The following is a 133,709-nucleotide window of genomic DNA, read 5'->3' on the forward strand; positions in this document are numbered from 1 at the left end:
CTTGTGAATAATAGTTTCATAACAGAAGACTGGCTGGGTACACTTCCTTACACTGGACATATTCCCATTGCATTCAATAGAGCTACTCACAGGAGCCAGGATTTTTGAATTGGGCCATATCCCATATAACTTGTCTTTGAGGGTCCACGGTAATCTCTCATTTAATCACCTATTTTATCTTTCTGAAATACCAGCTAACAGTTGTTTTATCAAGGTTCCTCTATTTGTCTCATTCTGTCATTGTAAAGGACCATTGCTGGCTTCTGAGTGACACCAGCTACTGCAGAACTGCAGCTGAGTGATTCTTACGGTTATGGTTAGTGAATGAAAATTATCTTGTTGCTTCAAGTGGTTAAACATCATAAGTTCATCAAGAAACAAGCCTTTCTAGAAAACTAGCCCTTCAAAAATATATTATGTAAATGCAACACACTAATATACAGGTCTGTCTCATCTTATGCTGGGGTTACGTTCCGCAGTCAGTGCATAAAGCGAAAGTCGCGTATAGTCAAAATTACATTGAGTGTAATGGCGGGCGGAATCACCCGCACTACAGAAACAGTATTTAAATGGTTATTTTTCTTGTTTTTGCCGACCGTCTAAAGCTGAAATTGTGCATGTTAAATGCACCTAAGATGCGACAGACCTGTAATTTGAAAGTAAATTTTTGTGTAGACAAATAGAAACTATTACTTTAAAAGCTCTTGTAAACAGGCGGAGGTCTCACCTTGTGCTAAGCACAGAACTAGCCCACTCACTTTTCTGGCAACTTGATAACAAGTAGAGCATAAGCATCAACCTAAAATATATGCCCAAGTTTGGTAGTGCTGAGGGCTTTCCCTGCAGGTCCTCCTCCGACCCGATCAGTGTGTCTGGACCATCACATAAAAGCTTCAATGCCTTATGTCCTGGTTGAGGATAATAAGATCCACCTGCAAGCATGAGTCAGCAAAAGCATATCTGCATCTATATACTGGTCCAAACACCTGTCATTATTCTTGGATCTGCTAACGTGGTGGCTGTGGGTGGCTACATGTCATTCTGTCCACATAGCCTGTAAACATCAGTCTAGATGTTCCCTAGGTAGTTCTGTAAATGTCTGTAATACATAGATGACATTGTTTAATTTAAATTCTTTGTCTACAAAAAATTCTAGGTGATCCCTTTTATGTATGTAAATACAAATGAAAAGGTGGAGTTTTCAGTAGTCACAATCTCTTCAGAAAGCCATGGAGACAGAATGTAGAAGACCAATGGATAGTACAGTAGGAAGCTAATGAGCCTTCATAATGAAAATATATAATGTATTAAGGGGCAGCATTTGTATAGAAAAAATCAAGTAGAAGAAGTGTCATTCTGAGTAAACAAGACAGACTTAGGCTAAAATGAAGCCAAGTACACAATGCAGAAGAATCCCTTCATCACCTCTCTGTTAATTATTGTAAAGTGGGCAGGCAGTCCAATGGATTTTAATAGCTAACTAGAAGTTATCTGTACATTTTTCTTACAGTGAAGCTTGACTCTGAAAAGAGGTTATATGGCATCCTGGGGGTCCTAGTTATTGCACCTCTCTGATTTCCACCTCCATTGTGCTCATTTTACAAGATTTTTGAAAAGTCCACCTAAGGCCCGAAAGCCAAGTTAGGTTCTGTCCTTCTCATACATCATCAATAGTAAAGCCTGCATAGTATAAGTGGTAAATATCTCTCACTAAGAGTGTTTCTCAGCATTTGTAGAAGGCCGGTGGGGGGGGACAACGGTGAGGGTAGGAGTCTTTAAGCCTGCTAAAATTGAAATAGAAATGCAATCTGCAGTTAGGGCTTGTCTATACATGGAGTTGTACAGATGTATTGGAACATGAGCTTTCGTGGGTGAATTCTCCATGCTCCAATACATCTATTAGTCTTTAAGGTGCCACAGGACTCTTTGCTGTTTTTACAGATCCAGACTAACACGGCTACCCCTCTGATATTATGTAATAATTATTCCTGAATAACTCCATGCAGACAATCTTATTCCAGAGTGAGAGCCTGGATTATACTGATATGGAACAAGGCACTCTTATTCTGGACTAAGTGTGACCACAGTTATTCAGGAATAATTACTGTGCTTTTCACACCCTACCTTTAATCTGAATTGTCTTTCAAGTGTAGACAAGCCTTTAGCAGTTCCCAGAAACAGCTTCAAATATACCCACTTCTTTCTTCCAGGGCTGCCAAATAATATTGTTGTTCTGATTGTGATGTACAATCCTGTATTTGAAGAATTTTGGAAACCAACTACTGCTTCTAATGGAAAGTGAAGGTCTTGTCTACACTTGAACGTTGATTTGGAATAAGGTACGGTGTGAATTTAAAGCACAGTAGCTATTCCAGAATAACTTTGTGTATAGACAAGCCCTTGGACTCCTTATTTACATTGTCAGTAATTTAAACATGCTGACAATTTGCAAATTTCAAACTGGAAAGATGTGTCCAAAAGAATACCAACAGCAAAATAGCAGTGGTGGTGCATGCTGACACATATCTAGCTTGTCAAGTATAGTCCTCCAAGCAAATACTTTCAAAACCAGGGATCATTTCCTTGCTGTTTCAAGAGTGTTCTCTACAAATCACATTGTGAGGCAGGTACTGGCATGATAATGATCTTAGCTGCATATAATGTCTTTCATCAGATCCCAAAGCCCTTTCAAACTAATATCTCTTCGACTTCACCATTTAAAAATCTCTAGAGCCATACATTGAGTTCAACCAGAGCTGATAAAGCTCTCAAACAAACTCCCAGTCATACTTCTTCTCCTATTATTTCACAACCAGCTTATTTCATGATCTTGATATAGAGATCAGTATGTGTCCTACAAAAAGCATAGAACAAAAGAGACATGGCCTAGATTTTAAAAGACAAGCGCCTAGTGAGATTGTCAAAAGTGCCTAAGCCCCTACCTCCCAATGAACTTTAAAAATCTGCATGTAGGCACCTCGCTGTTTTGAAAATCCCACTAACCACCTAAATACCTTTTAAAAATTTAGCCCATGGTGATTCTCAATCTAGGTGATTTATGAGAGAACAAATGAAATTTTAAAAAGATTCAGCAACTCAGTTTGTTGCAATCAAACTCCCTGATCTGGCCTGACCACACTTCCTTGCCTTGGCATTCCGCCTGAACCCATTAATAAAATAACGCTAAGTGTAATGGGGTGATCTAGAGTAAAAGGAAATATTTAACTTGAGTTATTCTCCCACATTCAGCAACAGTAATAATCTGTTCTGACAAGCTTCATCATTAGCACAAGTGCTGGTAATGCTTTCTCTGTTTTTAAAGCTCTATTTTGCATTATTAACAGCTATTAATCACTTATAAGCATGGCCTTCAATAGCGCATAGGTGTGCTGATAAATAATTTGCTACATTTTTATGACAGAACGGTTAAACACATTGGTAGCTAGCTACTGAATATGCAAGCACTTTAGGTGAAAGTAATTTTTTTTAGTGAAATATGCCACCATTATTTACATTCTGCTAAAAAAGAATCTGATTTACTTGCATAAAATATTTTCAGTGGTACTCAGTGTTGTATAGCTTGTCTTTGCAGCAACTGTTCTCACATGAAACTCAGGACTGGCATAGTCAGGCAGGACTGAAGAAGCTGGCACAGTCTCAGCAGCTGATGTCCTAGCAGGCTTACCTTGACCCTGCTTTACCCTGGTTGGAAAAGGAGATAGGTGAGATTGGAAAAGCTGCTCATGTGGCTTCCCCTCCCACATCTCCATGAGTCAAGTGATACCTGAAAGGCAGCATGCTAGAGGGATATCATGAGAGTCCCAAGAGCCCACATCAGCAGCCAAGCTCCTTGGGCCATGGCTGGAGGACATTGGCCACAAGACCAATACTGCTAACACCAGAGAGGGAGGTAAAGAGTCTTTGGTTCCCTGTCCGCTGCTGCCACTTGCTATAGCAGGTTCCTAGGGCATACCTACTGGTATCCCAGGTAGGGACTTCAAGGGGAAACACCTGACCCATGTGGACCATATGTAATATTGAGAGGTAGTGCCCTGCTTGGGACCTCCCATTCCTGGGCAAACCAGTCTTCTGAGGAGCTCATCCTCAAACCCTAGCCCTATCCTTGAGAGACTCTGAATCAGATCTCTGAGCAGGAGGAGGCACGATGGAGTCCAGGCTCTGAGGGCAGGGCAATCCCTAAGGATTTGAAATATTTTTGGATTGATCCCTAAGCTTGATTTCAGCCTTCCTCCTGGAGCAGCTAAATAGCAAAGAGCTAAAGAGAGAAAGAAAGAAAAAAGGAATTCTTCTGAGGAGGGCTAACTACGGTGTGTGCATTTAAACAGAATCTGATCAACTCTTTCAGGGTGCTCTGAACCTGTGTTCAGGAGTTCTGCCCTAGATAGCTCCTCTCATATCCCTCCTCATGCTCGTAAAAGAGAAATAGAACTTGCATCCACACCCAAAAGACAGGGAAAGCACCAGGCTCACATCCCTCAGATATTGCTGCTGAGGATTGTCATGACCCACTGCGGCTGACACTGCAAGTTGTCATGCCCTGTCCGTCAAGCTAAAGTCTGTAGCCACTGCTGCAGTTTGCTATGCTTGACCACCTCCTCATCCTCTCCCCAGATGCCGGCTTTGGAGGGACAAAAGAGAGGGAAAGTGAGTAGTCTAGATGCAGAAGAACAAGCAGGATTTAAAGGGCCCATCAGCCCAGCATTTACTTCTTTCCAGCCCTCTAATTCTCTTTTGTTTTATAAGGCTGTGAGATTTTTCTCAACATTCGTAAGTCCCAGTCCACAGTTGGTGTCACTGCCAAAGGTGGTATAGACATAGCTATTGTCCCTGGGGGAGATTTTTTTTATCACTAAGAATTATGAGGTGTCATCTGACATTTTAATAGCGTCTGCAGCCGCCTCGTGCTTTTACAGGAATGCTAAGGGGGATGCTACTGCGGATATGATCCCTCACAGCCTAAGGGCTGTGCTCTGAGAAATGTCACTGACAGCATTTTTCTGTACACTTGCACACAGGCATACCCTCCTATTCTCCCTTAGAATAGCAGGCATATGGGGCTTCCCTTACTGAAGGTGGACACCCAAGCAAATCAGTTTGTGGGGCTCTTAGTATTGTGGTGGAAAATTTTTCAGAAAGCCAAATCACAGATTCCTCAAAAATGTTGATATATAATCCCCGCCCTGAACAGACACTATAGAAAAGAGTCCACATCACACAGCCAGTTGAAGCAGTCCCAGGACTAGAATGAGAGAATACCACTTTGCTAATGGTAGCTGAGACAAATGAATAAGAGGCAAAGTCAGTAAGTCCCTCAGCCATTTCAGAACAATTGGTCTGACACGCAGCCAACCCCATCTACAGTAAATCCCGCCCCCTCTCTCCAGACTGCCTCAGTTTGGGAGAAAATGCCTACAAGAGCAAGTTAATTTAGAAACAAAGATCGTGAGCCATTTTGAAATTTCAAAGTTAATTCCATTTTGCAGGGTTAAAAGTAAACCCAATTTTCAATTTTTCAAAAAATTTTAATTGAATTTTTTAAATTTTCTCAAAAATGTTATTGAAACTTATCAAAATTGTTATCAAAATTAAAATTCAATAATGGTTAAAAAGATTTGAAAGAAGTCATCCTTCAGATTGGAGTGAGATGACCCAATGCCCTTTTACAAGGAATTGAAGGGCCAGTTCCACCTTATTTCTAGCCTCAGAGTATCAGGAACAAACAGAACCCGGCTCTAGGTCCCGAACTATCCTCACTCATTGTCAGCAATTAACCTCTTTACTCTGAAAAGAACAATAAGCATCCTGTAGCCTCTCTCCAGATATCAAGACCAGGGATCTGAGATGATGACCAATTTCTATCAAAGTGGGCTAAGGTCTCAGCTATAATCTTCCCATCCTTTGTGCTATTCCCCACACCTATACAGAAGATAAAGGAGGGACTAACACTGAAACTAATCGTGCTGTTCTGGCTTAACAGGCCATGGTCCTCAGGCCTGATTATCCTCATGTCATACTACCTGATATCTTGACCTCACAGAGATGATCGGCTAGTGTAAGGACCAATTCTCTTTGCACAACCAGACAGACTCAGCCTAGCAGCCTGGCATTTGAAAGAAGACACTTATACAAAAATGGATACGCAAGTTGATTAACACTCTACTGAACTCTAGAAAGAAGGCAGCAAAAAGAATTTAACCTAGTTGCTAGGAAAATTCCACAAATTATCACATTTCAGCAAATGAAACGTAGCCCCAAGTTTCTCCAGCTGTGTCTTATCATGGGTATAAGAATGTCCAAGCTAAAAGGCCGAGTCTCCACACTAACGAGCCTTGTGGATAAGGGAGAAGCGGTGGATGTGATATACCTAGACTTTAGTAAGGCATTTGATACGGTCTCGCGTGATATTCTTATAGATAAGCTAGGAAAGTACAATTTAGATGGGGCTACTATAAGGTGAGTGCATAACTGGCTGGATAACCATACTCAGAGAGTAGTTGTTAATGGCTCCCAATCCTGCTGGAAAGGTATAACAAGTGGGGTTCCGCAGGGGTCTGTTTTGGGACCGGTTCTGTTCAATATCTTCATCAACGATTTAGATGTTGGCATAGAAAGTACGCTTATTAAGTTTGCGGACGATACCAAACTGGGAGGGATTGCAACTGCTTTGGAGGACAGGGTCAAAATTCAAAATGATCTGGACAAGTTGGAGAAATGGTCTGAGGTAAACAGGATGAAGTTCAATAAAGATAAATGCAAAGTGCTCCACTTAGGAAGGAACAATCAGTTTCACACATACAGAATGGGAAGAGACTGTCTAGGAAGGAGTATGGCAGAAAGAGATCTAGGGGTCATAGTGGACCACAAGCTTAATATGAGTCAACAGTGTGATACTGTTGCAAAAAAAGCAAACATGATTCTGGGATGCATTAACAGGTGTGTTGTAAACAAGACACAAGAAGTCATTCTTCCGCTTTACTCTGCGCTGGTTAGGCCTCAACTGGAGTATTGTGTCCAGTTCTGGGCACCGCATTTTCAAGAAAGATGTGGAGAAATTGGAGAGGGTCCAGAGAAGAGCAACAAGAATGATTAAAGGTCTTGAGAACATGACCTATGAAGGAAGGCTGAAGGAACTGGGTTTGTTTAGTTTGGAAAAGAGAAGACTGAGAGGGGACATGATAGCAGTTTTCAGGTATCTAAAAGGATGTCATCAGGAGGAGGGAGAAAACTTGTTCACCTTAGCCTCCAATGATAGAACAAGAAGCAATGGGCTTAAACTGCAGCAAGGGAGATTTAGGTTGGACATTAGGAAAAAGTTCCTAACTGTCAGGGTAGTTAAACACTGGAATAGATTGCCTAGGAAAGTTGTGGAATCTCCATCGCTGGAGATATTTAAGAGAAGGTTAGATAAATGTCTATTAGGGATGGTCTAGACAGTATTTGGTCCTGCCATGAGGGCAGGGGACTGGACTCGATGACCTCTCGAGGTCCCTTCCAGTCCTAGAGTCTATGAGTCTATGAGTCTAATATGTTCTCAGTGTGTTCAGGAAATATTCTCACATTAAGCCTTTCTATAAGGCAACTACCCTGATTCTACTCCCACCGAATCAGAGGCAACAATCTTTGGATCCCAGTATGTACCCCTGTCCATCAAAATGGTCTTCCCAATAGCTACCATCTCTTGCAGGGGAGATTTTAAAGTTAGGAGCTCTCTCTGATGAGACCCAGTATATATTTTCTTTCAGGCAAGATTGTCCTTACAGCTGGCATAGCATTAATTCCCAAAGCAAACTCATTTTGTTGTTGTTTGTTAGAGAAACGAAGAAATATTCTTTCTTCCTCCTATCCCAAGATATCCATGGCAAAGAGAAGTACCCTAGCTGTGTGAGAAGCCCTTGAGTTATATATTAAGCATTTAAAATAGGGCTGTCAAGCGATTTAAAAAAATTGTGATTAATTGCGCTGTTAAACAACAATAGAATACCATTTATTTTAAATATTTTTACATTTTCAAATATATTAATTTCAATTACAACACATACGACAGTGTACCATGCTCACTTTATATTTATTTTTGCTTACAAATATTTGCACTATAAACAATTATTTTTCAGTTCACATCATACAAGTACTATAGTGCAATCTCTTTATCATAAAAGTTGAACGTACAATTGTAGAATTATGTACACAAAAAAACCTGAAATCAAAAATAAAACAATGTAAAACTTTAGACCCTACAAGTCCACTCAGTCCTACTTCTTGGTCAGCCAGTCACTCAGACAAACAAGGTTGGGTACAATTTGCAGGAGCTCATTCTGCCTGCTTCTTGTTTACAATGTCATTTGAAAGTGAGAACAGGCATTCGCATGGCATTGTTGTAGTTGGCGCTGCGAGATGTTTACATGCCAAATGTGCTAAAGATTCATATGTCCCTTTATGCTCCAATCACTAATCCAGAGGCTATGTTTCCATGCTGATGATGGTTCTACTTCATAACGATCCAAAGCAGTGCAGACTGATGCATGTTCATTTTCATCAGCTGAGTCAGATGTCACCACAGGTTGATTTTCTTTTTTGGTGGTTTGGGTTCTGTAGTTTCTGTATCAGAGTGTTGCTCTTTTAAGACTTCTAAAAGCATGCACCACACCTCGTCCCTCTCAGATTTTGGATGGCACTTCAGATTCTTAAACTTTGGGTGGAGTGCAATAGCTATTTTTAGAAATCTCACATCAGTACCTTCTTTATGTTTTGTCAAATCTGCTGTGAAAGTGTTCTTAAAATAAATGTGCTGGGTCATCATCCCAGACGGCTATAACAAGAAATATATGCAGAATGCGGGTAAAACAGAGCAGGAGACATACAATTCTCCCTCCAAGGAGTACAGTCACAAATTTAATGGATGCATTTTTTTAACAAGCATCATCAGCATGGAAGCATGTCCTCTGGAATGGTGGCCGAAGCATGAAGGGGCATATGAATGTTTAGCATAGCTGGCATGTAAATACCTTGCAATGCCAGCTACAAAAGTGCCATGCAAATGCCTGTTCTTACTTTCAGGTGACACTGTAAATAAGAAGCAGGCAGCTCTATCTCCCGTCAATGTAAACAAATTTGTTTGTCTTAGCGATTGGCACAATAAGAAGTAGGACTGAGTGGACTTGTAGACACTAAAGTTTTAAATTGTTTTGTTTTTGAGTGCAGTTATGTAACCAACAAAAAAATCTGCATTTGTAAGTTACACTTTCATGGTAAAGAGATTGCACTTCAGTACTTGTATGAGGTGAATTGAAAAATACTATTTCTTTTGTTTATCATTTTTACCATACATATATTTGTAATAAAATATAATAATATAAAAAGAGCACTGTGCACTTTGTATTCTGTGTTGTAATTGAAATCAATATTGAAAATGTAGAAAAACATCCAAAAATATGTAATAAATTTCAATTGGTATTCTACTGTTATAAGTGCGGTTAATCACAATTAATTTTTTTAGTTAATCGAGTGAGTTAACTGCGATTAATTGACAACCCTATTTAAAACATTTTCGGTAGACTAAGGTCCAATTCACATTCTACAGCCCAGCCGTAAGAGTTGAGGAGGCACCTAAAGCATCTAATTCTAAACAGATCAGAGAGAGCATTTCTGTGACCTTATGCCTCCATCAAACTTCACAGCCCATGCCTTTACAGCGCTGAGAAATTCAAGTTTACTGCAAGTTCAAGCTTTGTTTCCTGGGGAAACGAGATTAGTGGTGTTGGTCTGTGTAAAGTGAGTGAGAGAGAACCCGCTATATATGTAAAACAATGCAGATGATAATATGCAATTCATGTTATATAGTAATTTTAATTAACATATAATTAGTATACAGTATATCTGTATGGACCAAATTCTTGTCTCACCTCTGGCAGTACAAAACAGCCCTAAAACTAGATTCACCTACTGCTTAAGGATTCACACACACCAATCCTCCAGCAGCATAGAACTATCATACTGGCTCCAATACTGCCATCCCTGCTGACTCCACATAGGAAGCATGACAAAGAGAAAGGGGAAGGAACCAGAGTGTATTCATCCTGCTGGCACCTCTGACGACTGGAATAGCCTCTTGGGGCTCAGTGTAGCTAGTGCAAGATAGAGCTGGCCTCAGGATAGTGTAACTCATGCCACGGATCCAGTGCAGCTCAGCATCAGGATTTGGAGACCAGATCTGTGGTCCCCAAAACCACTTTTGCCCCCACTCTGGTCTTCTGCTGTGTGCAGCTCCATCAGGCTGGAGGATCTGGTCCCTATATAGATCACTAAAATCATCCAGAGTATTAGATAGCTGCCTGTGGTCAGTTGAATCAAACAAATAAAAACATTATTTGGAGAACATTTAACTTGCTCAAATCAATGGAAAATAAAATAAACACTGAACTATAAGAGTAAGCATAACTACACAGACCCTGTTGCTGAGACAAAACTTTTAGAAGCGTGTGAAAGTTTAGCCTGTGAGAAAGAAGCCAGATCTTCACGGAGCTATGCTGATATACAGCAGCTGAGGATCTTGACCACAATTTTCAAGTACAGCTTACACTTGTGGGTTTTTTGCTTTTCTTATTTTAAATGCAAAGTATTTAAAATTGGGGGTAGATTTTTAGGGCTGATGACAGACTTGGAGACCAAAGTCCTCTATTTAGCCACAGAGTAAGTACACCAGATTTAGCACCAAGGCAAGCTTTCTTATACTGCTTCACCCCAACCCCCCACTAGTCCTGACCTGAAAGGACTACGTTAAGACCATCTTTAGACACCTTTAGTCTCCACATCTATTCAGACCTATTCATCTCAGCAAGAGGGCCAGCAGTTAGCAGCTTTTGTGATGTGGACTCTCTCCACTAGGAGACCACCTTTCTGATTTCATAGAGGCCATCAGACCTGAGTGACTGCAACCTGAGATATGTTGGGATAGGCATTTGCACATTTCGGTAAGGTCATCTCCACCTTGGAAGCTGACAAATGCGTGTATTTAAACAAACCCTGATTGTGTGGAGACTTTGCTTATGAATCAGTAAATACGAAATGGCCTACTCTCTCGCCTTGAGCCATGCACACTACTCCCAAAGGAACACATCACGGGTTGGTGGCAAACCTTAAATAATGAGGATTTTCCAGCTTTCAAAGTCATTTCAGCCATGTGCAGCCGAAAATGTTTTCTGATTTCAAGATCAGCCCAGCATTCAGCCAAATTAAAAACCTTAATTCAGATCCTTCCAATGCAAGTTGAAAGCCAAGCAACTGTTCACCCAAAGTGCCCATTTTATAGTTCTCTGTGTGTGTGTGCATGTGTCTATAATCTATTTACCAGCATTCCTACTTCACTGTGTGCCTGTTAATAAGATTAGTAATTAAAAAGCTTGACAGCAATTGGCAAACATACTCCCCTCTCAGTTGGGTTGGCTTTGAGTCTCAGGCAGGGCTTTGAAGAGCATCTGAAGGAGTGAAGTCAGGAACCCTCTGCTGAAATCTGTGCTTGAAAGTGCAAATGGAAAAACCCCGGCCATTATGGGGCAATCCCTTACAGTTTGTTTTTGCCTGCATTTCTTATGCAGTGGGCCTGGGAAATGTTTGGAGATTTCCATATTTATGTCAGATGTACGGAGGAGGTAAGTGCAGTTTGTTTCTTGATTCCCTCTCAGAAGGATACAGACATGGAATGTTAAATATTTTTATACCAGAAGTATGTGCATGTCAGTATCCCATCCATCTGATCTGTTTTTATATTCAGTGAAGTGGGAGTTCTTTTGCTTATGTAAGCAAGAGACATAAAATGTATCAGCAGACCATCTCTAGCTAAAGAGACATTATACAGCTTTATTTTATTTCACATTGCTTTCCATTGTCTGGCATGTAACCCTTTTCCTGATTACCGCCCCAATTCAATACAATACTCTTCCTTCCCAACTGAGCTCTGAAAACACAAGGAGGAACACTGTTTTGTATAAGAGAGACGGTTCCTATGGTGCTGATTTTTTAATTCCCCTGCTAAATTACTTTCATGGCATCAGAAGCTGGTTCAGTTCCTTATAGGTTTACATATTTGGATCCAAAAATGCTACTGAGAAGGAAAGAGATTTACATTGATTTAATTAAGGGATTAATAATAGCCATTCAAACTGCTGCTGTTAATGCAGTTCTGTTATATAAGGCTTAATTTTAAAGGGTTGATAACTTGGCTGCAAAGTGGCCTGGAAGTTGGCAGAAACCCCTTAGGCGCCAGGATTGCTACAGCTAAAATCTCACAAGAGGCTTTGGAAATGTAGATTAAACTGGTTTTGGTTCAAAAAGAGTTCTCTAGCTGGGATGCTGTTTTTTCACCCACTCCCAATTAAACAAAAAAAGTCAGAACTAGACAGAGTCAGTTGCTTTTCTGCACTTGGAAATCAAAGATCAGATTATTAGGTTAATTACAGAGAAAACTTGCCACCAGTTCTAATAGGCAAATACCTACTGTGACTAGCCTCAAAGAAGCTCCCATAAGGTTCCTAGGACAATTCTATTCAGTTTCTTTATGCTGCATCCATCACTGTAGAACCTGAATCCCTAGCACCTGTAACATCTGGTTCATTCCACCCGTCACCCTTTTTCTTCCCAAGAGGAAAACTGTTTGCAGATTTTAAACTCTTTTTTTAACTTTGGTTCAAACCCAAGTTTCAAACCCACTTGCACAAGGCACTCAGTGCTGGGGGCTGGAGCAATTGTTTAAATTAATTTCTAGGTAGATTAGATTAGCTATGCCATAAGGGCCTGGTCCGAAGCTTTCTGAAGTCAGTGGGATTCTTTCCATTTATTTCAATGGGCTTTGGATCCGGGCCTGACTTCACATTTAAATACTGCAAGTGGTTGATGCTATATAGAAACGTAAACCAGGGTATATTAGCTAGAGAGATGATCTGTAATTCCTGCTGGATTCTCAGTTACAAATGTTTCAGAAGGCTGCCTCCTCCTTGAAAGTGATGCCAGAACATTGGCTTTTAATATTTTTTAAAAAATTTAATTGCACATTATGTACAGATTTATAAATTGTGTCCAATTCATTGCAGACCATTTGCCTGTTCGCCCCAGCAGAGATGTTCTAAAGGGCACTTAGACTCAAGTATGAGGCTTTTTATTCTACTGTAACAAGATTAGCTTGCTAAGTTTCTCTTATCTAGCCCTGCAGCTGTAAATCTTTATAGCACAGACAGTGAAAGTGATATAACACACAAGTGTACCTTTGATCAATGCCTCCAGCCCAAAGAGGAAAAAAAACAACCCCACCACACAACAACATGGATTTTCTGCAAAGTATGGTTTTCAGGGACCTAAATGAACAGCCTTATAACTTCAGCTGACTGCTGCATTTTTTCCCCATTAGTATTATTGTGTAGGGCTGACTATGTGGTTGACACGGTGAAACACAAAAATAAAATCATTCCCTGCCCTGAAGAGCATAGTCTAAAAGTTCTTATCACAGGTAACTGATATAATAGCTGTCCAAACTTTAAAACCGATTATCTTCCTTCTCATAAATGTATTCACCGCTTATGCTCTCTTTTATCCAGAGGGCTTGAACTAGGCAACACAGATATGAACCAGTTCTTTCTAGAGAGCATTGCAGTTATTTTTCTGTGGTTTGAATAACATATCAGTTAAAATGCCTATTAGCTTTTAAGACAGTTCTTTGGCAGCTAACCCATGTATAAATGAGATTATCAAATTAAAGATACAGTGGAACTTGTTTATAGTTAACTCAGATAGAGGGACAGTCATACTTAATAGATACAGGCCAAGACACAGAGGGGCAGATCCTCATTTGGAACAAATCAGCCGAGCACCACTGACTTTAATGAAGCTATGCTGATTTACATCTGCTGATGATCTGGCCCAAGGTTTAACTTTGAATCCAGAACTGAGCTGCCCCAGAGTTCACAGGGTGTTTGGATATGGGATCTTGGTTCAGCTCATTATAAAGAGAGGGGCTGGATGCAAAGTTTGGATACAAACATATCCAAAGTTGGGGGGGGTTTGGAGCTGGGCTTTTGGTTCTGCCCCAGCTCTTGTTCGTTGTGAAGAAAAATAAAAGTCCCTAATTACGTCACTGTGTTACAACATGGCAAACTGCAAATTCAGATACAGTGAAGCTGGCTGGTGAAAAAAAAAGACTTCACAAAGGGTCTGATTCTGACCCCCTTGAAGTCAACAGCAAAATTCCTAGGGGGTTCAATGGGGTTTGAGAGGGTGTTATAAAAGGTCCCCACTGAATATGTAAGGCCTGTTAAGTCTCTGCTAACTCCACAGTTTGAAAGGGAGTTATCTAACATAAGAGGCAAACAAAGGGTTTGTTAATAAAAGCATAGCCAGGAGGTATACAATTAATTCCCTGAATAATACGGATTATTGCCCAGTGTTCATTTCAACTTCATTGCGAGTAACTGTGCAGATTGCATTCATTTTCATTGCTGAGCAGAGCCCATTGCAAGGAATGTTAATGCTGGAGATTAAATTCCAAATAATAGATATTTACGTAAATATTTTGGCTTGCTGTTAAAACCAGGAAAGGCCTCTCAAAAAAATCTGGTTTTGACTTAGTCAGCAGGTCTTTCTGAGGTGATCTCAAAGTCAAAGGCCGGGGCTTTTTCCAGGAGAAACCTACAGTGAGACACACCCTATTCAAGTACCATATGGTACTGTTGAGCCATTCCATTATAATAGAATCTCTCTGTTCCTCCCCCTCTTTGCCCTCTGCAAGGAACCAAGTCTGCCTGTCTTTCTGTCTGTCTTCCCCTTTGCAAAGACCTTGTCTGTTTCACACACAAAGCGGGGAGTGAGCACATCAATATTGCCTCTCTGATGAGCTATAAATGCCCGACTGCAATTTATGGCATTTAAATGTTGGATCCAGGGAACTTGATCAAGCCTGCAAGTTTACATACTCACCTTGCCCCCATTAGTTACATTTAAGAACTGGGGTGAATCAGAGATCTTTACCATGCCAATCCTAAACAAAGCTGACTTGGTAAAAGTGTCTGAGAGTGAGGGACTCCAGTTAAGGAACTTTAGAGCTTCTGGTTTCAATCAAAACCCAATTAACAGGTGTAGCCTTATTCTTTAAATGTCCAGGCCTTGCTGAGATATCCTTTTGTACCCCGTTTTTTTGCAGGGTAGGCTCAGCTATCTCACTGGAACCTTGCTGGTCAGCAGCTCACACTTGTAAGTGCAGTTCCCCCCTGCTACTGCTTCTTCCGGTGCTGCACAGGTCACATCCTGTGCAGGGTTGAGCTCTCCCAATTCCCACAGACTTTAATGGGCATTGTGGGTGCTCAGCACCTCTCAGACAATGTGATTCAGGAAACTAAGCAAGGCTTTGTCAGCAAAATAAGCTACCAATCAATGAAAGACTCACATTATGTTGAGTTATGATGGGGGAAAGGAAACAGACCAAACTGGGGGTAGTATGGAATGTGGAAGGGCATGTGCAGACAGCCATTCCAGTGAGTTCCAGTTCCAGCCACTGTGCTGAGGGCTAACCTGCATCAGAAACACTGCCACACGCAGCTTCCTAGTCCTACCTGCTGAGGTCACTTTTATTCTAGCCTCCATTACTCCCAAATTCAGTATAACATCAATTAGTGATTTCTTCTGGTGGCGTCCCCTGTTGGGATAGTAAGAAAGAGCTCCATCTGACTCAGGTAAATGCACACCGAAGATGTATCCGCCTGTTCCCCCATCTATAATACCAAAAGCTTCTCTTCCATTGTCAGTGTAATTATCTTCCTGATGTGCAAAGCTCTTACAGGGAAAGTAATTTATTTAATGACACGTGATTGCCACCTCAAAACCATATGGAGAGGTATCACCTGCTAACTTTTATTTGCAGGCTAGGACAGTGCTGCATCAGCCATCTGATGATGCCAGCAACACTTTGATACACTTAAAGGCATGACTGTAGGGCCTGAAGAGATCATCACCACTCTTTCCCCTTACATACAGTGGTTGGATAACCAGAGTTTGGCTCAGCATGCACTGATGATTCCACTGTAGCTTTAAAATCTCTACAGCGCCGCACAGAACCAAATTATTTTACTAGCAGGACAGTTAGAGTTGCCAACTCTCAGTACTTGAAAACAATAGGATTCTAATACCAAGAGCTACACAAATTGTCTTCAGTGTTGGGTCTGAGAGCGTACAGGCGAACTATGCACTTAGCAAAATTTTAGCTAATTGCCTTTCGCTTTAATCTTATGCTTTTTCTAATACTCATTACCTCGTTGAACAGAGTAACATACTAGGGCCTGATCCAAAGCCCATTCACGTCAATGGACAAGACTCCTTTTAACGTCAGTGGACTTTGGATCAGACCCTATGAAAATAAAAACATGTAATACTTCAGCAACATCCACTACAGTTTTGTTCTTTGATCTCTTGCCAGTTTTCACAATTTTTGAGCCGTCTTTCCCCTGAAGCATATGATATCCCCACACCCCCTTAATCCCATACATCAGCAGTAATGGTGACTGCACATACAGTGACCCAGCATCTTGTTAGTCTTTCAGAACGCAGGGCTGGATTTAAGAATTAGGGCCTAGAGGGCAAATGAACCAGGAATAGGGGGCGTGCAAAGGTACAGCCTGGCATGGAGTTTAAGCAGTTTCCCTGGGGGTGGAGAATAGAAGCCACGCAGGAGCTGGAAATCAGAAGCATGGGTTAGAACTGGAGGGTGAGCTTGAGAAGAGAGTGTAATGCATGGGTGGAGGTGGCAGACCAGGGCTGGATTGGAGGATGCAGACCAACCATGTAATGTCCTTTTGGCAGCTCACAAAATCCAGCACTCCTGAGTTTAATGGAACTTACAGGTAGAAAGAGAATCTAGCCTGTTTTATGGGTATTCAGGGACTAGATTTTCTATAGTTAATTTAAAAATCAAACATTGCCTTGGCTTTGTGCTTCCTTTTCTTTCACTTCCCCCATCCCTCCATCCCCACCCCTAGTTTTCTCCTACAGTGTCTTGGTGTTTCTTGTCCTGTATTTCACTGTTTCTCCTTCTTTTTCATTTTTCTGCGGTGTTACCCGCCCTTTCTTTTATGTCCTTCTTCCTCACCCACCTTTTTCTCTGTGTTCTGCCCACTGCCTTCTGACTCAGGTCCTTTCAGTTTCTCTCCTCCCCCATGTCCTCGCTGCCAGAACACCAGAGCCAAACCCAGCCCGAACTATGGTGAGAGCCCAGTTCCGTAGCTCGAGCCTTTCTCTCATTTGTAGTGGGGTTTCGCTGTAATGTAAGAGCCACTTAGGTTTTCTTTTTAGGATCAGTACATGCGGAGCGATCTGTCTCTAATCTCACTGCATTAGTCACAAATGTGCATTCTGTTCACGCCATCAGAATGGGCAAATTAGTTAAGACAGAAGCAAAAATTCACCCTGTGGCAGCTAATTGTGTGTCCCCTTTGCCAGCAACGTAGTCAGTACATGGCTGTTCTCCTGTGAGCAGGCCGTAATGCTTTTATTTTGCTCTGTGCACAGGGCCCCCTTAGCTGTGTCTGTGGAACTGGATTGGCCAATCTTCCATCCTTCCAGGTCTGTACAGTAGGACAAACCAAGAGCACAGTTTCCTGTGGGCTATTAGCGTTGGTCTGTATGCATGTCCTTGTGGCATCCGATCCCCTACTGAGGCGCTATGGGGTAGCTGCAGTACAGATACTGGGAGGCATTGTGTTAGGTATGGATGTGCAAACTTAGTGGGCACATGTTGTGCTGTAAAAAAAGTTTGTGGCGTACACACAAGTAAGCCATGGGGCAGATCCACAGGTCTTGCTGCAAACTGTCAGATCCCTAGTGACTTCAGCAGAGCTACAGCAATTTACACCACCTGAGGCTCTGTATCCATGTGGCACACTATTCTTCGTGGAGATGAGGGGTTTTCCCTACCCCTTTTCAGTGCTGCACTCCTTGGGCCTTTAAGAGGGACGCCTGTGAAATAAACCTCTCCCCCTCATCACCTCTCTCATTACCCTTTAACAGCTTGGGTAGCAATTAGTTACACTTTAATACCTGTAGACTGTATACTGCTCAGAGTGAACAACTGTGACATTCTCATTGGTCAGAGCTAGTCTAGGAAATGTTTAGCAAAACACCCCAGGATTGCCAAGTATCAGTAAAAATGCCCTAGTGTAGACACAAGGCCACACAGTGGTATATCGTGATTGTTCTGATGAACCTTGGATGTGGTGTGAGCCACATTCCCAAATGGAGACTGGGCCTGGTGCTGAGATGTGGCTTGAGTCTAGATCAGGGGTGGGCAAACTACGGGCCGCATCCGGCCCGCCAGCCATTTAAATTCGGCCTTCGAGCTCATGCTGGGGAGTGGGATCTGGGGCTTTCCCCACTCTGGCACTCCAGCTGGGGAGCAGGGTCGGGGCACTCTTGGAAGCTGTGACATGTCCCCCCTCCAGTTCCTACACATACGGACAGCTAGGGGGCTCAGCTCTGTACACTGTCCCCACCCTAAGTGCCAATGGGAGCTGCAGGGGCAGCCCCTATGGATGGGGCAGCATGCAGGAGAGCTGCCTGGCTGAGCCTCTGCATAGGAGCTGGAGAGGGGACATGCCACTGCTTCCAGGAGCCGCTTGAGGTAAGCACCGCCCGGAGCCTGCACCCCTGAGCCAGTGCCCTGATCCCCAACTCCCTGCCCTGATCCCCCTCCTGCCCTCTGAACCCCTTGGTCCAAGCCTGGAGCACCCTCCTGCACCCCAAACCCCTCATCCCCAGCCCCTCCCCAGAGCCTGCACTTCCAGCTGGAACCCTCACCTCCCCCATGCCTCCACCCCCTACCCTAGCCCTGATTCCCCCCTCCTGCCCTCCGAACCCCTTGGTCCCAGCACAGAGCACCTCCTGTACCTCAAACCCCATGAGCATTCATGGCCCACTATACAATTTCCATACCCAGATGTGGCCCTCTGGCCAAAAAGTTTGCCCACACTGGTCTCGATAGTCTCACATTTGCAACATGCTTTACTGGTATAGCACCCTCATATTGCTGCTGGCTGGCATCAGCACTGAGGTATAAAAAATGTGTCTGCTCAAATCAGCCTAGGATGACTCTTCCACCTCTTAATGAGATGACATCACATTTAGGATTTTGTTGCATCAGTTGCGCTGGTGACCTGCATGAAGCTGCAGGTGCAGCTGGGGTCCTAACACAGCAATCATCAGCAATATACTCTCATCTAGAAGACAACTGTTTGGCCCAAGAGCCATCATGTAGCAATTACAGACTAATCATCAAGGACAGAGAACGTGTTGTATCTCATTATGGACTAGCTTCAGCAGTTCCATAGCTTGTCACTTTTATCACTAGTTTATGGCTGCACAAGCAGTGGGAATTGCATGCAAGGGTGAATGGATGGACATACAAAGGTGTACATGCATGGATGCGGTACATGAATAGGTGTGCATGTATGGATCTGTATGTGTGGCTGTTCATATAATTAATGGTGAGCCATCTAATGACAGAGCGGTGTTATTAAAACTGTATCTGAAGTCTCAAAAGTTATAGCTCATTTCTCTCATTTGCTTGTTAAATGCTTTCTTTTCTCCTACAGGGGGATTTTTAATCCCATATTTCATCATGTTAATTATAGAGGGGATGCCTTTGCTATACCTGGAGCTGGCAGTGGGACAGCACATGCGCCAGGGGAGCATAGGCGTGTGGAAAACCATAAGCCCCTACCTCAGCGGGGTTGGTACGTTCTCAATTCACAAACCGGCTTATTTTGAACTCCCAGCTGACTTTTGTGGATTCTTATGAGTTTTTGCATTAAATGGACAGGAATTGGGGTATTATGGGATATAAAATGAAATGGGCAATATACATTGACCATGCAAATGAAATCAGAGTTTTGATCAAAGTCATGGATCCCTGGGTAATGGGATCCCTGGGTAATTAGCAAAAAGAGCTGTGTTAAAGTATGTGCAATGAACTTTAGTTTCCCCCAGAGCACAGGTTATAATACTTATAATACTTCACACATATATAGCATCCTACATATTAAGAATCTGCTCAAGGAATTATTTTGGGGAAGTTCCATGGCCTGTGTCAGACTAGATGATCACAATGGTCCCTTCTGGCCAAATCTCTGAATCTATTAAGCCAAGGATCAGAAAAGCACTTTACAAGCATTAATAAATCAAACTTCATGACATGCCTGTGAGGTAGGGAAGGATTGTCTCCATTTTGTGGAAACTGAAACATGGAAAGTCAATGGCAGAACCCAGCATCAGAACCCAGATCTCCGGAGTGCCTGTTTGGTGCTTTAACAACAAGATCATCCTCCCGACAAGCTTAACGAAACACATCACAAAACAACAAAACAATACACCAGTCCTTCAGCATAGGCCAGTAACTGAACTAATCCATCTAAAAATAGTCTAATTTGCTCTTCTAACCTAAACTATCTCCAGTTCATTTGAACATGAATTGTTCATCTCTGAAATGGTGTTGAATATTCATCATCAGTGACCAAAGTTCAGGCTCCACTCCTGCATGCCCTTGAAAGAAGAGAGATTTCAATGGCAAGAATGTATCACATGCAATAAAACAATAAATACATAACTGTGTTGTTTGTGTGCAGGAAGGAGTTACAGCACTCTTCCTAGATACCAGGTAAAAACTTGGCACTGCTACCACAGAGGTTTCTTGCAAAGGGTCTAGTTCTAGGATGAAAAGCTCCTTCTTTTTCCTGGTATCTGATTTACATTTGTGCCATACAGTAGAGTACATGACAATCTGATGCGTATTGACCACTCAGGTTCTGAGAATACTATAGTTATGACATAAACACCATGACGGGAAAGATACCAGATGCTTCCTGTGTGACAGAGATCTAATAATTTGCCCCTCTTGCTAACGCCTGTTCAGCTGCTCTTGCCTGCAAGCATCGCCCCCACAGCTCCCGTTGGCCGTAGGTCCCCGTTCCCAGCCAATGGGAGCTGCAGGGGCAGTGCTTGCAGCAGGAGCAGCAGGCGGAGACCTCTGCCCCCACCAGAGACCTCAGGGGCGTGCTGGCCACTTCTGGGAGCAGCGTGGGGCCAGGACACGCAGGGACTCTGCCTTAGCCCCACTGCACCGTCGGGCTTTTAGCAGACAGAGATCGCAATCGACTGTCAGAGGCTCCAGGACTGACCAGTTGGTTGTGATCTACCAGTTGGTAGAGTGTAGGGATTTTGCCACTTATTTGCATGGGAGCGGGATCATTCCTTTCAATCTTGAAACTCTGGTAAATGCTGCTGGCTCTGTCTTCTAATCCACAGCATGAGGAAACCATCCTAGTTTGTTTGGCAAAAATAAGAGTGGGGGTCTCAGATTCTGTCCACACTACAATTTTTAACTGAGTTTTTAACCTTGAAGTGGCCTGATGGGCTCTAAATATGCATTTTTTTATTCACCTGCCACGTGGTTAATCAGGCACTTAGTAACCATAGCAGCTTACACTAAAGTGAACATATGTCCCAATATTCCCTGGACAGTTCTGGGTTTTCACATGTCCTGTTGTTCTGGGAATATTTTGAGGACACCTGAATTATCCCAATTCCTCATTTTATCAGTCAAAATGTTTGTTCAAGAGGCATTTCTGTGCACAGGAGAATTTACTCAGCCAGAAACAATGAGTCTAGGAGACTGAGAGTTTAGTGTTTAACAGTGTTTAAAGTGAAGAGAAATTAAATGAGGGTTGGCACCAACAAACTGTTCTTTGGCTTAAAGTGAATGATAATGCCACTTGTTCACTGTTTCATGATAGAATCACTTAGAATGCAATTACCAGAAAATATCCTCCACTGCAAGAAATGGCTCTGTCCAGTCAGACGTTCACAGTAGCAATACCAGCACTTTAAAAAAAGGGTATTCCTGACACAGGTAGAGTCTGTCAGAAAATATGGTCCATTTAGCTAACAGAGTTTCACCCCTACTAAAGGTGTAGGATGGCACATTATTGTCTTCCTGTGAGAGGTTCCGAATACTAGTTATTTGCAGTGTGGACATCTAACCATCAGTCACTGGGTTGGCTGGTCTCTTTGCCCCTAAGGCATTGCCACTTTCCCATTAGGACAGCTCTAAACCTTAGGCAGGTTCTATCTAGATGGGCTCCTATTTTTCCAGCCTTCTTTTCTGAACCTTTCTGTTTCATTGGTGATGGTGGTGGTCATCTGGGAAAGCTAAGATGACTGAAGAAGTGAGTGTCTCATTTTTAAATTGTGCAGTTTGATGTACAGCCAGTTTGCCCTTCTGCTGACTTTCCCTTTTTTCATCCTCAGGCATTGCCAGTGTGGTGGTGTCATTTTTCCTCTCCATGTACTATAACGTTATAAATGCCTGGTCATTCTGGTACCTGTTCCATTCATTCCAGGTGAGTACAAACACTGATGATCTGCATTGCTAGACAGTGACCTAACTTCCTCCAGGGGTGGGCTGGGGCCAAAGTGCTTGGGAATTCTGAAAACATACCTGTCTTATTTGGCAAAAATATGAGCCATTTTCCAGTCAGGTGGTACTAGACCAGAGGGGAATCTGCAGTGTGCAAAAGGTATATGAAATTCTGCAGATGCTGACAGGCAGTGAGCTGATAATCAGCACTACAATCTGAACACTGAATGTTTATTTGAGTTGCTTATGGTCATCATCAGGCCATGCACCTCTGTTTTGCTGACTTCAGAAGCCTTGTCTGGTTAAAGTTTGTTGGCAGTGAACACTTTAAAAAGTAACTATGTCTCCAAAGGGGCACATTCTTTCACATCCTTGTGAGACCTTTGCTAATCTTTTGATCAACAAAATGAAAATAAAAGCTTTCTGCTATGAGCTATGTAGCTTCTCCCAGCAGTACAGAATGGATGTTTTCAAGAAAGATGTAAATAAGGTTTTGTGATGTATCATCTCTGGAGTTTCTGAAGGGACTTAATAAAATCTTTATTGTGCACTGACACTTGAACTTGGATAGTGAGATAATGATTAAGCCGAGTAGCCACTTTCCTATGACACTGGCAATTAGGCATTATTTGCTTCAGCAGGACTTACAAATGCATAGGACTTATCCAAAGACACCTGTGACGTGATGTTGTCTTTTACAATGTGCTTTATGTTTCAGAAGTGCTTACTAATGATTAGGTGTATGGAACAGCTTCCATATAAGGAGAGATTAATAAGACAGGGACTTTTCAGCTTGGAAAAAAGATGACTATGGGAGGATATGATTGAGGTCTATAAAATCATGACTGGTGTGGAGAAGGTAAATAATGAAGTGTTATTTACTCATAACACAAGAACTAGGAGTCACCCAATGAAATTAATAGGCAGCAGGTTTAAAATAAACAATAGGAAGTGTTTCTTCACACAACACAAAGTCAACCTGTGGAACTCTTTGCCAGAGGATTTTGTGAAGGCCAAGACTATAAAAGGGTTAAAAAAAACTAGATAAATTAATAGGGGATAGGTCCATTAACAGCTATTAGCCAGGATGTGCAGGGATGGTGCCAGAAGCTGGGAATGGGTGACAGGGGCCGGATCTCCTGTTCTGTTCATTCCCTCTAAAGCTCCTGGCATTGGCCACTGTTGGAAGACAGGATACTGGGCTAGGTGGACCATTGGTCTGACGCAGCATGGTTGTTCTTATGTTCTTATGTCAATAATTCCATAAGAAAATGGTAACATAACCATAAACCAGGGGCAGAGTCTGCCTCAAATTAATGCTGTTTATTTCTGTGGGACTTAACATCCTAAGAACATTAGCATTCATGGGAATTTCTACAAACATCCCCAACCCTTATTCCTGTGACTAGTCCCAGTACATCACTGGTATGAGCTGAAGAGAAGGAGATGATGAAAATGAAAGAACATCACTGTGTGTATGTCAACTTCCTGCTATTAGATATAAATATGTCAGCAAGGTTACTCATGGAAGTAAGAGCTGCAGGATCTGTCCCAGAGTCCCCATACATCTACAGCACAATATGCTCCTGGTTTCCTTGAACTGTCACTTTGCACGATACCTTTTCTCTTCCCACCAAGCCTCATCAAGATACTAAAGCTCTGAAAAATCCCTGCAACATGCTTTACTTTTGCAACTTTTGCATTTGTTTGGCCCCCACAGGATCCCTTGCCATGGGCCAATTGTCCACTGAACAGTAACCACACCGGTTATGACGAAGAATGTGCAAAGACCTCATCTACTCAGTACTTTTGGTACAGGAAAACCCTGAACATATCATCATCCATTGAGGAGTATGGGAGCATCCACTGGGAGCAAGCGGTATGCCTGATCCTGGCTTGGCTGGTGGTCTATCTGTGTATTCTGAGAGGAACAGAGTCTACCGGCAAGGTAAGAGGATAATAACTGTTGATTCAGAGTTAAACCATAATTAGCACTTGCAGAAACCAGCTTTAAGTGATGTTAACTGGAAAAAAAAAACAAAAAAACTTTTGACAGGCTTTTTAAACTTGGCTGGTTTGAATTCCTCTTCATCAGGGAAACACAGTGTGACCATTGCCTGAGTGCTCATGCAGGACCATATAGTGCAGGGGTAGGCAACCTATGGCACGCAAGCTGATTTTCAGTGGCACTCTTGCTGCCTCGGTCCTGGACTCCTGGGGGCTCGGCATTTTAATTTAATTTTAAATTAAGCTTCTTAAACATTTTAAAAACTTTATATGCAACAATAGTTTAGTTATATATTATAGACTTATCAAAAGAGACCTTCTAAAAACGTTAACATGTATTACTAGCACGCGACACCTTAAATTAGAATGAATAAATGAAGACTCGGCACAGCACTTCTGAAAGGTTGCCAACCCCTGATATAGTGCTATGTGTGGAGACAGGGCCATGTACTGTATGCACATTGGCACTCAGGCTGACATTTAAAGGCTGATGAATGTGTCCAATAGCTTGTACATTGGGAGAGTGTTTGCATAACCTCATTTGGTGCTAACCATGAGTTGTCTAATAAAGCAGTGTGTTGTCTACATTCCCACACTACAATCAATAGCTCTGCTACCTACATATCTGACATGGGGATATTTGTCTCCAAAATATAGAACACTACCACTTTAGCTAAAAGAGGATCTCTACTAGCTGCAGTAGCTTAAGGCATATAGTCTCTGTGGGCCAGTCTCTGGACAGCAGGCAGCATATTTGTACAAGTGTCATAGAACGTCACAGTTCATCCTGCAGAGGGCAGGGTACACACATTAGCCATTTCATTGCATACTGCCCTCATCTAAACAAAGCCCCTGAGTTCTGTCCCTGTTTACAATATGGTGATCGTTGGCATGTGCCATAGTCAAGGACTATGAAGTCTGTTTGCTCATGGAATCACAGGAGTGAGCTGATCAGATAGAGACATTAAAGTATCAGAGGGCGCAGGTCAGTATTCTGCTATTTGATATTAGCACCAGTGTGATACTGAAGCTCCGTGGCGATCACTTGGGTGCCGTTATTGAAAAGCTGCCTTTCGACTAGTTTGGAGGAAGATCTTACCTGTGACTCAAACAAAGAAAAAGCAGCTTGCTCTAGGGATGATAGGAATGTTTAGACTCCCTTTGTAAACATAACTTTATGAGAAGGAAAGCAGGAATTACCTCACTTTGTAGTCACTTTTAAATTGGCCTCTTGTGTTAATCCCTTGAATGCCACATTCAATGAAACTCTCAGCAAATTTAAAACTAATAAAAATTAATACTTTTTCACACAGTACACAGTTAGTAGTTAGTGAAACTCATTGACATGATAACATTCAGGGTAAGCTTAGCAAGATTGTAAAAGATTGGACATTTATATGAATAACATGAATATCCAGGTATAATAGTGGTATATAACAATAGTAAGAATTTTTAAAAACCAAGAGTTGTCAAAGAGATAGAAAACCCTCATGTTTCAGGCCATTAGCCATCCTTTAACTAATAGAGGTTAGGAAGAAACTTCCCCTGTGGACAAACAGGTTATTCTATAGCTACTTATTTCAGGATCTCTGGTACCTTCCTCTGAAGCAGCTGGTTCTGGTCTCTGTCCAATCCTGTACGGCAATGCCTGTGTTCCATGTGGGAGGCTCGCTTAGAGTGACATTTAATCTGCAGCATCAAAGTTCTAAGAAGTTCTGAGATGTTACAGTCTACTAGAACCATGGGTCAATCTGATGCCACTTCATTAAGCATGCTGCCTTCAACCAGAGCAGAGCCAGGCAGACCCTACTGGAGTAATGTAGGAAAGAAATAACATGTTGTCAGGGTTCCTTCCCCACTCTGAACTCTGGGGTACAGATGTGGGGACCTGCATGAAAGACCACCTAAGCTTATTTTTACCAGCTTAAGTTAAAAACTTTCCCAAGGCACAACTTCCACCTTGAACAGCATGCTGCCACCAAGTGATTTAAATGAACATTCAGGGAGGGCCACTTGGAGCCCTACTTTCCCCAAATATCTCCCCAAGTCCCTTCACCCCCTTTCCTGGGGAGGCTTGAGAATAATATCCTCACCAATTGCTACAGGTGAACACAGACCCAAACCCTTGGATCTTAAGAACAATGAAAAATCAATCAGGACCTTACAAGAAGAATTTTAATTAAAGAAAAGGTAAAAGAATCACCTCTGTAAAATCAGGAAGGTAAGTACTTTACAGAATAACAAAAGACGGATTTCCTCTCTAGGCAAAACCTTAAAGTTACAAAAAAAGTGATAAACCTCCCTCTTAGCACAGGGAAAAATTCACAAGCTAAAACAAAAAGGTAACCTAACGCATTTCTTTTCTGCTATTACTTACTATTTCTGCAAGACTAGATGCTCAGTTTGGATATATTTTCCCCTGCCCTGACGGGCTCTGACTGACACAGACCAAAAACCTTCCCCCACAGATTTGAACGTATCTTCTCCCCTTATTGGTCCTTTTGGTCAGGTGCCCCCAGGTTATCTGAGCTTCTTAACCCTTTACAGGTAAAAGAGGAATTAACCCTTTACCAGGTAAAGAGGGATTTTATGCTACCCTTAGCTGTATGTTTATGACACATGTCTACTGTTAAGCTGCGAGAGGGGAGGTCGCCCTGATTTTTTTTAACCTTATGACAGGATACCCCCAAAAGCTGAAAAAGATCTCCCTCCTGAACCTGTTTTCAGAATACAGATTAGATTTATATCCTCAAATCGTATTAGACAAGCACAGAAACCCAGGGGCACCCAAGAGTATGTAAAACAAAAACAACTTGCTGAACTTGGCTCTATGTGGCAAAGTTAAATGCACAGCCTATTGCATAGGTCCACTGTGGCCGTGATATAGACATAGAATCTGGGTTGGAAGGAAGCTCTGTGTATATCTTAGTTAGAAAAAACAGCAGTAATGTTATGTATTGTGCAACAGACCCAGCTGCTAAGTTATTTGAAACTAATGCATTTAGAAGGTTGGTTTTTTTAAATAAGAACGTAAAATAACTTAATAAAAGCTTCTAATGAAATGAAGTAGACAAAACACGCAGCAAAGATGCGAGACAGACTTGATGACCTGACACTTTCAGTAATGGAAGGTCATTTAAATCCCAAGACAGCATTGAGAATTCCACTCTTGTTTCTCAAAAAGAAAAAAGTTCCCAAAGGTTTTAGATATCTCCGAAACCTTTAGATAATTCAGGAAAAAGTCAAATAATGGCTACATTAATGTTTTATATTATCAAGTGCTCATTTAAGGATCAATATAAGGCAGCAAATGTGATATTATGAATATTTCATACAAAACAAACATACATACAGGATTTGCCAAACCAGATTACAATGCTTAATATATAGACTGCTACATTGTCTGCAAATGGAGATATACACGCCTACAGTGTACCTAAGAATGCAATCCTATTCCAGGAAGGAAATTTCTTTCTGATATACCCCCCCTCATTGTCTCTCCCTCTCTCCCACTGCTAATCATCGTAAACTCTGTAGTATGAGGATTGATAACCTTTTCCAATTTTATCTTGATAATGTAAAACATTAGTGTAGACATTATTTGACTTTTCCTTCTTCCTGTACCTGTACAGTTCTTGCAAAACAGTAACAGATGCCAGTGGAGCTTAACACTTTAAATAATTTACCTTTTCTTTTGTGCAGGTTGTGTACGTAACAGCTTCTTTGCCATATTTGGTCCTCTTCATATACTTAATTAGAGGACTAACACTACATGGAGCTGTGAATGGGCTGATTTACATGTTCACACCAAAGGTACCAAAAATGTACACTGAATTTTTAACAAAATTTTATCATTATTACTGTATAATTTCAAACAAAAAATAGTAACTTATTTTTATTTAGATTATATTTTCACAATAGTAAGTTAGGTCTGATATTGTATGTATCTAGATTCTTGAGGATACACCATTCTATCACCGATGAGTTATTAACTTCCTCACCCAGGAAAAGAAGTGTCCTATCAAACCTGAGCTGTGTTGTATTATTTATATACTGAATAACAATATCAGACCAAATTCATCCCTGAATTCATCCCTGAACAGAGTTACACCACAGATGAATATGGCCTAAGATACATTTCAGTCCAAAGATATCAAAAGAGATCATTAGACATTTCTTTGCTAGCGTAGATGGGGGCAGTTCCACTTGTTTCAGTGAAAGTTTGCTCATCTACTCCAGCAAAGATTTTATCCCTGCATATAAGAAAACCATTTTATTTACCCACTGGAGAAACACATGCAAACGGCGTAGTCCTGCACTGCTTCTATGTGTAAAACTCACACTGACTTTACTAGGTACTGTGCAAATATAAGGTCTCAAGCAGAATCAGGTCCCTAATAAATGAAATTACTCTCTCCTCTATGTCTAGATACTACAATGATGAGAGCCTTAAACATACCATAGATAAACCGTCTGAAGTCCACTTTTATTTTCATCAGCCATTGCTCACTCTCTTGTTTTACAGCTAGAGCAATTAGCAAATCCTAAAACCTGGATTAATGCAGCTACCCAGATCTTTTTCTCACTTGGTCTTGGTTTTGGAAGCCTGATAGCGTTTGCCAGCTACAACGAGCCAAACAACAACTGCGAGAGATATGCCATTATCATCTCTTTGATAAACAGCAGCACGTCAATATTTGCCAGTATTGTGACTTTCTCTATCTATGGCTTTAAGGCGACTTTCAACTATGAAAACTGTCTAAGCAAGTAAGAGACTTATTTTTCCCCTGAGACATGACATAGAATGTTACACATAAGAAAAGAGATTACATATATACACAAATAGCAGCTGTGCAGCATAGCTCTTTGAGTGCCACTTGAATAGATCTGATAAATATGCAGGAGATGTTAGATTAGATAATATCTGAGATTAGAATTCAGAGTGCACTGTTCTTTTTATGACTAGTACTGGTTATCAGGGTACAGGTTACTATTATCTGCAAGTTTTGAAGGTACCATTGCTGACAAATGAGTTTAAAGACCCACCTGCATTGCAGTTATAAGCAGGAGGGTTGAGCAGGTTACAGAACATTGTTCCCTGAACCAGTTACACCACTCTTTACAATTGCCCTGGAGAAGGCATGCACTTATGTCCTGTCAGAAGATTAAAACCTCGGAAGTCCAAGGACTTAGGCGAGGGACAGAGTTAGGTTCTGCCTACACTGCCAAGTTTAACTATGTTGTGCCCAGGTCGCTGCCTCAGCGTGATAGTGAAGATGGCTACAGAGCTTTCTACCTCTGATGCGGGGTATATGAAGTCTATTTCATGAGACAGACAGTGGCTGGATTCCTATTGACTGCGTTCAGCACTGCAGCCCACCTTTAACTGTAGGCAGGGATGACACCAGGAAAGGAATGGATGGCAGACACTTTTTAGAAAGCATGAGAGAGCTTCTTTGCAGCTGCTCCTGTTAAAGCACACTCACAACTGGAGAAAAGTCTGATAGAGTCAGTGAGTTCCAGGCCAGAAGGGACCACTAGAACATCTAGTCTGACCTCTAGTATAGCCCAGGCCACCCACTCAGCACCTGCACACTGACCCAACAACTGAAATGAGATCAAAGTATTACAACTCACAGGAAACTAGAATATTATGAGCCACAGGCAAAGAACAAGAGGGACTGAGGTGCACCAGTGCCCAAGGCTGATGCAATGGCAGGGAAATTATTAAATGAGATATACCTGGATAATGCTGGCAAATGACCCACACAACACACTGCAGAAGAAGGCAAAAAACAAAAACAAAAACCCACAAGGTCCAATCGTGTCTAGGGGGAAATTCCTGACCCCACATATGGCAATCAGATAGACCCTGAACATGTGAGCCAGAACCAGCCAGCCAAGCACCTGAGAGAGAGAATGTTCAGTGTTACCTCAGAGCCCAGCCCTCCTTGCCCAATGTCCTGTCTCCAGCTTGGACCATCTCCTGATCCTTCAGAGGAAGGAAATAGAAAAAATGGTTCAGAAAGAGACATTTCCCAGCCCTTTCCCTCCCCCGCACCCATCAAAAATGAAAACAGAAGTTCTCAATAAAAGGTTTACTTTTGAGAAAAGAAAATCATTTGGGAATAGCCACATTTTCATTTAAAGGAACCCTGTGGCTTGTCCCCCCACCCCACCCCATTATAAAACAGTAAGCATGAGAAGGAAAAACCCAACAGTCACTGTACGACACAAAGGCACAGTACAACTATCACTGCTTGAAAAAGCTTTGTACAATAGCTGGAAATTCTACAGACTCTCCAGTGTCAAGGGCTCTCATGGTACATCATCCCAGGAATTATCCGAACAGATTATCAAAATAGCAAACAAACAAGAATTTTGGAAAGCGCAAATTCCGAGGGCCAAATTTTGCAGACATCCTTTTAGAAGATACAATTTACAACCTCAAAACATATGTCCAATCAATAGTTTTGCCCACCTTTCAGTTGTGGGCAAAATCTGAGTATCAGATTGCAGGATCAGTTGAAGCAGATAGAGTTGCAGGTGCTCTGATCTGTACTCACAGGTCATTCTGTCAACACAAAAAATGAACACAAGATGTACAGCCATGCAAACTCTTAGACACAAGATTTACAGATACATGCTGTGCCTGGCCTGGCTGGAAACACAGACCTTAATCTTCACCTAAATCCTCAAGAGGACTTAGAATCTGTTTCTTCAGAATTAATGCATGTTGGAGAGCAGATAAGTTCTCTGCTTCCTTTTGACTTGTATAAATAAATATCTTACCCTGACATGCCACCTTCAGTCTGGTGGTAGAAAATACTGGTGAAAAGACTGAACAAGCAGAAATCCTTTTCTTTTTTCATGATGTCAATCATTTTCAGGTATGCACAGTGACATGACAACAGGTCTGTGTGGAAAGGAGATAAATTTGGTTCTCACATGTGTGTCCAGCTTTCTGGCGGAAGTACTGCTGAGAGATGTAACAGGAGTAAAGAGCATGAAATATACTATGCATTTGATCTCAGAACTGTGTCCCCAAGTCCTTAGAAAAATGCAACCCTAGGTGTCTATTTGATCCAAAAGTCATTTTCATGGTCACGTCTGGACCACGATTATAATCAAATGGCTTTGTTCCAGTATCCTATAGGATAGCTCCCAGACATGATGTGCCATGTGAGCCAACCCCCATATCAGCCTGAATCTCCGTCCAAGGTACTAAGATATGTTCCACCAGCCGGATAATCCTGCAAGGTGCTGAGTTCTCCCTGCTGGGAACTACAAAGCATCGACTCCTACTGACTACAGAGAGATGTGAAGGAGTTCAGCACTTCACAGAAGATGCTCAGCACACTGCAGGGTCTGATCCTAAAGCCATGTTCTCACACATATACAAAGTCTCAGTGACTGGACTACTATTATATTTTTGTTAGATTTACGCAGCACTAACCTATTGCACTAATCACAGCAGAGGACAGGCTAATATTCCAAGCATCTCCTTTGTCAGAAAGTAACTGATGCCATGTGGTCATCATTTTAAAAGAGGCACAAAGGAAAAGAGACAGAGTGGCAGATTTTCAGCTGATGTAAATACCGTAATACCGCTGATTTCAGTGGAGCTACGCCAGTTTACATGAACTGAGGACCTGAGCCAGAATTTGGGACCATCTACTCACAGCAATAATTGCAAATGGAACTGAGAAGAATAAAATAAGAAAATTAATTTTCATATAGCTGCATAGATTTTAAGGCCAGAAGGAACCATTATGATAATCTAGTCTGACCTGTTTAACATAGGGCATAGAATTTTACCCAGTGATTCCTGCATCAAGCCAATAACTTCTGGTTAAGCCAAAGCATATCTTTTGGCCCAATTTTCCTCCTTCCCCGTTCACAAGGGTAGTTTCACATTTAGCCTCTTTTCAGCACACTTTACTGAAGTATAGCAAGCGCTCTCCTGCCTGTGCCTCTGTGGTATTCTGGAGTACACTCCTCCACTTAAAGGAAGCTGCATCCAAATTCTGCCACTGAAACATTTCTTCTAGCTTTAGAAGAAATAAACTAAATTATCTTGGCTTTACAGGGTAATACTGCTGTTGACAAACGTTTTCGACCTGGAAGAAGGAGCTTTAACAGCAGACAATCTCGACAGTATGAAAGATTACCTAATATCTACTTACCCAAACCAGTATGCAGAATTATTGCCACAGATTAAAAACTGCAGTTTGGAAGCTGAACTAGACACGGTAACTTGCTCCTTTGTGCACCAGCCTTGGTTGTCTTTTTTTCTTTGTTTCCTTTTCCCTCAGTCAGAAGTGGAAGCTTATATTGATGGTTGGGTCTAAGGGAGAGAAAGAACACGAACTCTATTAGCTCTTGTACTGATGATGAGGTCTTGAGTATGTTAAATGTGACGGTAAATGTTACACTTAGCTTAGGCAACCTAAGCGACGCCTTCCTTGCTTAGGCCACTTAGCAGCCCAGGTGATTGTAGCCTTTAGGTAAAGATGCTTCTACTGAGTAACTTTAGGTGGAACATTTATATTCTCTCTCTATATATTATATATATATTCTGCAGCTGCTGGCTGCCATAATTTGCTTCCAGCATAATAAGCCAGCTTAAATTAATACCTACCTATCCCCTGGAGAGAGGGGGGAATTGTGACCCAGAGGGGCATCTGTAGGCATAGTGCCTCCTGGGGCAATGCAGCTTACACACAAACCCAAGCTCTGGGCTGTGACGCTTAGTCACACTCAGACCTCTTCTGATGGCCTTGGCTGGGCAGGCGAATTCATGAACATAAAAAACCTTCCCACGCCCCTTAAATGGAAGAGGAGTCAAACTGTTTGGAGACATTCAAGTAAAAACTCCCATTCCAACTTCCCATGTGCCCAGGACTCCCTCCTTGCAAGCCTGGAGTGCACTGGGATCTAGCCATGCAGCAACTATTAATTAGTATCTCACCGTTGGACCCTGAAGATGGCACAACTCATTTTGGTGGATGCTGGCTCTGCTACAATTTATATATAATAATTGGAGATATACCAATCTCCTAGAACTGAAAGGGACCTTGAAAGGTCATTGAGTCCAGCCCCCTGCCTTCACTAGCAGGGGCAAGTATTTATTTTTGCCCCAGATCCCTAAGTGGCTCCCTCAAGGATTGAATTCACAACCCTGGGTTTAGCAGGCCAATGGTCAAACCACTGAGCTATCCCTCCCCCGATAGACTTTGGACCTAATCCTGTAAACTTTATCTGTGTGAGTAGCCTTTGACGTCAATGGAACAGCTCCCATAAATAAGAATTTCAGGGTCCAGTCCAAAATGTTCAAACCTTCTATAAGCAAAACATGGTCATCACCATGTCTGCCAGAAATGCCTCCCGGTTGGTGAACTGGCAGGAGGGAGGTGATGTAAGTGCAAGAATGCTCCTTTGTTCATCCTTTCCCCTCTGCTCAGGCAGCCAATTGCCTTCGCTCAGTAAAGCACCAGCTTTACTGCTCAAGCCCTAAGCTCAACCCTGCACTAAGGTTTCCTCCAGCACAATAGCCATGTACTCTGGGCTTCCACATCATCCATCCGCCCAGCACTAACAGTGTGGCCATCAGTAGTACATAGCACGTTACTGGTTGCAATGAATGTGGGAAAGTTGCTAGGTTTTTGTGCAGGTCATAAGTCTGGCCCTTTGAGATTAGATGTAAGAGGATGTTGCCATATTACTTATAGAACTAGGAGGTGAAATGGTCTGCATTTCTAAACCCAGCTTTAATAACAGTCATCTAGTCACTTGACTGCTCTGCCTGTGTTTCCCATCTGTACTAAGGGGGATAATAGCTACCCTTGGGGAGGTGCTGACTCAGGCACGTTAATGTTTGTCAAACATTTTGAAGATGAGAAGTGCGAAGTATTGTTATCGGCTTCATTCCTGCCCCACCACTACCTGGGGGAGTAGTTCTTCTACACGCTTGCAAGCCCATTGAAGTCAACGGGTGACATTCTGCAAATCTAAAGTAATTCAAAGGACTTCAGTGGAACTCCTCAGACATTAGGAACCAAGATCAGGATACGATTCATTTTGATTACTTAGGACTATTGCCTGAGTAAAGATTGCAAGATTGGTCCATTATTATTCTGGGTAGTGGTAGGAGGCCAATTCTGCACCATTCAAACAGGCCAGCAAAGATCTCAACTAGTTCATTATGTAAGGCTACGAGCACATAGTTACCATTTTTCCATCATTAACAGGGGTGGCTCTATGTTTTTTGCCGCCCCAAGCATGACAGTCAGGCGGCCTTTGGCGGCACGCCTGTGGGAGGTCCACTGGTCATGCAGATTCAGCGGTATTTCTGCGGGTGATCTGCTGGTCCTGCACCTGAATTGCCACCGAAGCTGCAGAACTGGCGGATCTCCAGCAGACATGCCACCAAAGGCTGCCTGACTGCTGCCTTCACAGCAACCGGCATGCTGCCCCCCAGGGCTTGCCGCCACAGGCACACGCTTGTTGCGCTGGTGCCTGGAGCCATCCCGATCATTAAGGTCCAGATTTTGATGCCTTTATTCATGGTGAGTAGTCTTATTGGAATCAGTGGGTCTCCTTGAAGAGCAAGGCACTACTCAACAAGAGTAAAAGGTGGTAGAGTTTAGACTTACCTTACCTACAGTTTTCATTGACTGTTTAAAGCGGTGGACGTAGAGCTCCAGTAAGAGGCGGGAGATGTACTTTTAATGAAAGGTTATTTTGGATTAAAGTTCTTTTGTATAATAACCTGATTGTGATTTTTATCAGTAAATAAGCAAGGGTGTAGCTACCTGAAGAGCTGACACCACCATGCTTGGTTAGGTTCTACTCTCTTCTTCTCATTGGCAGGCTGTCCAAGGCACTGGACTGGCATTTATAGTATATTCGGAAGCAATAAAAAACATGGAGGTCTCTCAGCTGTATTCAGTGCTGTACTTTATTATGCTGCTGATGCTGGGCATAGGCAGTATGCTGGGAAACACGGCAGCTATCCTCACCCCTTTGACAGACAGCAAATTTCTGTCCACCCATTTACCTAAAGAGGTGATCTCAGGTAAGTTCACCACCACATAATAAAACAGGTCGAGAGCAGGTAGCAATTCAGGCTGCATAAGGAGTGAACATACTCAAGAGGGATTTGGAAGCCCCCAGCATGGAAGGTTCTGCATGCCCTGTACTCCCACTGACTTCAAGGGAAGTGAAGGGTACTCAGTCCCTTGCAGGCTCAGGTCCTAAGGGGAGTTGACTGATTACAGTGGGAGTTCTGAGTGAGTAAGGACTGTCCCACCCCTGCAGCCTGTCAATTGCATGCGGAATGTCACGTGAGGCCTGGTCTCCAGACTCCAAAATGCAGTTCTCTCACAACAACCACAGACCGTAGTGCGTATCATTTTCACTCATCAAAATAGTGCTTTAAAAAAAAAAAAAAGAAGGTCAAACATGATACAAATAAGGAAAAACAAAACAATGTTAAAGTACATAGTGAATATTTTTTGAAAATCTCAGCAGGAAGCACTTGTGTGTCCCTTGTACTGTAATACAACATACAGATGATACTTTCCTATTGGTTTCACAGAATGTATTTAAACAAACTACAACCAGTGATGGCACTTCTCAGGGAAAATCGCCTGCCCCAGTTTGCTGTGAGACCCAAGATAGAAAAACTCCCTAGAAGGAACCATAATTCTCCAGAATACATGGCCCAGAGTATTTTATTGCTTTTAAGAAACAGACATTGCAGAGATCACATCTTTATATTTACAAGGACTTCTGACACAAATATCCAGTCAAATGATCAGTCAGATTAGTATTTAATGATATGTGAGCATCAAAAAGTGCATACGCATCCAAATGTCTCCATATTTATCGGAACATCTTAGATCTTCAAATCAGATCACAAATGTATAGTATCTTAGTACATCTGCCTCTGACCAAAAGCTGATCAAAAAATAGCTAAAGTTTTTGAACCTCAAAACATTTGCATCAGTTCCTATATCACACCACCTGTACAGTTTTAACTATAAATAATCCACCAAGAGTTCCACAGTTATTTCATTCACATACCCTGCCAAAACCATTCAGACTTTTTGTTCTTATGACACAGAACAAAGGCCATTAGGTGGGAGGGTGCATGTGTGATTAAACAACTAATCAGGGATGCTTCTTCTATATCTATTTACAAGAAATCATAGCCAATAGCTTTGTACTCATAACCAAACCAGCAGTAACAGTGCATGAGCAGGGTCATGAGAAAATATTTTGCAAGGAAATATTTTTTAGCTTCTTTATATTGTCTTTGCGTAACAGCAATCACGCCACACCTTTACCGTTGTAATAGGAGATTCAGATTGTCGTCATCAGGTCAAATAAAAAGAAAAATCACAATCCCCTCCAGCTTCACAGGGATGGTGTGAATCTTAGTTCACTGATGTTTCCAAAGTGCTTTGAGATTTTCACAAGAAGGAGGTATACAAATACAAAGGCACCTCACATTTGGTGCTGAGTGCAGAAATACTAAGATACTGCCTTTAAAATTAAATCCAACTTGGGAAGCAGGCAAGAGGAAATTGAGTTAATTTCATCTTTCTCCAACCCCTCCACTTAGTGCCATCTAGGGTGACCAGATGAGACACTTGAAATATCAGGATGCCGGGCGGGAAGGAGCGGGGGTGGAGGGGGGAGGGTGCTGTGTGCCAGCAGTGGAGGAAAAAAACAAAACAAAAAATGAGCCACCAGAGCACAGGAAAAATAGGAGCACCCACCAGCAGCTCCATACCCCATCTCGCCCCCCCCCGTGCCTCGACCTCCCCTGAGCTGGCTGCCACATCCTGTTTCTCCTCCCTCCCTCCAGCGCTTCTGCTGCCATACAGCTGATTAGCGCAAGCCTAGGAGGGAAGGGTGAGGAAGAGGAATGTGGCATGCTTTGGGAAGAGGCGTGGCCAGTACAGGGATTTGGGGAGGGATCCAATGGGGGAGGGAGGGGCAAAGTCAAGGCAGGGCCGGAGTGGAATTGGGGCAGGGGGGAATGAGCCCCCTCCACCTGTGCGCGGGAGGGCAAAATATCAGGACAATTCACGTCCTGACAAACAAGTAAATATCAGGACAGACCAGATAAGATCAGGATGTCTAGTCACCCTAGTGTCATCAGAGAACATCCCAGATGCTGATTGCAATTCTCTGTGCCTTTTCAAGGCTTCTCTGCTAATTTATATAGGAAAGTGCCACATGAAGCAACAATTCTTCAAATGTGGGGAAATGGTCTTTAATGCTTTATAATGCAAGCTACATACACTTAACTGTAGCACAGGCCTCACCCACATCGACGCTCTAGCCTGGGTATTTATATAGCATCAATTACTGTAGTATCTAGACATTGCTAGTTTTCTTGATTCCCCGAAGAAGAGTACCAATTATTACTAAAAACAGGCTAAAACCCAATGTCTTTTATTCAATGCAAAGCCTCCAACTCCTGCTCTAGTAACATTCACCTTTCTGTTGTGACTAAAATAACCTCTTTGTTTTATTCCTACAGGTATCGTGTGTTTCATCAACTGCATTGTTGGCCTGGTGTTCACCATGGAGGCTGGAAACTATTGGTTTGACATATTCAATGACTATGCAGCTACCCTCTCTCTGCTGCTCATCGTCCTGGTGGAGACGATTGCTGTTTGTTATATCTATGGGCTAAGGAAGTAAGAGTTTAAAACCTCCTCCCTTACTGCTGTAACTGTGCTATCGCAGGGGTATGGTGCAGGCAGGACACACTGGGGAAAGCACTTAGGCCACGACAGCAGCTCCAGGGAAAATAAAATCTTTCATCAGATTTGAGGACTGAGCTGTTCTTTCAGCCTGGGCAGCCAAGAGGAGCTGGTTCACTCACAGAGCTAGGTGGAGATGGCACCTCCCCTGCAACATGTTTTCGTTCCCTCACAAGCCTCCCCAGGGAGGGTAACAAGGTCAGGATTCATCCCTGGGAAAGGGAGGGGTTAGAGCTGAAGTGACCACTCTACACATCCTCTGCAACTCTGACCCCACATCTCTCCCCACAGAAGTTTAAAGCTTACTGAGCCACAGTGGCAGAAGCCAGTAGGGCTGCAAGCGCCCCATCACACTTCCCTGGTCTCCATGCATCTGCAGGCTTTGGGGGTCAAAATAACTCATCCCAGGCACAAACCCCACCCCTGGACTAAAGCACTGATGCCATGGACATGATTAAGGAGAGCCTCCGATGTTCCCACTTCCCGCACCAGGTTTTTCCCACCTCAGGGACAAGCTGGCCCTAAGCCACTGGTTTAGGTAACATGCTTTTTCCCTTTTAGCTTGCACCTATGTTTTCTTACAGAGGCCACTATTTAACTGTGCTTATCCTTCCCTGCTAACTCACCTAATTCTTGCTCTTAGCCCTAGTGGACATACTGCATCCTTTGCCCAAACCCTTCCACTGCCCTCAGAACACTTGCACCCAGGATGGAGCAAGCAGCTCTGGTTACCCTAACCAACGGCAGTTTAAATAGGAAAGGGAGGGGGAAATGAGAGGCAGTTGGGTAACCCAGTTCCCCATCCCTAGCTAGGGTGACCAGATATCCCGATTTTATAGGGACAGTCCAGATAGTTGGGGCTTTTTCTTACTTAGGTGCCTATTATCCCCCCACCCTCTGTCCCAATTTTTCACACTTGCCAGCTGGTCATCCTATCCCCAGCCAATGGAAAAACAGCTTCCTTCATGCTCTTGCATCCTGAGTTCTGGGCACTGTGCTACCTGGCAGGTGTCCCGTGCAAAGTGATGTCCCATCCCCCACCCCCACATTAACTGGGAGTATTGGGTGGGAACAGTTTAATCAGACTCATCCATTCAGAGGTAAAAACAATCTTGATGTTTAAGGATCTTGCGACTGCAATCCCTTCCTATGCACAATCCCACTCAGGTCAGTGGCACTCCTCAGACTAGGCAGAGCAATGCATGGTACTGCTTGCAAGAGCACCACCCAAGGCCAAGACAATCTCATCATTGCAAAGAAAAGCATTGCAATCTTATCTGTTGCAAAGCCCAAGCAGATGTGTTCTGTAAGGACAGAGGCCAGCAGGGCACGTGGGTACACTAACACCCCTGATATGTTAAGTTTATACTTGTTAGCTGAACAGTGAATTTAAAGTTTTTAAATCCTACTAAGTCATTAAAATATATAAACATATTTACTGCATCCAGTTCATAGATGTATTGTACATCATTATACAAAACATGGGACCAAATATGTGACTCCCATTCTTAATATTTCCCACATTTTCACAAGGGATCTTGAGATACTGCTTAGTACCAAAAACACACTTCCCCATCGGTTTTGTCCACATGGTTACTTAAGCATGTCTGCCAGGGCCATAATCTGTCTCCTACCCACTAGGAAACTGAGCACCTTGCATTTTTTGAACTAATATAGAAACTATCTGCATTTGTTTAGAGAGGAGTTGTTTGGGTGAAAAAACAGCTAGAAACATTATAAATGATTCTGTTTTTCTCTGGCTCTTTCCATGACCCAATATTTTCCATTTAACTTCTGCTCAATACACATTACAAGCCAAATTCCCTGCAGCTAGGTCTCTTTCGGCTCACACTCTGCCTAGCCACATACACTTTTTCCTACTCAGCATTTTTTCCTACAGGCAGATTTGGTCCTTTATAGTTGTAGAGCACACCTAGTAATATATTATTTGTACATATTTAGATAGGACTTGTTACAGGATTCACACATTAATCTCTAGGCCCTACACATTAAAAAGGTCCCACAAGCCTTTTTCCTTCGTATCTTTCAAAATACATCTTTTCCTAATGTAGAGCCCCACGGTATTTAGCTGTCTGCAGTTATATCCATCCGAGTTTTCCTGGCCGAGAAATACAATGATGAACTAAATGAGGAAGGGACCTTGAAAAGTTATCAAGTCCGGGCTGCTGTACTGAGATAGGACCAATGAAACCGAGTCCTTCCCTGACAGGAATTTGTCAAACCTGCTCTTAAAAACCTCCAGTGATGGGGATTTCACAGCCTCCCTTGAAAGTCTATGCAGGAGCTTAACTACCCTTACAGGTAGAAAGATTTTCCTAGCATCTAATCTACTAATGCAAAATCTAAATAGTATAGTTGAACAAACTGCAATTTTTATTTTAAAACAGATTTGAAAAAGACCTTCTCCTAATGCTTGGACACAAGCCAAACTGGTATTGGAAAATTATGTGGGCTTTTGCCAGTCCTGTGCTAATTATAAGCTTGTTTATATTTTACCTCACTGACTACATCCGCACAGGAACACTGCAGTATCAAGCCTGGGATGCCACACAGGTATTTATTTTACTTATTACTTGTTTCATCACCAGTCCCTTCCTGCCATTGGGACTTGGAGATATCAGCATATTCAAAGCATGGGGGCAGCCTGCTCAAATTGCACCAGCTGAAAATTAACACAGCAGGTTTTAATCTGGAACTAATATGGGTCTTTAATTTTAATGGCAGGCAGAAGCAGCTGCATTCCCTAACCCTCACACAAATAATAAAGTTTCATCTAAGAGTTCAAAATATTACCAGTGATTCTAACAAACATAACATTTATAAAAACAGCAGTGATACAACACTACGCGATCAACTGTGAATAGGAAATGACATTTTCATGAGACCAAGAGGTTTTCAGTACTTCGAACAAAGCTCCCACACACCTAATTACACATACAATAGAATGAATCACAATCCAATTCATTCTCCCTGGCGGGCATAATACATGTTTTATAAAAGTACTTAAATACATGTTTATCACAGAGAAAGAACAATTTGGATTTTCTCAAGTAAATATTAATTTAACAACATTCCAGGACATGTTCCTTTTATGTTATTAAAAGGAAAGGAATCAATTTTATAGTGTTTTCATGCCACTGCTAATTTGGGATCTGAAAGGGTGTAGGTTTCTGCTGTTGACTGGAGAACCGCAGATTCCAATGCAGCAAGACTGAAAACATATTGCAAAGACAGGGATCACAACTGTGCCATGTCAGGAAGGAATAATCCCACTGAGGAAAGTTTCCAGTGACAAATTTGGCCTCAAAGTTAAAAGCTTACTTACATAAGCACTAATGTTTCTCACTATTTAATGTTAAACAGCTGTAACAAATATTTACCTGCACCAGCTATAGTAAGCTTTGTTGCTTTTCTGCCAACCTCCAACTGGTGATAAGCGGCAACACTTAAAAGACAACTAGTATATTGCAGTATCTCTCACAATGCTAGCTGTATGAGTTGTATCACAGCTGACAATCCCTTCAAGTGTTCAGAGAAAACTAGATGGTGCTGCTGAATGCAAGATACATGCCTCCAGTCAGTTTCTCCATTTAAGCACTAATTACATTGTGGGAAAATAGTAGACATATAGTAAAGCTCTGAATACCTATACAGCAGCTTTGAGTTGCATTACATAATTTAGCTGGATTCCCAGACCACGAAAGCTGAGAGCAGTCAGCTATAGTACGTCCAGCACTAAAGGCACAGATACAGCACTCCTGAATAGCCTCCTTATTGATTAGTTCATGGAGTGTTGTTCACAGCTCTGTTCACTCACCGCAAGAATGAGAGGACTATCCATGACTATGAAGGCTCAGACAGTGTGATGAGGGGTCAGAGGGTAAAGGAGCACATTTAAAGGAAGGAGAATTAGCAGGATACAGCTGGAATTCAGATAATCCCGTTGAGGAGCATGGGAGAAAGAGTAGCTTACATCCCATAAGACATAGTGATGCTGTAGGAACAGAACTGCAGCCATGTAGTTTAGATTTTAAAAAAATGTGCTTTAGCTCCTCGATGCCACTAAACCTTGAATTCCACACATTTAGGCTTTTTACTGTGGCACTAACAGGAAAAGTGACACCTTGTACCTTTACTTTCTGACTGCTTGAGAGCTGAGTGCTTTAGAGATGTGCATACATAATCTGGGAAGGACTTATTCTGAACTCATGATTAAGACAGCATCTTTTTCCCCTTTAAAGAGACAGGGAGTGAAGCGTGCCATCCTAATATTGTATTTAGAATAGGCATACCTTACAATTTAAAAAAAAACTTAGTGTACTTAAAAGGTGCTGATGGGAGTAATCATCACAGCAAGTACAGACAGATTAGCGTTGCTGCCTGTGCTTGTTACCCCATCTACTAGAATGTAGTCTAGGGATAAGGGTAATTGTTTCCATGACTGTTCAGGATGTGGCCTCTGTTCAGATTACTGAGGCAATGGCCCATCCTGGGAAGTATGAGAACTTACATGAAACCATTCACTTATTTTGTGTAGCACATTCCACTAGTACTTTGCCTCAAGGTTGGCAGTTCAAATCCAGCCTAGGTCAGTAGTAATTAAAGCTCTATAGTCCATCTCTCTCTACCTGCCACAGCTCACATACGGGACAAAAATTAATCACGCAAGAAATATAAAATGCTGTGGGATTTAACCCATTAGCATAAACAACTTTCTATAACTGTTTTCATGATTCTTTATTTCTACTGTTAATTTTTGGTAAGAACAAGAAGAAAATATGTATTGTGCACAGCAAATTCTGGAACTAAAATGAGTGATGTCTCTTGAAATGACAGTCCATACCAATCCTTGATATATACATCAAGGTATACTGATCACCTCTACACACCAACATCTGCTTTACAACTTAACTTTGTTCTCTAGCAAAACTGTGCATAAATTTAAGATCACTGCCAGCTATCAAAAATTAAAGAGCCAACATTTTTGGGGTAGTAAAGGACCTCATTTCTTATAGAAAGTTACAAAGGAGAAGGCTATAATGATTTCATGCTAATATTCTCTTATATGCAGGGTCAACTGGTTACAAAAGATTATCCAAGTTATGCCTTGGCAGTTATTGGACTACTTGTGGCTGCATCCACAATGTGTATACCAATAGGTGCATTAATCATTTTTATTATGAAGAGACTGAAGAAGAGAAGTGTATCAACTCTTGAATGAACATTCATAACTGGACTCATGAAAACTTTATCACCTATTGCAATAACTGTATGGATCTTGGAGACCACAGTAACCATTACTTGTAGCAACTATTCATAGATATGCAGAACCTTGGGTGACGTATTTACCATGAACTGCTTTTGGCAGCTCTCACAGTAGTTCAAAAAGCTCTTCTGTGGCAGATAAAGCCTTAAGAGGGTCTCTAACTGACATATAAAGAACAGCAGTTCACAAAAAGGCACCTAGCACAAGGTACCAAGTATTACTGGCTAATAACAACTGATGTTAAGCGATTATCTTTCACTGTGCAGTACTGCCTACTTAAAACAATGAGCATCAATTATATGAAAACAAATTCTTTTGTAACTGAAGAACTGGAAATTACTCTTCAAAATAGCATGCATATACAGAAGTGGTTTTCTTGAAGTTTTATATATATAGTTTGACTTCTCAAGTTTTGTAATCTGAATGTGCCAATCTTTTCTACTTAAGTAAATATCAGATTCCACTATGCAACTGTGTACAGTACCTGTTTTCTAGGGAGTTACTAGTAGATGCACACCTTTACGCAGTAAAATGTATTTGTGACAGTTTCACAAACCACAAAAGTCTCACACCATACAACTAACTTCAACAATGTTCACGCCCATGGATATGTATTTTGATTTTAATCTTATGATGCCACATTCCAATGTTTGATAGATCTGAACCATTTTTCCCTGTGAGAAAGTCTTTCTATAACAGAGTGAACTCAAGATGTGTTACATATTAAGTTTCAATTAGATAGTAGAATTGTATTTTTTTTTTGTTAAGTACCCTGAAATGCAATGTTAAACAGAACACATTTAAAAAGTATAAATTCTCTAAATATACATTTTGGTTATGTGACCTTAATGGAACACAGTCTGTGTCTTGCAAAGGATGAAGCAACGTTTATTTTGATTGAACAGTATTACAACATAAGTAGCTTACCTGGTCAGAGAAGAGCAAGAGGTGATATTATAGTATGTACTAGGAAAAGAAATTCTCTCGGCTGAACTGCATGAACAAAGGTAACATGGCATGCTTAGGCCACAGTAATGCTCTATGGCTCCATACAATGAATACAAACCCCATTCAGGGCTTAACTGACAAGAGAGACAACTTTTCCACATTTGTGTTTATTAAAAATTGACATTGTAAACAAAACCTGTACAAAAAATATCTAACTGCCTAGAATTTTGTAACATGTATCTGTGGTGTGAGAAGTTATCGCCTAGGTCCCCCTCTTCCTCTGCCACGGCCACGGCCTCTGCCCCGACCTCTGCCACGGCCTCTTCCTGCAACTGAGCAAGCAAACAAAACAAAGAACAAGTTAACTTTTACACCTGAATAGGAGTTTATTTGAAATAAAGTGTATGCTGTATCAAGTGTAAAAGATGTATTTTATCATACAGGACTTGTAACTGGATACCAGATTGTGATAATGCTATCAATTTCAGACACACAGAAGTTTTTGGTTTTTATTTTTCTATTTCAATTCCCTTGCACTTGATTTTTGCATTTTTTAAACAAAAACAACTCTTGTATAATTTACAGTTCTCTATCTACTCCACTTTCACTTCTGAAAACAAAGGCATATACTAGCTTTCTGAATAATATGAAAGCTTGACACATGCCAGTCTCCCTCTGAATAAAGCCTAATGATTCAGGAATTGAGATTTAAATACACAAGATGCTACAACACGTATAGGCTTCATATCCTATTCATATAACTTATTATCTATGGCAAAATGTATTACTAAAGAAACAGGCAAAGGCAGGTGTAAAACGTGTAAGTGTAGCACCAGATTTTCCAAACTGTTCACCTTCCTTTTAGGCAACTAAAAAGGGGCCACATTTTTTCTCAAGAACTGATCATTCAACAGCTCACACTGTTTTCAGTAAGAAATGTTGAGTGCTGAGCATTTTTTAGTTTTTGGCCATCTCTTGGCTGCAACAGTTTAGTTCAAGAAAAGTGGAAGTCATCCAACTGATTTACAATATTGAATAGGAAAGAACATGCTAAGTGAGATCCTATTCACACATTCATAACAAATGTACTTACTATGCTGGCATGTCTTTTTTCCTAATACACGTCTGACAGAACTATTGACCAAGCTGCTACAGATTTTATATATCCCATTAGGCAGGGACATTTAGAGGTGTGTTCTAATCATGGTGCTTTGCATGTTTAACTATGGTTTGAGACGATGGAGAGTACTGTGATGATCTGAAAAAAATAGGTGTCTTCATAAAATGTCAGTAAAGTGAATTATTATGGAGGATTGGCAAACTGAGATAAACAGATCTAATTACATATTAAAGTCATATATGCTGGGGTTTCTGATCAACTGAGCTGGTTAATGAACAAGAAATTTTATGGAACTCATCTGTATAATATTGTAAAAATCTGTTCACACTGTAGAGTAAAATATTTTGAAATATGTAACAGTGCACTTTTCTTCCTCCCCCACAATGTTTGTCAAAGTAAGGGGGAGGGGGGAGAGCAGAGGGATGAAGGATTTCACAGTTGGCAGCAGAACCTGACACAAACATGCAGAATGTGTCCCTCAAAAGAACCTTAACTACTTCTTGGCAGATTATTCACATTTTTCACTTATTGGTAAATGAACACTGAATTAGTTATGCTGCACATAGATATTAACCGAAAACACCTGAATGCTTAGTTGCACAAGTAGGGAGGAATTCTGTAGGCAAGTTCCGCAAACAACCTGAAATGGATATCACCCGCTTAAGAAGAAAGAGCTTTATTGAAATTTCTTTACTTATTTTTCTAAGGTAATTAACGGAAAGATTCTAGACAAAACCATTCAGATTGCAACAAAGAAAAACATTTGAAAAAAAATAAATGACAGTAGAAACAAAACTTGACAGAGGTACCCAGGAACAAGTGTATTAACCTGAAACTACATCTACTCAATTTCCAAAAATGATTGAGATTTCCAGTAACTTGAACTCTACCCACCATGTCACAGTCTCAATTTATTAAGTCAGAAACAAACTAACATCTAGCTATCTCATTTGTTTCCAGTACATGCCACAAGCCACCATCCAACATATATGACCCAAAGATCTTTCTCTAGTTCACCTTCCCATATGGTACAATGTAACTAACAGCATGCCTCTTATCCTTCATGTACTGACCCAGAAAAGTAACCCACTCCTATTTCAATTTCCCACATAGTCAATAGATTATTCATGGGGGGGGGGGGGGGGTCACACAATGTTGTGGCGAGCCCCATCAATGTGCCTACACAGACTAGTGCTACATGGTCCAGACTCTGCAATCACCTTATTTATATAAATTACAGACCCCATACTCCATTACAGCTCACTTATCCTCTTTATACAATCCACATAATGCATATAGGCCAGAGATCCCAGAACTACATTCACCAAACCAGGCTAGGACGTTATTTACTGAAGAAAAAAAGAAGTGGCCAACATTTCTGTAAAACATACCATGGTTCCATTCACAGAGTTTATTGTTTCCAACTGCAGTCAATGATTTTAAAGCTTCAAGTGAAGTTATCTTAAGCATATCCTTATTAGGTGGGTGAAGACATGGCACACAGGTAAAGTTGTTTATGAACCCCTAACTACAACTTTTCTCTTTTTCTAGTTTTTCTTGTTACAACAAAGTTTTAATAGTGTGGATTTAAATTAATAGTCCCCTATTTACAACTTTAATGCTATCTTAAAGATTTTTGTTTAGGAATTGTTTGTCTGAGGAAAAGAATTAGAACACTCTTGTGTGAAAATATGATGTAGATGGGAACTGGAGCCAGAACCCTACCTATCTGAAAACATCCCAGGTTTATCATGAAAAATTAAGATCTCCAGAGACCATACAGAATCCAAAGGTTTATTTTTAACCCCTGTAGCACATGACTCAGTTATCCACTCATCATAGTAAGGGATGCCCCTCTGTACTAGCTCTCAGAGGTCAAGAAACAAAACCTGAAATTAATAGTGCAAACAGAGATGTGGAGCACACACTAGTGAACTTCAAAAGCAAAATAAAAGTCATTTTGAAATCATCTCAGAATTCACTGATTTAATTTTTTCTCAAACTTCAAAAAAATTTCTTCTCTGGTAGGACACCATATACACAATTTCAGAATGATGTAGAATTTAAGAAGGGTGTCCACGTTAACCTTACACACTGAGTTTCATTATCAGGACATCAAACCATCTACAAATTGCCAGTGCCTTCCAGCTAGAGAATAAGAAGCCTCAAAACTTTGCTTTTTATAGAATACTGCAGGAAAAAAAATAAAAGCAGGCTATCACAGAAACTAAAATGTTCTAACCAGACATTTTTAAGATTACTGCAGATTCAACAAAAGTACTCATTTATGGAGGAAACAAACCACTCCTTTAGTAATCTGGAATAAAACAAAGGTGAAATCACAAACCAACCTGCTTCCCTTTTCTTGGATTTGACTTTTGGTTCAACATCCACTAGCAAGGTATCCAGAGGCAAACTGTCTGGCAGAATGAAGTATCGAATATTATTTCCCCGAATACTCAATGTCTCCAACTGTACAGGCTCTCTGTTCTTCAGTGTCATTTTCACAGCTTTAAGATGCGTATTCATACTGACATCCACTCCTGGAACACAGACAGATGACAAATTTTAGGGAAGAGAGACTAAATGCATCAAAAAGTTAGTTCCTTTTAACATGGAAGGTAATGATATTTTAGAAAGGACATTGTTACCAGACTTACATTTGAAAAGGAGAAGCACAATTAATAGCTATCTGTGAAAAATTTTATTTAAATGACTTGTCCACCAAACGATAAGTCTGGTAGAACCAGAATCAGAACCCAATTGACCTAGATAGCATTCAACTGCCTTAATCACAAGACCATTTTTTCTCTTCCTGTCGTCCCTGTCTTGTGCTCTAAATACCTTCCCTCCCCTACAGCTAATGAGGCAACGGTCAAACAGACTCATTGACTGCACAACCCTGGTTTATTCATGGAGCATTGCTCATCCTGGCACTCAAGTTAGACAGTGGTCCTGCAGGAAAAAAAGAAGTGTATGATCACTTAATTAAAGACTGTATTGTTAAGGCTGTGAGTCTGCCATGGAGGTCATGGATTCTGTGACTGTCCGTGACCTCCATGACTTCTGCAGTAGCTGGAGCTGGCTCAGGGGCTGCCTGGCTTGGGCAGCCCCTGGGCCAGCAGCAGTTTGGGTGTGTAGGAGGGGGCTCAGGGCTGGAGGATGTGGGGAGGTGCTTACCTCAGGGTGAGGGGCTCCCAGGCTCACACTGGCATGGCCACTCTGCAGCTCCTAGGCAGCTGCAGAGTATCCACACCACGTGCTGCCCATGCCCGCAGGCCCTGCCCCCATAGCTCCCATTGGCTGCTGTTCCTGGTCAATGGGAACTGCGGCAGCTGGCATTTGTGGTGGGAGCAGTGGAGCCTTTCCTCTGGCCCCTGCCTCTGTCAAGGAGCTGCAGGGACACGGAGCCAGGTAGAAAGCCCCCGCCAGACTCGCCAATACCCGCTCCCTTTAGAACCAGCAGGGGTCCCAGGCCACCCTCCTAGACCGTCCCCCCACCAACCCCAGAGCACCCATGGCCCCCAACCCAAGTTTTACTAAAATCACCCGCCCTGACTAAAAGTCATGGACAGGCCCATGAATTTTTGTTTACGGCCTGTGACCTGTCCATGACTTTGACTAAAAATACCCATGATTAAACATAGCCGTATGTATCATGATACATACAAGGAGACAGAATTAATGGACAAACTTAATTCTGGCATTTCCTAACTTACAACCTTAACATTATTTTAACAGATTCTTTTTGTATTTAATTTCCTAGATTTTATTAAAAAGAAATAAAATTATATGCATTTATAACAACCACTCCTCACCTATCACGTGTCATCAGTAGGGGCCTACCAAATTCATGGTCATGAAAAACACACCACGGACCATGAAATCTGGTCTCCCTCCGTGAAATCTGATCTTGTGTGCACTTTTACCATATACTATACATATTTTACGGGGGAGATCAGTGTTTCTCAAACTGGGGGTCCTGACCCAAAAGAGAGTTGGGGTGGGAGGGGTGTCACAAGGTTATTTTAGGGGAGTTGCAGTATTGCCACCCTTACTTCTGCACTGCCTTCAGAGCTGGATGGCCAGAGAGAGGCAGGTGTTGGCTAGATGCCCATGTCTGAAGGCAGCACCGCACCAGGGCAGAAGTAAGGATGTCAATACCATACCATGCCACCCTTGCTTCTGCGCTGCTGCCTTCAGAACTGGGCAGCTGGAAAGTGGCGGCTGCTGAGGGCCCAGCTCTGAAGGCAGAGCTGAGATGCTGACCAGCAGCTGCCTCTCTCCAGATGCCCAGCTCTGAAGGCAGCGCCGCCACCAGCAACAGTGCAGAAGTAAGGGCAACAGTACCGCAACCCCCCTTACAATAACCTTGTGACACCCCACAACTCCTTTCTGGGTCAGGACCCTTACAATTACAGCACAGTGAAATCTGAGTTTTAAATAGCAGAAATCATGACCCTATAACCATTAAATTGACCTTATAACTATAAAACCCTATAACCATGAAATTGACCAAACGGACCGTGAATTTAGCAGGGCCCTAGTCGTCAGCGATATATGAACCCTGGACCCTCCGCATAGCTCTCCAATACTTGAGTTAATGGACTAACTACATGGGCTGGCAGCAGTAGAAGGCTATCATCTTCTGCAAACCAGTTACCAGAGGACAAACACCAGACTGAAACAGTGGGTCACATATCCAGGAGTCACCACATTTTACAGACAGCACAGTCAAAAACAGAAAGGTCAGCAGTGTGGCCACAGTGTTGGGTCTAGAGTTTGATAGGAAACTTTTCCAGCTCTGTGAAAACCTTTGGAGGATTTTTTTGAAGTCTCATTCTGCACTGGGACAAAACCAAGGCCTTTGCAAAGAAAGAGTTTTGCCTAAACTGATATGTCCCTGCAAAAAGTTTTTGTTTCAACAAACTGGAATTTTCCAGTGAAACCGTTTTTCATCAGAAAATTCCCAACCAGCTCTACTTGGGTCTGCCATTTTAGCAGTCTGGATTACTTTCCCAGTTTGACATCTCTCAATGACATGCAAGACCTTACTCAACAACAAAGGTTGTGAAGGGCACAGAATGAAGGTCTGTAGAAATAGCAAGTCAAGCATTCACAATCTTCTGGTTCCCAGGCTTATGCATCTCCTAGGCAATTGGACTTTTAACAGGGGGAGAGAAGAGGCAAGAAAGTAGAGAAGTGGATCTGGTATGCGATCTGGTTGTGTTATATACAGCATACTTCAGCGAGATGCCAGGGCAGTGTGTACACTCAGGTAATGAACGCTAATGAATTTGACAACAGAAAAGATCAAGGATTTATAACTATGAAAAATCATCGTGGATTTTCATGGGTCAGCAAAAGGCATCTTGCAGATCCCAGGAACATGCCTCTGCCAAACTTCAATGTGTTGCTGTAATGAAGGGCAGTGTTAGGACCCATCAAAAAAAGTGAGAAGAAATTAAAATAACATTAGGCAATAAATTTAAGGGCTGCTGCTCTGTGAAGACTACATGGCATGTTCCAGCTAATCGTTTCTAATGTCATTCCAGTATGAAGTCTTAGTGTAACGTAGACCAATTAATTTTCAGGGTTAAATTTTGCAATATCCTACACGTTTTCAAAATGCAAGATAGGAACTAGGATTAATTTTCTATTTCTGATGATCATGCCAATTAAAACTAGTTTTACTTTTTACTGTTTCTGTAAAGAGCTCTGATAACAAAATTTAAGGCTACAAATTATGTTACTTCATCAATAAAATAACAAAAAAACCCTCACTCTTTTGGATCTTCTGGCCCATCAAGGCACTGCTGACCACATAAATAGGTCAGAGCCCCCAAGGAATAACAACTTTAAAAATATATGCTGCACTTCATGTATTTTCAGAATATTGTATAAAAATCAATCCTCTCAAAACTGTATGGTTTAAGTCCTTGTCTACACAAATTAGCACCAGTTTAGAAGATGTGTTTTAAAACCACTGTACTGAAACAGGTGCAAGTTTGTGTAAAGAACAGATACGTATTTTGATTTAAGAATGGCATATTTTAGCACCAGATTAAACTAAATAGAAATAAACTTCCCCACAAACATGCACTGGTTTAACTAAGGTCTTGTCTACACTTTGACCACTTTGAAGATGCTAGCATAGTTAAAGCAAGATCCCTACTGTAGATGAAGTTATACCTTTATAAACATGCTGACACCGGAATAGCTCACTGTGGTTTAACAAAACAAAATAAGGTATACAGGTATAACTGTCTACACTAGGGTTTTTACTGCCAGTTAAAAAATATGTATATACACATCACACCCCTTACTGATAGCTGTACACAAACATCCACAGTAAAACTTGAGGGTACACCAGACCTTTAGTTAAACCAGTGCAATTCTGTGTATAAACAAGGCCTAAAAGAGATTCCCCAAAGCCACCTGGTGTGCCAATTATTACAATTCAGGAGTACCTGGCTCTCAGTATTATAATCTAACAGCCCAGAATCTGAACACAGAATATTAAACAATATTACAAAATTTGACTTTTTGCCCCGGTCTATTATTATGACCAATTATGATCTATGAGTCTTCAAAGCACTTCCTGGTGGTCTATGAAGAGCTGGCAGGTCAGAGTGATGCCCATGCTTCCAGTTGCTTCTACATGCACCTGGGCTCTTGAAAAGAGCTCAGCTGCCTGTAAATACAGACAACTGGCATCTCATTTTTACCTGCCTTTAGTAGGGGACACCTCTATATAAAGGAGAAGAAACAGGAGCCACCATCTGGGTCTGGAGATGCTAGTTACGAGATGAAGAAAAATGTCTATGGAAATGTAGGATAAGAGAAAAATGCAGTTGAGCAGCAAATTCAAGGCAGAAGGAACTAATGGATCGAGAAGCACATGCAGAAGCAGAAGGCAGCAAAAAAACCTGCATGGGAAGGTCAGAGAGAACAATAGAACAGAAGGGTGGGAAAAAATAAACACTGAACCCCAGTGTGAGACAGGTGGTAGTCCTCAACACAGTATTTATTCAGATGCAGTCCATATTATTAAAACTCTGAGAACATCTCATACATTAGATTAGTTGTCTGTCGCTGGTCTTTAAATAAAAGATATATGTACAGTTTGAACATTCACCACCAATACCCGAGTAAAGAAGAACCTGAACTGATGTTCCTAATGCTACTTGCTTGTGGGGTGATTTTAAACTTTCTGTCACCAAGTATTTCACAAAATGCATCTCTTGAGGCTCATTTAGCAATCATAGTGGAGTCTCTTTAGAAGAGAACAGATTTTCCTTTCACTGTCTATCAATTCCTTAAATTATTTTGGTTTAGTGTCTCAACATCTTGAATATCATACCAGTGATTGTTCCATGCACCTGTGTTCCATTCTTCAGTTCAATGGTCACAGTCTCATGACTCAATTTCATTAGAAACCTGCAAAATAAAAGTGTAGTTGAAAAACAGAACTTCAATTTCAATATCACAATACATGAATAATCTTCAGAAAGTACCCGGCCCTGTCATACATATTGCACAAACTGTGAAGCGATCGCAAACCTCAATAATATTCCAAAAGGTAATTCTATGTGGACTCTGAGGCTTTGTAACAAACAACAGCAACACAACAGCGAAAGCCATAGAAGAGAGCAAAATTGCTAAGCAACCCGATTGGACACTGCTACAAAGAATCCCCAAACATACCAAGTACAATTCTGCTACACCTTTATTTGGAAGCCAAGCATTATAAAGCATTCATTAAGCAGCTGTTTTTTGCTGGTTACCTGACACTTAATACAAGCTTTGCTTTTTAACAAAATAAATATAACAGTTACCATCACCGCTATGGTGCAAATAGCCAAGTACCTTACTTGCATCACAGGGCTGGAAGGCACTGCATGGGTCATCTAGTCTAACCCCTTGCCAAAATGCAGCAGTACCCAAACAGATACAGGCTAGTTTATCCCAGAATTTGTTTAGTTAAAAATGGTTTTACAAAGCAGTCAATGGTAAAGGAATTTGTTCAATAATTCATTTGCATTAAACAGTCATTGTAGCCCAAACACCATTGCACTGTGTTAACATTTCTGAGCCTTAAAGTGAAAGTGACAATACAACAAACTAACCTATTTTCATTTGTACAAGCTAAATGAAGTGTAAGAGATGAACAAAAGTGAAAAAAAACTTAGTTTAACAATTTTTTGAATGATCGTTTAACAGGGATAATTAGAGTTTTAAACATTGCTTTAAAGAGAGGCTGTTGGGATTTTTACAAATCCACTACCATACCTCTTTTTTTTTTTAGTTAAATATGACAGGGGGGAATGCCCTGACATAGAAGCATTTACAAGCACTGCACAAGACCTCTTTGTATGCGGATTAGTTGGGGACAGAGAGTCCCTCCTCTTACTGAGTTTAGCAGCTCTGTCTGAGAAGGGAGCCAAACTTTTCCTTATTCCGCCCAATCTCACAATTACCGGAGAATAAGTCTTCTGGCTAGTGAACAATCCTATAACTTGCTGAGGGCGGCTTTAAAACACGCGGGAACTGACGACACCACATTGGGCGATGGCACTTTCTTTTATCAATAGCCGGATTCATGTTCGCTTGTTGGCCAAGGAAGAAAGCGGAAGCAGCGATGGAGTCACAAGCAGCGAGCAAAGATCAGCGCCCAGCGAGAACTATCCCGCTAGAAGTCTAACCCAGCGGCTCGCAAGCCCAGGGCCACAAGCCAGCCGCTCCCGCGGGGCGGGAAAAGCGACGTGCGTGACGTTAAACGCCAGTTTCCTTAGGGGGATGCTTGGGACAGGAGCAGCCGGGAGGGGGAGGATTTGGGGGCAGCCCGGCGCTGTGGGGGTGGGGCAGGATCGACGCGGGAGGGGAGCCGGGAACGGCCACCCCCGAGTCTCCGGCTCAGGTGCGCGCTGTATGGGGCGGGGAGCCCCTGGCACGTACCCGCCTAGCAGCGCCTCGCGCCGGCTCGGGGAGAGCGGAGCCGATACCAGGCGGCACCTGCACCGGGCGGGGGGAGGGGCCCTGCTCACACTCGCCGTGGAACGGGGAGCCCGGGGCGAGAGCGGCGCGAGACGAGCCGAGGGGGGGAGGGGAGGAACGCGAGCAGCCGGAGCGACACGAGACGGGGCAAGGCCCATGCTCCGGCCCAGCGCGCGCCTTTCCCGCCGCTGCCCCCTCATCCGCCTCCATCCGGGCCCATCTCACCTCACGAGCTTCATGGCGGCGGAGCGGGGGCGTCAGGCCGGCCGGCCGGGACCACAGAGCGGCAACCCCGGCAACGGGGAGAGGAAAAAAATTGAGCTCGGTGCGGAGGCCTCCGACCAGGCCGCTCCGGCGCTCGGTGAAAGAAACGGCGCTGCTGAGCGACTCGATGGCCGGAAGTGACTCGCCTCGCACCCGGATGTGAGTGGAAGAGGCGCGGTTTGAGCGCCCTCTGCCGAGCCGGGGGACGCAGCGCAGCGGTGAGTTGACGGCGCTTCCGGGCTGTGCTCGGAGCCGCCGCGCCTGCGTCATGCCCCCCCGCGTGGCCACGTGCTGCTGGCAGCAGTTACCGGCACGGACTGGAGCGTGAGAACCTGCTAGCGCCGCGAACTGCTGCCTCCCGCTGTAGCAAATGGCTACAGGGAGCCGCTTCCTGCACTAGAATCGCTGTGAAATTGCTGCGTGCAGCGGCGTGCTACCGGTGGCGGCTATGTACAGCTGTAGGTCCTAAGAAGCAGCCTGTGTAAAAAGATGCTACTCCCCTCCTAGATCATGTTTTCTGGGTCTTTATTTTTTTTTCTCTCTTCTCTAAACTTTCTCCAACTTTTATTCCAGTGGAGACCTAATCAGCACAGAGTGGCTATCCCAGATATGTTCTGATTTTTTGTAAGATCCTTTCTACAGTACTCATAGACTCATAGACTCTAGGACTGGAAGGGACCTCGAGAGGTCATCGAGTCCAGTCCCCTGCCCTCATGGCAGGACCAAATACTGTCTAGATCATCCCTGATAGACATTTATCTAACCTACTCTTAAATAGCTCCAGCGATGGAGATTCCACACCTTCCCTAGGCAATCTATTCCAGTGTTTAACTACCCTGACAGTTAGGAACTTTTTCCTAATGTCCAACCTAAATCTCCCTTGCTGCAGTTTAAGCCCATTGCTTCTTGTTCTGTCATTGGAGGCTATTCAGCTTGTGTCCACTGTGAGCCTCAGCTCCCTTTCTGCAGTACTCCTTCATAGGAAGTCATTTCCTGTTTTGTATGTGTTGCTTTTCATCATTCACAAACTTTATAATTGTACCCTCAATGCCATTATCGATTCGCCCCCTTTGGCACTTTTTAAACCCCTGTCAAAAGCAGTCCACACACTCCTAATAAGGGCAGTGGCTTCAGGAGATGAACTGGTCATGCTCAGTACATGGATAAGTAGCACATAGAGAGAGCACTTTAATACACTCCCCCCTGGCTACCTTGCCCCTGTATTGGATAGTGGAGAATTGTAGAAGGGCCTAGCCCATCTCAAGAATCAGCAGTGCTTTTAAAGACTATTCACCATTTTACCCCAGGTGCCAGCCCCTGGGCATGCTGTAGCACTTCCCTTTAGATCTACCTTAGCCTCCAGGCACAGCAGTTACAGTCAGACTTCAAATGGCCCAACTTGGCCTAGGTAAGAGCAGCAACTATGGTACAGCCCCAAACACGTTAGAGTTTTGGAAAGTAAGTCTTAGGCCCAGGGTGATTGGTCCTAGGCCCTGGTTGGAACACTGATTCTGAATGCCATGTACTTTCCAAGGGAGGTATAAAGGACAGATCAAAAGCTTATCTGACCACTACAGCTGTACTGCAGCAAGATCTATCTATAGTGTAGCTAGTGACATACTTCTGGTCCAAATATATGCAATTCAACGTAATTGTTTGCATGAACAAAACTCTAAACTTTTGTGCAAGTGAACCCAATTCACCTACAGGTTTATTTATAGCACTGTGATAAATAAATAGTAATATGGTGCCGCTGTTGATGTAGACCATTATTTACCAACATGAAAATGGGACACCTCTCCTCTGTGGGGCTGTCAGCCCAAGCCCTGCCACTTGTGGGGTTATCAGCCTGAGGCACTTGGGGTTACCGCTTGCCGGATACAACATGCTGAGTTGTTTTTTTTTTGGCCAAAGCTGGGCATTTGTCCTATGTGCAAAAGCAAACGGGAAATGCCCAGTTTTGCCAAAAAAAAAAGTCATGACATCCAGGACTAGGCTCAAAAGAAGACTGTCCCAGCCAAAACAGTATGTGTGGTCACCATATAATATCATTCAATGCCAATTGAAAGAAAATATGTAATTGTGGAATACTCATCGTTGCCATCATGGAAACAATCAGCATTTGACAAATAAAAGGGACTTTGAATAAAATATTGACATATTTCTACTTTAGCTCTGTGCCTTTAGTTAAACATGATACTTCAAACAAACAAAAAACCAAGATCTTAGCTACTTTGTATTGGCAGTAGAGGCTCTTTGGCATTTTTAAGGAAAGACTTGTTAACCAAAATTCCCTTTTCCCCTACTTTTTAAATGATGTATGATTAAGCTGCTACTCTACAGTGGAGAGTTGGATGCATTTCAGTACCCCCATTTAAATTTGCTACACAGTAGTAGCTAGAGAGTGTGGTGCTTTTAAGGTGCATTTGTACCATCAAACTGGAAACAAAACCAAATAAAAGGCTTCTATACATTCAGATGTGCCTGTTTTCAATGAATTATACTTCTTTTTTGATGTACAGCTCACATATACTATCTTCACCTTGGCACACTTTCTGTCCCTCCTTTGGCATTTTTGAAAAGGGTGGCTGAGATAATAGAACTATCATCTAAAGTAATCGCTAGTTCAGTATCATCTTGATACGAATGTACACTTGGTCTTATGTAAATTTAAGGGCTAGAGTCCTAAGTCTGCCAAAAGTTGAGATTCAGAGTTCAGATATATTTTCTGAATATTTGGAGTATATACATAAGAATGCACCTTTCTCTTCAGGAATCTGTTTCTAGCAGGTTTCTGATAGATATGATTCCTTGGCAGTCTACCATTCCTCTAATTTTGAGGATACAAAAAAGTAATTAAAGCAAATATAGAAGGAGCTGATTGTAATACCACTACCGTAGCAGTTTATCTGAAGAATAAGAGGTGCAGTCTTCACCTCATATGTCTAACACTCTGTGGGTCAATCAAGAACAGTGGTCTAAGCTGGCCTTGTAATGGGAGGGGCAAATAATAGACTCAAGTAGGGAGTCTAACTTCAGGTCTTATTTCTAAACTTCTCCTTTGTCTCCCAAACACTTCTTTTTTCAGAAAGGCAAAAATCCATACTTGGCAAAGGAAAATGGAAAATATTATGCTAATTAAAATCTTAGTTTTAAACTAAACTTTTAGTGGATTAAGTATAAAAATAGAAGGCCTTTAATTTTGTATTTACAGATTAACGACTCAGAATGTACCTTTTTGATGATCAGCAGTTTCCAAAAATTTTTTTTTTTAAAAAATTCAAATTTAACCCTTCAACTAAAAATACAGAAACAGAACTGTCAGGATCTAGAAAAGAAAGATTAAAGTTTTATTGTCATTTATGAGTACACCATATGTGAACATAGAAATACAATTTCCTTGCAAAGCATTGGAATACAGATGCCCTTCCAAGTCTCAAAACCTACATTACTCTAGTTCTTGCAATGTGGTTATAGTAGCAGTCCAGGTTTGGTCTTTGTTGCAACAAACTCTTAATGGGAGATGCACGGAAAGATTTAGATACACACTGTAAGACAGTTGAGCTAAGTTTCAAAGTACCTGCCAATGAGGCATACAAACCATTATTTAAATATTTAACTAGAGAGAGTTCTTATACTCCCTTTCCCATTATGGAGTTGATGTCTGAGATTAAGTTACAGAGAATTTCTCAGTAAAACTGTCAAATGGTATTTCCATTGTAGCATCTAAAAGCAAACAGGTACTCTGCATTTTTATTACTAGTGCTTATGAACAAGTAATGTTTAACAAAACCCAAAGAGGCCTTCAGAAACATTCAAGGTTAAAATGAACAGTTATTGCAAAAAACTGTACATATTTTCAATCATAGCACAATGAAAACACTGATGATGCAGTGTTTTGTGTTCTAGGGCATTAATGACAACCGTGCTAACCCTAATATTCTACATTTTTCCTAATATTTAATCTTCATAATCGCAATCTGGATATACAACTGTACTTACAGGAAATATTAAACAATGCACAGTGCTGTAAGCAAATTTCATGTCTGGTTTTGAACATAAATCATAAAACAAGAGATAAAATAGTTTAAAACTGGTCCTTGATTCACCTTAGCTATTTTATGTAGATTGGAAGCACTAAATTTAAAGACATATTTACTGATAATCAGAACAAATTCTTTTCATAGCTTAATTTTTAAGAGTTTTATCATGCATGAAAAGCAAGCTGCTGCTGCTTCCCTCAAGTGCAAACATGAAATTTAGCAGAAGACAGTCACCTCAAAGAATTGTATTCTTTCTTCCACAGGTTATCCCTACCTAACCAAAAGGTACAGAAGCAGGTGACTTGCAAAACAATGAGGTGTACCTTCTACATTGTTACTGTTCTTTAACTATGGAATACTTTGGACCTTTAGCATGAGGGTCAGTAAAGAAGTTTTACATTCTTTGATTTCATTTAAATCTTAAAAAAAAGACAACCTAATTTGAACTTCTGCACCACACTTAAATTGCTGTCTAGCAGTAATAAAAAGTCATCTGAAGACTGTAGTAGTTAGGTAGTGCAAGACATTCGCAACTTCAGAAATGTCCACCGATAACTCATCCTCCCAATGATTTAATAGAATATTGCATCAGTCCCAGGTGAGGCAGAACAGAAGACTTGCATTTCGATAGAAACAATAAGGTATGAGTCTCGACCCTAATGAAAATATGCAAAGGACTTGTGCTAACAGTGACTGCTTTTATGACAAATGAAACCCAGATGAAAGTCTAGAATGAAAAAAACTTATTAGTAAGATGCTATATTAGCTCAAAGAACATGATGTGACTCTATATTACTAATACTGCCACAGCTGGATATGGTGACAAGTGAACAGAACCAGAGATCTCTGTTAAGATTATGAGATCATGTTTGAATGAAACTGCCCTACTGGTCTGTCAGCATAGTAGGTCAGTTCAAATCCTACAATACTCCACAGACAACATGGATATTTTGGCTTTCACCTGTAAGTTATATTGTTATGAGTGCAACCTCCTCAATTAATGCAATATTCCAAAGATCATTGTGACTAAGACTGTAAAACCAGATCTCAACCGTAAAATTCCCACCACCAAGTGAAGGACACGGTTTACTTTTTCTCTCCGTAAAGATGAAAGCTAGAATGACCACTAGTTGGTGTGGAAAGCAGGTCAGTAGAGACTCCAAGTATGGCTTGAGGAGTCCTCCATGCTAAGCTGCTTTCCACACACACAAATTCAGTCCATCTTCTCTTTTTGGACCAGTTTTGGTGCATCTACAAAATCCTTGCCATTGTAAAAGATGATAGCTAAAGTTCCAAAGCTTGCAGTTCCCCAGAAAAGCACGTAAGCCAGTGTCTCAGTCCATGTATCACCTGTAATCAGATGAACATTATAGTAAGTCATTTTCAATAAATAGTGGAGAGAGCATTTTTGGCGCGACAATAAAATAGTTATCAAAGTGCTCATAAGGAAGCTTTTATCAAGAACTGAAATTTCAGATCAGCTTCTCATATACTACAGCCTGTTATTTTGTACTGTATATTTCCTTCTGAGAGTTTCCTAGCTTGGAAACTAATGTTCTGCTGTTAAGCAAAGGCTAATTTACATTGTCAATTTTTAGCCATTCACACAGACCTTAATTAAGAGAGATTCCAAAGCAATTGCATAACAAAAACTAATTTACAACCTATACAGCAAACACCTGACCTGCCACTGAAATGCTGTCAGCCTCTAAGCAAAAGGGGTAGGATTGGTAACCACTTAACTTTTCTCAAACTTTTGTACTGGTGACCCCTTTTACACAGCAAGCCTCTGAGTGTGATCCCTCTTATAAAATTAAAAAACATATTTTTTATATTTAACATCATTACAAATGCTGGAGGCCAAGCAGGGTTTTGGGGTGGAGGCAGACAGCCCATGAGCCCTATGTAATCTCACAACCCCCTGAGGGGTCATGACTCCCAGTTTGAGAACCCCAGATTTAACAGCACATCCCAACACAGGAATGTAGGTCAGTAAGGGTACATCTACACTGCAAAAAAAGCAGCCATGTGGCAATAAGTTTCAGAGCCCAGGTCAACAGACTCAGGTTCACGGGATTCCCACTATGGTGCTAAAAAACAGTAATGTAAATGTTCCTGCTTGGGTACTGAAACCCAGCAAGGGAGGTGAGCCTCAGAGTCCAAACTCCAGCCCAAGCAGGAACATCTACATAGCTATTTTTAGTGCCATAGCATGAGTCAAAGTCTGCAGACCCAGGCTCTGAGATTTGCTGCCGCTGGTTTCTCCCGACCCCTCAAAATGTAGAGATACTCCAAGTGAATACCTTATTCAACTGAAATAGAGGGGGAGAGTTTCAAGGAAGCAGAATATAACCTAAATAGGGGGGTGGTGTGGATGTCAGCATGATCAATTCTACTCCTTTAAGAAGTGCCGTAGAATTATTAACTAACAATTTTATACCTGATTCAACCATCATGTTAAGGAGAAGTGATTACTCATAATATCCCTCTGTAACATTGATTCAGAGGGAAGAGTGCCATCTGCTGAATGTCCAGCACTACTTTCTGCAGCATCTGAGCTTTCTCCTCCTAGTACTGACCTGACCAGGCCTGACCCAGAAAAGCATAGCTCCAGGTTGTATAGTTAGAGGTATGACTTGAGTATCGCATAACTCATAAGCACATACCCAGTGAATAGCTTCCAACATCTGAAGTGTATGTCTGCAAGTGAATTTTGCAAATGTAGGCCAAATAGTGACTTACCAGCCATAAGCAAACAGATAATGCACATTGAGAAAGCAACGACCATAATAATAGGCAACTGAGGAAGAAGAAAAACAGAATTAAAAAAGGAAATATACAATTGTATTGATTATTTCCTTCAATAAATTATATTTATAATTCAAGCTGTAGCAGATAAAGTTACATCATTTCTTTGATGTCCTGATTTGGTAAAACAGTCTCCTTCTGCGTTTTATAGCTAATCTAAATAATGCTTTAACTGTATATTTACAATTAAAGGATAATATGCTTGGTTTCTGCCTGTTCAGGCTCACTGAAAGATCAAGTTCATTAGTTCTGGTTGGGTATTTGAACAACCCTCTATAAATCTCCAGTGTTAATCTATCCCACTTATGTAGTCAGTGTATAGAACAGAAGGGGTCAGTGTAGGTATTCTCCATACTACTTTCTGAATTTCCCGCATGTGCTCTACAGTGACCATTTTAGTCATAACTGCAGTTCTGAAAATCAATTACTGTTTAGCCTCCCCTTCCTGACTATCTTGGCACTGACACTGAAGAGAACAGAAACCAGTATTTGCCTGTATACAGCATTCGATGTTGTGAGATGACATCTTTATGATTTTTTTTTTAGATCAACAATGATGGCTCTTATTACATTAAAAATGGTTATCCCTTTCCACTTTTCTTTCTTACTGAACAGATAAAGCAAGAGTTCCAAGAAGAATCCCAATCTTTCTAGTAGGGACACAATTGGCCAAAGAGACCCTTTCCTTCCAACTCCATGTCGGAGGGAGGCTCCCTTTGTGTCATAGCTCATATTCTGGATTCAGTCCTCCCGTAAATGGCTACCATAAAAAAACAGGACCAGCAAACACAAATGGCCCTACATAAACAAACAGTCAATAACTACTTAGGTTTACTGAAGCAAATAAAAGAAACAGAGCATTTAGTTTCCAAAAGTGTGAATCAAAGCTTATTAAAAAAAATCCTTACAGCCAAGAACTTCCAATCCTTCTGTATATGTAGAGGGCTGACAGACTCTACTTCATCCACTGAATAATTTCCAAGAAACAGATCAATAGCATCCTGTAATAAACATACAGAGTTAAAATGCATAGCAATTATGACTAAGTACCTATCTGCAAAAGAAAAAAACCCAACTTACTTGTCTAAATCCATCAGAAAAGTTGTTCCTATAGTAACGTATTAATGAGTTCCATCCATCCATTATTAGGCCCCACTGAGTTCTCTTCCCAGTTCTGTAAAACAAAAAAAAAGTGGTTTAAAAGCATATTAGAATTAATTTGTTTGCAAATTGACAGTAGAAAGTTATACTAAGTGGTGTTCAGTTTTATGATCCTTTCAGGTTTGTATGAACAATCATATCAAGTTTCTATTTATACTTAAGGACAAAGATGCAGCTGTCTAGTGCTGCCTCTGCAATGTCTAACTCCTATAGGCAACAGATTTTTATGAAAAAATGTTTTAAGAAAGGGTGGAAAGATCTGAGAGTAAAGTCAGGAAAATGGTTCCTCAGAGTCTCAGTTTTCCATCATGCAATAAAACAAGATGGAATATTTTATAAACCCATATTGATTTTATTTCCTGATTTTAATGTTTTTTTAACTACAAAAGGCATATTATTGTTTATTATATCATGTTCACATAGGCTGAATTTTTCTAGTAAGAGGTAGTTAACATGTAAGCTGGTAATATTAATGTGTGTCTGGAAAACTGAAATATCAACGGTAGATAATTAAGTTACAAAAATGCATTGTCCTCAAAACAGAACCGTCTCTAACTTGCCTTGTGTAGTCTGTCTTTAAGGCACCAGTTCCAGCATATTGTTTGGCACAAGCATTTGCATTATCAGCCCATGCTGTGAATAGAAAAACAGAATTATGTCGGTTTTCCTTTAAAAAATGCTGATGGGTCCTTATTTGAAAAACAGTAATTTAACTTTAAAGACAAACCTACCATTTTTGTAGATTTTTTCAAATTCTGCTTGTTCTTCAATTCTCTGTCCAACATGCAGAACACCTAACCTCTAGAACAAAAAACACACTACAATTCAATATTAACTCAGAAGAAGTCAGTATTTAAGTTTATGTAGGACACAGCTTTTTCTTCCAGCTAAAAGCTGGACAGTACACTTTAATTTCAAGCACTTTAACTACTAAAGCTATTTATGAGTGCAAGCTACTACAAACTTTAGTTGTACTTAATCCCTGACAGAGGACTCATCCTCCCTCCCCCAGAGAGCTTTGAAAAAACAAAAACAAACTAGAAAAAAATCTTGACCTGCAGCTGTGCTTGCAGAGAACGACGTGCTAATAGGCTCTGAATCACATTAGTCCGGTCCAGGCAGTCCATGCAATTACTGCGGAATATTCCTTCCTGCTGAGTCACCACTTTACCATCAGAATCAACTAGAAAATAACTAAGATCCACGATACATTTAAATGTGTATATAAATAGGAACCTACAATAATCCACTTCAAAATATGGTCTATGATTGCACACTTTATAACAGGTTTTTTTTTTAGTTACCCCAAACAATCTTTCCCCAAGTTAAATTCTTTGCCATTTGTGTTTAAGTATATTTGATAACATATTATTTATACTTTTCTTCCAGTAGCAGATAGTGAATGCACAGCATTATCAGGAACAGTGTCTAAATGGTTTCAGAGTGGTATCCGTGATATCATTGTTTTTGCTGATACAGGCTAAGTCCCCATGGCACCTTACAGACTAACAAATTTATTTCGGCATAAGCTTTTGTCTAAATGGTTATCCTACTGCATTACACACTTCAATAACTTAGCGTGCAGTTGCTATGAACCTTGGTATTACCTATCGAAGGAAGAGCAGGTTCCATTTCCACTTTCAGGTATGTTGTAGTCATGATGTGTGCATGGTAATAACACAATCCTTACACTACACAATTATAAAAAGACTTGGCTTCAGCCTCTAGAGAAGAATGCTGCTTCTTTGTCTCAGGCATGCAGAATCTGATTTTCAAGAGAGCGCAAACTCTCCAGCTCCCTAGTGTTAGCCATACTTTGAGGACTCCTCATAAAACAAATCAAATAACTTTAATGCCTTATTTTGAGATACATCAGTTCCTGTCCTTTATTTAAAGAAAGCTGATTGGTTTTGGCATGTGCCTACATAGTTCACTATGTGCTATAGTGTATTACTAGTTTTAAGACATTTCTCAGTTACTCATTCTAGGGTTGAGAATCCTATACAGCTGGTATTTTAAAGATAAAATTACTTGCCCATTCTGCTTCTTTGATTCTTATCTGTTCACCTCCTCTCAGATTTTATGGGTTGCTCCTCCAGATTTTTATATCCTCAGGAGCATGTTTGGTTTGTACTATCCCTACAGAGTGAGGGATTTATGTCAGCCTACATCAATGGTTCAAGCTTTCATTCATAAATGGAACTGGCAGAGGTTTCAGTGAGCTGTTCCTCACATTACAGGGGAAGACAACCATGTGTTTGGAAATGGGGGGTTAGCCCTCAAAACACTAGATAGAGGAGTTCCTGGTCTGCCTCATGCTGTAGACTTGAGACCCAAACAGTGATGATATCTTCAAAGAAGCAGAACAAGGTAAATAGTTTTCCCTTCCTAACTTGTACATCTATGAGCAGTGAATAATAAAATAAAGACTAATGCATTAAGCAACAACTGTTCATATAGATCATACAAATTCATTTTGTATATGACATAACTTACTAGGGGAAAGGATATTAAATCAAGTTGGATGTTTGCTATTTTGTGAATCCAAAAAAAAATTAAAAAAAAAAACACAACACATCAGGAAGGGTTGGTGTCTGGTTGCTGACATATGGCATTAACACTGCATTTGAAATTACCACACTGAAAACAGATAAGCAATTGTGCTTGGTAATTTCTCATTCACATGTAATAGGCAAACTTGTATTTATCCCTCATCCCTTCACCAAAAGGGACAAAATTTAATTCTCCTTCACAGTTTAGGTGGCTGCAACTACTCTCAGAACCAAAATCATGGTGAGTGATTGCATTATAAACCACATTAAGGCCTCTACTTTGCTGCTCAGGAGTGAGATCACACAAATATCTGCAGACTCCACCCTGTAATCTTTATCTTATTTGCATATGCATCTTCAACTCAAGGCCACAGAATCCATATGAAAAAGTGATCTACTTCTGAGGATATAGATTCTGCTCTTCGGATCTGCTGGGCATCTAACAATCTATCACTTTACGCTAGCCAACACAAGATGTCCACATACTGCTATATAGAGATTACCTAAACTCATCTTGTTGTTCTGCAAGTTGATCCATCAAGAGCTGGAGTCGGTCCCACCTCATTCGACTGCATTCCTTGTGGAAGTCAAATGCTATATATCTATTCAGAGACAAGCACATCTGATAAAATAAATTCACGGCACTCTTCACTGATCTGAAGAGCTCACAGTACAGCTGTATTTTTAAAAAAGGTAATTTTTTCAAAAGAAAAAGATTAATAAATATTGAAGTGCAGAGAAATGATCTTCCAATGAAGATTTGCCAACATCAGCCAAAATTTAAGAGCAATTCTTTAAAACTGGGTTCCATAAATATCAAAGGACATGTTTCCTGCTTTTCTGTCCTCTTCCAAAATATCACATTGCACATTTTAAGGACGCAAAATTTCTGCACTCCTCTAGATCAGGGGTTCTCAAACTTTTTCTTTCTGAGGCCCTCCAACATGCTATAAAAACTCCACGGCCCATCTGTGACACAACTAGTTTTCGGTGTATAAAAGCCAGGGCCTGTGTTAAGGGGTAACAAGCAGGGTAATTGCCTGGGGCCCCATGCCACAAGGGCCACTGTGAAGCTAAGCTGTTCAAGCTTTCGCTTCAGCCCAGGTGGTGGGGCTCAAGGCCTCGGACTTCAGCCCCATGCGGTGGGGTTTCAGCTTTCTGCCCTGGACCCCGGCGAGTCTAATGCTGGCTCTGCTTGGCAGACTCCCTGAAATCTGTCCATGGCTCCCAAGGGGGCCCCAGACTCCTGACTGAGAGCCACTGATCTAGGTGATCCTACCACTCTGGAAGCAGGTTAAGGAAGCATATGTTCACTAATATTTTACAAAATCACTTCAGTCTAAATATCTTTTTCCCAAAAGGGTGCAGGGAAGTGGGTTTCATGCCTCAGCTGGAGTCTTAAGGGAAGGCTTCTCTTTCCTGCCACCATTTCCTAATGTAACTCCATTTGGAACCCAACAATGCCCTCCTCATTAAAAGGGATATGTGTATGTGCGGAGGTGCAACATTCTCTCCTCCTCCCTCCAAACATTGCCATGGCAACACATTCATGCTTTGTGGACTAGGATATCAACCTGGAATGGGAATCATGGCTTGGATCTTCTGCAGTAGACCAGTGCAGTTACTGAGTAATACAGTTTTTAATGATTAATTCTATTTAAAGGATCATCTGTGAATACCAGGCATTGATTCAGTCATCAGTGCTTATTTACTGTTTATATAGTACCATAAGTGTGCATGGCAACTTAACTAAAAAGACATGGTCCCTGTCCTGAAGTGCTTACAATCCAAGTGTTCATTTACTATATTTACAAGACAACATGGGGAAGGAAAGATAGGGAGATGGACCTGCATTTGCTTTTTCCTAAGCCGCTTTCTGCTTTGTATGTAGTTTAAAAAGCTACAAATGGTATTAGGCAAAGAGATGGGACTAGCATATAAAGTTCAAAGGAATGGATGGGTGATGAGACAGGATGGTGGGAGGAGTATGGGAACATTAGAAGAGGAGAAAGGCAGAAACAGGACAAAAGCAGGTGGGCCACGATTAGAAAAGTTTGGCAAAATTCAGTAAACTGGCAGTAAGAGGTCAAATATCAAATAGCAGCAAGCACTAGCAAATACCCCTCCTCAAAAGAAAACAAATAAAAAACCCAACAGCCACCAATTAATGGCAACAGGGTGCTCATTTCCAAATAGGAAATTAAAAACAGAGTCACACAGTGTATAGATTCTAAACTCTTATAAAAGAGGCTAGAGGAGACCAAACAAGGAGAGAGAAATTAAACAAGTTGAGGCTGCAAACGTATACCTTTGTTGTAGACAACAGGAGTGGGGTTACCAGATAGCAACTGTGAAAAAATGGGACAGGAGGTGTGGGGGGGCAATAGGCACCTATATAAGAAAAAGTCCCCAAAAACAGGATTGTCCCTTTAAAAACAGGACATCGGGTCACCCTAAACAGGAGTAAGATTCTTAGAGGAGGGGACTGTGTGTTTTTGTTTTTCTTTTTTTATTAAAGACTCTTCTAGATAGTTTGTGCAGGACTGGAGGTGGCATTCATAAATTGTGAATGATTATTGATGGCAGGCAAATGCCATGCAACACAATTAAAGTAGCAAAACCCTATTTTTTGCTAAAAATAGGACTGTTACCATGAATTTTTTAAATGTTAACATCTGCAGAATTTACTACTGAAAAAAAAAAAAGAAGAGAAAAGAAAACAGGCCAGAGATAGGATTTTACACTTCAGTTTCTGCAAAATGGCTTTTAGTTCTACAGAAAGTAGTGCAAGAAATCCCACAAGTCATTTATCTCTTAATGATGTAACCAATATCAGCTTTGAAAACTGAACAGAAACTCTCCATTGGAAGTGCTCTTAAAGACATGTCCTCCTCTTCACAAATCAACATGTATGAGTAAACATGCAAATCTACAGCAAAACTACTGCAACTGCTGGAAGGGGCGGAGGGCAGCAAGGCACAGACAAATCTGAGTGATCTAATTCCCTGTCCTTCCGTAAGAGCCTTATAAAATGAGATCGACTGATGTGCAACAACTAAAAATTCAATGCAAATGCATGCTATATAAGATTAACTGCATTCAAGGTTAAACTTTGCCCTTAAATGTGCATGTGCAGCTTCTACAGAAGTCATTAAGAATTATGCATTCATGCTAGAGGGCAGGATTTGGCCCCTAAACTTGTTAGGAACTTCTGAAACCAACAAACGTCTAAGTCCCTTGCAGCAGAATCTCTGGGATGAAAAAAATTAAAATTTGTGGAAAATCCATATTATTCTCTCCATATTCAAGAACAAGGTTAAAGAAAGCAAGTCAATAAGTGAAGATTACTATTTTAAAATGATGAATCACCACTGTTAAACTGTACATGCACCTGCAACTTCTGCCGTCATGAACATTTAATAATAATTTGCTTTCCACACTCCTGTGGCCCATGCACTTCATTTAGGCTGCACCTTGTCTTGGTGTCTTTTTTCCAGGTGACTTCACACCAGGAACCCTTGGTCTGCAATGCCTCACCTCTTTCATCCTGGAAGCACATTTCTTCCATGAAGTTAATAACACCCATCTGCCCTTCAAAGAAACAAGCAGAACTTTCAAGACATACCACTAGCCAAAACTACGTGCTCTTATTACTGTAACCCTCATCCTCCCTTCTTTTTATGCTCCTGTTCTGTCTCTCAATTCCCTTCACATGCACCCTATGCCCATCATTTCCAGTTGGATTGCAAACTGTTCTGGCAGGGACCATGTCCTTTTCCTGCAATGCAGTATCAATGTGTATTTAAAAAAATGCAATTCTCATGCAAGTTAACTTATCTTATAAGGGCCCTCAGGACACTTTGATGACACTTTTCATTTAAGTTTGTTAAAGGAGCCAGAGATGTACTATACACACATACATATCATAATTTCAGTTCACATGTACCTGACCATTCCATTTCCCAAGCTGTTAACCATTTTTGCAAATGTTTGTTCAAGAGGCTTCTCTGAGCCCTTCTGGTTAACCTGTGAAAAATGAAATTGTAATACCAATCAATCATTCACATCTCTTTAAAAAGGAGAGGCAAACAATTTAACTAAGCAGAATTAAAGGCATACCAAATTAACAATCATTTGTTTTCCATAGCTAATTATCTGAGAGTCAAAATGTCTTTGGAAGCCATCCATCTAGAAAACAAAAGGGAAAAAAAGTGACATCACAGGTCTTTAGAGATGCACAGGTCTGTAATTTAGTAAAATTGCTACATTACAAGAATCCCTTAATGTAACAGCCCAAGTCGTTTTCTGGATGAGACTGCGGTGCTCAAATGAGGCAAATATCTGCACTCCACTCTGCCAATGCGCCTCAGCTCTCATCTGGGCTTCTCTTGTATAAACTACTAGTTGTGCCAAATAGTGCAGTGGTTTTTATCACTATACACAAATGAGAACCAGGAAGAGACTACTGCACTCATTTATACCTATGACCTCATTCAAGCTTTGAGCCAAAGACTCCCTGGATAAAAAGGCTAGTACACTGGCCCAAGCCTCTTGCTACTTCAACTTTAAAAGGTAATGTTGGACTTTTATTTTAAGAACAGATTTAAATGGCATACTGTATGTTAATGAGAAGGAGCAGCAATATTAAGTTTATTACCACATTCTATCCATGCAAAACACTGAATTCCAATTTACCCCCACACATCCAAGGAAACACACATACATGATTTACTACTTTGCTGATCTGTGGCTTTGGCTTATACTTGAGGTTTGGTCTCTGTGACCAGAAAAAAGGAATTGATCCACGGGTCTGGAAAACAAAGGAAACAGACACTTAAATGACAAATGCAATTTCATGTTCTTTTTCATTACACCTTCCTGTCATCTATATTTTAACTTGTTTTTTCTTGTTAAATGTAACATCAGGTTTTGGGCAGACAAGAAAAGAAGACTTGGCAGCTGAACTTAAGCTAGTCACGCAATCCATTCTGATAAGCCACTGAATTTACCTGGACAAATGAAGCTTTGCTCCCATTGTAATGTACAATTTGTTCTGTTTCAACAAAATTAGCTGCATGTCCTTCTGAATCAATACCTGAGTTAGAAAAAACAGAATCCAGTTCACACCGGCCACAAACACCATTGCTTTAGATTTGAATTGGGGTCTCATTTTTCAGTTAGTAAGGTGAAACTACACAGAATAGCCAGAAGATAAGTGAAATCTGTGGCCTCTGTAGATCAAAGCCACCATCTGAGACACTGTCAGCTCATGAAGCAGAGACTTGGGGTATGTCTACACTATGGGGAATATAATGGCATATCTATGACACTGTAGCTATGCTTGCACAACCATACAGTGTAGACGCAGCATATAGCAATGGAAGGAGATTTTCTGTCTGCGTAGGAACACCACCTCCCAGAGTGACAGTTGGAAGGTTGATGGAAGCATTCTTCCATTAACTTCGCTGCATCTATGTTGCAGGTTAGATTGGCATAGCTAAATTGCTCAGGGGTGTGGATTTTTCAGAAGAGCAGACCTAGAGATTATCATCATTCAGTCAGTGCAGGGCCTTTATTATACTGCCAGCATGTCTTAATAGTCTAACTTAAATACTTAAGTTATTTTCATACTGAACAAAGATGCCAAAGCTCAGACACTGAAATCTTTCCTTCCAATGGAAAAATTATGGCACAGGGAGCAGCAAGTTTGTCCACACTTCCTCAATGCACCTCAACCTTAACATGAAGAGACTGATAAGGAGAAGGTACTTCAGTCTGCTTCCCTTTTAGCCTTTGGCCTGAAATCAAGAAAAAGCAGACTGCTACATAACAGACAGTCAAGGATGCTATGCCAAACAAACACACCTGAAAATTGTAGTTAGGCTTTTTTTTTTTTTTGGTGTGGAACCCAGCTTAAATTTTCTTTCCCTGCACATGAGAATGTTTGTTCTCTTGTGAAGTTCTTTATTAAAAAGTTTGAAAATTTTATGTAAGGTATTTTACTGAAGTAAATACCACCATAAACAGCTTATTTATAGGATAATCAGTATTGTCAAGTGTTTCATTTAATACTATCGTTTTAAATTTTTGGACTAAACATAAATCAAGGAGCACTAAATGAGGTTTGCAGTTTAATAGATGCATCTGCATATGAAACTGCAGTTTTGTGCTCAAGGTTGTTTTTCTGTCCAGTTATTACACTGAAGTAAAATATTTGGCACAAAAATTACATCAGGTTGTGACAGAATGGAACAAAACAGTAATGTAAGTGGTTAAATACTTATGACATTTGAAAAGAAGAAAGTAATGTGTTACAAATATGTTGACCATTCCAACAGTGGCTGCATTGTTCGTCATCCTACCTCTCACATAATAACGTACACCAGCTCTGAAACAGCTTCTTCTAGAGATAAGCAGCCAGTCAAAATACTTTCCATTTATGGAACAAGAGTGCATAGCTATAACTGGCAAACATGTTAAGGAACACACAATTTTGCAATGTTTACTATGGTATTTTTAAATAAAAGGGAACAGGCACAGACATAGGGCCAAATGATTAAATAAATATAAATAATTTTGCAAACATTCATTGATGTGTAGCTATGTGTATACATATACTGTTATCCCTATGTCAAGTTATTTATTATATTTAACTTCAGAGTCAGCATCCTAATACTAAAATCAGTATGTGCATGACAGAGGAAGTTCTAAGGGATGCTAACTAATTAAAAAAAATAAAGCAATTATAAACAGAAGAAGACGGGATTTGAAGAGATTTGAGACTGGTCTCAAAGGTTCTTAAATTAAATTAAAATGTTGACACATATAATGATAAAACACTTTAAATCTATTAAAAGCCCATGAACACAAATAACCATCACATTTGAAAGAATTAGGTCAATATGTATAATATGTATGGAACATATGTATGATCTCAGGCCCTGGCCCCCCCCCCCAAAAAAAGGCCTGAACTCTTCAAAAAAAAATTAAAAAAAAAAATTCAGACTGCAGACCAAGCACCTTCTGAAATGTGTTATTTTTCTAAAAGTAGTTTTTCCCACCTTCTGCAACCAGAATTAGAAAAGAAGCCTTCAAACCTGATCATGCGCCCTCAGAATATGTGCATCTTGACAATATGCTCCTGGAGCCAGGACCAGCACTAGAGTTTTTCGCGCCCTAGGCGCACGGTCATTTCGCTGCCCCGCACACCACTCCCGCAGCTCCGGTGGAGCTGCCGCAGCCATTTCTGCGGAGGGTCCGTTGGTCTGTGGCTCCGGTGGAGCTGCCGCAGCCGTGCCTGCAGGAGGTCCACCGGAGCCACGCGGGACCAGTGGACTGTCCACAGGCACGACTGCGGCAGGTCCACCGGAGCCACCTGCCGCCCTCCCCGGCAAAATGCCGCCCCCCCGAAAATCCTGGCACCCTAGGCGATTGCCTAGTTCGCCTCAATGGAAGCACCAGCCCTGCCTGGAGCACCATGGCAGGACAACATTACATTGTCAATAGGCTAAATTTATCCTTAGATGTACATAACCCCTACCGAAATCTTAAAGGAGAGCTGCTTATACAGACACTTTGGTATCAGATTCTAGTCCTTACTGTTAGGGGATAGTTGCTAAGGACTGGCAATTTAATTTAGGAATCCAGTTCTGACAAGGTCATAACTACTTTCAGTTGATGTTAGATAATACAGCATCAAACTAATATCGAAAAGCAGCACTCCTCAAGTACTGCAGGAGGATGCAGAACACAGGTTCATACTACCCTCTATTGCCAGCAAGGCAGAACTACAACTTTAAAGGACAAGACTAACAGGCTTCGTTTAGCTTTTAATATAGGCATGCTGTCCTGTCCCTCTGCTCTGTTCTTTTGAACAGCCAATATGTTAACCATCTTATTATTTGCTAAGATCTGCAAGACAAGTTTTATGCCAATAAAAAATGAATCAATTTTCGGGTTTTTATTCAAGCATAAAAAAATTGTAATTCTTAAAACTACAGCTGATTACTTACATACTCACATTTCACCTCACAAATTTCATCTCACCAAGTGTTTTTCCCCTCAAAAATCCTGTGTAGAAAATCCACTTTGTTGGGTAACTGCACATTAGGCCGATACTGCAGATTTCATTTACAGTTGTGCCAGCACTCTTTGTATAAAAAAATCCCAACAACTAGTTCAAGTTTGGTTTAGAGAGTATACAAACAGATCCTCTGCCACCCAAAAATGCCCTCAATAAAGAGTTCCTAGACAGGGAACTAAAAAGGTCTAAAATTAGACATAGAACCACATACACAAACTCTTAAAATCCTTGTAGATCCAGAGATCACCTCAAAATACATCAGGGCTTGGCTTTTATTCAGCAGGAAATAAAAACAGTAGCTCTAAACCTGGCTGTTTATCAACACTGCCATAAACCTAAGATCGTAGGCTCAATCAATCTCCTACGGAGAATTTAAGAATGGAGGGATGGACTTTTTGGGTAATTAGACATATTCCCCATCTCTCCACTCTTACCCTGATTCAAGAGAGATGAAGATCGATACCAGAGGAGTTTTATAAAAATGAGAGAGTTACTTACCTTATAGTAACTGCGGGTTCTTCAAAATGTGTGAACCCTATCAGTATTCCACTGTGCATACACATGCTCCATGTACCTAGAGTGGGAGAATTCTTGAAAGCAGTGTCTGTTGGTCTGCGCATGTGCCCTTGTTTTCCTCACGCCTCTGATTGAGGAGCTGAAGGGTGGAGCTCACTGACCACCTCTCCAGTTCCTTCTCTACCACAAATCCAAGACTGATCCAAAGCAAAGGGGAAGGAGGGTAGGTAGCTGAATATAGACAGACTATATATCTTGAAGAACCTCGTCACTATAAGGCAAGTAACTTTTCTTCTTCGAGTGCTGATCCTTATGTGTATTCCACTGTGGATTATTGACAAGCAGTACTCAAGTAGAGGAGGGTGTGAGGATGCTATTGTTTGTGTCCTTGTAGTGTGCCCTTCCCCTCCCGTGAGTGGGAGGAAGATGAGACAACCAATCAGAGTAAGATACCGTTCAAGGTCCATTTAGAGATCATCTGCAAGGATACAGCCTGACCCGAGACTTTGTCCACTACGACGATAAACAGTTGGAAATTTTCTGATTGGCTTTGGCTGGGTCTGTGAGCAGGATGAACGTCCACATGGAAGTACGCATCCTTGATAATGAAAGCTGTAAATCTCATGCCATTTTCAGGATGGGATTGTAGATGCCAGTATGACTATGTGAAATTTCAGTTTGCAAATAAACCAGTTGAGATGGCATAGATCGACAATGGGTCTCTAGCCACCCTTCTTTTTTGGTATTAGGAAGTACATCGAATAAAAATCCTTTCCTTGGTGTTGCAGAGACACCAGCTCCATCACTCCTCACTGCAGGCAGGACTCTACTTCTTGTTTGACAGTCTCTGTGAAAATGACCCCTAAAGAGAGGCAGCAATGGGGCTTTGGAGAAGGCAAAGAGGTAAATTTGATTGCCTAGCCAGAACAGATGATGTTTAACACTCACTTGTTATAACCCATTGTTATAGCACTCCACTTTTGGAAAAAGAATGGTAAGTGATCCCCAAAGGATGTGTGGAACTCGGCAGATGGTGGCATCGCTCACTGGTCTGCAGCTTTGAAGTCCCATCAAAAATATCATTTAGACATGGCTGGGGTTAGGATGATGATGCAGAAGGTGCAGGGAAATGGGACATGTGAACCTTTTGCCTCTTTCAGGGTGGCTCATAAGACAACTGATAGTAAAATTGTTGAGCCATCAGTTTAGGCTTGTATGACTGCCTGTGGAATTTTCTCTTCAAGGCAGATGTATGTATTCTCTGGGAGTGGGAATATATACAGCTTTAGAATGTTTAAGGACTTATCTGTTTAACCAAAAGACAGACGAGTTTCATCAAAGGGCATGTTTTCTGGACCTCCCTGGGAAGCCCCGAAGTGCGAAGCCATGATTTTCTAATACTAAGTAAATCATGTTCTCAATTGTTTTTAGTTTATAACAGTGTCTTTTGCTAACCTCTCTAAGACTCCTTATGGTTGATTAACTACTACAGGGCTATAGTCAGAGAGCCCACCCTTGGGTATTGACTGTGCTCTCTTATCTTATGTAATAACTTATATGGAAACCTGCTGTGGGCCACCTTCCAATGAGCATAGGGAAAGAAGTACTTCCTTATTTCATGCAGGCTTACTGGGGGGTAAGAAGGAGAAGAGAGCCTGGGTTAGAAAGCTAGAACAGCACAGACTGGAGACCAACCTGAGCTGAGAAGATAATATCATTGTCTCTCCTCAAATCAGTATCTGGTTCCACCCTGAGACAGTGGTTGAATTCTGGACTGCTGAACAGAGCATATTTATGAAATCGTATTTGCTTTAACAAGAAAAGGTCACTATCAAAGTTAGCAAAAAGTCAAAATTAACAGCGTGTACCAATCTCTCACGAACGCCCATTCTGGTTGGCTGTGTCTACAGTCTTTAAATAGTCCCGGCCCTGTTATCGGGACGTACCCCCAGGGCTTCCACCCTGAAGGCAATGGTTCCACCCCCTTGACCTACTCTGTACCCAGCTGTCCAGCCAGACCACTAAGTAGTTCACTTTTCTGGGGTCTAATACTGTTCGATTGTAGGCCAGTTCCCCAGTGACCTATGCGGGGGCGGTGGGGAGAGACCCAGGCCTGCCCACTACTTTGGGTCCCAGCCTAGGGACCCTAAGAATAACAGTCACATGCCACCGTGTCCCTTTAATTACACTGCTTTCAGTTCCTTGGGCCACTTCCCAGCAGCCCAGTCTTCGCTGAAGCATCACCCTTACTTCAGGGCTCATCTAAGTTCAGGCTCAGCAACCAGCCAGCTCTTCCTCACTGCCATGGTCCCTGCCAGAACTGAGCTGTCACTGGTGCTGCAGTTCCCTTTGGCAGCCAGGAGCACCAACTGTACTCCTCTGGCTCCAGCAAGGAACTGACTGTCTCTGGCTTTGCAGCTCCTTTCTTTATGGCCCTCTGTGGCCCTGACTGGCTGCTTCTGCTGCAGCCATTCTAGGCTGCTTGGAGGACTTCTATACAGCTCTTTTTCTGGGATGGGTGTGGCAGGACCCTGAGGCCTCCAGCAGGGCCTACTGCACTCTGTCATAAACCCATCTACCCCAACAAAACAAAGCCCAGTTGTCCCCCGATTGGGGCTTTTTACCTTTTCTAACTCAAAAGCAGTAAAATAGTTGAAAATCCCAGCTTTTGTTAGGCAAACTAGTTTACAGCCAATGCAAGGTATCAGGTTAGTTTAAGATTGCAGGAATGCATGTGTATACCCTGCTACATGCATCATTCTTATGAGTAAGGCAGAGTATTGCTATCAAAAGCACTGTTTGTTAAGAGAAGGGTTCTTGTAACATTCTTTCAATTTCTGAGAGGATGAGCAGAAAGATGGCAGAATGTGCATGCCTATTCCTGTGGCATGGGATGGGGAGGTCTCTGAGTTATTACAAAGAACTCTCTCTCAGGTGTCTGGCTGGTGAGTCTTCCCCACAAGTTCAGGGTGTAAATGCTCACCAAATTTGGGGTCAGGAAGGAATTGTCTCCCAGGTCAGATTGGAAGAGACCTTGGAAGTTTTTTGCCTTCCTTGGCAGCAGTGTGGGGCATGGTTCACTTGCTGGTTTGAACTAGAGTAAATGATGGATTCTCTGCAACTTAAGGACTTCAGTAATTCAGCCAAAGGTTATGGCCTATTACAGGAGGGAGGTTCTAGAGCCTGTGATATGCAGGAGTTCAGATTAGGTGATCATGATGATCTCTTCCGGACTTAAAAGTCTATGAACCAACATTGCTCTCTTATTTTAAAGTCTATTAGCCTTGCTAATGCTGGTTTAAATTGTATCTGATGTCTCCTTACATATATCTATGTTCTTGTAAGAAAAAAATTCACTTAGACTGTGAACTGGTGAATGACACTTATTAACCGTCTAAACATTTAGTAATATTGTTAGGTGAACATACCTGTCTAGCAAGATACAATCACAGAAATATTGATGTGAAAATGTTTATTAAACTGAGCTTTGTCTCCCAACAGAACAGCCAACACTAGAAATGTGATTGTTCAAATCATGCTTATAAGAGTGGTTTATATAAAATTGTGTTAAATATGAAAAGCAAAGTATTTCCTCTTTGCATTCAGATGGTCCAAAATATAAATTGCCTACAATCATTACATGCTATGTTTGAAATTAGGATAAGAGACACCAAATTTTGGGAGGAGACTATTTGAAGGTTTATGTGGTAGAGTTCCCAATTACGGTTAACTCTTGCAGCAGCAACATTTTCTGCCTTAGAAAGTCAAATATTCTCCTAGATAATCTGATGAAACTTCTAAGGTTAAAACAAAACAAAAACAAAACATTTGTAATCTAAATTTGCTCTAGGTATCAAACGTGAAAAGGATACATCCATGCATCACTGGAAGAGCAAACCTATGGATCTGAAAATACAAAAGAAACTGTATAACACATTTAAAAAATCCATTTTATATAAGTTGTCTAACAAAACAGATATCTCCAAGTACTAACCAAAGAGATAGATAGATGACAAGTGTATGAAACTCTAGTAAAAGGCACACATTGTAAAGGCAATTCAGTTTGGAAAGAGGGACATTTATTGCCAATGAATAAGAAAAAGTTTCATGTTTTCTAGACAAGTCATTTCTTTGCACAACCACAGATTTTTTGCTCACTAATAAAGCAACAAAGTGTGATATTCTTACTCTGTCACTTTACTCATCACTCTGTAAAGCAGAAGAAATTCTGTAAGCATGCTTATCTCACAGTGAGTCAGTGAATGACCTTGGTAACAGCAAGTTGCCTTGGAATATAAGTGGGTATTTGTACTCCCAGTTCTAAACAGAAATCTGCTTAATTTTTTGCCAGAAACAAGCTAAATGTAAATTAATACCTAGATGTATTTTCTAAAACCTACTTGAATACTGTCAATGTATGATATGAACAAATGTGTTAGCTGAGTTCGGAGCTACCAATACAAGTCTTAGCTAAGAAACATTGTCTAGCCCATGTGAATAAATTTCAGACTAGACTTAAGAAATCCAAGGGTGCAATGTTATCTGGATATAACTTGCTAAACACAAGAGTAAATATGGCAATATACTGCCCTTTACACTAATTAGCATTTAATTAAAACAAGTTCAAATTGGTTTGCAAATACAATGCTATGTTTCTCTACATGGTGTAAAGCCTAGAAAAAGGATGGCAGATCAGGCATTAAGTCACCAGGAAGGAAGGTACTGAATGATGGCTCTGCTGCATTCTCTCAGTCGCAGACACCATGGAACCCCTTCTCCTCAAATCATGATCCCCTTCTGTTGGTGTCACTAGGCATAACCCTAGGTAACTCGGGAGGGCGGTAGACCACAAGTTTCAATGAAGCCCTCCTGTTGTAGGCCTTAATGAACCAATGTTCCTCCATGTTAAACACTTTGTGTAATCTAGTGTACTAATAGCTGCAAAAATGTAATGTCAGCAGTTAGTTTTCTGATTGTAATAGTCAGTTCCCTGCTGTAACACACTGGAGCTAAATTGAAGCAAGTTTCAAGGCCGCTTTTAAATACAGTATACATGTCTCAGCAGCGGAGAGGGGGGAGTAAAGGGGAAGACAAAAGATTGAATGAGAAAAGATACGTAGCTGGATGGGAAAGGATGGGGGAGTGAGAGATCAGCTAGTCAGCAAGAAAAAGTTCTCAGAAAGCAACTGGGATATAAAAGGAGGAAGCCGCTTGTGTAGGGGTGCTGGATCTGAGGCATGCGAAGTCTCCCAGCACCACTTTGAGATCTCAGATAAACTTTGCTTGCTACTCCACCCTGCTGTGTTCACTGGCGCTAAGCACTCTGGGCACAAACTACTGTTGCTTGCCTCGGGCACCTTCTGTGCCTGCAACACTTCCATAGATTTCAGTATCTCCTGAAGTTGTCCGCTACCACATTCTCTCTGCTAGCTGCTACAATAAAGTCTTCCCTTTCCTTTTCACTATGAGGTTACATCAGTGGAGACAGGTTATAACTAGTATTCAAAGGGGGAGGGTGAAGCAGCCAGCACAGAGAGTACAGCAGTAAAACACCCTTATATGTAAGGAGCGTAGATGCCCTGGTTCTTTATGAAAATGTTCCTGCCTTCTTGGATGAACAGGCTGCCATGTGATTGTTGGGGACATCTGTGGGTTTTGGAAGCAGAGTCTCCGTGCCAGTATTCCGGGGGGGGGGGGGGGTGGGGAGGGGAGGAAAGGGGGGAGAGAGTTGGAGGTGCAGGAGAAGAAGGAAAAAAATCACAAGAACACATATCTGACGGGACAATTGTGAAGAATTTTCTACTTTGTGTGGACCTTCCCTATGCAGTCCACAAAGTATAGTCCAATTTGGGGGAGAGGGATGTCAAACACAAGTGACATCTTTCTCAACCAGTTTCTTTTTAGCTCGACACTTCATGTGACAATAAATTCCCAACATAAACACATAGTTGTGTATGAGCCTTCACTGGGCACTTGTACAGCTTAGTTTATATTAGGATTTACCTTGCATGTCTCTTGAAGAATTTGTTTGAAAAGTAATGCTGATTCAGCCTAAAAACCTTGAAAGTGTTCTTTCGACCATGTGCGGAAATTTTGAGGGAAGGCAACCCAGACTCAAATTCATAGCTGTGCCAAGAGACAGAGGCAGTATCCTTGGGGAACAATATCCGCTTTAGATAAGGCACAGCAGAGCTCAATATTTTGCAGATTCCAGTTACTAGACACATACTGCCCACCTCTTCCTGGTGTTATTTTTCTTAGCATATCATCAGAGTCTATTTTTTTTCTTAACAGACATTTTCAATAAGTCATTATTTCACCGGGTAATATCAGGGGACTTTTGAGTGAAATTGAAATGAAGTGTTTAGTTTAAGACAGACAAATGTAATGTCAATAACTTGCACACACACAGAGGTAGTTTTGCTACAACTAGCAGACAAGTAACCAATATTTTATCTACCAGTGTTCTGGGTATCTGAAATAAAGACATATGCAAGACTAAAACACTTTCTCCAGAATATTATATCTGTGCTACATTTGATATAGATTATTAAAGGAAACTTCCAGCATACATTACCTCTGGCTGAGCAGCAAATTCTCTAAGAAGATGCCCATTCCAAACAAACCGTGGATCTGCCTGTAGTGAGAAAAATAAGCAAATAGGGTTGTTGGGGGTTTTTTGTGGGGGGCAGGGAGGGGAGTTCTGAAGCTCAGCTTAGTTCTATGGTAGGACAGGAGCTCAGCACTATCGTGCAGTAGCATAAGTTTGGGTGACTAGATACATGGTAAGGGTGGTACACCTGGCTTTCACAAAATGTAGTTTGCACTCTTTTGGCTGGACAGGCTGTCACACAGAGGCATAGCTGGAGACCCTACCAGAAGCGGACAAAATGTTCCTGGTCCAATTTTCAGAGGTAATGAGTATCCTTAGTTTTCACTGAGACTTGTGGCTGCTCAGCACCTCTGAAAAAATAATCAGGCCAATTGAGCGGCGGTTGGTTCTGCAGCAGAAAGGCTTAAGCAAACTTGAAAACCTAGGACAGCAACAGACTGAGTCAGTTATGGACAGACTAGGTCCTGTTTTCCATCCTACAGAAATAGTAGACAGTCATTCCAATCTTAAAGCCAAGAGAAAGGCTTGAATGACAAGGTGATAAGTTTCACATTGCCTAGTCAGTGCGCCTTGACTCTTTTTGGGGGGCAGGGTGTGTGTAAAGGGAGAGTAATATCCATATGGATAAAATGTTAGTTTAGTCTCAATGCTGAATCAGTGCTTGGCCTCAGACTGCAAACAAAGCTATCACGGTGACATAGCCAAGAAAAGCTGATCAGACCACCAACTCATTTAATAAATGCCAAAAAGCTGTTAAAAGTGGTAATTTCGAACACTACTGACCTGGATTTTAACTGGTGACCAAAAGATACAGGCTATGACCCATCCAGTGCCCCTTTTATTAACACTCTTGACCACTTTCTCCTTACCACTCCTGCCAGAAAAACAAGGGACACTGGACCATGCCTTCCATTATATCCTTTAGTCTACAAGCGGCAGCATTTTCAGTCTCCATTCCACATTCTCTACAAGAAATCATTTATGCTATGTCTACACTAGAAACTTCAAAGTGCTGCCATGGGAGCGCTCCCCCCGCAGTGCTTTGAAGCATTCGTGTGGTCACGAATGAGCACTGGGAGAGAGCTCTCCCAGCGCTCCTGGTAATCCAACTCCGTGAGGAGAATGGCTCCCAGCACTCAGAACCTGTCCACACTACCACTTTAAAGCATTCAAACTTGCTGCGCTCAGGCAGGTGGTTTTTCACCCCCCTGCGCCAGCAAGTTAGAGCGCTATAAAAATGTAAGTGTAGACAAGCCCTTAGTTACTATCCTTTTATTCTGCAGAACAAAGGCAGTACATTGTAACAAAAATCAACTCAAAGTGCTTTTGAGAACTTTACACTGCAAGACATCAGTACAACCAAATGAATTTTGGAACAAGTGGAAACTCTCAGAGAGGAAAGTGAGAACATGTAGAGAGAATCTTATCCCAAAGGAGATCACAGCACTTTACTGGCTTCTATTTCAAGATGAAATATTTCTTCATTGAAATATGGTAGCCATTTAATAGCAAACAAAAGCTGCATTCAGCAAGTTAGAAATCTCCCTGCATTTCTTCCATCCCAATGAAGCATGTTTTTAGCTAAATTAGCATTTGACCAGGATATCAGGACAAACACCTGTGCTTGTTAAAAATGTTATGAAATACTGAAGGTCAGATTTAAAAGATGAGTAAGTACCACAATTACATAGGCATATTTGGGCATCTGAGCAGCTGTCTGGTGACTTAAATGGGTAACCGGCAACAGGCATGGAGCTACCTGATTTTGCATGCACATTTATATTTTATCCAAGTTATGCACGGATAATTGCATGTGCTCATCTTTGAGCAATTTGATCCTTGACCATAAATGACAAGAACATTGGTTTTAAATCTTATTTGAATGCCAGCATCAGAACAAGTGAACGAAAGACTGATGCTTAGAGGTTATAGTGCCACTCATTGAGTCACCAACGCTACTTCCTATTAGTACCCTAAGTTTGGCTGCATTCAAGTGCTGATCAGGCTTGAGAGATCTGATGGGTTCACAGTCCAGGACAGAATGGCTACAGGGCTAAAAGCAGATTGTAACTACTTCAACACCTACAACACAACTGGCATCTTACATACGTTTTAAAAATGTTATATTTATATTAATATAGAGTGCTTATGACTCAAAAAGGGATATTTCAGTATCTTAGATCATTTTAAATTGGAACAGAAGACTTTTTAAACAACTAATGTGCTGGTATGTCCTTTCCTATGGTTGAAAGGATAATACATAATGACATTTTTCTGAAACTTGGTAGATTGATTTTAAGGCTAAACAATCATTACAGCTAGAGCATGTGTGTGGGAGGATGAGAAAGTACCATATCAAAATTGGCAACACAGAACAGTACCCAAACACAGAATTCTAAGGTTCATTAACAAGCAATATGGTCTGCTGAAAATGAAATGGACATCAAGGTTTAAAAAGGGTGTGAGAATCACTTCTCGTTCCTAGTTCTGAAAATATCCTGACAGTTAGGAGGCAATACCTTGTAAAGGAGGCTTTACAGCCTCTTCTCCCAATTGAAAATGAGCTCCAACAGTCTCAATGGATTTTAGAAAGCACTTGTTGAATCAAAACCATGTTTAGCAGATTATGAATTCTAAGTCTTTGCAGAAGCTGAGAAAGTTCACATTCCTAAATATATCTCCTGGGGCCTTAGTGTGGCTGTGCTGTTTTGTCTTCTTTAAGATTGAAATTAAACAAACATACTAAATACTGTTTCTAACATATTAAGATAGACAGGTTTAGAATGCAAAATCCCAGGGCCAAAGGCCACAAACCCACCACTCTGTTCTGTATCCTTCCCAGTCTCTCTCCCAAACGCAAGCTCAAGTGATCTCTCTTCCACTTTTTGAAGAAGCAACCCCCGCTGTCTCTGATCCTAGTCTTAGAAACCCATCATTTTTTATCTAATTCCTTCCCACAGTGTCAAAAAAGTTACTATGCAACTTGCCACAGACAAACTCCAAACAAGTCAAGTATCCTCGAGGTTAAGAGAAGATTCAAAATGGAAACGTGTACAAAATCACGTAAGAGTTATTCACTCCAGAAGTAATAACATTTTCTGATGTCACACCTTACACAAAATTAACTCTTGCTATTTGAGTCAGCAGTACACCTAAGTTTTAGGTTTGTGGAGTTTTGTTCTGTTCAAACGTTCCACAATATCTGGCATATTGGAGTATGCTTTCTAATTACACTGTTTATTCTCCACAGGCTGGAGAACTGCAAACAACTATTTTTTCAATTCTAACTGTATGAAGAGGGAAGGGAAATGGAGACAATGTTAAAACACTTGAAGTGTAACTTCTATAATTGATTATTTCACTGCAAACATTTCCTCTTGTGGTGAACTACTCTTTCCAAAAAGCAGGCCGACCATAGCCAATATTATCAAGCTGAAGATTTTACACAGCGAGTGTGACAATGTACTGGCAGCATGCTGATATGGAAAATACAAGCAATAGTCACAAAACCATTTCACTAGTTTAGTTTGAAGGTGGAGAGGTAAAACCAATTTTACTATGATTTTCAGAATCAAGGGACCACTAATGGCTTTGTGAAAAGCAACTGCTATTACACTATGAACATACATATTAAACATACATACCTACCCTTTTTACAGTTTATGCATTAAATCTAATTTCACTGACAGTACCATAAACTCTTAATTTAAAAACATACATGAGGATTTACATAAGATTAAGAACAGCTGGAAGTGCCAAGATGTCTGCGCAAGGAAGAGAGAAGATACACACAAAACCAGGAGTATTGAACTGCTTAGATGTGTAGTTCTCAGAATTCTAGTGTTGAGAAGTTGTATTTTAAAGGACCTGATCCAAAACCCAGTGAAGTCTCTAGGAAGACTTCCACTGATTTCAATGGGCTTTGGAGGAGGCCCTATAAAACAGTACTATTCCACAATGAAGTGTCTTAAGAGGATTAAAATATATTTTTAAAACATTTGCAAGTTTAAAAATCAAGCTGGGGAGAGACCTGTAGCTATAAGATCTACGATATTTAAACTTTATTATGAAGTTACTTGGGAACTGCATTATGGTATTTTACATCCAAATGAAACACAAAAGATTACCAGCAGTGGCAGGCAGAAGAGAGAAAGGAGTTGCAGTCACTGTATATTTGTGGCGTTTAAGGCCAGCATTTTTCCTCACTTTTGGTAAGCACTCATCTACTAGCTTGCAAATCCCAAACCACTGCTGCCTGACAGATTTCATTTTCCTTTATAAAGTAATCAGGAACACCAAGCAGCCCCCAACAGAAGTTTGTAATATAAGATGACCTGAGTATGGAACATTAAGGGTGGTGGAAAGGAGGTCAGAAGCAGCAAGACATAATGACCTATGTAGGATGGCAGAAGGAAACAAAAGATAGGATAGTATACTAGTCAGCTACGAAAGTACTGATTGTTTTAAAACTGTCTTGCAACAGGTTTAACCACAGACTGTTGAGAAGTGTAATATACACAAATTTAATGCTACAGAGCCAGAAGTGCTAGGGCTCTGTTTTAGGAATGCAAAAGTTCAACATTAATTTAAAGGGGATATCTAGTTTACAAAAACAAAATGGCAAGTTTGAAAGCTAATCAATATCATAGAAACATTAAAAGGGATGAAACTGACTCTTGTCCCCTCAGGGGTTCAGTCCAGCCAGAAATTAGAATCTAAACAGAGTAGTGCAGTAATCCCATCAGTTACCTGATCTATAAAATAAACCCATTACCACACATAAAACTAGTTGACAAGGAGTGGATACAAGATAGAAATCAGTGGAATCCTTACCCTCTCTAGTAGGCTCATTTCTTGGAATTCTGGACTGGTGTTGGCTAACCTTTGCAAAGTGTGCGTTAGGTCATATGTTGTAGAGAAGTAAAATCCATCCACATTCAAGACGTGACTAAGCATTGCTAAAAAGGCTTTATTGTCCTGCAACTGTTGACAGAAAGAACAAGCAGCATTCTTATTTACTAACACCAAACTGCTCGGTTTTTTAAGTTCCCCTTTTAAAAAAAAAAGACACTGATTTTTTGCTTACCACCATGTTTTGCAAGAGTACATTTAAAAAAAACCGCACACACACACCATAAAACCCCAGTACAAAAGGATACCTTGAGATCACAATTTTGAGAGAATAAAAGTAGACTGACAGTTAACAACATTAAATTGCTCCAGTACACCCTGATTCAATATGTACAATAGATAAGAGAACACTGTACTTCAGGGGGTTTGACCAATAATTACTCCTGCCCCAAAGAGTGTACAGTCAAAAAAAAAAAAAGGCAAGTGAGAAGTTAGGGGAAAGGATACAACATTCTGGCAAGGTGATCCCAGCGTCAGGGTCATGTCTTGGTTGCAAGTTTGCCTTATTTTAATTTTTAAATAGGTACTAAATTCACCTCCCATCCCACCATTCAACCCCCACGTCCACAGAAATCCTCAGTTTCAGTTCCAATGAACTTACACCCATTCATTCCTCCCAACATTCAACCTCTTCCCTCCACGTAAACAGAAAGGATCAGTTCAGTGATGAACTAAGTGAGATAAATAGTTGGATGACTTAGTCAAGTAGTTTATTGTAGGTTTCATGGAAGTAGTAAAGGATTTGACATGGAGAAGGTAGTGGTTTTGTGGACCAGCTTAGGAAGGACATGCCATACATAGAGACAGTGTGGAAGAAAACACAGAGTTGGCTGTGAAAGAAATGAACAAAGAGGGTCTTAATGGGCATTGTGGGAAGAAAGAAGGGGTGCAGTGTTGGGAGACATAAGAGACATGGGTTTGAACTTGATGCAGTGAGAGATGGGACCTAATGAAGGATGATTTGGTCAAAACAATAAGAAAGGCCATCTTAGAAACTGGAGGGAGGGGACAGCGAAATTGGTGTCAGGAAGGCCAGTGACACAGAGGCTGCACAATGGAGTTCGTTTGGGAATTTGAATACATAGATTTTCTCTAATTTACACTGATATAAGTAAGAACGTGCCCATGCTCATAACATTATGAATAATGCAGATGAACTACAATGCCATCAGCATTTTAAAAGAAATTGCGCAACTGCTGTAACAGTCTTCCAGCTATGTTTCAATCCCAGAAGACCTACATTTGAAGAGGGTTTTTTTATTATGCTAAAGATGATTAGCAATTTTCTGATGGCTTATCAGTTGTGGCTTATTTATTTTTCTTCTACCAAATCTACTCCTACCTGAATATCAGTTAAGTGCAGCATGGTCTTTTTGTAGGAGAGGATGTCAAAATCAGTTGCTTTCCAGACTGCATGACTGAAACATTCACCTACTTTTTTCTTTTTTGTTATTACAATGAGATAGTTGCCTGTAAAATAAAAATGTAGAAGTCAAGAGTAGTTAGATGTAACGTGATTCAAGAAAACAAGGATAGCAAGCACAAGGCTATATACGAAAAAAATGCATGAAGGGGAAAGAGGGAGAAAAACTCCTGGAGGTTCCCCTCCTCAAGGGTTTCCTCTAAATCCCTCCATTGGAAGGAGGTTGCTCCACTCCACAGAAGACAGTCTGGACAACCCAAAACCCAGAAATGGATTAACTTTCCTGCAGATTCCCCATGGAGTTGGGTAGGGATAGAGCACAGCTTTCCAAACACCCACTGCTCCATCCCCACATGCAGATCTTAATCTGTCAAGCACACTTCAGGGTCTTGAAGAGGGAGATAGTGCAGCAGGGGCGGCCAACCCCTATTCCAGATCCAAGTACAGACAGTCCTCTCCACACACAGATCTTTTAGGGTGGGGATGCAGAAGGAGATAAGTGACTGAGCCCATCGTTTGGAGAAGCAGACTCCATCAGCAATACGTACAATTACAATGTGTGGTAGTATTCAACAAATGAGATCCAACTTAGAAGTCTCACAGAAGGTCACAGATATGCTATTTTATCCTAAAAGATAGTTGCCCTAAAGCCTCCAAAATATTAGGAAGTTTTGTTCAATTTGTCCTCTTCTTTTGTTAACTGTTGATTTTTCCTCTACATTTGGGAAGAGGTTTGAACACAGTCATTGATTAAACAACTGAATACAATGATCTCGCATCAGGGCATTCCCAAATATCCTTTTTCATGTACCAACACTATTCACTTGAAATCAAGCCTCACCAAAAAGTGTTACAGCAAATCCAGTGGCGAGGGTGAAAGCAAGAGGGGGTGGGAGAAGAGAGAGGGAGAGAATTAAACTTTTTGTAGGTTCTGTAGAAATAGATTTAAAAAGTAAGTTGACAGAATGCTCAATTAACTCCTTTCCTACAGTTAGATACTTACAATTCATAGGACATCTTCCCTTCCTTTCATTTTTAAGCATCTTTAGTTAGCTTACACAGATGACAAGTTTCATACTATAGCAACTTTTAAGAAATGATGAAAAAAGTGATTTTGTCCAACAAATGGCAATTCCAGATTTCCTTTATACATTAAACACACATTCTCCCAGGCTTTTAGATTTTTCTAGCAATATATTTTCACCTACATTCTTTCACCAGTATAGCATTTTGTCTTCCTTACCTGCCACCAGACGGATTGTTCCCAAAATACCATATATAGGCCTTGTAACAGCTGAAGGGGGAACATCTTTCTTAACTGAAAAGCAAAAAAAAACAAGATGTCAAACTACATCCGTTTCATGATTATATCCCATGTAACTTTATTAAGTTGGATTTGATCATGAAGTTTCAACCACGTTGTTAATGAGTCACAATTGTGAGAGGCAATGGATTAGTCTGAAAACCTGCTGGGAAAGAATTTAAAATTAGGAAATGAAAGTTTTCTATTATGTTTAATCAACAAGAACCATTCTAACTGAAGAAATTCAGGCTCATTTATAGGACAGTCTAGCGGGGTGGCTCAGCAGCAGCACACTGTCCTGCCAGCAGCAAGGAGTTTCTTGTTTTGAACCAAACTCCAGGTGTTAAGGTCCCAAGACCAGCCATAAGCCACAATACCTGGCCTCCCCACCTCTGAGTACTCCTGCAGCATCTCAGTCCAATTCCGCACTGAGCAACAGGGCCAGACATGCAGTCTGAATTGTGTTTAAGTTTAAGGCCAGCTCTTCAAGGCAAAGACTACTAAGAGCTGTACCGGTGTGGTAAAGAATATAATGTCCTGAATGATAGGTAGAGGGGAAAAAATGCAGCTTACAAAAGTGCTTCAGTATTATACTTTTATCATCCATAGATTTAGGGGTCACTGTGAGCACCATCAACAAAACGTTTTAAACCAGGCTTGTTCGTCATCCTAGATTTAAGTCACAACTAAGTGCCCCAACAGAGTTTGAAGAATGGAGAAAGATGGGACTAGATTATTCATTGGGTTACATACCAATGAAATTATAAAAATAGCTGCTGGGACAACAAAATACCTTGGCTTGAAGAGTTTAAATGTTAATGAAACACCAGCATTAAGAAAAAATGGCAGACAACAGAAACCTGGGAAGAGTAATCCATACAGCTCTGAAGGAGTAAGAGTTATTCCAGTACTATAATATTTCAAGAGGATGAGAGCTCTAATCTTATACAAAAATACTGTAAGATTTACAGTCCAAATTTAGTTGGAAAAGAGGTTTTAATTTAATTTTCCTCCATGAGAGAAAGGAGATTCCCTTCATATTAGAATCTGTGTAAGTATTCTAGCAGCTCCTCTCAGTAAGATAGCATGTGAGTTCACTTTTAACATCCTATTTTCCATAGTTCACAGCTCAGCATTAAATGGTTTGTTTCAAGCTGCAATTTAGTATAAGGCCTTCACCTAGGAAACAACCTGTGTGTTTGGTAAAACCACACAAATTTGCAAAAATAAAATGTTAAGTTATGACCATAGCACAGAACTATCCAACAATTCAAACTGTAGCCTTGTAATAGCCTCACGAAAAAGCTGAAAAAGTTAAAAAAAAAATCACCAAGTATATTTTGGCCAAGTTCATAGATTCCAAAGTCAGAATGGACCACTGTGATCATCTAGTCTGACCTCCTGTATAACGTAGGCATAGAACTTCCCCAGAATAATTCCTAGAGCAGTTCTTTTACAAAAACATCCAATACTGATTTAAGAGTTACCAGTTCATACTTGGTAAATTGTTCCAATGGTTAATTGTCCTCACTGTCAAAAATTTACACCTTCTTTCCGGTCTGAGTTTGTCTAGCTTCAACGTCCAGCCACAGTATCGTGTTATACATTTCTCTGTCGCACTGATGAGCCCATTATTAAATATTCATTCCTTGAGTGGATACTTGTGGACTGTACTCAAGTCACCCCTTAACCTTCTCCTTGTTAAGCTGAATAAATTGAGCTCTTGGAAGTTACAAGAGCACATTTGCATGACATTCATCATTCCTGTGCTTGAGTCCTGATTGTGGCATCAGTCCTACTTAGCATGACTAAGTCAACATTTCAAACATTTCAGCCATACAATTATCAAAAAATGAGAGTGGGCACCCCAAATCAGTTGTTATGCATAAGGCTACAATTTAGTCACAGGAGATGATGGCAGTCAAGGATTTCAGGACTTTACCGGAAACTCTGACTTCTTCCACTTCAGCTGTCAACAGCTGAAGCTGGGGCTGGAGGCAGGACTCTGTGCCCCTGCCTTGCAACTAGGGCTGGATGGCTGGAATGAAGACCTTGCAGCCAGCCCCATGGCTTCTGCTGTGCGCCCTCCCTCACCCCAGCTGTGGTGCCGGGGCTTGGCCGGGGCTGCAGCCAGGGCCGCGCACCCCTATTCTGCAGCGATGGTCAGCTCCAGAGCGGTGCGCTGTGCCCCGCGCCCCGCTGCGGCCACTGGAGCCAGGGCTGTGCCACCCGCCATGGCTGGGGACTTGGCCTGTCGGTCGCCCCCCATCATGAGACTCCATTCCTCCCCACTACTTAGCCCTGCCCCCTGCTATTTTAAGTAAAGTCACAGACAGGTCATGGGCTCTGAATTTTTATTGCCCGTGACCTGTCCATGACTTTTACTAAAAATAACCATGACAAAATCTTAGCTTTAGTTATGCACCATATATTTTCACCACACATTTTTAATACACACAGCTACATAACTACAAAGAACCTTAAAATTATCTTCCAATAAAAATTATATGTTGAGCTGCACAAATAAATATCAACCAATACTTAAAAATGTTAATTTTTACTGAAAATAATCAAAAATCCTTTGGCACATTTTGGATTTCTGCTATTACAAATTAATATCCAGTCCACAAAGGAGACAAAAAAAAACAAACCTCAACATCATGAGTGAGGTGAAAAGAGACTTAAGATACCACAATAATTAATATCTCCTGTCTGTGTGTTCCATTCTGTGCATCTGAAGAAGTGAGCTGTAGCTCACGAAAGCTCATGCTGAAATAAATTTGTTAGTCTCTAAGGTGCCACAAGTACTCTTGTTCTTTTTGCGGATACAGACTAACACAGCTGCTACTCTGAAACAATAATTAATGTGGCTATTCAGTAAGCTATCCAAAGAACCATGACATTAAGCTTTGAAGTAGTATTTAGATTGCTCAGTGAACTTTGTCACTGTACTTTTTAATCGACTAGCCTAGTGCTGGTGAGAAACGTACCTGTAAGAGTGACCTCTGTGGAGACTCTGTCAATGGAAAGAACATCATCTGCTCCATCATCACAAGCTTCCACGTAAAACTTCTCTGGTGTTATGTGCCTTTAAAAGAAATTAAGAGCTATGAGTAAAATAAACTAGACTTGCCATGCAAGTTCCATATTTAGTTATAAACAGCTGGGCAGCCAGTTATGGCTTTTTCCTAACTGCTGAACAAATTTTAAATAATTATTGACTGAAAACTGCTGTACACCACTCATTTATTTTGCAAAGCACTAACTGGAAATATGAACCTGAGAGTTTTAATTGCTGAACGCAAAATTCCTGGCTTGTTTAACACCAGGGAAATAACTCTACTGTAAGTGAAAAATATGAAAGTTTCTTGATGAATGTTTCCTTAAATAAGCTTTAATTTAAAAAAGGAAAATTAAAATGTGATTCATTTCATTAGTTCACATGGGCTACGTACAAAATCTTAGGAACCTGAAAGAGTTCAAGCTATGACAAACAAAACTACCATTTTATTGAACAATTATTAATACATGTACCACAAAAGTGCACATTTTGCAGATTTCAGACAGAGAGAGGAAGACTGACACATTAAAGTTCATTTTCCGCTAAGAAAGCTTTCTGAAAGATGCCTGTAAAAATCCACTAAAAAACTAATTTATGTCATAATCATAACCCAAAACAGCAGAAGGCAATTCCAGGAAGAGTACATTGCACCAGACGTACTTTCCAGACTGGCACTTTCCAGACTGCTAGCAAGATCTCTGCTTCGTGACATATGTCCACAATATCCAAAGCATTATACAAATAAACAAATTTCAACACCTGTCATCCTGTTCTGGCTCCATACTTACTTTTCTTTGGATAAATCCTTTGCAGAATATAGGCATTTTTAAGACTAGTAGTTTAAAAGAAACAAAGACCTAATTAAACAAATGCCTAAAACATAACATAGCTATGGAGGCTGACTGTCCAAAGCCATATTCCAATTGGATAGTTGAGGACATCAGAGCTGTACACCAGTGCCAGTGGTACACTGAAGAGGAGAATCCCTCATCCATTACATTAACTGGATAAAGATATGGGGAATTATTTTTACTAATCTTTCTCCCTCATTCCCTTCTTGCAGGATTGCTTCTACTACACAGCTTTGTCTAGTCAAATTTTAAGTGCCTCATGTGATGGTGAAAGTTGAATCATTTCTTGGGCAACTCTTTCACAGCCTAATCATTAGGATCTTTCCCCAATTTCCCCCCCTCCAATTAAACCTTGCTTTTCTTAATGTTGTTGCTATATTGTCATTACACCTCAAGGCTTTAAATTAATTTAGAAGAAAGAAGTAAAGGAGATGGCTTCTTTAACCTCTAGATAAAGAATATCAAAATGCCCCTTGGAAACTACATAGCTTTCTCTCTGATTTAGTTTCCTGGTTCTAATTTTTCTAATAATATCAGAATGGACAATATTTCTACATATGTAAGGCTATTTTTAAAGAGACATCAACTTGAAAATGTATCCACTGTTAAAATGGAAAATTAACAAATTTTCTTCGTCCTCTAGACTGTAAGCTCTTTTGAGGGCAAGGATAACTCTTTCTGTTGTGCGCAGTTTAGCACAATGAACTCCTAAATTCTCATAAGGGTCTTCAAGGCCTACTATCATAATTAAGTTCTCATCACCATACTTTGTGCATTTGACAGCACTTTATCTTGGTATATTTCACTGAATATTACACCTCTCCTCCTGCCCTTCAAAGGGATTTCATCACTAATACCAGCAGCAGCAGAGTTTAAACTGAACAAGTGAAACACAACTGTTTGCAGCCAGAGAGGGGAAGATATGGGTGTCAGCATGTTTGGTAGCGCTGATTTCAAGTCATCTCAAAAAATAAATGGGCAGCAGAAAAACCCTTACTTTTTTAAAAGAAGAATTCTTTTTAAAGAAGCAAGCCAGGACACCAAGGAGTTCTATTTGGAAACTGAATTTCTAAAAAATCAAGTTAAAAAAAAATTAAGATTACAGCATTCCTTTAAGAGAAAATGACATTTATTTTACTTAGCACAACATTCTGAAGTTTTACACAATTGACCTATGAGGAAAGACACAGCCAAATATATAAGTCATGGCTAAGCAACAATGAAGGAGGAAGAGGTTAAATTTTAAGTCTAACAATATTTAAAAGGATGTAGATACCGATGAAGGAAAAATACAGGGTGAAACAAGTTTTGGTTGTTTTTTTTTTAAAGTGAGAAAATTAAGAAAAAAATAGTACAAGGTGAAAAGCTTTCTGAGCATGTTGTGTATCAACCTGTGAACTGTCTCCCAAATAATGTGATGGAAGCCTCATTTTTTCAGAGCCCTCAAAACTAGAATTGACGATACACCAACATACAACAGAATTCTGTGCTGGCAGAGTAATGGACTCTCTAGATGGCCTAATTAGGAGTCTTCCATCTATAATTTCTATGATCAATATTTAAACACTCTGGCTTGCACAATATCAACAGCATGGTCATAGCTTTATGTCATGTCAAATATCTTTTCAGCTACATAGCCACTGACAGTGCAAGGCTCAGAAATTAAATACTCTAGTTAAGACCCTTATTTTCAAATACTTATTAATAGCTTGTGGGGTGACAAATGTTCATTTATAATGTGAGCTTTTGGTTTACTGCACTCAGCAAGATGGTTAAATCTTTCTTTTAAATGGAGTTTATCTTTAATTATTCTAACAATACTGTATCAACTGCAAAGTGCTAATAATGGTAATGCATGAAGTACTTCTAAATCACAAACAAACACTACATTAAAAGATTAAAGGTTACAAAATTCAGAGTTAGGAAATGAAAAGCCAGAATTAAAATTGCCTGTGCAATCTTAACTTGGCCCTCTTGCATTAGTTATAGAATATACTATTCCCCTCACCAATTCTCTGCCCAGCTCTTAATCCTCTAGCAAAGCCATTCACTGCCTTCAAGTCCCAGTCTCCTTACTTACTACGTACTAGTCTCCACCAAAACTTGAGTCCCTGTTCTCTCCCCCACTCCCATTAGCCTCAAGTCCCAGGTTCCACATACCGTACAGCTTTGTTCCAATGTACTCCCTCTGCCCCTCACTCAGATGGCTCTTGCCCCCTGTGCATTAGCATCAGACAACTTCCTCCTCCCTGGGCTCAGCAGGGGCTGGAGATGCAGTCACAGAGCACAGGAGAGAGAGTCCTGTTCTCAGTTCAGGTACTTGGACTCAGCATGGCCTGCAGCAGTCCAGAGCTGCTACTGCAGGGAAAGCTGACACTACAGTCAGAGCTTAGCAGTTCAGTGCTGATGGAATCTTTGGGAAATTTGGCTGCTAAAAATCTAAGAACTCTGATTTTTTAAAGGTGTATAACTTGGCCAAATTTAGGCAGATTTTCATGAGGACAAAAGGCACATCTCTGACAAAAGAACAAAATTTCAGGCCCCTGCTCCAAAGCACTTAAGGAAAAAAAAAAAATCACCAAAATTTAACACTGGCAAAACAATGTATTTTCTCCTAACCTCATTCTTAGAAACTTCTTAACTGTTTTGGCTGAAATTTTCCAAAATCAGCCTCAGGCAGACACCTGGCATGGCAAATATCAGCCCAAATGGTTAAAAACTGACAAAAAAGTAATAAGCTGCTTAAAACATGGTCTTACATGAAAGCATCTGACAGCCTTAATAGGCGGTGCATCTAGTCCAGTGGTTCTCAAACTGGGGGTCAGGACTCCTCCAGGGGTCACAAGGTTATTACATGGGGGGGCTGTGAGCTGTCAGCCTCCAACCCAAACCCTGCTTTGCCTCCAACATTTATAATGGTGTTAAATATATTTAACAAGTGTTTTTAATTTATAAGGGGGGTTAGACTCAGAGGCTTGCTGTGTGAAAGGGCTCAATAGTACAGAAGTTTGAGAACCACTGCTCTAGCCCCACCTATAATTAAAATAAAAGAGCATCCAAAAATTGAGACAGAATCGCACATTCCATCCTCTGAAGGAACAGCATTCTTGTATATCTAGTCCACAGAGCTAGCCTGTCTGCTTGTATATCTTTTCTTATAGGTTTGATATTGTATGTTTTATTATAACAGATTTATTCTCGAGTATTTTGGCTGTAATGAGTAACCGGAAGACCACATCCTGTTGAGCTAAAGCAAGTTAGCATACATACGTTCGGGACCTTTAGCCTAGGTAAGCGATGATGAGGTAAAGCATATTGTGTGTGAGAGAGAGAGAGAGAGAGAGAGAGAGACCTGAAGTAAGGATGTATTAAAGCAAGATGGCATAGACAGGGGACTGGCTAAATTCAAGCCCTCTACAAACTTTACAAAGAACTTGGAAATAACCAGTTAGGCCAGAAACATCAGATGTGAGACTGAGCTATTAGTTATTACAATGTATGAATACGTCACACAGACATATGAACATGCCAGACTATAGAGTAAGTGTGCCCTGATATTCTGAGGGTGAGGAAATTAAGTTTGGACATGGAAGGAGGCACATAGTGCTCAGGCTCTATCAAGGAGGGCAACTCACCATGTTAGTTTTAGTTCGTATTTTTTCATTCTTAAACTAGTTTAGTCAAACTTTAAGTTAACTTTTGTAGGTTTTCCTTTAGCTTTTTACCACTCTAGCGTCTCTTAAGTTCTTCACCTCCCACTCAAGAATTGAGGAACTTGGATCATTGGACTCTTTGGGATGCAGAGGCAAGGCTGGTCCTCTGTCTATTACCACCAGGTTATCAAGGAAGGGTGCGAGTATGTTAATCTGGAAGCTTTACTGTATAATATACCATATGTACCTCTAGAACAATATTACTGCCTTTGTAATTCTGATTATTTTTCCATTTGATTGCTATTCCACTTATCTCAATACAAGTCTTTAAGGCTGTATTTTGTTCTCAGTGTAATGTCCTTGTCATACATCCTGAGGATCCTTGAAAACTGTGTAACCTGGTTCTGGGACAAGAACCTTATCTTATGATCAGATTAACTGGCAAGCCTATAAAAACAACAATATTAACCTCCTAAAATCAGGCAACATATTAAAATCAAAATTATGACACATGATGTTTATCATATGCACATAAAAAAATACTGCACATGCTCATTTTAATGTGAGCAAGAATTACATATATCAGCCACTATGGAGATGAAGGGGATTATTCACTGTAGTCAGGGATCAGAGGTATTTGGTTGTGCTTATACTAAAAACAATTGAAGCAGTCAGTGTTGAAAATCCATCAGATCCATATTCTATTTGTAATGCAAAAATATGAAAGGAAATAGACTTCCCAGAAATAAGATTCAGAACTTCTACTAACCTCCACATTCAAGCCAAACTCAACTTTCCCATGATCTCCATATTTTTCATTTGTATCTCAGAACTCTACACAGCCATGCTCAGTTACCCCATCTGATTACCAGACTGCATCAAGAAATTAACAAGATGTCAGTGCAGCTCAACAGAAGGAATATGTCCAACAGTCTTGACTTCAACTAAATGAGCAGCATTAAACCAATGCTCCAATCTCTGCTGCTCAATAGTTTAAAAAAAAAAAAAAAAACGAGAACACACACACAAAAGCATGGAGACTAAAAATCGGAGAATGCTTTCAACAATCTTGGCTTAAAGAGCACAAAGAAGAAAATACAGGGGAACCACCACCAAAATCAAGTCCTTAGATTTGTTTCTTCAGTTCAGACACTATCATGGCTATGAAATAGTGCAGAGCTGGAACTTCATTGTGGGTAGGTACATGTAAATGAATACAGTATTAAGATAGGAAAAAAAGTAAAAATTACTCAGCTCACATCAAAATTCTCCTCACTCCCAGATAGAAGTCAAGACCTCACTCCCACACACAAAATATACTTACTTGAAGTCTTCACTGAATAGTTGAGTGACTGGTCCATTTGAGACTAAAAGTCTATTATATTTTTATAGTATAACTTGTAAGAGTCATATTTTTAAGGTATTTAGTATGTACCAGGAGGCTATAAATCATATTTTAAATTCAAACTGTTTTTGCATATGTGTACTGTGAAGAAAGTAGTATGTCTGTGCAAGTGGCAGTTAAAGGTATCTTTAGAGAATGTATACATATTTTGGAACTATATGGCAGATACATGTTACAAAAAAAAAAAAAAAAATCACGTGTAATAAGGATTCCTTCTCTTCCTGAGTGCAACTCAGCTTTACCATAGTTTTCTATATTTGAAAAATCTCAGTTGATGATATATGAGTTTCTTCATAAATATTCATTAAAGCAGAACATTTTGGTTATCAAATAGCCATTTATGTTTTCTATTCACGGAATAAGTTGCGCAGAGCATCATTTTTCTGTTTTTAGAACTTATGGCAGCTTTTGCTGCTTCTATTAATAGCTTAAAAAGGAAACAAAAGTGAACTTAACCTTAAGTGTTAGAATTCTCTGCTTACACAACTAAGCGTCCAGATCAAGTTCTAATGTAATAAAACAAGAAAGGTGAAATGTGATTCAAGTACTGCAGCTTAGGTATGCGAGTATTTTAGAAATTAAGTACAATATTTTCTCATTTGTAGTTTGAATATTTGCTTTGTACAAAGCTGATAAGCACAGAGGAGCCCACAGGTGAGACAATATCATCCCTCAGGGATGAATTTATGTATTTCCTAGTACAGAAGATAGGAAAGAAGTTGGTGAAGTACAGATAGACGCTAGTAAGGAATAGCCAGTCAAACAAAATAGAGTCCCATTTAAAATATAATAATGAAGGCAAGAAACTGAATATTGACAAAATGTGTAAGTGCTTATATACAAATTATCAAAATCTAAAAATATTAAGATGGGTGAATTAGAGTGCCTGGCATTACATGAGTGTATTGATATAAAAGGCATCAGAGAAACATGGTGAATGAGGATAATCAATGGGATATGATAATATCAGGGTATAAATATATAGAAATGATAGAGTAGGTCACACTGGTAGGGGGTGACATTAAATGCTAAAGAAAGCAGAATGAAATAAGGAAAAAAAAATCTTATATGAAACGAACTATACCATAGGATCTCTATGGATAGATGTTCTATGCCAGAATAAAAAATGAGTATAGCAATAGGACTATACTACCAACCACCTGAACAGGATAATGACAGTGACTTTGAAATGCTAAGAGGTTAAGCAGGCTACTAAAGCTGAAAGTGCAATAATAGTGGATTATTTCAGCTATCCTCATATTGACAGGGTGCGGTGCAGAGATAAAATTGCTAGTCACCATAAATGACTGCTTCTTGGAGCAGCTAATCCTGGAACCCCCAAGGGGACAGGTAATCCTTCATTTAGTCCTAAATGGAGCACAGGATCTGGTCCAAGAGGCAACTATAGCTGAACCACTCGGTAATAGAGACTATAATGTAATTAAGTTTAACAGCCTTATAGAGAGAAATACAAACCACACACAGACACACACACACACACACACACACCCCAAAAAAGGGGAACTTCAAAACACAAATGATGATGCTCACTGAATGGAAATGGAAAGGAACTGTCGCAAGGGTAAATGCTTGAAGCTGCAAGAGGCTATTTAAAAACACCATAATAGAGTTCAGACTATACGTATACCCCAAATCATAAAAGACAAGAGGACCGAAAGAATGCCACCATGGCTAAACAGCAGAGTAATCTAGGTCATTAGAGGCAAGAAAGCATCCTTTAAGATTTGGAAGTCCAATCATAGCAAGGATTAATAGGAAGAAGCACAAACTCTGGCAGGTTAAGAGTAGAAGTATAATAAGGCACGTCAAGAAAGTAAGTTGCTTCTCAAATTCTAAGTATGAAAAAACTAATGGTAAGAATCTTTAAGTACATCAGAAGCAAGAAGTCTGCCAAACATGCAATGGAGCCACTAAAAGAGAAAGGTGCTAGAGGAGCACACAAGGCCATTACAGAAAAGCTAAGTGAATTCACTGCAATGGTCTTCACTGCAGAGGCTGTGGGGAAGATATCCAAAAAGGATAGCTCTGATGTGGGTAACAAATCTGAAGTACTGTCCCACAGTGATGCATAAATAGAATAAGTTTTGAACAAATTATTAAATTAAGTAGAAGTCAGTCAACAGGAGCAGATGGTATTCACTCCAATTCTGTAGGAATTCATATATAATATTGTAGAACTACTAACTGTAGCATATAACCCACCACTGAAACAAGCCTCTTTACTAGGTGACTGGAACGTGGCTAACATACCATCATTTATAAAAAGGGACTCGAGAGGAGATCCTGGCAATTACAGATCTGAGGATCTAACTTTAATACTGGGCAAACTGGTAGAAACTACAGTCAAGAACAGAATGATTAGACACATAGATAAACATGATTTGCTGGAGAAGAGTTAACAAGGCTTTTGTGAAGGCAAGTCATGCTTCACCAATCTATCAGAATTATTTGAGGGTGTCAGTATGCATGCGGGTAAGGGTGATCCAGTTAAAATACTGTACTTGGATTTTCAGATAGCCATTGACAAGATCTCTCATCAAATGCTCTAAAGCAAAGTAAAGAGTCATGAGATAACAGGGAAGTCCTCTTGTCAATCAGTGACAGGTTAAAAGACAGGAAACAAAGGGTAGGAATAAAATGGTCAGCTTTCATAATGCTCTCTCCATTGTAAACAGCAAGATCCCCCAAGGATCTGTACTGGGACCTGTGCTGTTCAACTTTTTCATTAATGATCTCAAAAAGGAGTGAAGAGGTATAATCTGCAGATGTCATCTTGAATAATTTTCTAAGTCCAAAGATAACCGCAAAGAGTTACAGAGGGATCTTACAGAACTGGGTGACTGTGCAACAAAATGACAGATGAAATTTAACATTGATAAGTACAAAGTAATGCATATTGGGAAAAATAATCCCAACTACACATATGTAATGATGAGTGCTAACAGCTAATTTAGAACCGAAGAAAAGATCTTGGAGTCACTGTGCATAGTTCTCTAAAAACTTCAGATCAATGCACAACAGTCAAAAAGGCTAACAAAACGATAGAAAATATCATAATGTCACCATGGAAATCCAGTGTGTGCTCACACCATGAATACGGTGTCCAATTCTGGTGATTCCATCTCAAAAAGGATATATAGAGCAAGGGTTCTCAAACTCGGGTTGGGACCCATCAGGGGGTCACAGTTATTACATAGAGGGTCACAGGCTGTCAGAACTCCACCCTAAACCTCACTTTGCCTCCAGCATTTATAATGGTGTTAAATATATTAAAAAGTGCTTTTAAATTTACACGGGGGAGAAGGATATGTCACACTCCTAGGCTTGCTATCTGGAAGGGATCACCAATACTAAAGTCTGAGAACCATGGATATAGAGGAACTGGAAAGGCACAATGATAATCGTGAGTATGGTATGTCTTCAATATAAAGACAGACTAAAAAGATTAGACCTGTTCATTTTAGGAAAAAAATGATTAAGGGGGGGAAATATGATAGAGGTCTATAAAATCATGAATGGTGTGGAAAAAGTGAATAGAGAAGTGTTATGTATTAACCCTTTCACGATACAAAAGCCAAGGATCACGCAATAAAATTAACAGACAGCAGGTTTAACACAAATAAGAGGAAGCACTTTTTCTACACAGCATACAATTAACCTGTGGGACGTTGTGATGGCCAAAAGTATAATTAGGTTAAAAAAATACATAAGAAGGATAGCCCCACCAATGGCTATTAGCCAAGATCATCAGGGATGCAACCCCATGCTCAAATGACCCTAAGCCTCTGACTACCAGAAGCCAGGAAATGAATACAGGGGTGGATCATTCCAACAGCACTATTCTGTACACTCCCACAAAGCTCAGGTACAGACCACTGTTGGAGACAGAATACAGGGCCAGACGAACCATTGGTCTGACCCAGTATGGCAGTTCTTACATTCTTTGTAATTTCACATGCTGAGTTTGAGGGAATGTGCCTTGTGGAGAAGGAAAAAAAACACTAAAAACCAATTACACACAGAGTTTTAATTATGTTGATTTTACTGAAAAGAGTATTGGTGTTTTCTGATAAAAAGAGAGGCATAATGAGTTTTGCTCTTTTATGCTATGACAACAATTAAAGAAAGCACTGTATTCAAGATCACTTAAGAATCCTTTTACCCTTCAATGCCCAAATCTTTACTTCAGTAACTGATGTATATCATAATGCTTAACATTACTCTAATGCAGGAAACTCCTCAATGCCATCCTCTAAATATTGCAATTCAAATAAAATCAAAAGCACATCTTCTATGCAGTAAGGTATACATTGTACTCAAAATAGCATCAAGATGCACTCTCAGAATGGGGACAGAGATGTTATGTTTACACAGCACTTTGAAGATGTACAATTTTAAGTATTAGGAAGCATAAGCATGTTATTTCAACACTGCACAATTCCCAGATATTCCAAGTTAACAGGTGTTCTAATTAAACATTAGGAACACTTGTTTATCTACAGGCTCTCTCCCTATTTGGGTATTCCATTTAATAAGAGTAGTAACCTACAGTAGTTTCCAGGGACAGCGGAGGAGGAGGCAAAAGAAAAGTAGTAAAGTATACAGTCCCCAAAAGTCTCTAGTATCAAGCTAGTGGAACTAAGTGTAAAGAAAAGCCAGCCACACAACAAAAGTGCTACTTACATATTTTAAATTAAAATTTGTATTTAGTCCAATAAAAAGTCACATTTAACATTCAAGTATTTCTTGCTCAAGTTGTATCTTCCTCAGCCCTGGGTCCCAGTAGTACTACGATTACCACTTACTTATCTTTAGCAAGAAAGAGATGCAGGCAGCTTTCCTCCATTGATACTAATGTCACCCTGCAGTCAGGCTATAATTATCTGACATGTATTTCCAATAAACTAACTGCCATTCTAAAGAGACTTCTAGTTGTTACTAGATGCTGGTTCACTAAGTACTTTCAGAAATATGGAAGTCTAGTGTGTGTAGAAAAGGGAAAGATGAGGTTAGGGCCAAAGCCTGAAAAATCCACTTATCACTGGCAAGTGACCAGTTTTCCCTGGCAAACACAGGGACTTAAGCCAACCTCTGTAGAAATTGCAAATCAAGTTCCTTGCACTTGAAACTGAAGAAAAACTTCCAAATGTGAACCAAAATAAAAAAGGATAAATATTATGAGAGTCTGCAGACTTTGGAAGGAGAGACATATTAACCAAGCTGATCAGTTTCACTGCTACTACCCCCAAGGTTCTGAATCATTGGCAAGAATCATGTTAACTTCATGCTGCCCATGTTTGGGAAAGCTCAGCTGAGGCAGGTACTGGAGTTTTAGGATAAACAGACCTTAAAAAGTGACTACAGGAGGGTAATGTAATAGATACCGCTTCTCCCCAGTTCACCTCTGAAGATGGAGAAAGACAGTGAAACCAAAATACAGACAAAACTTGTTGCCCACAGACAGACAGTCTCCCACCTTTTCTGTAACCACCAGTGCAGCTACACCAGTGGTAATACTACCATAGATAGGGTTCAGATAGACACTAGTGTTTTTACCAATGTCATTTAGACCTGATCTGAGCAGCAATAGATGACATCAGAATATAGTTGTTCTCCATCTACCTTTGTGCTGATATCACTGCTTGCAATAGTGGAATATTCCCCAAAGTACTTTTCCGCTTCCAGCAGTTTGGGAGGAGGATACAGGGGAACCAGTTTCAAACTTAGGGCCAGAACCTGCAATTGCAAAGCACCATAACATTCACTGGGGCTCCACACAGAATCATGAGTCACCTATAAAGATCCCGATGCAGGATTTGGCCCTTAGCTTTTGTATCAGCTTCTCACTAGCAGCTATCTATAGATCCCACTAGGAATTGGCAGGAAGTTTAATCTGGGCTTCTCACATGGACATTATCCCTAGATGTTGCTAGACTTGTAAATGTAACCCATCAGACCACAGGTGTCTACCAAGTATTTTAAAACTTGGAATAGGGCCCCATTCTGCTGGGGAATTTATCCACAACTTGTTCCAGAGGAAGAACTAATCTGTCCTTCATTCACAGGGGAACTATTTCAACTCCAAAGTTAACTCTAGGGGTATGGCTACACTTGAAACTTCAAAGCGCTGCTGCGCGCTTTGAAGTGCGAGTGTGGTCGCAGCGCCAGCGCTGGGAGAGAGCTCTCCCAGCGCTGCACGTAAACCACATCCTCTACGGGTGTAGCTTGCAGCGCTATGAGCCGTACTCCCAGCGCTGCGGCACTGATTACACTGAGGCTTTACAGCGCTGTATCTTGCAGCGCTCAGGGGGGTGTTTTTTCATACCCCTGAGCGTGAAAGTTGCAGCGCTGTAAAGCGCAGTGTAGCCATGGCCTAGGTGTTGCTCAGTTATCACTTAGAAAAGTCCACTTTCCTACAGTCAGTGGGGGGTTTGGGCTCCCAGATCTATATAATTACTATTATGATTTTATCATGTCATGTCAAATTGGTTCCAGCATGCTAACATCCTTATACCCACGAGTAGAAAATGAATATATGGTAACACAGCCAATACATCCCCCTGCAGGTGTGCTTGGTTCCTCTTTTTGTCCACTAGAGTAAAATAAAGGGGCTAAAAGAATGGGGGCTGCCCAAAGGGTCTGAGTTATCATAGCTAAAAAGTATCAATTTCATCCTTGCTGTCATGGAAAAGCATCTATGTGGGGTAACCCAGACATGCAAATTGGGAAAGAAACCTATAATTTGGAGAAACTGGCTGAGCACGAGCATCATATGCATTTTCCTTAGTCAAGGATGAGAACTTTGTACCTTTTCTAACACTGAAGCAATACTATTCATATTAACAACAAGGGAGGAGAAACGGAAACCAAAATAAGGAAAGAACAGATTAAAGAATATTTATACAAATTAAATGCATTCATATCAGCAGGGCCTGATTAAATTGACCTTAGGGTACTTAAGGAACTTGCTGTAAATCTCAGAACCACAAGCAATTATCTTTGAGAATTCATGGGGGATAGGGGAGGTCCCAGAACACTGGACAAGGGCAAACGTTCCCCTTTCTAATGCTCTTGTAGGTACTAAGAGGACCCATGGAATTATAGACCAGTCAGCTTAACTTTGATAGCTAGAAAGATACTGGAATAAGCTATTAAACAACCAGTTTATAATCACCTGGAGTGCAGTAAAGTTATAAGGAATAGCCACTACAGATGTGTCAAAAACAAATTTTGCCAAACCAACCTAATTTCCCTCTTTGACAGCATTACTGGATGGTTGGAAGCAATAGTATGTGATGTATCTTGATTTTAGTAAGGCTTTTCACAAAAACCCACGTGACAGTCTCATAAGCAAATTAGAGAAATGAGGTCTACGTGAAGTAACTATAAAGTAGGTGCACAACTAGGTGAAAGACTGTACTCAAAGTTATCAAAGATTTGCTGTCAAACTGGGAGAACATATCTAGTGGGGTCCTGCAGGAGCAATTTCAGGGTCTGAAAAAATCAGTATTTTCCTTAATGACTGGATAACAGAGTGACAAGTATGCGTATAAAATCTGTAAGTGACATAATGCTGGAAGGGGTTGCAAGCACTTTGAAGTACAGGATTAGAATTCAAAAGGACCTTAAATTGGAGAACTGGTCTGAAATCAACTAGATAAAATTCAGTAAAGACCAGTGCAAAGTACTTCACTTAGGAAGGCAAAAATCAAATGCACATCTATAAAATGAGGAATAACTGGCTAGGTGGTAGAACTGCTGAAAAGGATCAGAAGGTTATACTGGATCACAAATTGAATCTGAGTCAACAAAGAGACGCAGCTCTGCAAAATGAAAATATTCTGAAGTGTATTAACAGAAAAGTAGTATGTTAGACACAGGAGGTAATTGTCCTGCTCTACTTGGCACTGGTGAGGCCTCAGCTGGAGTACTGTATCCAATTCTGGGCACCAAAGTTTAGGAAACATGGGGAAAAATTGGACAGAGTCCAAAGGATAGTAACAAAAATGAAAAGGTTTAGAAAAATCTCTCTCGTGAGGAAAGGTTAAAAGATCTGGACATATTTAGTCTTGAAAGGACTGAGGAGGGACCTGATAATGGTCTTCAACTATATTAAGGGCTACTATAAAGAGGACTATGATCAGTTGTTCTATACTTGTCCTGCCTTCAGTGGATGTAATGTGCTTAACCTGAAGCAAGGCAATTTTAAATTAGATATTAGGGAAAACTTAACTATAAGGTAGTTAAGCTCTGGAATAGGCTTCCAAGGGACACTGTGGAATCACCATCATTGGAGGTTTTTAAGAACAGGTTAGACAAATACTTGTCAGGGATGGGCTAGATTTACTTGGTCCTGCCTCAGTGCTGTGGGATGAACTTGACCTCATGAAGTCCCTTCCAACCATCCGTATATTTCTGATATGATCTGCCACCCTCAACAGAATAGCAGTACTTGCAACTAAGACGCTTGCTAACAAATCAGTTTGGTCCAGAAGCTGTAGGACTGCCAGAGGGCCCAGAGCTATTGGGTACTCTGGGAATGCTTCACAAACTATCCAGGCCTATGTCTACTATGTATGCGTTACTATGGAAGAGGAACTCCACTAGTCTGAAGTTCTTTGTGAAAGCATGGGAAGGGGAGTTATCACAGCCCTTAAAAGATCCTCAATGGCAGGGCATATTTCAGAATGTTAAAAATGGTCCTGTGGATCTCAAGCTATGCCTGATATAGCAAAAGATTCTATTCAAAATGTATTGCATGCCAGAGGTTGTGCAAGATGGGGGCCCTGTCTTCAGATGTTTGTTGGTGCTATAATAAAGAAAAAGGAGCCCTCATCCATATGTTATGGGACTGTCCAACAGTCAGACACCGTGGAAAGAGGTGGACACAAGAGTAAAAATACTGCCTGGATTCAGCAACCAAGTTTCAGCTGAAGTTATATCATAGGTTACATGCCTGCTGCAGTGTGTTCAGCTTCACCACAAGTATTTTGGTTCTCAAGGGTTGTAATGTTAATCAAGCATATGATTTTACAAAAAGGAGGAGCAGACTTGTGCCAAGAATGGGGCAGTGGTATTCAGACCTGTCTGAGTTAGCAGCCAAAGAAAGACTAGCTTATCAATGTAGAAAACAATTATGAGAATTCGAAGAAATTAGGTCTCTATTTCTTGATTCAGCATTCTTTATCCAAGTGTGATAGCTCAAATAATGGCATTTCACTTGACCTCTCCACTTCTTTTTTCCCCCTCTTCTCCTTTTTTTTTCCTCGTGACTATCTGAATGTCTTTTTATTGTTATTATTCCCCCCTTAACATGTTATGTCCGTGTAATATTGTCTGATTTTGTACCGTATGAGCTTGCAGCTTTGACAAGTGTAAAGTTACATAACTGCATAATTTTATTGATATCCTGTGAAATGTGTGATATTGTGTAGTTGTAATACTATCTGTATTTTTTATGAAAATTAATAAAAAAATCACATTAGCTCAGCATTCTTTTTAAATAAAGTGACGAATATCGGCCATCACCTTATGCTATAAACATCATGGATCCATTCCCCTTAAAGTTGAGTCTTGAGTCAAGAGGTATAATTGCTAGCCCCACACCTACAACCAAACCAGAGTAATGGAAACGTCTAGAAAATTTCTTAATTCAATGGCTTATGCCAGCTGTAAGTCACCAATTTGTCCACCTCTACACAAAAACAAAAAAACAAACACCACACACAAGTTTGTTTATCCCATCCCCCCGTCTCCCCCCCCCCCCGCTTTTTTTTTTTTTTTTTAAATACACTCCTTTCTGGTCAGACCTGGCCCTCCCTCCACAGGATTAAAATGATTTTGATTATAAGGAGGTGGTTTTGTTATTGTTTTTCTATGAGAGATACTATGTAAATATTTTGCAGAAAGCTTTTTGCTAATCAGGCAGAAATCTTCAGTACAGACCTCACTGAATAATTCTCAGTGGATTTCTCCCCAGTATTTGTGCAGCTTTTCATAGCCATCAAGTGAAGGCATATCTAAAGGACTGACTCAAGAAGAAAGAAGCCAAGAAACTGTGCTATGAAACAAATAATTGATACAGGGTTTGATTCTGAAGATACTTGCAGATTCTTCCAGCAAGTAACGTTTATCTAATCACCCTTAAAACTTACGTTTACGTCAGCCTTACAAAGCTGACTTACCATTCCAGGCATATCATTCTGCTTATTCAATCTCACAATGCAGAATTTCATGAAACTGGTTTTTGATAACTGGAATCGGGAATTTTATTAAAAAGGGTCCATCCAATGAAACCCTGTTACAGTGAATATATGTAGACTTTCTTTCTACTAGATTAAAATCCCTGTAGTAGAGAATGAACCCCAAATATTGTTGTTAACTACAGATTAAAAGTAATTTTCATGGAAATATTTTTATCTGTTCCAGCTGAAAATGGATAACTCCTCAGAATGACATCATACAAAAATGTTTAGGCATGCATATGTAAGCTTTAGAAAAGTTGAGTACAGTATAATTTATGTTGCTCAAATTTAGGAAGAAAACAAATATTCTTCTTTGAATAGTAAATGATTTTCTTGTGACAAACATTCATTTAAGAGCTCTGATGTGGATTTAAGACTAAATACACAACATCAGAAAGAGTTTCTTTGAGGCACTCTGAAAACATACCTGCTTCCTAGTGTATTCTGTTCAACAATCTTTAAGACTCAGTAATCACAATGACATTGATTATGCAAATACTTGTGTTTGATTCACTTTAAGTATGTGTGTAGTACCATTGGCTTCACTTTCCGTAAGTGCCTGCAGGATCAGGGACTATAATTTTCACAAAATGACACCTCAGGAAAGCTCTCTTCTGTTTCTGGTGTTGAATCTAATCACAGCTCAGACTACAAGTGCCAGAATCAACAAATCTATAACGGGGATTAAACAAATCCCCCAAGAACAGCTCTCTCGCCAATAAATATACTCATAGCAGAACAAACAGGTCAAATGCTGTAATTATATAATTAAGATTATATACAGAGTTAAACAGTGAGCTGAAATTCCTTATTTGTTCTCGATCCAAAAGAAGACAGTGTTTTGGCTTCAGAAATGTTAGTTAAACTTTGTTTGACTAATTATTGTCCAAAAGTGAGGCTTAAAATATTGCTTGGATGCTGTTTTTGCCATAAGACAACACAAGTGGCTTAATTTTAAGAAATTCATACCCAGCACGGACTTTTGTTCTCCAAACATGTGAAATATCTCAAACAGCTTTATAAGAATACAGAGCTCTTCCCCCTCCCCAACACTCACTCTCTTCACCTTTGGTTTAGACCAAGCATGAAAAGTTTCAGTATAAAGAATAATTTTTCCAGGAAATTACAAGTGCCAAAAATAAGGTCTTCTAACAAATGCCTCCTTAGTCTGACTCAATATTGGGTCTGGAATGTAATTTTATTGGCTGAATGAAACAAGCATTTAAATATCATCTGGCACATGAAAGCATAATGGGGAGAAGGGAACCTTATATTACAAAAAAGTAAGCAAATCAGAAGATTAAAGTTTTTTATGGGGAAACCATGTCTCAAGCTCCTCAAAAACAAAAAAAACCCCAAAAATAACAACACCACATTCATACCCCAATATTGAAAGAAAAATAAACCAGAAATTACTGCTGTTTACTTCATTTGACAAACTGAGAACAGAGCAGTACAACAAAGCAGGTAGTGATGCTTAAGGAACTTACTGTTGGCAAATAATATTGCAACACTAAAGCTATTTTCAGAACTTTACTTTAGCGTTGATATATTCACCAGAAGGCCCGTGAGTATCACTACTTGCTTTACTGAGGTAGTTACCCAACAGGCAATCAAGTAGCAGCTTTGGCTTGTTCTCTTGCACCAGGCACTGTTTACAGATCCAAAATTTTCCTGAAAAGTAACAAGGCAGGTAAATGGAAAGTCAACTGTTTAGTTACCCGATCAAAACAGGACACCGAGCAGGGACGAACGTGTCCGCTTAATTCCTTCATTCAGAAAGTGCCAGGATTTAACAAGCCCCTGGTTAAGAGACACACGGATCCCCCTTAAAACCACAAAAGCCAGTGGGATGGACACTCCAAGCCGAGGCTCGCGTTCTCCCCCCAGCTCAAGCGAGCGGGGCAGCCACTCCCCGGAGACCCGCAATCGCCAGGCCGTGCACCAGGGCCCCGGGGACGAGCACGACATCTGGGCTGGGAGCTGCCCAGCGCCCCCGACCAGCCCCTGTGCTGCCCCGAGCAGCTCCCAGCCCAGGCGGCCCTGCCAGCCCGGCCGCAGGGCGGGGGCACGGGACGCGACTCGGCCCGCACCCGGCCGGCCTCTGCGCGTGTCCGGCTCCCTCCGCCCGGCCGGGAGGCGGCTCACACCGGACCACGCAGGGTGGATGAAGCCGCGGGGGGGCAACGGGCGCTGGGGAGGGCGGGGCGGGGAGTCGCTGCCCGGAGGCTCCAGGTAACTGGGGAGATGGGGGGGGCAGGGGCTACGTGGCTTCCCCGGGTCACTCACAGCTTCAACTTCTCATAGGCCCCCGCCGCCGCCATCGCCCCCCTCCGGCTGCCCCGCCGCTGCCGGCTCTGCTCCGTTCTACGTCCTGGACTCTCTAGTCTTTCTGACCCTGACGCGTCTCGGTCTTGAGGACGGGGCCTCGCACAGGACAAAGCTAGCCAAACACCTTGCGGCGACCGGGCTCCGGGCACGGAAGGGAATGACTGACGCTGCTGTGATTGGCTGTGTCTCCGGATCTGACCCCGCCCATTGAGCCACCTACTGATCAGGAGAGAGCGGAACTGTAAGGCTCCCGCTGGGTGGGGGGAAGATGGGCGTGAGACGTTTCGACGAAACGGCTAGGGATTGGCCAAGCATGGTGCTGTAGCTCCGCCCTCTAGGGAGCTAGTGAGGAGAAGAGGGGCCGGATGATGGGCGGAGACACAGGGGGGTTTTAATTGGCTGCAATTGCCTCCGTAGTCCCACCCCTGGATCCGAACTCCCGCCCATTAGTGGTCTTCGTATGTGGGCGGACTCAATGAGTAGTTAGAAAACCAGCGCGGAAGACTTTAGAGTGTGCAGGGCCAGTGGCGCAATGGATAACGCGTCTGACTACGGATCAGAAGATTCTAGGTTCGACTCCTGGCTGGCTCGGTTGCAGCTTTTTTTTTCTCGACTCCTGCCAAGGCATTTTGATTTTACTGCTCCTGCCTGCAGTCACCTACAGCCCAAGCAGTCACCCCATAGAAATATATGGCATATAGCACCCCTTCCCCACTCACCTTATTGTGAACCCCCTGAATCCCTCCCTACACCACTCACCATCCATCCACCCCCTTGTGTACCTCCTTCTTTACTCGCTCTGCTGCGCACCCCCTGTACCCCCACACCACTCACCTTCCCTACACCTTCTGTCCCCTCTCCCCACTCACCCTGCTGTACACCTCTATACCCCCAAACCGCTCACCTTCCAGACACTCCCATACCCCCTCCCCTTTGGTACCCCCGCACCCCATTCGCGCTGCTGTACACCCCCATACCCCTCACTTGCTGTACCTGCTCCCCTCTCGCCCTGGTGTTCCCCGCTACTTCCACACCACGCACCTTCCATACACTCACCCCCATACCCTCGCCCTTCTGTACCCCCGCTTACCGCCTCATCCCGCCTGACCTCCATCCTCACCTCCACCTTCTGTACCCCCCACTCCCTCTTTACTCATCCTGCTGTACAACGCCTGCACCCCCACGCCACGCCGCTTCCATACACCCCCACACCCTTTTGGGACCCCGTGTGCCTCCTCCCAGCTCACCCTGCCATAGCCCCCTGTACACCCAGACCGCTCACCCTGTGCCCCTTCCCCATTCCCCTGCCATATACCCCCACACCCACTTCCCCTGCCTACACCCAGCGCCACTCACCTTCTGTACACCACTTACCGCCCTCCCCTTTTCACCCTGTCCATCCCCACGCCCTACACCCCTCCATAGACCCCTCGCCCCACACCCCCCAACTACTCCAGCTACTCTCCGGCCAGTCATGCTGTTGTGCTTGTTCCTTCACCCACCTGCCTCATTATACCCCTTTCCTTCAGACAGCCTCCTTGTGCCTCTTCTCTATGTGCCAGCATACAACCCCTCACGTGTTTGTGTGTCACCCCTGCCCTGTGTCATTACAACCCCACTAGTGCTTATGTTCCTTATGTCACATTATGTCATGCTCGTGCCATTGTTAGGTAATAAAGCAAGTCCTCACTCACCTCTCCAACACCCGAGGTTGTGCGGAGTTGGAATATGGGCCCACAATTCTGTCAGAGACCAGACACAAATGCGTTGATCAACGGGCACACACTACCCCAAAAGCTTTAGAATAAGTGTGGCCCCTTTATTAGGGGTGGGCATCAATATTTATACACAGAAGTAAACAAAGTGATTAACAAAAGATAATGGTCATGCATAATCAATCAAGATTTTACAGGAAGAGCAAGTTTAAGAAGTAAATGCATAGAGATAAAAGGCTAATGGCTACTTGAGGAAGGGGGTGTCATGAGTAGTTTGCAGGTCAGTGCTTTGTTCAAAAAAAGGTTCAGAAAGGATTATGCAGAGACGGCCAGTCTGGGTGTTTTTTTGGTTCCAAAGTTCACCAAAAGTTTAGACCCAACATTCCTCCATTTGTAGCTTTGAGATAACTATTAATCAAAAAGCTACACCCTATTTCAAGATCTCAAGGGCCGCTTGGCAATTTCAGCCTGGGCCAATTCGAAGAGAGTAAGGCTTTTAGCTGAAGTGGGAAAAGAATAAACTGACTTACATGAGTTTATGAGGGAGGGGACACACTGAATACAGCAACACAGTATTATAAGGACTACCATGGCCCCAACAACACCCACCAAGAGGGTTTTAACCCACCCAAATCCGGGCAGCCAATTCCATAAGGCTCCCCACCAATCATAAGGTGGCTGGCCAGAGGAGTAGTTTTTAGCCATTTCCCTTAGGTGTTTGGTACGTTGAAAAGTGTCAGAGTAGGTGTCATTTACAAAAACACAGCATTCTTCATTTATGAGGGCGCAAGTTCCTCCCTGGGCTGCTAACATCATATCTAAAGCCATTCTGTTTTGCAAAGCCAACTGGCGCAGCTGGGACATTTCCCCGGCCTGGTTCTCAAATAGGGTTGCAGTTTCATTGGTCAAAGATTCTAATAGTCCCTGTAGACGGATGATAGCACCCTTCAAGCTAGTGTGACCAGCCCACCGCTGCCAGGACAAACCATCACGGAGATTAATATCTCTGTCAGTTTCACGGATGTTACGAACGTGGGGAAAATGAGGGGGGGTGAGGGAGATCCGAGAAGGCGGTGCTAGCCATGCCAAATAACATGACCCTGCCCAATCAGGGGAGAGGAAATAATAAGCCTTGGGCCCGCACACCCAATATGTTCCATATAATGCGTTTTGGGTATTCCATTTCTCAAAGTAGGAGGTAACCCACCGCCCGTTGTACCACTGTTCCCCTGGTAACGCAGAGGGGTCGTTGTGTGAACTGCAGAGGCACAATTTGGTAGTGTTGTCCTCAAAGGGCAGTGTAGTACTGCTTGAGCAGTTGTAGAAGGCAATTGTGTATCCTTTAACAATTAGTTGGACACCCTCGAGCTCTGAGCAGGGCTTTTTAAAAACTGACTCTGAAAACCTGCCCCTCCATGAAAAAGTTGAAAAGGTTGGATCGGGGTGAGGGATCCACATATGGGATAAGTGGGATGCGCAAGGCTTGAAGCCAAGATTTTTACTAAAGGCGGTGCCATTAAAATATATGTTGCATTTACTTGTTCCCACAAAAGTTGACCCTTTTTCTTTAACAAAACACAGTGATCCTGTTTGATTGGTTACCCTGAGATATTTGTTAATTGGCACTTCTGTTTTGTCCCATGTAAGATTGGGTTGGACTGGATCTTTTATTCTAGTCGGTGGCATCCAAGTCATATTAGCAGTGGTTAGGGGAATGGGTGTGAAGGGGAGTCCCTGTGCTGCATTTACTGGAAATTGAGTACATACCCAGCAATCACTTCTATTTCCTAAAATACGAGTTTTAACCTCATGGGAATATCTAATAAAAGCATTATCTTCATAAGCAGAAAATAAACTGAAAAAGCATAAAAAACATACAGTTGTCAGAATAAAGGGTCCTCTCATTTTTTTCGAGTTAATTTAAGTCTAATGTCTGAGAGAGGTAAGCTGGTCCACTGGTCGAAGGCAGTGTCCTCAGTGGTGACAAGAGCTGCTGGTCCGTCACTGTGGTCCACTACGGCTGGCTTGACGTGGGAGTGGTGGATCCAAGATTTGCGTCCTTCCAGGAACACTGCAGTCTGGGTTGTCAAAAGAACCTGGTGGGGTCCAGTAAACCTTGGCTGGAGGGTGTCGTCACGAACGAACTTTTTGGCCCAGACGAAGTCCCCTGGTTGGAACGGGTGGATTTGTTCCTCCAGCGGCACGGTCTGGGAAAACTGCGAGGCTTTCCAAAGGGTACGGAGGCGAGCCTGTAGGGAGAGAAACTGACACGCAGTCATATGATCCCCTCCCAATAGTGAAACATCAGCACGTGGTAGCGCCCCGCCTTTGAAAGGGGGGTGTCCATAGAGCAGTTCAAAGGGGGATAATCCCAATGCGCGGGTTGGGCGAGTACGAAGGTGAAACAGGACCAAGGGAAGTACCTGAGGCCACTTTAATCCTGTTTCCTGACAGTATTTAGCCAATGTAAACTTAAGTTCCCTATTCATACGCTCAACTTTCCCGCTAGACTGGGGGTGGTAGGGTGTATGAAAGGAGTGTGAAATGCCCAGTCCTTGTTCTAAATGGCCAAGGACATGACCAGTAAAGTGAGGTCCGCGATCTGAGTCGAGCACAAGAGGGATGCCAAAACGGGGTACAATATCTCTAAGGAGAATCTTCGCCACTGTGGCAGCAGTACAATTAGCAGTAGGAAAAGCTTCGACCCAGGAAGTCAGAGGGCAAACCAAAACAAGGAGGTGCTTTTTTCCAAAAGCCTTTGGCATATCTGCAAAATCAATTTGAAGATGTTGAAATGGAGCAGCAGGCGGAGGTCTTCCACCCTTAATTTTGTTAAGAGGTGGAGCAGGTCCATTACGCTGACATGTGCTGCATGCTTTCACTATTGATAGGCAATAGGGTTGAATGCCTGGAGCATACCAAAAGCGAGCGATAGTGTCCACGAGGGCGTGCGTGCCGTAGTGACCCCCTTTATCATGGTGCCAGCGAACTGCCACAGGGTATGTGGAGCGAGGGAGGCAGGCTCGGCCATCTGGCATAAGCCAGGTCCCTTTGACCAGAGTGGCCCCGAGGCTTTCCCATGATTTTAGTTCAGCAGCGGGTACTGGTACGGGGTGCGGTGGAGTAAAGGAGGAGGTTGCAATAGCCAATGTGGGCATGGCTAAAGGTAAGGTGGCAGCCTTCTTGGCGGAGGCGTCAGCCAGGGCATTCCCACGGGTAACGGGGCTGCTATCTTTAGTATGGGCCCGGCAGTGAACTACAGCCAGGACGGAGGGTTTTTGGAGGGCGTCCAAAAGCTTGTGGATGAGGGGGAGGTGCTGAATGGGTTTACCGGCAGCTGTCTGGAAACCTCGAAACTTCCAGAGGTGGATATGACAATGCACAACTCCAAAAGCATATTTGCTATCAGTAAAAATGGTAACGGTCTTACCAGCGGCCAACTGGCAAGCTCGGGCCAGGGCATAGAGTTCAGCGGCTTGGGCTCCCCAGTTGCCTGGCAGTGAGGCGGCCTCTTGAATGTCCCATTCAGAGGTGACAGCATAACCAGTGAAACGCTTGCCATCAACATAGAAGGAGCTTCCGTCCGAGAAGAGGATGCAATCGGGGTTGTCCAGTGGCACGTCAAACAGGTTGTCTCTTATCTGTAAGATGCTGGAAACTACTTCCACACAGTCGTGCTGGTCCTGGGGGACTGGCAGGTCAGGAAGCAAGGTAGCTGGATTAAGGGGTCCACACCTTTCAAAAATTAGGTTAGTGTCTTCTAAGAGTTCGGCCTCTAGCTGTTGCTGACGATGGGCCGAAAAGACTTGGGTTGTGCCCCTACGCAGAAGGGCTGACAAGGCATGAGAGGTCCAAACCGTGGTAAAATGACCCAGGGTTAGGCTCTTTGCCTTTGTGATCAGCAGGGCAGCTGCTGCCAGAGTCCGGGTGCAGGATGGGGTTCCCTGAGCGACAGGGTCGATTTGCTGAGAGTAAAAAGCAAGCGGGAAATGGTGGGGCCCGCTCAGCTGGGTAAGGACACCACTAGCAATTCCGCCCCTCTCGTGGACAAAAAGGTGAAAGGGTTTGCTGTAATTGGGGGGGCGGAGAGACATGGAGGAGGCCACACTGTCCTTGAGTAACTGAAAGGCTTGAATAGTGTCCGGGGACCACTGCAAAGGGTCAGGAGCAAGGTTAGCAGTGAGTCGGTGGAGCGGTTTGCTTAACTCCCCGCAGGACGGCAACCAGGGGTGACAGAAGCCAATTAATCCTAAGAAACCTCGAAGTTGTTTCTTGGTGTTCGGTAGAGGGCAGTTTTGAATAGTCTTTATGCGGGCTGGGTCCATCTGTCTTCCTTCTGGGGTTAACAGGAAGCCCAGATATCGGACCTTCTGTGAGACCCACTGAATCTTTTTAGGGTCTACCTTGTGGCCTCTGGTGTGTAGGTATAATAAAAGTGCCTTACCATCGATGCGGAGGGCAGCTTCTTCGCGATTACCTAATAGGATGTCATCTACGTATAGGACCAATGTGGATCCCTGCGGACTGGTGAAACCTTCCAAGTCGTGGCGGAGGCACTGGCTGAAAATCGTGGGGCTGTCTCTGTAGCCTTGAGGAAGTCGTTGCCAGACATAACTTTGTCCCTCCCAGGTGAAACCAAAGAGATACTGAGAGTCTGGGTGCACAGGAATGCTGAAAAAAGCTGATTTTAAGTCAATAACAGTGAACCACTCAGCATCCCAAGGGATTTGGCTGATGATAGTAGCTGGGTCAGGAACTACTGCATGAAGAGGGACCACATACTGATTAACAACTCGTAGATCCTGTACAAAGCGCCAACGAACAGGGTCTCCGTCCTTTTTAGGAGGCTTTTTGACAGGCAGTATAGGGGTGTTACAGGGAGTGCGCTGAGGGCGGACTAGCTTTTGTGCAATGAATCCCTCAATAATGGGGCGGATGCCCTCCCGGGCTTCCAGCGACAGGGGGTATTGAGGGACTGACGGGGGGGTTAAGGAAGGCTTTACCTGAATCCTTACAGGCTCTGCCGAAAGGAGCAGGCCAACATCAGTGTCAGAAATTCCCCAGAGGGTTGAAGGCAAGTCAGTGAGGTCAGGGGAGAGAGAGGGGGGTGTTTCCCAATTACCCTGAGTAGGGGCCGAATCTCCTAACACTGTCATCAATAATCCTACCCCTTCAGGAGTGCAGGTTAAAGTAGCCTCAAGCTTACAGAGTAAATCCCGGCCCATCAAAGGGATCGGACAAGCTGGGGAAAAAAGAAAACGGTGAGAAAAACATTTATCAGCATAAATAACATTCAAAGGCAAAGTGAGTCCCAGAGACTGTGGGTTGCCCTCCACCCCAGTCGCAGTTTTAACCTCAGAGGATAGCCAGGGAGAGGGGGCATGATTTAAAAGAGAGAAAGTAGCCCCAGTATCAATGAGGAAAGAGACAGGCAGTCCCTGGACTGAAAGGGTTAAACGAGGCTCTTCGCTGGGAGGAGAGAAAGTGAGAAAGGAGCCGGCTAAAGACATTAAGGAAATAAGACCATCACATTGTTTGCCTTCGCCCCCGGGGTACCGTCATTGAGGAGGCTGAGTTTGCTGCGGCTGCTGCTGTTTTCCATAGTTGATCCAGGCCTGGGGGATGGGCTGAGCTGGTGGTGCAGGGGTGTATTCCTCACTTGTGTAAGCATCTGCGGATGCAGCCAGACCTTCTGGGCGTCCCCAGGGGCATTCACGTTTAAAGTGACCAGGCTGTCCGCACTGAAAACAATTTCCTGATGGCTGGGGTCGCCAGGACCCTGGAATCCCCTGCCACGGCCACGGCCTTTGCCTCGAACACCACCGTGAAAAGCTAAAGCCATCAGCTTATATTCTTCCTTTTTCTCTTTCTTTTTACTACTTTCCCTTTCTTTCTCCCAGGCAAAATCAGCTACTTCCAACACTGAAGTGACTGACTCACCTCCCCAACCAGGGCGAAACTTTAAGAAGTAATCCCTTACAGGGGGCACCGACTGATTCACAAAAAATGAAATAAGAGTAGGGTGGTCTGCTTCTCTCTCAGGATCCATCTGAGTGAACATTCGGGCCCCCTCCAATAGCCTCGACCAGAACTTTCTGGGCGGCTCATCAGATTCCTGCCGAATCTGCATGAACTTAGCCTGATTAGGCGAGCGGCGAGCCATTTCCTTGAGTCTCTCTAACAATCGCTCTCTATCTGTTCGCAGCTGAGTCAGCCTTAGCTGAGTCCAGTCTAGGGGATTCCAGCCAGCGGCCAGATCCCGCCTATCCATCCAAGTAACATTAGCTGCATTGCTATCTCCCCATGTCCTTTCTGCCATCCACAATCTACTACGTTCTTCTCCAGTCAAAACTCTACTTAACAACTGATCCACATCCGTATAAGTAGGATTATAACTTAAAAACAATCTTTCTAGAAGTTCTATGATCTTTCGGGGATTTTCCCCAAAAGACCCTGACAACTGTCCCCACTCTTTCAAATCCCATTCTAGCCATCCTTTATATTCCACAATACTAGCATGTTGCAATCGTCCATCATTGCTCATATAAGGTTGATCGTGCACCTGTAAAGGCATCTCTATAACCATACTTTTATTATTCGCAAGAGATTTGACAGAGACATCCTCTAGGCTATCCTCAGGGGGGGGGCATGCACCCTGCTGTACCTGCTTGGACCTAAGCCTAGTAACTACTCCTCCCAAGGTTGGCCCCTCCAATTCCTCCTCATCCTTCTGCACAAATTCCAATCTGGGATCCTGCAGATTCCCCTCTGCTACAAGGAGAGAGTTCCCCTGCGGAGGAATAGGGGCAGGTGCAGAGGGGACCAGCTGACGAGTCAAAACACGCCGTGGTCTACACCCTTCATCGAAATAACCTGGAGGGGGTTCACTCTCGGGAGAGTACCTGACTGCCATAATTTTTAAAGATTTCCACAGCTCTGCTGCTGTGTCCCAACAAAACCAGTAACATAACTGTCCCGGATGGTCTTTTTCGATCTGGCTCTTTACTCCTCTTAAGGCAGCCTGCTCGAAAGAGCCATACGAAGGCCACCTCATCTCCGAGTCGGCCAATACCGCGGTATACCCAGTCCAATTCCTTACACATAGTGTGTACAACTTCTTCCTAGACATTCCTGTCTGTACTGGGAGTTTCCCTTCATTCCATAACTTATTTACAATCCCCAACGGACTCTCAAGAGGCACGCTAGTCCCTTGACCCATGGTGTCTGACAGGAGCCCTCCAACTGGCGTTTACCCTGCTGTCCAATACACGACCCCTCAATATTGAATTGGCTAGGAGAAATCTCCTGTGGCGCCTTGCCAATTCATATATGAGTGGTCTGACCACTGAACAGAGGTACCGCACCAGAAGGAATCCCGGACGAGCCCCCAAATTGTTAGGTAATAAAGCAAGTCCTCACTCACCTCTCCAACACCCGAGGTTGTGCGGAGTTGGAATATGGGCCCACAATTCTGTCAGAGACCAGACACAAATGCGTTGATCAACGGGCACACACTACCCCAAAAGCTTTAGAATAAGTGTGGCCCCTTTATTAGGGGTGGGCATCAATATTTATACACAGAAGTAAACAAAGTGATTAACAAAAGATAATGGTCATGCATAATCAATCAAGATTTTACAGGAAGAGCAAGTTTAAGAAGTAAATGCATAGAGATAAAAGGCTAATGGCTACTTGAGGAAGGGGGTGTCATGAGTAGTTTGCAGGTCAGTGCTTTGTTCAAAAAAAGGTTCAGAAAGGATTATGCAGAGACGGCCAGTCTGGGTGTTTTTTTGGTTCCAAAGTTCACCAAAAGTTTAGACCCAACACCATTATCTGCCTCCATATGTTGTTATACCTCCCCATTCTGCACTCCCACTCACCACCTCGAGCCTGGGACATTATACGTCCATATGATGATGCCACCTTTGTGTAGCTATGAGCCCAGGTGATTTTAAATCTTCTACTGTCATTTCCCTCTCATGGGATATTACACCTCATTCTTGTGTGTATAACTTGCCACACCCCTGACGTTGCTGTTCAAGAGCAAGTGAGGTAAGTCTTATCTCACCTACTCTGCCTCTCTAATATCTTGGGAGGGGAGCAACATAACAACATTGCATATTAACTGCTCAAGGGTATTCCACAGTGTATAGGTGGAAGATGCGCAAATTACACAGATGCTGGCTCTGGTAACTTGCTCCTGTTTGCTTCGCAGATTTGGAAAGGGGGCAGAGAATCTGATAGATCCCGATCTCACTGCCTCTCTCCCGGACTCTTGATTTAGGCAGGGTCCCAGCTATCAAGTAGAATGGGGAAACAAACCCCAAAGCTGGCTGTCCCAGTCACAGATCCCTCTTGGCTTTTCTTCGCTCGTCAGAGTGGGAAGGAATGTGGGGCTCTTAGTAGGGAGTATCACAGGTAACTCCAATTTTAAAACATTTGCAAGTGTGAGAGCCAAGCCGGAGACAACACAAGAGCATCCAGGCCACACGATCCAGGGTGGTGTTTGATCACAGGAAGGGGTTAGAAAGGAATCTCATCTTGCCACTACCAAGAAAGCCTTTGCACAAACACGGAGGTACAGAAGCCTCAGGCAGTGACCATCTCGGCAGGCAGGATTTCAGACTAGCCGAACCTGTTTGATCTGGGACTGCAACTGCCATGTTCCCAGCTAGCTTTTGTACAGTTAAAAGGGCTTTAAAAATTGATTGGCTGGGGGAAGGGAGCCTAGAAACGGAATGGAAGATGCTACTAACATTCGGAGCTATTGTCATTTGCTTTGAGAGCCATTTCCCCGCTGCAAACATCTGTGTGGAAGCTGTCCATCAAGCAGGGCCAGCTTTAGAAAGCCCAGGGCCCAATTTGAAAATTTTCCGCAGGGCCCCAGCAGGGATTACTAAAAAAAAAGTGTTAAAAAAAAAGCCTTTCATTTCTTTGCAACTGGTTCCCTATAAAAAGTTCTCATTTAAGGGATGTGCCACAGTATGTATTTTTTGTACCAATAGGGTTACCATAAGTTGGTATTTTCCAGATAGCGATTTAAGAACCAAAAAGCCTGACATGTCCAGGAAAATAGGGATGTATGTTAACTCTACCTAAAGTTCTTTTTTAAACAGATGGGCCTGAACTAGAAATGAGCTCCGTTTCACACGTGTGGGTCCCCGCCACTCCCTGGAGGTGTGCTAGGGTGACCAGATGTCCTGATTTTATAGGGACAGTCCTGATTTTTGGGTCTTTTTCTTATATAGGATCTTATTACCTCGCACCCCGTCCTGATTATTCACAGTTGCTGTCTGGTCACCCTAAGGTGTGCACATGTCTGGGTCCCAGCTGCTCCCTGCCCTCCTCATTGAAACAAGTGTGCAAGGTTACTGCCCTGGGAACTGCAGGGCACCAGTGGACATGGGGCTGGCTGCAGGCAGGGCAAGGGGTGCAGGGGTTGGCTGGAGACGGGCTGGAGACAGGGCAGGAGGTACGGGGCTGGCTGGAGACAGGGACTGGCTGCAGGCAGGGGCTGGTGTGGGCAGGGGCTGGCTGCAGGCAGGAGGTGCAGGTACAGCCCACCCTGTATGGTGAGTGCCCCTCCTCTTCCCTCCTCGACTGGGGTAGCAGCAGCAGCCCAGGGCTCAGGGGCTATTTAAAGGGCCCAGGGCTCCCCTGCTTCCACCGCCCCAGCCCTTTATATAGCCGAGGGAGACCTGGGGAAGTGGCGGGGCTCCTGCAGCTATTTAAATGACTGGGGCAGCAGAGAAGCTGAAGCCCTGGCCCTTTGAACAGCCCCCGGAGCCTCCCGCTACCCCAGGGCTCCCATGGCTATTTAAAGAGCCCGGGGCTCCCCTGCTTCTACTGCCCTGGCCCTTTAAATAGCCACGGGAGCCCTGGGGAAGGGCCGGGGCGGTAGAAGCAATGGAAGCCACGGACTTTTTAAATAGCCCCCAGAGCCCCAAAAGCTCCAGCAGTGGGGCTCTGATGGCAATTTAAGGGGCCTGGGGCTCCAGCTGCCTCTGCCGCCCCGGTCATTTAAATAGCTGTAGGAGCCCCACTGCTTCCCTAGGGCTCCCTTGGATATTTAAAAGGCTGGGGTGGTGGGAGGAGGGGAGCCCCGGGCCCTTTAAATTGCCCCCTGGGGAAGCCGGGCCACCCCGGTACAGCGCACCGGCTCTTGCTGGTACATCATACTGGGGCTTGGGCACGGGGCCCTCTTAGGGGCGGGGCCTGATTCAGGGGAATTGGTTGCGGGGCCTGATTCAGGGGAATTGGTTGAATTGGCCTAAAGCCGGCCCTGCCGTCAAGGAATAAAGAATTAAGCATCACAATGCTCTTTTGAGGTAGGGAAATACTGACCTCATTTTGCACATGGGGAAACTAGGAAATAAATCGATTGGTCAATGGTCTGGTTTTCAAAGGTGCTGACCTGCAACTCCTACTGATATCAACACCTTTGAAAAATCCCAGCATCACACTGGAAATGCACGATAGAGCTGAGGCTAGAAGCTGACTTCTACTTCATGTCACCGCAACATCCTTCCTAGCTGCCTACTTAAATTGGAGTACAGAGCTAGTCTCATTGCTTGGCAGCATGTCAGCTTTTAACCTTTAAATTGGCTAAATGTTAGACACATGCCATGAGAGATGGGCTGTTCTTAAAGGTTTGTCAGGGTTGGCTAGGATGTTAGTAAGGGGTAGCTTGCCTGGCGTGAATGCCACCCTGCCTCCTTACTGTCGGAAATCCTCACTGAGTCACCGGGACAAGATTTCCCACTGTTGGTTTCTAATCCAGCCTCTGAGCTGGGGAAAACAGGGGGTGGGCTCGGTGAGGAGTGTGGTAGGGGATATATGAGGTTCAGGAAGGAACATGAATGATGGAGTTCAGGAGGAAATGGGAATAGCCAGCCAGCCAGCCAACCAAAGTGGCAAGGAGGCAGAAAGAGGGGGAGGTGTTTTCACAGGGTGGGGTGGTGTCAGACGAAGGGCTCATATATATGGCAATTTAGTGCACATCAAGCTCGGGTGTGAAACTACAGTCCACGAGCCTGCTATACACTAACTGCTAGCTGCATGCTAAAAGTTCTCTGGTGCACTTTGATCTACTGCATACGTTTACACTCCAGGTTGCTGCACCCTGAATTGCCATAGACAAGCAGGAGTGCAAGTAGGGCAGTGCCCTCCAGCACATAGTACTGGCAAGAGATTTTTAGTGGGCACAGGGTACCAGAAAGACTATGGGCTAGCCCCCCGCCCTGGGGGGGAGGGGCTGCACTCTGCTCCTTAAAGGAGCAGAACAGGGCTAGGGAGGGCACAATACCTGGCTTTAACAGCACAATACATATGCTAACAAACAAAGGCTTTGTTTAAGTTTGTTAGCATATGTATTGTGCTGTTAAGTTGGTCAGAAGGGTAAAGGGGAGTGCACAGAAGGTGTTTAAAACATGTTTTTCATTCTGTTTCTCCCCATTGGTCTGAATTATCCATGACATCCATACTGCTTCACGTCAAGTCCAAATCATTAGAGGAATGCCTCTGTTTGCATTGACCAGAAGACGTTTGGATTCTGATGTCAACCCAGTTCTGCATCCTGACAGGAATCAAGTGTTGTCCCCAGTGTACACAAAATTCTTCTTTGCAGCCATACTAGTCTAATATGAATTTTGTTAACTGGAACTTGAGCAGCAAAACAATGAAAACAGATGCCCCATTTTCCAGCTTTATGGGTGAGAGAACTGTAAGTGAAGATTATAATGCCGGACACTGACAGCCTTAAACCAGCTGCCTCAGGAATCTGTCAAGAACTTTGCTGAAAATATGTTCCTCATCTTAGCAACAGAGCTAAGACTTATCACACATCTGCCCACCTTTATTCCAATGAAGCTCCTTCTGATCTCACAGCTCAGGCATTGTCAATTTTACCCAGAACAATTTACAAACTTGGAACCTAATCCTGTAAACCTTTAATCATTTGATCAATCCCCTGAAGATAATGGAGTACTTGTGGCACCTTAGAGACTAACAAATTTATTTGAGGATAAGCTTTTTTGGGCTCTAGCCCACTTCATTGGATGCATAGAATGGAGCATATAGTGAGGAGATATATATACATACAGAGAACATGAAAAGGTGGGAGTTGCCCAACCAACTCTAAGAGGCTAATTAATTAAGATGAGCTATTATCTTCAGGAGAAAACCTTTGACATCTTGATTATCACTACAATTTTTTTTCTCCTGCTGATAATAGCTCATCTTAATTAGTACTCCTGTTCTTTTTGCAGATACAAACTAACACAGCTGCTACTTTGAAACCTGTCATTGAAGATAATTGGACTATTTGCTTTTCTATGAACCACTTTTGTGGTACCAGTTTCAGGAGTCTGTTCAGTTCCTATAAAGGAAGATGAATCTCCCATTGAAATGCAATGTTTGGGTACCATACCATAAAGCAGTTTAGGATACAGTTCTACTTAAAATTTGTCTTTTAATAAGTCATACATATGCTGAAATGGCTCCTCACCCAATTCCCATAGTCCATATAAACAGACTGAATACTACATGGGGGGGGGAGTAGTTAAGCATGGTGATGTTTGTAAATACAAACACCCATTTCATCACTGTACTGGAAAATATAACTAAACTTATATTTTCTATGGAATTTGAAGAAAGTTTAACAGCCCCTATTGTTTTGTGTTAATCAGCGTGTACCTGAAAAAATCACATGCCTTCTAAGAGAAAAGAATCAGTCCACACCTATTGGGAAAAAAAAATCCTTCTAACTAGTGTTCAGAAGATTGCTACCTCATGAGCAGAGGCAGAGAGGATACCCTCCCACATTATGGCCAGCAAAATAACAAATTAATAATAATAATGAAATCTCAAAGAGGCAGAGGTTCACAGATTTGCAAACTAAAAAACCTGTATAGCAGGTTAACAGATGAAGTTGTAAAATTTTAGACAGGTAAGGGGGGTGTCGGAGGGGACGGGGAGAGCATGGCAGCCACAGGCTGGGGAGGAGTCACATGAAGGGTGATGTGTCCCCCACCTTGTGTCCCTCCCATGAGTGCAGTACAGTACCAGCAAGAAATTATTTCTACTTGCATCATTGTAGATAAGCATTAATTTAGCTAGCTCAGGTCCCAAAGCTGCTTCAGCACAGTCCCAGGAGTAATTACCCAGGGTTCTGGGCAGGTTTGTACTGCCTGCACTGAAACATGTGTTAGGTAATAAAGCAAGTCCTCACTCACCTCTCCAACACCCAAGCTCGTGCGGAGTTGGAATTTGGGCCCACAATTCTGTCAGAGACCAGACACTAATGCGTTGATCAACGGGCTCACACTACCCCAAAAGCTTTAGAATAAGTGTGGCGCCTTTATTAGGGGTGAGCATTAATATTTATACACAGAAGTAAACAAAGTGATTAATAAAAGATAATGGTCATGCATAATCAATCAAGATTTTACAGGAAGAGCAAGTTTAAGAAGTAAATGCATAGAGATAAAGGCTAATGGCTACTTGAGGAAGGGGGTGTCATGAGTAGTTTGCAGGTCAGTGCTTTGTTAAAAAAAAGGTTCAGAAAGGATTATGCAGAGACGGCCAGTCTGGGTGTTTTTTGGCTCCAAAGTTCACCAAAAGTTTAGACCCAACATTCCTCCATTTGTAGCTTTGAGATAACTATTAATCAAAAAGCTACACCCTATTTCAAGATCTCAAGGGCCGCTTGGCAATTTCAGCCTGGGCCAATTCGAAGAGAGTAAGGCTTTTAGCTGAAGTGGGAAAAGAATAAACTGACTTACATGAGTTTATGAGGGAGGGGACACACTGAATACAGCAACACAGTATTATAAGGACTACCATGGCCCCAACAACACCCACCAAGAGGTTTTTAACCCACCCAAATCCGGGCAGCCAATTCCATAAGGCTCCCCACCAATCATAAGGTGGCTGGCCAGAGGAGTAGTTTTTAGCCATTTCCCTTAGGTGTTTGGTACGTTGAAAAGTGTCAGAGTAGGTGTCATTTACAAAAACACAGCATTCTTCATTTATGAGGGCGCAAGTTCCTCCCTGGGCTGCTAACATCATATCTAAAGCCATTCTGTTTTGCAAAGCCAACTGGCGCAGCTGGGACATTTCCCCGGCCTGGTTCTCAAATAGGGTTGCAGTTTCATTGGTCAAAGATTCTAATAGTCCCTGTAGACGGATGATAGCACCCTTCAAGCTAGTGTGACCAGCCCACCGCTGCCAGGACAAACCATCACGGAGATTAATATCTCTGTCAGTTTCACGGATGTTACGAACGTGGGGAAAATGAGGGGGAGTGAGGGAGATCCGAGAAGGCGGTGCTAGCCATGCCAAATAACATGACCCTGCCCAATCAGGGGAGAGAAAATAATAAGCCTTGGGCCCGCACACCCAGTATGTTCCATATAATGCGTTTTGGGTATTCCATTTCTCAAAGTAGGAGGTAACCCACCACCCGTTGTACCACTGTTCCCCTGGTAACGCAGAGGGGTCGTTGTGTGAACTGCAGAGGCACAATTTGGTAGTGTTGTCCTCAAAGGGCAGTGTAGTACTGCTTGAGCAGTTGTAGAAGGCAATTGTGTATCCTTTAACAATTAGTTGGACACCTTCGAGATCTGAGCAGGGCTTTTTAAAAACTGACTCTGAAAACCTGCCCCTCCATGAAAAAGTTGAAAAGGTTGGATTGGGGTGAGGGATCCACATATGGGATAAGTGGGATGCGCAAGGCTTGAAGCCAAGATTTTTACTAAAGGCGGTGCCATTAAAATATATGTTGCATTTACTTGTTCCCACAAAAGTTGACCCTTTTTCTTTAACAAAACACAGTGATTCTGTTTGATTGGTTACCCTGAGATATTTGTTAATTGGCACTTCTGTTTTGTCCCATGTAAGATTGGGTTGGACTGGATCTTTTATTCTAGTCGGTGGCATCCAAGTCATATTAGCAGTGGTTAGGGGAATGGGTGTGAAGGGGAGTCCCTGTGCTGCATTTACTGGAAATTGAGTACATACCCAGCAATCACTTCTATTTCCTAAAATACGAGTTTTAACCTCGTGGGAATATCTAATAAAAGCATTATCTTCATAAGCAGAAAATAAACTGAAAAAGCATAAAAAACATACAGTTGTCAGAATAAAGGGTCCTCTCATTTTTTTCGAGTTAATTTAAGTCTAATGTCTGAGAGAGGTAAGCTGGTCCACTGGTCGAAGGCAGTGTCCTCAGTGGTGACAAGAGCTGCTGGTCCGTCACTGTGGTCCACTACGGCTGGCTTGACGTGGGAGTGGTGGATCCAAGATTTGCGTCCTTCCAGGAACACTGCAGTCTGGGTTGTCAAAAGAACCTGGTGGGGTCCAGTAAACCTTGGCTGGAGGGTGTCGTTACGAACGAACTTTTTGGCCCAGACGAAGTCCCCTGGTTGGAACGGGTGGATTTGTTCCTCCAGCGGCACGGTCTGGGAAAACTGCGAGGCTTTCCAAAGGGTACGGAGGCGAGCCTGTAGGGAGAGAAACTGACACGCAGTCATATGATCCCCTCCCAATAGTGAAACATCAGCACGTGGTAGCGCCCCGCCTTTGAAAGGGGGGTGTCCATAGAGCAGTTCAAAGGGGGATAATCCCAATGCGCGGGTTGGGCGAGTACGAAGGTGAAACAGGACCAAGGGAAGTACCTGAGGCCACTTTAATCCTGTTTCCTGACAGTATTTAGCCAATGTAAACTTAAGTTTCCTATTCATACGCTTAACTTTCCCGCTAGACTGGGGGTGGTAGGGTGTATGAAAGGAGTGTGAAATGCCCAGTCCTTGTTCTAAATGGCCAAGGACATGACCAGTAAAGTGAGGTCCGCGATCTGAGTCGAGCACAAGAGGGATGCCAAAACGGGGTACAATATCTCTAAGGAGAATCTTTGCCACTGTGGCAGCAGTACAATTAGCAGTAGGAAAAGCTTCGACCCAGGAAGTCAGAGGGCAAACCAAAACAAGGAGGTGCTTTTTCCCAAAAGCCTTTGGCATATCTGCAAAATTAATTTGAAGATGTTGAAATGGAGCAGCAGGCGGAGGTCTTCCACCCTTAATTTTGTTAAGAGGTGGAGCAGGTCCATTACGCTGACATGTGCTGCATGCTTTCACTATTGATAGGCAATAGGGTTGAATGCCTGGAGCATACCAAAAGCGAGCGATAGTGTCCACGAGGGCGTGCGTGCCGTAGTGACCCCCTTTATCATGGTGCCAGCGAACTGCCACAGGGTATGTGGAGCGAGGGAGGCAGGCTCGGCCATCTGGCATAAGCCAGGTCCCTTTGACCAGAGTGGCCCCGAGGCTTTCCCATGATTTTAGTTCAGCAGCGGGTACTGGTACGGGGTGCGGTGGAGTAAAGGAGGAGGTTGCAATAGCCAATGTGGGCATGGCTAAAGGTAAGGTGGCAGCCTTCTTGGCGGAGGCGTCAGCCAGGGCATTCCCACGGGTAACGGGGCTGCTATCTTTAGTATGGGCCCGGCAGTGAACTACAGCCAGGACAGAGGGTTTTTGGAGGGCGTCCAAAAGCTTGTGGATGAGGGGGAGGTGCTGAATGGGTTTACCGGCAGCTGTCTGGAAACCTCGAAACTTCCAGAGGTGGATATGACAATGCACAACTTCAAAAGCATATTTGCTATTAGTAAAAATGGTAACGGTCTTACCAGCGGCCAACTGGCAAGCTCGGGCCAGGGCATAGAGTTCAGCGGCTTGGGCTCCCCAGTTGCCTGGCAGTGAGGCGGCCTCTTGAATGTCCCATTCAGAGGTGACAGCATAACCAGTGAAACGCTTGCCATCAACATAGAAGGAGCTTCCGTCCGAGAAGAGGATGCAATCGGGGTTGTCCAGTGGCACGTCAAACAGGTTGTCTCTTATCTGTAAGATGCTGTAAACTACTTCCACACAGTCGTGCTGGTCCTGGGGGACTGGCAGGTCAGGAAGCAAGGTAGCTGGATTAAGGGGTCCACACCTTTCAAAAATTAGGTTAGTGTCTTCTAAGAGTTCGGCCTCTAGCTGTTGCTGACGATGGGCCGAAAAGACTTGGGTTGTGCCCCTACGCAGAAGGGCTGACAAGGCATGAGAGGTCCAAACCGTGGTAAAATGACCCAGGGTTAGGCTCTTTGCCTTTGTGATCAGCAGGGCAGCTGCTGCCAGAGTCCGGGTGCAGGATGGGGTTCCCTGAGCGACAGGGTCGATTTGCTGAGAGTAAAAAGCAAGCGGGAAATGGTGGGGCCCGCTCAGCTGGGTAAGGACACCACTAGCAATTCCGCCCCTCTTGTGGACAAAAAGGTGAAAGGGTTTGCTGTAATTGGGGGGGCGGAGAGACATGGAGGAGGCCACACTGTCCTTGAGTAACTGAAAGGCTTGAATAGTGTCCGGGGACCACTGCAAAGGGTCAGGAGCAAGGTTAGCAGTGAGTCGGTGGAGCGGTTTGCTTAACTCCCCGCAGGACGGCAACCAGGGGCGACAGAAGCCAATTAATCCTAAGAAACCTCGAAGTTGTTTCTTGGTGTTTGGTAGAGGGCAGTTTTGAATAGTCTTTATGCGGGCTGGGTCCATCTGTCTTCCTTCTGGGGTTAACAGGAAGCCCAGATATCGGACCTTCTGTGAGACCCACTGAATCTTTTTAGGGTCTACCTTGTGGCCTCTGGTGTGTAGGTATAATAAAAGTGCCTTACCATCGATGCGGAGGGCAGCTTCTTCGCGATTACCTAATAGGATGTCATCTACGTATAGGACCAATGTGGATCCCTGCGGACTGGTGAAACCTTCCAAGTCGTGGCGGAGGCACTGGCTGAAAATCGTGGGGCTGTCTCTGTAGCCTTGAGGAAGTCGTTGCCAGACATAACTTTGTCCCTCCCAGGTGAAACCAAAGAGATACTGAGAGTCTGGGTGCACAGGAATGCTGAAAAAAGCTGATTTTAAGTCAATAACAGTGAACCACTCAGCATTCCAGGGGATTTGGCTGATGATAGTAGCTGGGTCAGGAACTACTGCATGAAGAGGGACCACATACTGATTAACAACTCGTAGATCCTGTACAAAGCGCCAACGAACAGGGTCTCCGTCCTTTTTAGGAGGCTTTTTGACAGGCAGTATAGGGGTGTTACAGGGAGTGCGCTGAGGGCGGACTAGCTTTTGCGCAATGAATCCCTCGATAATGGGGCGGATGCCCTCCCGGGCTTCCAGAGACAGGGGGTATTGAGGGACTGACGGGGGGGTTAAGGAAGGCTTTACCTGAATCCTTACGGGCTCTGCCGAAAGGAGCAGGCCAACATTAGTGTCAGAAATTCCCCAGAGGGTTGAAGGCAAGTCAGTGAGGTCAGGGGAGAGAGAGGGGGGTGTTTCCCAATTACCCTGAGTAGGGGCCGAATCTCCTAATACTGTCATCAATAATCCTACCCCTTCAGGAGTGCAGGTTAAAGTAGCCTCAAGCTTACAGAGTAAATCCCGGCCCATCAAAGGGATCGGACAAGCTGGGGAAAAAAGAAAACGGTGAGAAAAACATTTATCAGCATAAATAACATTCAAAGGCAAAGTGAGTCCCAGAGACTGTGGGTTGCCCTCCACCCCAGTCGCAGTTTTAACCTCAGAGGATAGCCAGGGAGAGGGGGCATGATTTAAAAGAGAGAAAGTAGCCCCAGTATCAATGAGGAAAGAGACAGGCAGTCCCTGGACTGAAAGGGTTAAACGAGGCTCTTTGCTGGGAGGGCAGAAAGTGAGAAAGGAGCCGGCTAAAGACATTAAGGAAATAAGACCATCACATTGTTTGCCTTCGCCCCCGGGGTACCGTCATTGAGGAGGCTGAGTTTGCTGCGGCTGCTGCTGTTTCCCGTAGTTGATCCAGGCCTGGGGGATGGGCTGAGCTGGTGGTGCAGGGGTGTATTCCTCACTTGTGTAAGCATCTGCGGATGCAGCCAGACCCTCTGGGCGTCCCCAGGGGCATTCACGTTTAAAGTGACCAGGCTGTCCGCACTGAAAACAATTTCCTGATGGCTGGGGTCGCCAGGACCCTCTTCCCCGGGCACCCTGGAATTCCCTGCCACGGCCACGGCCTTTGCCTCGAACACCACCGTGAAAAGCTAAAGCCATCAGCTTATATTATTCCTTTTTCTCTTTCTTTTTACTACTTTCCCTTTCTTTCTCCCAGGCAAAATCAGCTACTTCCAACACTGAAGTGACTGACTCACCTCCCCAACCAGGGCGAAACTTTAAGAAGTAATCCCTTACAGGAGGCACCGACTGATTCACAAAAAATGAAATAAGAGTAGGGTGGTCTGCTTCTTTCTCAGGATCCATCTGAGTGAACATTCGGGCCCCCTCCAATAGCCTCGACCAGAACTTTCTGGGCGGCTCATCAGATTCCTGCCGAATCTGCATGAACTTAGCCTGATTAGGCGAGCGGCGAGCCATTTCCTTGAGTCTCTCTAACAATCGCTCTCTATCTGTTCGCAGCTGAGTCAGCCTTAGCTGAGTCCAGTCTAGGGGATTCCAGCCAGCGGCCAGATCCCGCCTATCCATCCAAGTAAGATTAGCTGCATTGCTATCTCCCCATGTCCTTTCTGCCATCCACAATCTACTACGTTCTTCTCCGGTCAAAACTCTACTTAACAACTGATTCACATCCGTATAAGTAGGATTATAACTTAAAAACAATCTTTTTAGAAGTTCTATGATCTTTCGGGGATTTTCCCCAAAAGACCCTGACAACTGTCCCCACTCTTTCAAATCCCATTCTAGCCATCCTTTATATTCCACAATACTAGCATGTTGCAATCGTCCATCATTGCCCATATAAGGTTGATCGTGCACCTGTAAAGGCATCTCTATAACCATACTTTTATTATTCGCAAGAGATTTGACGGAGACATCCTCTGGGCTATCCTCAGGGGGGGGGCATGCACCCTGCTGTACCTGCTTGGACCTAAGCCTAGTAACTACTCCTCCCGAGGTTTGCCTCTTCAATTCCTCCTCATCCTTCTGCACAAATTCCAATCTGGGATCCTGCAGATTCCCCTCTGCTTCAAGGAGAGAGTTCCCCTGCGGAGGAATAGGGGCAGGTGCAGAGGGGACCAGCTGACGAGTCAAAACACGCCGTGGTCTACACCCTTCATCGAAATAACCTGGAGGGGGTTCACTCTCGGGAGAGTACCTGACTGCCATAATTTTTAAAGATTTCCACAGCTCTGCTGCTGTGTCCCAACAAAACCAGTAACATAACTGTCCCGGATGGTCTTTTTCGATCTGGCTCTTTACTCCTCTTAAGGCAGCCTGTTCGAAAGAGCCATACGAAGGCCACCTCATCTCCGAGTCGGCCAATACCGCGGTATACCCAGTCCAATTCCTTACACGTAGTGTGTACAACTTCTTCCTAGACATTCCTGTCTGTACTGGGAGTTTCCCTTCGTTCCATAACTTATTTACAATCCCCAACGGACTCTCAAGAGGCACGCTAGTCCCTTGACCCATGGTGTCTGACAGGAGCCCTCCAACTGGCGTTTACCCTGCTGTCCAATACACGACCCCTCAATATTGAATTGGCTAGGAGAAATCTCCTGTGGCGCCTTGCCAATTCATATATGAGTGGTCTGACCACTGGACAGAGGTACCGCACCAGAAGGAATCCCGGACGAGCCCCCAAATTGTTAGGTAATAAAGCAAGTCCTCACTCACCTCTCCAACACCCAAGCTCGTGCGGAGTTGGAATTTGGGCCCACAATTCTGTCAGAGACCAGACACTAATGCGTTGATCAACGGGCTCACACTACCCCAAAAGCTTTAGAATAAGTGTGGCGCCTTTATTAGGGGTGAGCATTAATATTTATACACAGAAGTAAACAAAGTGATTAATAAAAGATAATGGTCATGCATAATCAATCAAGATTTTACAGGAAGAGCAAGTTTAACAAGTAAATGCATAGAGATAAAGGCTAATGGCTACTTGAGGAAGGGGGTGTCATGAGTAGTTTGCAGGTCAGTGCTTTGTTAAAAAAAAGGTTCAGAAAGGATTATGCAGAGACGGCCAGTCTGGGTGTTTTTTGGCTCCAAAGTTCACCAAAAGTTTAGACCCAACACATGCACACACACCAGTTTCACTGCTCTGGGACCTGAGGTAGCTAGATTAAAGCCAGCTTGTCTGTGGCTACTCAAGCTGTCGTCAGACCCTGTAATCACAGAATAGACAAGTCATCAAAGGACTTCTAGTCTGTTGCAGGGAAAGTTCAGGAATAATGGCGGAGAAGGAGGGTCTAGTTAGGAGTTGACAAGTCAGTGAGGCTTCTATAGTTCTGCCAGGCTATCAGGATTCACACACTTTATTTTTGTAAGTTTTCTCTTTTAATAATAGTAATTCTGTAGTAGACTAGTAACAGAAGTTATATGGCACTTTAAAGTGGTACTGCAATCTGACCATGAAATTATTAGTCCCAATAAAAAATAGGTAAATAGGCTTAGATTTGTACCTAACAATATACCCATGGTATGGCGATAATCCCCTGTATCAACAAACTGGTGCATCTGTTTTTTCTCCCTACTATTTTCTCTCCAAAAATGGAAAATATTTTCTTACAGGCATAGTTTTAGGTAGTACCCTGCCAGCGTCAATCATGTTGAAAAATGAAAAAGTCAAAAATTGAAGATTTTTCAGCGAACAGGGAATTCCAGTCTGTAGGCTGGGAGGGTCAGGCACGATTAGTGAAATATTTGTACTCAAGACAACATCAGATGTTTCAAGGTGACACTGGACCAATTTTAAAATGAAATGTCTCAAAATAACAGGGAGGAGAGCTGTGCAGGAGAGAAAAGACGACATACCTTTAAGTCAGGTGTGAAAAATAAATGAGACACTTCAGAATAAACAGTCTAAAGAACTTTTTTGAAAAGATCAAGAATGCTTTTAGAAAAATATTTATAGTACCAAGGAGGGCAGGAGGCTCTAGCTAGCACTCAGAAGGAAACCTTAAAACAGTAACTGCCTGCGGGAGACTGCTACAGGGACAGAGGACACGGTTACTAAAAGGATAGACTAAGCCTGAGCTAGGTTTCTATGTTGAAATTGGGGAAGGGGAGGGATGGGGGGGATGAATTGTGGTTGGAATCTGTGTCCGCTGAAGTATAAAGGCCTAAAGATAAAAAAGAT

The 133,709-nt window shown here is 42.2% G+C and overlaps 3 protein-coding genes and 1 non-coding gene across 4 annotated transcripts; 2 read left to right on the plus strand and 2 right to left on the minus strand.

The window, feature by feature from the left end:
* The first annotated feature begins 11,388 nt into the window (after window positions 1-11,388).
* Window positions 11,389-44,207, plus strand: SLC6A20 (solute carrier family 6 member 20). The gene is made up of 11 exons (XM_030551164.1): window positions 11,389-11,666; window positions 19,638-19,778; window positions 22,348-22,439; window positions 24,177-24,404; window positions 28,166-28,276; window positions 28,989-29,230; window positions 32,553-32,715; window positions 35,336-35,540; window positions 38,019-38,178; window positions 40,653-40,818; window positions 43,337-44,207. The coding sequence occupies exons 1-11, from the start codon at window positions 11,546-11,548 to the stop codon at window positions 43,484-43,486; spliced, it is 1,779 nt and encodes a 592-aa protein (XP_030407024.1). The 5' UTR covers window positions 11,389-11,545; the 3' UTR covers window positions 43,487-44,207.
* A 417-nt stretch (window positions 44,208-44,624) lies between these two features.
* On the minus strand, window positions 44,625-55,004 carry SNRPD1 (small nuclear ribonucleoprotein D1 polypeptide). Its single transcript, XM_030551168.1, has 4 exons — window positions 54,822-55,004; window positions 52,963-53,039; window positions 47,951-48,142; window positions 44,625-44,811 (listed from the first exon to the last, which is right to left on the minus strand). Exons 1-4 carry the CDS (start codon window positions 54,833-54,835, stop codon window positions 44,735-44,737), a joined length of 360 nt encoding a protein of 119 aa, XP_030407028.1. The 5' UTR covers window positions 54,836-55,004; the 3' UTR covers window positions 44,625-44,734.
* A 3,185-nt stretch (window positions 55,005-58,189) lies between these two features.
* Window positions 58,190-110,004, minus strand: SACM1L (SAC1 like phosphatidylinositide phosphatase). Its single transcript, XM_030551166.1, has 20 exons — window positions 109,798-110,004; window positions 91,264-91,361; window positions 88,214-88,288; window positions 86,890-87,017; window positions 85,470-85,619; window positions 80,601-80,660; window positions 77,896-77,929; window positions 71,787-71,888; window positions 70,434-70,519; window positions 70,148-70,234; window positions 69,544-69,612; window positions 69,371-69,450; window positions 65,928-66,026; window positions 63,928-64,066; window positions 63,604-63,673; window positions 63,433-63,505; window positions 62,792-62,885; window positions 62,620-62,712; window positions 61,646-61,703; window positions 58,190-60,253 (listed from the first exon to the last, which is right to left on the minus strand). The coding sequence occupies exons 1-20, from the start codon at window positions 109,830-109,832 to the stop codon at window positions 60,117-60,119; spliced, it is 1,767 nt and encodes a 588-aa protein (XP_030407026.1). The 5' UTR covers window positions 109,833-110,004; the 3' UTR covers window positions 58,190-60,116.
* A 353-nt stretch (window positions 110,005-110,357) lies between these two features.
* On the plus strand, window positions 110,358-110,430 carry TRNAR-ACG. Its single transcript has one exon. It is a non-coding gene; the product is annotated as a tRNA-Arg (tRNA).
* The last annotated feature ends 23,279 nt before the right edge of the window (window positions 110,431-133,709 follow it).

The sequence above is a fragment of the Gopherus evgoodei genome, chromosome 2 (genome assembly GCF_007399415.2).
Source record: "Gopherus evgoodei ecotype Sinaloan lineage chromosome 2, rGopEvg1_v1.p, whole genome shotgun sequence".
NCBI classification, from domain to species: Eukaryota; Metazoa; Chordata; order Testudines; family Testudinidae; genus Gopherus; species Gopherus evgoodei.

Excerpts from the sequence above, each read along its gene's own strand:
- SACM1L (XM_030551166.1), bottom strand. The coding sequence starts at position 109,832 with ATGGCGGCGGCGGGGGCCTATGAGAAGTTGAAGCT. Across the intron at positions 63,674-63,927 it reads CTCTGCAAGCACAGCTGCAG|AGGTTAGGTGTTCTGCATGT; the intron begins GTCAAGATTTTT and ends TTTTTGTTCTAG. Across the intron at positions 62,713-62,791 it reads TTTCTGATGGATTTAGACAA|GATGCTATTGATCTGTTTCT; the intron begins GTAAGTTGGGTT and ends TGTTTATTACAG.
- SLC6A20 (XM_030551164.1), top strand. The coding sequence starts at position 11,546 with ATGGAAAAACCCCGGCCATTATGGGGCAATCCCTTACAGTTTGTTTTT. Across the intron at positions 24,405-28,165 it reads GAACAGAGTCTACCGGCAAG|GTTGTGTACGTAACAGCTTC; the intron begins GTAAGAGGATAA and ends TCTTTTGTGCAG. Across the intron at positions 35,541-38,018 it reads ACCTAAAGAGGTGATCTCAG|GTATCGTGTGTTTCATCAAC; the intron begins GTAAGTTCACCA and ends TTATTCCTACAG.
- SNRPD1 (XM_030551168.1), bottom strand. Across the intron at positions 48,143-52,962 it reads GGTGCATGGAACAATCACTG|GAGTGGATGTCAGTATGAAT; the intron begins GTATGATATTCA and ends TCTGTGTTCCAG. Across the intron at positions 44,812-47,950 it reads ATCCAAGAAAAGGGAAGCAG|TTGCAGGAAGAGGCCGTGGC; the intron begins GTTGGTTTGTGA and ends TTGCTTGCTCAG.